The 144,179-nt window shown below is 40.8% G+C and overlaps 6 protein-coding genes across 19 annotated transcripts in view; 3 read left to right on the top strand and 3 right to left on the bottom strand.

Moving 5' to 3' along the window:
• Positions 1 to 1,929, top strand: part of lama1 (laminin, alpha 1) — a 36,709-nt gene extending 34,780 nt beyond the window's left edge. For both annotated transcript variants that reach the window (XM_040047056.1, XM_040047055.1), the window contains exons 62-64: positions 113 to 246; positions 504 to 717; positions 804 to 1,929. In XM_040047056.1, the coding sequence (XP_039902990.1) occupies positions 113 to 246; positions 504 to 717; positions 804 to 958 (503 nt within the window). In that variant the 3' untranslated portion in view covers positions 959 to 1,929. The remainder of the gene's footprint in view (positions 1 to 112; positions 247 to 503; positions 718 to 803) is intronic.
• A 1,704-nt stretch (positions 1,930 to 3,633) lies between these two features.
• On the bottom strand, positions 3,634 to 47,960 carry LOC120743428 (protein 4.1-like). 10 transcript variants are annotated; one of them, XM_040047058.1, is made up of 26 exons: positions 47,950 to 47,960; positions 31,757 to 31,779; positions 28,011 to 28,101; positions 27,759 to 27,932; positions 27,491 to 27,595; positions 27,377 to 27,419; positions 27,227 to 27,302; positions 27,014 to 27,135; positions 26,826 to 26,922; positions 26,655 to 26,742; positions 23,282 to 23,326; positions 22,426 to 22,578; positions 19,784 to 19,881; positions 19,407 to 19,582; positions 17,936 to 18,019; positions 17,190 to 17,294; positions 16,961 to 17,088; positions 15,530 to 15,577; positions 15,410 to 15,439; positions 15,111 to 15,287; positions 13,491 to 13,913; positions 9,807 to 9,902; positions 7,842 to 7,919; positions 6,576 to 6,674; positions 6,165 to 6,245; positions 3,634 to 5,166 (listed from the first exon to the last, which is right to left on the bottom strand). In XM_040047058.1, the coding sequence occupies exons 3-26, from the start codon at positions 28,089 to 28,091 to the stop codon at positions 5,161 to 5,163; spliced, it is 2,613 nt and encodes an 870-aa protein (XP_039902992.1). In that variant the 5' UTR covers positions 28,092 to 28,101; positions 31,757 to 31,779; positions 47,950 to 47,960; the 3' UTR covers positions 3,634 to 5,160. The 10 variants fall into 10 exon arrangements, with proteins under 10 accessions (XP_039902992.1, XP_039902993.1, XP_039902996.1 ...); XM_040047059.1 differs by lacking the exons at positions 31,757 to 31,779; positions 47,950 to 47,960 and adding exons at positions 31,108 to 31,191; positions 31,526 to 31,750; XM_040047062.1 differs by lacking the exons at positions 31,757 to 31,779; positions 47,950 to 47,960 and adding an exon at positions 31,603 to 31,750.
• On the bottom strand, positions 40,813 to 46,146 carry LOC120743430 (transmembrane protein 200C-like). Of its 3 annotated transcripts, XM_040047073.1 has the most exons (5): positions 45,872 to 46,146; positions 44,741 to 44,922; positions 44,368 to 44,611; positions 44,102 to 44,241; positions 40,813 to 43,071 (listed from the first exon to the last, which is right to left on the bottom strand). In XM_040047073.1, the coding sequence occupies exons 2-5, from the start codon at positions 44,839 to 44,841 to the stop codon at positions 41,910 to 41,912; spliced, it is 1,647 nt and encodes a 548-aa protein (XP_039903007.1). In that variant the 5' UTR covers positions 44,842 to 44,922; positions 45,872 to 46,146; the 3' UTR covers positions 40,813 to 41,909. The 3 variants fall into 3 exon arrangements, with proteins under 3 accessions (XP_039903007.1, XP_039903006.1, XP_039903008.1); XM_040047072.1 differs by having other exon boundaries at positions 44,741 to 46,146; XM_040047074.1 differs by having other exon boundaries at positions 44,392 to 44,611; positions 44,741 to 46,138.
• LOC120743429 (lethal(3)malignant brain tumor-like protein 4) lies at positions 47,947 to 70,107 on the bottom strand. Of its 2 annotated transcripts, XM_040047070.1 has the most exons (19): positions 69,998 to 70,064; positions 67,997 to 68,084; positions 67,822 to 67,875; positions 65,676 to 65,761; positions 62,869 to 62,973; positions 62,660 to 62,795; positions 62,492 to 62,583; positions 62,239 to 62,381; positions 62,026 to 62,102; positions 61,138 to 61,223; positions 60,937 to 61,047; positions 60,175 to 60,289; positions 59,954 to 60,053; positions 58,903 to 59,031; positions 58,586 to 58,663; positions 51,597 to 51,679; positions 50,316 to 50,476; positions 50,100 to 50,162; positions 47,947 to 50,011 (listed from the first exon to the last, which is right to left on the bottom strand). In XM_040047070.1, exons 3-19 carry the CDS (start codon positions 67,847 to 67,849, stop codon positions 49,829 to 49,831), a joined length of 1,776 nt encoding a protein of 591 aa, XP_039903004.1. In that variant the 5' UTR covers positions 67,850 to 67,875; positions 67,997 to 68,084; positions 69,998 to 70,064; the 3' UTR covers positions 47,947 to 49,828. The 2 variants fall into 2 exon arrangements, with proteins under 2 accessions (XP_039903004.1, XP_039903003.1); XM_040047069.1 differs by lacking the exon at positions 67,997 to 68,084 and having other exon boundaries at positions 69,998 to 70,107.
• Positions 70,108 to 79,774: 9,667 nt separating this feature from the next.
• Positions 79,775 to 98,703, top strand: arhgap28 (Rho GTPase activating protein 28). The gene is made up of 14 exons (XM_040047113.1): positions 79,775 to 79,803; positions 79,900 to 80,164; positions 80,395 to 80,503; positions 86,238 to 86,587; positions 86,732 to 86,894; positions 92,752 to 92,843; positions 93,301 to 93,378; positions 94,447 to 94,600; positions 94,684 to 94,766; positions 96,794 to 97,003; positions 97,073 to 97,195; positions 97,446 to 97,573; positions 97,726 to 97,763; positions 97,846 to 98,703. Exons 1-14 carry the CDS (start codon positions 79,775 to 79,777, stop codon positions 97,926 to 97,928), a joined length of 1,905 nt encoding a protein of 634 aa, XP_039903047.1. The 3' UTR covers positions 97,929 to 98,703.
• Positions 98,704 to 110,015: 11,312 nt separating this feature from the next.
• lancl2 (LanC lantibiotic synthetase component C-like 2 (bacterial)) lies at positions 110,016 to 142,749 on the top strand. The gene is made up of 10 exons (XM_040047083.1): positions 110,016 to 110,431; positions 111,202 to 111,404; positions 114,512 to 114,629; positions 116,316 to 116,523; positions 128,189 to 128,336; positions 133,594 to 133,740; positions 136,051 to 136,233; positions 138,459 to 138,635; positions 139,621 to 139,693; positions 140,808 to 142,749. The coding sequence occupies exons 2-10, from the start codon at positions 111,240 to 111,242 to the stop codon at positions 140,882 to 140,884; spliced, it is 1,296 nt and encodes a 431-aa protein (XP_039903017.1). The 5' UTR covers positions 110,016 to 110,431; positions 111,202 to 111,239; the 3' UTR covers positions 140,885 to 142,749.
• The last annotated feature ends 1,430 nt before the right edge of the window (positions 142,750 to 144,179 follow it).

Raw genomic sequence — 144,179 nt, 5'->3', positions numbered from 1 at the left:
TTGTCCAAAAACGTGTGGAACTAGGTGCACGTGACATACTAGACAGGTGTTGGATAGCTGTCTCTAACCGTGATTAAGCTATGATCTGATTACATGCTGTTTCCATCTGCAGTCCATGATGGCTATAAGGTTGGCTCTGACATGACAGTCTCTCTGGAGTTTCAAACAAGTCAATCAGAAGGAGTGCTCCTGGGAATCAGCAGTGCAAAAGTCGATGCTGTGGGACTGGAGATGATCAATGGACAGGTGAGCAGAGATATTCCATTCTATGCATTATGTAAACAGTAATAGGCCTACACCCCAGGGATTTAATGATCTAACTGAGCAAGTTGCCACGTTTTCACGGTATCTTTCTAATAGCTGCAGTAACATCAGAGCTTCTGTTATTCTTGGTTTTTGACTAAAGTAATAGATGTATAGAAAAGGATTGTGCAAACTAAGTTTTAAATATGCAAATGAAGTTTTATTTGTGTAAATAAAGGTGTATCTGTTTTTCTCCTCAGGTGGTTTTCAACGTGAATAATGGGGCAGGTCGAGTGTCAGTGCGTTCTGGTGGCCAGATGCTATGTGATGGGCAGTGGCACCGCCTGCTGGCCCAAAAAACCAAACATGCCCTCAGCCTAACTGTAGATGAGCGAACTTACACCACTGCAAACCCTTACCCACAATCCACCTCTGCTGAAACTAATAACCCTGTCTTCCTGGGAGGATATCCAGGTAAGACCCTTTGAACATAAACAGAATTTTTAAAAAAGATGAACACACCTAATAATAATTCTAACCTGTCCATCTCTCTGCTGTAGCTGGTGTCAAACAGAACTGCCTGTCAGTGAGCTCCAGCTTCAGAGGTTGTCTAAGGAACCTGCAGCTCTTGAAGTCTCACCTGACCAAGACCCTTGATCTGAGTTCTGCTCACTTCCTGTTGGGAGTAACCCCTAACTCATGCCCCGCTTCCTAGCAGTGGCCAGAAAGCATGCCGGATTATGTCACAGAGCAATATCATTGATTGATGGGCTGTGTAGTGTGAATGTCTCTGCTGATTATTCCTGTGGATTTTGAGTCTCTGTAGTCCAAACTTGAATGATTAAAGTTCATCTTAAAACTAACATATTCATACTTTTTATTTTCTAAGCAGAGAAACTTCAGTAACTTCTGCCTGTAAACATGAACAGTAATTAAACCACAGAAGAAACACATTCCTGGTGATCAGTTTGAGTTTTTGAGTAAAGGCACATTTTATATTTAAGCTCATCATTAAAAAGGACAAGTCATCTGTCTGTAATCTAAGTAGCATTTTATGTTTAGACATCTGCTGAGGCCATCCTTTTCCATCTACCCATTTTTGTAAATACTTATCTAATTCACTTAGGTGGAGGGTCCAATCTATCCCAGAGGTAACAGAGTGATCGGTGGGGGTACGACCCAGGGCAGGTTGATGGGAGAGTAATTTGAGAGTAATTCTAGTTTATTCTATTAAAGTGGTGTCAAACGAATTTCATATCTCAGCTATTAATGTCCCATCAGTATGTTGGAGCTGATTCTTCTTCAAAAAAAAATAGAATATAATTTTATTTTTATATTTCAAAATCACAATAATCTTCCAATTTAGAACTACAAGTTAAAAAAAGAACTAAACACAAATAAAATACACTTCAGCTAAATACTTCTAATTTATTTTCCCAAACCACCCGGAGCCGCAAAATAAAGACCAAAGAGGCGCATGCGGCTCCGGAGCCGCGGGTTGCCGACCCCTGCCCCAGGTGCTGTCAGAGCAGGAGGAGATGTTCACACCTACGCGTCCAAACTGGCAAATGAATCGCGCATGAGCGAAGCCGCTGCTCCCGCCCTGACTGTAACGTAGTCAGTTCTTTTACTGTTACTTTTTGTGGCTCACATAGTTTAAAACTACTTAAAACACACACACACACACGTACGTATCTATTTCGGGTCACTTTTGCCGGTCCCAAGCCCGGACAAAGGAAGACGGTTGGAAGTGTGACATTGAAAAAAAAACAATAATTGCTAAAATAAATTTAATGTGTAGTTCTAAATATATTCTAAATGCATTTAGAGTGTTTTTTTTTTAACTCACTTCATGTCTCCTTCACGATGTTATTTCTGTATCCAACAGTAGGTTACAATTACATAAGCATAACCAATTAGGCAACTTAGGGATGACGTCGTCTTGCGATTTCTAGCAACTTTTAGGACAGCCAATAGGGATTTTTCTTACTGAGGAGTTGGCAACACTGCAGTTGTTTGTGACACAACCCCCCTGCTGACAGCAAACAGCTACAACATGTAAACAATATTCTACAAAGTGTAGGCTCTGCACAGAAGTAATGCAAGACTGCATATCAGGGGGAGTGATCTGTATATAACACGAAACAAAGAGAGCAATGATCAGTGGGGATCTCTCAGTATGGTATTTCTGTAATGCCAGATTCACATGTCCTGGTTCTGCCCTGACCCAGTTAGCAATGAATTTGTCAAACTTCTCCATTGCTGCACCAATCAGTCTATCAGTCTTCCTCCATTCTCTCCTTACTCATGAACAGGACCCAAAGATACTTTAATTCCTCCACTTGGCAACAAGTCATCCCTGACCTGTTGTGGGTACTTCAACCGTCTGTGGGTCAACTTTGGAGATGTTAATGCTGCCGTCCATTTACCTCTGAAGTTGGATGTCAGAGCCAAGAGTGACACGACTCCTGAGTCGACAGCGCTTGGAAGCTGCTCCAGTAGTAAAATTGGAAAAGTGAGGAAAGATAGAATTTGTTTTGCTCTTGGTAAGCAATCTTGCATAACACCTGTTGTTGGTTTATTTTTATTTGTAGAGTCAGTTCTCTGTGCAAGACAACAGTACAGAGTAAAAGTTTAAGTTTTACTCCTGTTTATGTGCACTGCTACCATCCTGAAGCAAGATTCCAGTTGGAAAATCTGACTAAGAAAATGAAAAATACTGCAGGTTTTTTTCATCACTGCAGCCAGGCAGACAAAGTTGTTGAGCCAAGCATTCCTTTAACATTAATAATCATGAATTTCTTCATAAATAAAAGTTTACCCATTAGAGTAAACTGTATAACATCCCAAAGACATGTCATTATACAGCTACTTTAAATCCTATTGATATTTATGTAAACTGTTCTCTCCAGTTGATCTTTCGGAGTAATTTCAGTTACTGCTTCATTCAAGCCATTCAAGCTGTTCAAGTTCTATTAGACCAGAATGTCCAACAATTAATTAATGCTTTAATATTAAATATGATCAAAAACCTATGTATTCCAGGCCTTTAGGGTGGCTTTAATTGAAAACATTCCTGAAAAAGCCATCAGCTGTCTAAGGCCAATCTCCAACCTTCCTTTTATCTCAGACATTTGTAAAACACTGATCGGATGGAAAGGAACGTTTTTTTTTTTTTGAAGAGTTTCAATCTGAATTCCAAATTCATCACAGTACAAAAACAGCACTTGTGAAGGTTACAAAAGATGCTCTGTTAGCCTCTGTTTCTTCACTTCTTTACATTTCTCACTCTCTGTGTCATCCTTATACACCTCTCTGCATTTAATCATTAGTTATTTGTAATCTCTGGTTCTCTTCCACAGCGTGTCTTTGGCCTGTGTTCCTCCCCTCATCCCCACCCAGTCGCAGCAGATGGCCACCCCTCCTTGACCCTGGTTCTGCCAGATGTTTCATGTTGTTAAATGGGGGGTTTTCCTTCCCACTGTTGCCAATGCAATTGCTCATAGGGGGTCAGCTGGTTGTTAGGATTTCTCTGTTTTCTATTATTGTAGGGTCTTTACCTCCCTGTGGAAGACAAGGTCATTGAGGCAACTGATTTAGTGCTATATAAAAAAAAAGGAAAAAAGTGAATGGCTTGTTTTGGCAACATAGTGTATGTCATAAAAGAGAAACCCATGTCTCCATTGTGGTCCCTCATTTGCGTCTTTATTTCTGGTTGACAGGGTCCAGATGCCAGACCTCAATACACAGCTGAAGATCGGTGAAATTTCCCTGCTTTGCAATAGTGTTGTCTAATTTAAAGAAAATGACTACACGGATCCATGTTATGGTTTTGCTGTTATACCTGATGTTTTTAGATTCACATTATATTTCAATAATGTATTTCACAGTATTTCAATATTTAATATTGAGCTCATTTTCAACGTTTTACAGTATAAGCTATAACAAGCTATAACGAGTTTCACAGCATGAGCAGTGCCATTGTCCGACCTTAGCTTTCACAACTTTTAAACGATGCAATAGGAAACCTTTCTTTGGTTCACCATTTCTGATCTATGGAGACTGCATCCTTTTTATACAGTATCATTTGAAGGATTTAGCCGCTGAATTGGGACACGTCTGTCTCTTATACGTTGGTAAACTTTCACAAAGAGGTGATGGTCAGTTTGATACCAGGGAAGCAGAAGTCTCTAATGCAACAGAGAAAGTAGTCGGTAATCAGGGGCTGTGATCAGTTTGTCATTTAATAAATAAATGGATACAGAAATCAAAAACACACACACATGAATGATTCATCGTCATTTTCGTGGAAGGTTTAGCGAATGGCACATTACTATTGCATTATGGGTAAATTCAAAGCAGAGTTTTAGCTGTTTTTTCTTGTTAGACAGGAAACTGTTTTGATCAGCTGGTGATAGTACGCATCAAGTTTCTCACCAGGTAAAGCTCGAAGCACTATCTTTCAGATGTGAGGCTAAATGTTTTGAAAAGCTGCTGTCTCCCAACAATAGAGGAGCAAGCACACCTGAGTCAGCTAGCCAATCAGATGCCCACCTTATAGTGTTGGGGAATGAGGTGTGGGGGAAGGCTTATATAAGTAAATGCTTCAGAAGGCTGATTCATAGTGAAGGTCCAGTGTAGGTTGTCTGTTGCTATGGAAACACGTCTTTCTCTCCCATCTCTGCGCTGCATGTGAAACTTTCAGTTAAATCTACTCATCTAGTCACACTATCGAACTAATGCTAACTCAGCCATTGGTTCCACCCCCTGTGAGATAGGCAGGCGATGCTGTATATATGTGTGTCCATGCATGAATGTGTGTCCAAATCCTCAGTTCATCCATGCTGGGTGGATGCTGCAGCCAACAGTTTTGTTTCTGGCAATGCACTCTACACTAAACCCCTTGGGCGTCCAGATTCAGTCCTGAAAATGAGACAGAAGGAGCAGTGAGACACACTGCAGTTCAAAGATTCCATGGCATTATTCTCAGAACAGACCCTGAGACTGATATTTACAGTGTGGAGACATTTTTATTCTTAGATTATCACTCTGATCATGTCTATGCTAAGCTAGTTAAGAAAAGAGCAGACTGATGTTAAGTGCATGCTAGCATAGCTTAGTATGTTAGGAAAGTGTAGCTCTGTAGCATTGTGCTGTGTGATCAAACTGCATATTTCAGAGTGGCCTTTTATTGTGGGCAGTCTAAGGAAGCGGTCTCCAACCTTTTTTGCGCCACGGACCGGTTTATGCCCGACAATATTTTCATGGACCGGCCTTTAAGGTGTCGCGGATAAATACAACAAAATAAAACTAGTACTGGTACCGAAAAAAAGAAAATTTATTCATAACACACGTGAAAAGACCCAGGAAAACCGAGTTAATGATAAAAACGATAACAAAATCACGCTGAAAACCGATAAAAACCCTGAAAACTATACATTTCACACCTGAGCCTCAACTCTCGCAGCCCGGTACCAAACGACTCGAGGCCCGGGGGTTGGGGACCACTGGTCTAAGGCACACGATATTCATGCTGTCTAATCAGCACCTTGACATGCCACACCTGTGAGGTGGGATGGATTATATCGGCAAACGAGAAGTTCTCACTAACACAGATTTAGACAGATTTGTGAACAATATTTGATAGTAATGGGTCCTTTGTGTATGTAGAAAATGTTTCAGATCTTTAAGTTCAGCTCGTGAAAAATCGGAGCAAAAACAAAAGTTTTGTTCAGTGTAAGACATGCATGTTAGGTGATTCCAAATTGGTTGCAAATGTTGTGGTTAATTGCTTAAAGTGCATAAAATAAAACGCTCTGTGTATGAGTGAATGAAGCTTGCCGTTTTTTTTAACTTTTTAACAACCCTTCTGTCCTCATCCCTTGAACACACCATTACAGAAACAACAACATTCAAGTTACCTGGTTGTGGTCAACTTCTGTATCTCCAGAAATCACAATCCTCTTTTCTATTCTGGTTTCAGAAACCCCCCCTTTTGCCATCTGAAGAAGAAAAGGGAGAAACATCCGAATTCAGTCAAGCGTCTTTATCTTTCATATATGTCTTCTATGCCCTACCTTTTCTCAGGTTTTTAATGCTGTTTGTAAACCCTTAATAGTTTCAACAAACCTTTTCAGCCATGACAATATTACCATGGTTTGCAGTGGGATTTCTTAGGTTATGGTTTTACCTTGGTGACACGTGTGGGGCTCATGTAGTAGCAGTAGTGCTCCCATAGTTATCATGTCATTTTGTTGATGGGTGTGTGGTGGTATTGCCATGAGAGTAATGTAAATCTTGCGTATTATGGTGGTACCTTGGTCCTGTGTTACCTTGGTGATGTGAGTGGTGGTAGTGGTGTTGGAGGTCTCGGTAGTGTAGCTGTGTGAGCTCAGCAGCAGACCAGCAGGAGTATCAGATTCTACTTGGCTCTGAAACAAGTATGAACATCAGCCCATGAGGAAGAGTAATAACCAAATACCAGCACATTTTTGTACTGATGAAAAATAAATGTTGAGGATAAAACACAAGATGTCAGTCTGGGGAAAAATATTTATGTATCCATCTATTTCTGGTACTACTCATATTAACTACACATCTTTTGATTGATTAAACTACGCAGTAAACTTTTACATCACTTCAAAGTAATCCTACCACCAAAGTAAACCACTCGTAAACCTTTTTGCAGTCGAATGAGATGTTGCTTGGTCTCCATATTGACTTCCCTTTCAAGACTCAGAAGCTATGCCCATAGATAGCTCAAACATAGATTGATATACAATCTATGTTTTAAGCAAAATTAGGAAAAACGGGAAAGTCGGCCTAGAGTTTGAAAATATATCAAACTCTCGTCTGACTGACATAATATTTCGATGTATTCATGTGAACAGAGGGTAGATTAGATTTTAAGGAAGAAATGGGCCAAAGGTCACTGGGTCAGGTGGGGTAGGTGCAGTTTCAGGGTGGTGAAATGGGGCAAGGGTAACTAGTATAGGAGTCGCAGATGCCATTTAGACAAGTGTCTCAGGTGTTACCTCCTGTAGTGGTTTGAACTCATCGTCATCCCTGTGGGCAGATGGTTGCATCTGATGGGCCAAGTGCCTGGATGTGGGATGGAGTAAAGAGGGCGGAGGGGAGTTTTCTTCAAACTGCCACCCTCCTTCATCTTCCTGTGAGTCGTCTGAGTCTTCGTTGTCAGTGTAATGCAGAGTCCCAGGTGTTTGAGAGTCCAGGACAGAGCTAGCTTGCTCCTGTTCACGAAAGCTAACTGCTATCTTGTTGTTAATGTTATCCTGATTAGTGTCATTAGCGTTGGGGGCCTGAGTCTCTCTGACTGCAGCTTCGATGGCCTCCTCCACTGCTGCCTGTACCAGCACACTGACGGCATCCTCACTAATCTCACTAGCATTGTCATTGCTAGCCTGGCTGCTGGGCTTGTAGCTAATATCATCATCATCATCATCATCATCACTTGTTGGACTATTAGCCCGACTATCATTAAAACTGTCACAGGCCCATTGCTGTGTGCTATCATCAACACCTGCTGGGTTGGCTGGTAGATTACTAAAGGGCATGCCCACATGACTTTCTTTTGCTACCTTTTGCTGGTCCACCATTGCCTCGTCCTCGTCATGTGGCTCTGTCACCAGCATTATTGTCTCCACCTTCTCTGAAGTCTGAAAAACGAAGTGAAATCACAGAACATTAGGTGATTATTTTAACAAGTGATGTCTCCTTGATGATAGTGCTGCACATGTGTGTCATTCTGCTGCAAACCGATTTGAAGGACTGATGTAAATGGCAGTTCTTTGTGAATTGAACTGAACTTCTCAAAATACAGAGGTTAAGCAATATTTGGTGATTATTCATAGAGTAGGAAATGACCCCACCAGAGTCCAAATGCTGGTGGTGCTGGAGATGGCATGACATGGACATAACAGGTTAGCTATGGCATAATATATGAAAAGAGTATCGACATAACTAACTGAAAGGAGTATGGTGTAGAAAGGGCGGAAAGCTGTTGAAGGCCAGGAAATAGAACAGAAAGCCTACGATGAAGGTTTGGTAAACAACTGCCTGCCAGTTACCCCAGGACCCCTCAAAACGTGTCCACAGCACTATATGTGTGTAGAATTTCACCAGTAATAAAACAGCAAGGACCAGAACTTTAAATCTGTGCATAAACCTTTTTCAAATGAAACTGTGACCAGCAGATTGGGTACTGAGGAGCCTCGACTGAGTAAGTGACACACATGACTTTACTTGCTTACATTTAAATTATGTGCCTCTGATATTAGTTTTGAACAACCACGCACCACTGCCAGCTAATTTTATCAGTGAGATGGACTGTACACTAAAGTGTGATGCAGTAAAAATCTGAATATGGGCAAGCTGGAAAAGATGACCTGTTAAACAGGGTTGATGTTTGCAGTGTGGAAACACAAGTTTGTGAAAGTGAGATCAGAGAATGAGGCAATGTAGGATTTTGAAATTTACAACATAGGTCAATCTTCTAAAAATCTCAGATGAATTTGAATTTTAGTGACCTCGACCTCATGGTGAAGGTTTTGTCAGGTACATGCACTAGAAATCTTAGACCAGTTCAAATCCTGGTGACCTTGTCACCTCAATTTACGTATTTCTTTCCCAGAGCTGTGAGACCAATTTATGCTCTTTAACAGCACAATTACAATTCTTACATAAAAATAAGTCATGCATGGTCTAATAACAACAAACCTTTGTCATAGTCCACGTATCAAAAGAGCTACAAACAGGTGATCTTTTAATTCATTTGCTGGAACGTGAACGCTGAGATGAAAAATGTATTCTTGAATTCTTTATAATTAGACTCTTAATCAGTGCTAGTTATGTGTTAAGCTCGAACTAGTTAAACTGTGCACTTCAGGATCTGAGGATTTTAAATTAATTTATTTTACTTGTAATATTTTTGTGAATATGTAGCCTTGAAAATGAAAGGACAGCTTAGAATAACCAGAAACCACTGAGGTGAGTATGAAGAGGGTGAAGCAGCTGCTACAGGGTCATGGAGCAGATCGGTATCAGGGTTGTTCTTTATGATCTTGCTAGAGGATGCAGGGGAGTGTGGATGTCTTGCAGGGATGTCATAACAGCCTGGAGGACATGAATCAGATCAGTACTTTTGGTGAAGGGGCAAGGAGTACCCATCCTCTGCTTATGTCCTTAGTGTTAGAACTCGGACCAATAATTGTGGCAATGGAGGGTTCTTGAGAAGCTGAGATGATTTGTTGCTCAGAATGCACAAACCTGGAGACTGAGACTAGCTTTTGAAACTGTAAAGCATTGAGATGGGATGCTGGATTTCTTTTACTGGCTGAGAGAAGCTGCAGTGAGGAGAACTGATTGTAGGTTTGACAAGATGCGGTGCTGGTTCTCATACATAAGAACACTGAGATTAAATCCACAGAGAAAAGATACTTATTAACTCACAGAAGGCAGGCAATAAAATACCTGAAAGAGGAGTTAAAGAGAGCCAGACAAAAATACAACTGGACAACAAGGAAGACAGCTAGTGAAAAAGGCACCTTGAGCAGGTCGTGTTCTCTGAAGGTTTGTTGCTCTCTGGCTGATTTCAGCAGAGCTGTCAGCTCAGGAGACATATCATCAAATGTAGGTTTAGGCTGCACATATCAAACACACAAAAAACAACAGTTACAGTGAAAACAAAGAAGAAACTCTCAAAAGTCTCAGAAGTCTCAAAATAAAACTCCAGCCATGCAGGGGACACTGTGGAGCCATGGTGGGCTTATTTAAAATAGCCTTGAATTATGTTGATATTTTCCTATCTAAAGCCTCCTTGTCTTCCTGCCTCAGTTTCCAAAATGCATCCGGAGGAGAGGACCTTGATGGAGGAGCTTTGGGTAAGAATGTACAAGTATGTCTTTGTTAATTATAATACCACTGTTAGTGGTATTATAACAAAGTGGAAGCAGCTGGCAATGACAGCAACTCTGTTTTAAAGCAAAATCAGAGATTCTCATAGTGCACAGAGGTTGCCAACTTTCTGCAGAGACAACTAGTACAGACTTCCAAACTTTATGTGGCCTTCAGATTAGCTCAAGAACAGTTCATAGAGAGCTTAATGGACTCTCTAGAGTACCAGATGGAGTGGTGTAAAGTGCATGGTCTCTGGAGTTAGAAATCACACTTCTCCATCTGACAATTTCAACTGATGAGTCTGAGTTTGGCGTTTGCCAGATGCGTTTATGGTGTGGGGTTGTTTTTCAGGTGTTGGGCTCGACCCCTCTTCTTAAGTAACTCTTCAGACATTTTGGACAATTTCATGTTCCCACCTTTATGGGAACAGTTTTTGGATGGCTTGTTCCAGCATGATTGTGTACCAGTAAACAATGCAAGGTTCACAGAGACATGGATGAGTGATTTTGGTGTGGAGGGACTTGAACGGCCTGCACAAAGTCCTGAGCTCAACACAACAGAACAACATGAATTAGAGTGGAGACTACAAGACAGTCTTTCTCATCCAGCATCAGTGTCTGACCTCACAAATGCACTTTTGGAATAATGGTGAGAAATTCCCATAAACACATTCCTAAATCTTTTGGAAATCCCTTTTAGAAGCCAGGCTGACACAATGTCAGAACTCTGCTGAGCCAAGTATTCCTTTGGCTTTAACTCATGTAAAACAGCTAACTCATCTGCAGAGGAATTTTATTTGAAGAGTTACAGTTTCAGAGCTCATCACAGCACAGAAACAGCTTTAGTGAAGGTTAAAATGATCTTTTTGTGGCATCTGACAGTGGACTCATCTCTGTGCTTGTCCTGCTAGACCTCAGTGCAGCATTTGATACTGCAGACCATAATATATTATTACAGCGATTAGAGCATACTGTAGTCAATATCTCTGAAATTAGAAACATCCTGTGTCAGAGTGATGTTAGGCAGTCTTTTAGGCTAGACTACTGTAATTGATTATTAACAGGATTTCTTAAAACATCCTTAAAAAGTCTTCAGTTGATTCAAAAAGCTTCAGCAAGAAAACTGAGAGACGGGCTTACTTGTGGTTGCTATATTAAGGCTTATTAAGGCTTATAGAAAATATTAAATTTCTTTTAAAAGAACATGAAACAGAGTTTGTCCTGAAGATCTATATTTCTTAATGATGCTCATTTGGTAAATGGACTGGTTCTTATATAGTGCTTTTCTACTCTTCTGAGCACTCAAAGCGCTTTACACAACTTGTGCATTCACACAAGCACATTTTTTCTAGGTGCTTTCTAAGTAACATTCACACACACACTCATACTCTGATGGATGCATCGGAGAGCAATTTGGGGTTAGTATTTTCCCCAAGGATTTCGGCATGCACACTAGGGGAAGCCAGGAATCGAACCACCAACCTTCCGATCAGTAGATTACCTGCTCTACCACCTGAGCTACAGCCACCCCTTTGGGAAAGTTCACAATATAGTAAACTGTAATGTCAACTAGACACTGGGGTGGTGTAGCTCAGATGTAGAGCAAGCCATCTATTAATTGAAAAGCTGGTGGCAAATATCCTTGGGTAAGTTATTAACACCAAGTTGCTCTTATTCATCCATTAAAGTGTGAATTGGTAAATGTAAATGTTAGAACTTATACATAAAAACAAATGCTGTTGTGAATGGGTGAATGAGGGATGTTGTACAAAGTGCTTTGAGTGCTCAGGTAGAGTAGAAAAGAGCTGCATAACAACCAGTCCAATCATTATTTACATTAATAAACAATGAAACAAAAACAAGACAATCCCCACCTAACTAGTTCTTTCTCTTCCAGTCTTCATAATCTCCCCTCAGTTCTAAGCACTCCTCATGAGGCTTCTTAAACAACAACGTTACAGGATTAACAATTAGTTTTGACTTTTAAATAAAAGGATTACGGGTAACTTCAGAATCCCTAAGTTTGCTTTAAGAATAAGTCCAATTTGCTCTAAGAGAAAAGTGTCTTTGGCTCAGGGTTGGACACTTTTTTTTTGTTCCAACTGAATTAATTGATCAGTAGTGGTTCTCTTATCAAAGTGTGCCATGGCAACATCAGTGGAACTGAGCCACTTTGGTGACAAGGTTAAACTTGCATTTACCTTGCTAAACTTCCTATCCTGCTTTGTTGTACAGGCCTCATGAAGTACTGAGACAACTTATTATGAAATCTCTCATTGTGGTGGATTTGTGACTTGCTGTCTCTTTGCTTACACCTCGCATGGACAGGAATGTTAATAAAAAGGCAGCAGCTTCCAACAAAGTAAAAAAGCATTACAAAGTCAAAGTAACCAACCAAAACAGAAGTGAAAAATAGCAGTAAAATGGAGTTAAGCCACACCCCCAAGCTCACTAAGGATAAATAAACAACAACAAACAGAAGAAAACAACTAGAAAAATCAGCTTCCTGTTTTCCATTTTGATCAAAGGAGAAGACACAAAATGGTTTCTGGGAGGAGGTGAAGCAAGAAGCTGGGCAGAGTTTAAACTGAACACTGCAGCTCACAGGTGCCGCTTCCTGGAGAAGAAGGAAACCCAATCAAAAACAGAGAAGGACCAGCACCACTAGATTGGATAAGCTCTGTTGTGATTGATTGCTACATACTCACTGACCATCTATGGCAGACAATGAAATAGGATGAAAGCACTATAAAAACAGTAATATCAACAAGTCACACTTTTCCATTTAAGTTTTATAATTTAGAAGATTTGTCAGCATCAGGACACCGTCGCACATTTCTTTTAGATGGGTAGAGGAACCTGCTGGAATCATGTAATCTTTAAATAAGAAAAACTTTTGGTTTTTTAAAACTACCTGTCAGCAACAAGACAGTCTAAGACACACATTACGTGGAAATCAGCTAATGCCACAAAAGATGCAAAACAACCAATCACAACAGAGCAGAACATCCATTATGATCTAATCCAGCATCAATTGTGATTAAAATCCTGTAATCAATTTTTTCTGATGGAAAATCAACTTTTCTGCAGCATCTCCTTTTCAGACCACCAGGAGACCTAGTTCACCAGGTGGAGATCCTGGTCTCCTGATACTCTGGTCCCTCAGATATCTACAGTCTTTTGGAGCTCAAGACATTCAGTTTGAACTAGCTCAGGCGAGCCAGTGTTAAGCCACGCTTCCTGTGTCAGTGCTGCAGAGGTTAACATTTTGCTGCCAGGTTGTTGTTTTCATGCTTGTTTTCATGCTGACCACCAACCAACCAATCAGCATACCACTGCTGCCATGAAAGGTGATTTCCTGCCAGAGATGGGGCTTAGCTTGTCCAGTGAGGATGTAGGGGTGGCAGGGAAGGACTTCACAGAGACTCTGGCCCCACAGAAGTCGAGACCTTCAGCCACACCAATCATTTGTCTGTTGTCAACAGGTGGCAGGTCCGAAGGTGAAGTCGGAGTCTTTACCTCAGGGATGGCAATCAGCGGTCCCTCTGTGATGTCATCGTCAGCAGTGAGCTGTGAAATGTGTTGAACTTGTTGGCAGGGTTTGACACTTGCTGTTGTCATGGTAGCATCAGAGCTGTCATCCATGATCGTCATGGTAAAAACCCTGCCAGAGACTGTGCAGTAAGTCTGCCCCACTGTGTAGCTCTTCTTTTTGAATGGCCGAGGAGGAGCTTGGTTTGTCATGAACCCGCCCTCCTGGAGCGCACAGGTAAGCAATATTAAATAAGCACAGACTCAGCAAGAAATCATGTGACATACGAGACCAGTTTCCTGAGCGCAAAAGAAAGATATAGCCATTATGACAGCAATAATCCAGTCATTTTGGACTTTAAAGCATAACACCTGATTTGGTTGCTGCCATATTTCTTTGTTTTTCCTTTGTTTGATTGTTGCTAGAAGTTACTATGTTTTGTTGAGAGGATGTAGTGGTTAGATGTAGTGTTATAAACAAATAATATAAACAACACAAGCTTCATACATACTGTAAATGGTATGAGTGCTACTGGCTAACTAGTGCTAAATTACAGACTAATAAAACAGTAGAATTTCATTCTCTGAAACTATAGTGAAACTGGTTGGGCCGTAACACAATACACAAATACAGTGGGAAGGCCCAGTTTAATGACTCAAAGTAGCGGCGGTGAAGCCAGACAGATGCAGATCAGCTCTGTCTGCCTGTGTGAATGTTGAACGGGCAAGATACTGAACGCCATCTTTCTCACCAAGGCTTATCCAAAGTTTATTTGATATTACATTGAGGTTTTATTCAAGTTCCACCAGTTTCAGCTTAAATTCTACTGTTGTTGAGCTGAAGAGCAACTAAACTTCTAGGAAGTTTCTACTGATCGTAAGGGTCATAAATCAATCAGCTTTGAGATACAGATCAATATTTCCCGTTTATAACTGTCAACAGGAGGTAACAACAAGCACATAGACATGTGACCTGTAGATCTATTTTCACCTCCTGCTATTGGGGGTTTTCCTCGGGGCTGGTTAACTTGGGCCCATGAAGAATTTTCAAAACTATTGAGACAGTCTAAATGTCTGCAACCCCGACATCTGAAAGATAAGATTGGGATTAGTTTTCTTATCAACATGCTAACAGCAAATTGGGATAATGGCACCGGCTCCTGTAGTGCAACACTTTTATGCAAGTGAGCACAGCTTTACACACACATTACCAAAAAAAAGGTACCTGAAAAAAACCCGGTTTAACTTCAAAGATATGTATTGTAAATATTCAACCCACAAACTGTGGCAATGTACTACATCACAATTAATGGAAAAGTTACAAGCTCCAAAATTCCAAGTCACAGCACTGAAACAACATTTACCAACTGCAGGTGTCTGTGAACCCAATGCCACAAGATAACCCATCCATGACTGTCTCACCTCATCAGGCTCCAGAGGTTCAATCATTGGGGAGTCATCGACCCTTCGGAGAGGTGACGAGGCCAGACGCTTCTCCCACTCTGTCATTCCTCCTCCTTCTCCTTCTCCTCCCTCTAAAAAGGAGCGTCTGAGGGCGCTGATGGTGCTCTGAGGTTTCTGCATCTCCTCAGGACTACCCTAAAGACAGGGCAGAGAGAGAGAGGGGGGGGGGGGGATGTAAGATGAGACAGAAGACATAAGTGAGGACAGAAGAGGGATCAACACATGGTAATATGAAGAAAAAATAGTTCAGGTGTTACCTGAGTTTTCAAATCTTCATCTTGGTCAGACTGTCAGATAGATAGGTAGGCAGAGAGACAGGTTATGTTAACAAGTCTTTCCACAATGGAATTATTAACCATACGATCACAGATGTGTACCTCAGTAGCTGTCAGGTCTTCGTCCACAGCAGTATCAGTTAGCTCAGTCTGAACAAGAAAAAGTAAGTAAGCAAAAAAAACCCAAAAACGTTTAAGTTGAATTATCAGTGCAAATATAACCTCCAGATCAAAACCAGTTAGTTCGCCTTCTGCTGTGAAATGAAGTGTGGTAGGATCTGAAATAGTTTCAAAGAGCAACTTGCAGGTTTGGGACCTCAGAGGGAAAATTAAGCAATGAGGCAAAAATGCACATATTGAAATAACCCTTTTAAAGTTGTTTTTGTAGCAGAGTTTCTGTCCACCTCTGCTTGACTGCAACAGGAGAGAGAGTAGCTGATGAGGTCGATATCAGCAATAGGAAATGGGTTTTTGTTAAACTGTGTCTCTCACCCACCCATGACACTAGTGAAAGAACTACACCAGCTATTAGTATCATACAGTTCTGGCTTCTAAATTCTAATCAAGGCTTCATACATCCAGGAACTTAAATTAACCGCGCATGTATTTCTTTCATGACTGAAACAGCAGCAAAGTCCTTTCTTCCCCTGCACAAACCACCAAATAACTCTCTTGCAAACCATGTAAAATGCATGTGTTCACTTCCAAACTGATTCCTAACAAATATTATATGCAAATAAAGAGAATCTTTAACCTGCAAGCTGCTCTTTAACCGAGGATTCAAATGGTAAAAACATCTACTTTTGTAAAAACTAAATATAAAGTTGAGCACATAGAGAACTTCAGTAGGAATGTCAGATTATTATTACGTTTGTATTATATGCATTTTTCTCATTTTACCAGCTGCTGGGAGTAACACAAACTTGATTTAATGAGAAGGATGGCACATGTATGGGGTTAACACACCATTTTAAATGTTTGTGGGCCTTCATGGTTTCATGGTTCTGGGTGATTTTGACCCAGCATTTTTAGTTTCTTGTATTTTGTTACTATTCTGTATCCTATGTTTCGGTTTAATTCTGGTTAAGAGTTTAGTGTAGGTTTTGTTCAGTGTCTGTGCCTGTTGTGTTTCCTGTTTTACTTTGAAAGTCCGTGTCTCATGTCAGTGTGTCTAGTTTTGCTTCCCTTGCCTCGTTAAGTTTGATTTCTCCCAGCTGTATTTAAGCCCTGTGTTTTCCTTGCCCTGTGTTGCGTTGTACTCACATTATTGTTTTGTGTTTCTGTTTGTTTCCCAGTTTTTAAGTTCCTGTCCCCAGTTTAGTGTTTGAAGGTTTTGGTTTATTTTGTAAAGATTATTTCCCATGAAGAGTTTGTTTTCCCAGGATTAAAGCTGTGTTTAAGGTGGATCGGGGTGTAGGTGGGTCCTACACCCTACCTGCCACACAGCACAACATCAAACATGGGGCCCAAAATCTAGTTTTTCATACAGCAATAGAAAACTGGTCAGATTGGGTTGACAGGTGAGACAATTACTTTGGTGTCTATTTTCTGAGGAGTGAGAGTACTCTGCTGTGAAATCTCTGTTTCTTTGGTTTCCTCTTCCTCTTCCTCCTCCTCTTGCTCCTTTTCATTCACATTCTCCACTTCCTGCACCTCCTCAACTAGAGTGACATAGGAAAAAAAGAGAAGTTTGTGCAAGGTCTTAGATAATTTGACAGATTAAGTATCTGGTTCAAGATCAACCACAGACATTGTTTCTTACCTTGAACTTCACTGCTCTCTTCCATTCTCTTCTCAGGTGTTACTGTTGTGATGAGGTCACTGATGGCGATGGCTTTAGATGCTCCATACAGCCCAGAACCCATATCTATATACACACACAGAAGTGCACCAGCCCTAATGTCATCACAATAACATCAACAGGTACAACAGTAAAGACAGCAACCACTATGATGCTCATTCAAGCTGTGTTTGTTCTCATCAGCAGCAAAGCATCACGACTTCTCTGTCAGAGTAATGGCACACTCAGCCAATTAACAGCTCAGGGTGCATGCACAGTAGCCTGGGCCAATCAGCATTCAGAACCACCACCAAGCCATGACCGCATATTATTTTGAATATCATGGCTCATTGAGCTCTGTTAGCTGTGTGGTTAATGGGGCTAATAACTAGTGTCAACATAACCGTGCACTGAGACTGATAAATTCTGTCAGATAATTTATCTGGACATCAAAATATTGGCAACAGGTTTATTTGAGCGATATGGTTGTTTAACCTTACATGTGACAAACATGTAATACTTTTGCATTCTGCTGAAAACAGGATGCAAGTCTGAGGGCATGTGAGCAGAATGAACAGAAATGTACAGCTGTTATCAGGTGTATCGGAGTGAAGCAGAGTAACCAAGTACACGGCATTCCTGAACAAGCTGAATAAAGCGATCGGAGCCCAGTCACAGAGCAGTACCACAGCAGCCAGTAGCAGTGCAACTGCAGTATTGAGCACTACCTGTGTGAATGCCACCATTGACTTTTGGGGAAGCTGTGATGGCTTGAGAGACAATCGGAGAGGAGGTAGGTCCAGTCTGTGAAGCTGAGAACCAATCACAAACTGGTCAAATACTGAGGAAGAATGAACTAATCAGTCAGTGCTGAACCTAAACATAAGGCTAATGGGTTAGTGAGGTATGCTAAACCTAGAGTCAGAGTTCTTAGCATCAGGATGGTTGCTTGTTTTCAACCTGGCTAGAACTCTAGAGTAACTTATGCTGAACAAGTTTATCTTTATGCAGGTTTATAATGGCTCTTTTTTTGTGTTGTTGGGAGTATATAGGAAACAAAAACAGGAAATACAATAATATACCCCCATTTAAACCAAAAAAAAGCAAAAAAGATTTTCTCCTGGACTGTACATACAAATTACACTCTTAAAATTATGCAGTAGGCATAGAGCCAGTACCTAACAGTCTTCTTCATATAATTCATTTCAGTCTGATTGAAAGAGCGACAATTCACAACAGCTGTTGACTCAATGTCCCACAATACTGGAGAGAAAACTCCAAAGAACAGACAATCCTATGTGAGCAAGTACTTGGTGACAGTGTGGAGGACGAACTCCCTTTTAACTGTCCGAACCAGGAAGGGCAGCCATTTGTCACAAACAGTTGTGAGGTAAGGGGAAAGTTAAGAGGGGGGAAAAGTATAGGTAGTAAGCATAAAACAGAGTTTATGGTAGAGAGAAGACAAACTCACAATACAATGCAACAATGAAACCCATTATTCCAAATGACTTGTGCTGGTCATGAGCAGTTTGGTACTGGATTGAGCAAAGGATGTGTTTACATGGTGAAATTTGACTGTGGCTCACTGCATTTGTGCGACAATTGGAAAGAAAGAATGACACGGAGCATACACACATAGAAAACATAGACACAAACCTTGGTTCAGTTACTTAACCAGCTGTCAGCACAGTGCATACTACTCCACACAGAACTTTGATAATACTGCTCAAGTCATTTTGACTTTGCTGAGCTAGCTAACACAAAAACATATCCATATGTTTTTGTTATGTGGCTTCACAAAAATCCAGTAACCAAGATTACAATTAATACTTATAAAACAGCGAGTACCATATTCATATAAATGGACAATGTTGGTACAACATTAAAAAAAATATGGACTGACCTAGTTGGCCTTGGAAAGAAAAACAAACTCATAGTTCAAATTCCCCATTCCTCCTTTGTAGTACAGGTCTAGTACTCGGAATATTCCAGTAAATACAAGGAAAAATTTGACTTCCAAACTTGGTACAATTGGATGCACTATTGCCACTAGTATTACTACTTGGACCAGTATGATACAACTAGAGCTATAGTGACCAGTTCTCTCATTGCAAACTGTTTACAATGCGCAATACTAATAACCCATATTAACCCTGTTAGCACTCTGGGAAACATAACTGATGCAGAATTCACGAGTACCTCCATCTAAACTGCGGCTCAACATGCTCCTCTTGCTGATACATCGTGGGAAATGCGGTGCTGGTCTGGATATCTGAGCACTGGCTCTGCGACTCTGAATCTGAGTCCGACCGCTGTAACGAAACTTTGAACCCAGAGTCAGGAACTTCTTAGGAGTTTCTTCTGGTGATAATAGCCTGAGAGAGGAGAGACACACAGGGAAGAGAATAAGATGGAGATGAGCAAGGGGAGATGAGATGAGGAGAATTTGAAAAACAAGCACACAGACAGGGTGGAGGGCAGGCCAGAGAGAAGTAAGGAGACAAAAGATGGCTGTCACAAAACTGATCACATGATTTCTGAAACAAACCACACGTTGTGACATGATCTTGACTGACCTGAAAAAGGAGTGATGTTCCACACACACCTTCCAGAGTCTCTTAGCAGCTCTATGGTTGAACAGCTTAAAACCAATGGTGGACTCAAACTGCTCGAACTGAAGACGGGGAGAGACAGATTATTTATCAACATCTTAGCTTTAAAATAAACCCATCAGTAGGTGTCACTCTCGCACATCCTATACCAATATCACTAAACTACATTCAGACACATTTTGAATGTGATGTCTGAATAAGGTGGGGTGTTTCTGGTTTACAAGCCTCTGCAACATTCTTGCAGGTCTGGAGCAGTAACTCTGGACGGGGAGACTGGAGGCGGGGTTCCTCTTTTCAGGAAAGAGGCCCAGAGAATGTGTTCCAAATTTCAGGGGATCATACTTCTTAGTCTCCCTGGAATAATCTGTGCCAGGGTCTCAGGGAGGAGTGTCCGTCCATCAGTTGTAGTGATTAAGAGCAATGGGTGTGGACCAGCTCTTGACCTTACTCAAGTGTGCACGGGAGTTCAGCGGTGGCTGATGGACTCTGCCAGAGCTGCTCTTTGTCAAAGATTCTCTTTGTAATTTTTATGGAAAGAATTTCTGTGTCCAGCCAAGCAGCAGAGGATGGTCTTAACTAGGGCTGCCACAAACGATTATTTTGATAGTCGACTAGTCACCGATTATTTATGCGATTAGTCGACTAATCAGATCATCATCCACTGGACGTAAAACTACAGCTTATTGCACCAGCAGCATCTGCTCTTATATAACTATCATTAGCTTACAGCTTTAAGCTTTTAAGGTGCTAACTAAAAATAAAGACAAGATGATAGTTTATTCAATTTTAATGAAATTTGCAGATTGTTTCGGTAAAGTTTAATAAACTCCTTGCTATCTAAAATATAACAGGACACCGGAGTATATTCTCCAGCATCTCACACTTCGGATAATCAGCTGTCTGCTTTACGTTTATTCAGCTGTGTAAAAACTATAACTTTAATCTCAGCCAAACCGATTTACTCAGGAACAAATAAAATACTAAAAAAAAAAAAAAAAAAAAAAAAAAGCCAAACAACAACATTTTTAATTTATCTAAGTGACTCATATATATTTAACCTGAGTCGCGAAAGACGGCGGTGGGTTTGAAAACAATTTGCTGGGAGTCCGGTGTTCTCACGGCGCTAGTGACCTAGCCCCCGGCTAGCTATCGAGCTAGTGGGTAACAGACATCTCCGAAAACGTCGGAGCGCTTTTGAAAATATGTGGTGTCCTGATAAACTGAACCGATATTTGAGGTTTACACAGCTACATTCTCGCCTGAAAATATGTTAAACGTTTATTTTGTGACCCAGAAAGAATAATAAGAGTAATATTAAAACTAACTAGCTACCGCCATTGTTGGAAACTAAACTGGGCCGCGCTATGAATTCTGGGACACAGCTGCTTCTTCTTCTTCGGGGTTTAACGGCAGCTGGCATCCTTGTACATGCAGTGCTGCCATCTTCTGTTTCAGTCCGTTATTACACTCTTAAATCCTGCTACTTCTGCGTCTTTTGCGATCTTACAAAGCTTCAAACGACACGTCGACTATTAAATCAGTCGTCGACGATTTTGATAGTCGACGTAATCGTGACTAGTCGACAAATCGTGGCAGCCCTAGTCTTAACCATGGTCTGTGGTCTAGTCATCATATGATGAACTTCAATTAGCAGTGAAGTGGTGTGTATCTGAATATAAACCACACTGGTGAGAAACATCCAAGATTAAGGCCCTGGTCCTCAGATAGAAAACGGTTCCACGCCCACTCTGGGTTTGGAGTGAGTGGAAGAGTTTTATCATTTTCAGCTCTTTTTTTGTGAGGTGGGAAGAGTGGAGGGCGGTATTGACAGACAGAAGGATCTGCAGTAATGTGAACACTCTAATCTGCTGTTGTGGTGATGAGAGTGCGGTGTTAAGGCAAGGTTTTTGATTTACTGGTTGATCTACGTTCCAGTGTTCACCTATGGTGACAAGCCAATAAGCTGATACAAGCAATGTAAACAAGTTTTCTTTGAAGTGTGTCTGTGCTTAGCAATAGGATGAGCAGCTCAGCCACACTTGTTTATTTGTAACCAGGTTAAAAGTGACTCCCACATTGCGCACTGTGCAAACAGTTTCAGTCGGGATTTAGAGTCCACTGTAATACAGACACAGCACTAGAGAAGTTTACGAATGACCTAATTCTTTTTAAGCAGGCATGTTTATTTTGCCACTCCCTGAATTTTTTTCAATCTTTGAAAATTATGTTTTTTGCTAATTAATAATAATAATACGTTTTATTTGAAAGCGCCTTTCAAAACACTCAAATTATTATGTTTATGTTTTTTGCTAATTATGAGATGTAACCAAATGCTATCAACTCAAGACCATTTATTTCAGAAAACTGTTGTAAAATAATGAGGAAACAGTCTACACCTGGATATGAAATGGCTTATCATTCAGTTGTCAAACTATGCTTGAGCATTTTGCAGGGACTAAGTAACATTACAGAAACATTACGCTGCTGAAGTACAGCATAAGGGTCAGTGTAACATAGATATATCAACATAGATGTATCATAATACTCTGTTTAACAGTGAGTGAAATAAAGCCACCTTGTGGCCAGTCATCAATGTGTGTTCTTACCTCTCCTGGTCGGATCTTGATGTAGAAGTTGTTTCTTTTGTACGAAATCTTCAGGATCTTTGGCCACGAGAACCTGTTGATCCTCAGTCTATCTCTGTAGACCAGCAGACCACTATTGCACACACCCAGCATAATGGCCACACCCTCTGAGTCCTGCACAAATACACAAAAACACCCAAACTAACACAGAACTCTCCAGTCATGTTTATCATTGTAGATGGATCCTAAAACCAAGAAAGTGTTTTAAAATATTTTCGGGCACTTAAATTGGGATTGAAATAACACTTTTGGGAGAAATGAATCGTGTTTATTTTAAGTCAATTCCAGCAGTCTGTATTACATGAAGATGCAGCATCACCAGTTTGATTTAAAAAAAAAAAAACAAAGCTTAGAAAATTTGCTTATTTGTTTTTTTCAATGTTTTTAGAGGTTCTTATAAAGCCGCTGTTATTTTCCTTTTCGGTGCAGGTCTGAATCTGAGTTGAGCTGTTGAAATCTGCGGTTCTCAGTTTCTATTGAAACTATATCGCTCAAAACTTCTTTAGACTGCAGTTCTATCTGGACACATGAGAGATTTAAACTGTGATCACAGCTCAGAGAATCAGAATATCAAGTGTTACATTAGACAAGCAGCCTCAGTTTTCTCAGTTGTGTCTTTCAATCAGCACTACTTGATGCTTAAAATGGGAGCATGGGGGTGGATTTAAGGCTTACTGTGAAGTCAGGAGCTGTTTATGAATAACTAACTCTACACAAAAACAGTAACATCCAGATGGAAATGTTTGGATTAACACACACATACACATTTAAAATACAACCACATATAAACACGCCTACACACAGGAAAGAGTCTTACCTCTGACTTAGCTGAAGACAGGCAAACAAAGCCGCTTCCTATCATCTACTCCATTCAGACAGACAGACAGATGACAAACAAATAAAAAAACAAAACAAACAACAAAAAACCGAGCAACAACAGAACAGCTGGTCTAAAGTTATACCAGTTTTATACCATTACAACACCATTGTACATAAAAACATTAAAGGGTAATGCTATCGTCCCTGCAAGCGCTAACCATCAGTGTTTAGCTTACTGTCATTCAGTGCAAGCAAGTTTCTTCATCTTTGTGGTGCTCTTTGTTTAAATGAAGCTGCTCACTGATCACATGTACATGCGCCACTTATAGCATGTTTCCATCAAACAGGATATCTTAGACAGGTGCACCTATCTCCTACGGAGCATAATAACACCATGGCAGCAAAAATTTAAGTAATGACTTCAATGATATTTAACAACTGGAAAAATACAACAGCGCGGGAGTGACGACTTTGTCTTTTACAGCCCGCAAAATTCTGATTTTGTGAAGCAGGTCATTTCATTTTATACGTTATAAATTTATAAAAGAGAATTCACAGACGTTCCAGCCTTGCTGGAGAAAAAAGTGGTTCTCTCTGTTTGTCAAATGGTTAATAACTGAATACAGCAAAAAGGTAAAATGAATTATCAGCATGTGCATGGACATCTGTGCAAATTCACATCCAGTCTGCAACACGTTTTATTAACAGCCAGTCACACAATTTCTTACTTAACTTGCCAAACAACGTACTAAGCCTAAAGGCCCTTCCACAGTAGAGTTACTGGGAGAGTAACTTTTTTTTAGAAATGTATAGACTAAAACTCTCTGAGAAGATTCTTTGAATGTTTGTGTACACAGGTACATTTGAGCCATAGACCTTGGCCAGTATGTCCAGTCATTTTGCAGTTTTTTGCCTCATCTTCATATTTGAATCCACTAATTCTCCACCCTCAGCTTCAGAAGTGTGCTCTTGTTCAGATGCTCTGCCTTTACTTCTATGCAATATTAGGCAGTGTCAGTGTTCAGCAGTCATTGGCTACTACATTTTTATTTATTTTCCTATAAGTGTTTGCAACATATGAGATCCTTGCTATCGTTCTTCATTATATCAAAGAAACATGTAAAAATATAAAATAATGTAAATGGTAAAGTGGTAAAGTCAAGGGGGAAAAAGGCCTGTTGTTCTTGCATCAAGATTGGCTGGACACCCATTGAGTGGAATAGGTCCCAGCCCCTCTGCAATCCTGAAATAGATAAGCAACTATGAAAATGGATTGATGTATGAATGACTCGGGAGAACTAAGTAAGTCGAGATGGATTCAATCATCCAAGATAAGTGCACATGCTCGTGTCTTATAATAAATCCTGGAAACCATGATCAACAATTCTGTGATTGCAGGATTTGAGCTTTGCCTCAGCAGAGCACAAGCTCCATGGGAAATAGCTAAAGGTGGCATAAAAAAACAAAGGCAAAAACGAGAAAATTGGGGTGACAAAAAGTAACAATAAGATGAAAACAGTCATTATATAACTGAAATTAATTACATTTAATGGCATTTTCCTCTATAGCACAACAAGTATAAACCGCTGAAAGAAAGGGAATGTCATAAGTTTTTTTTTTTTTCTGGTAACATGGTGAGGATATTACAGCTCAAGCACCTGATTTTTTTTTTTTTGTTTTCATATGAAGTTGGCTTGTGTTTTTCCTTTACACATACAAAGTGATGAAAAATCTGCACAGGCCGACAGTTGTTCTGCCTGGAGCAAGGCCTGTTGTCCCAAAGGAGCTATGGAGGAGACAAAAGCTGGAGCTAAATGGAGAGCTAAGAGGCGCATATATCATCATGGGGTTTGTACACTCACATTTCCTGCACTGTGGTGTGACCTTTTTTTTTTTTTTTTTTTAACAGAGAGTTAATCTGAAGAAATGTGGAGGGATGGCACTAGCAGATAAACGTGGTATAATTCCAGACAAGTGCAGCAAAGTGATTACTCTGTGGCCTGAATATTGAACTGCTAGCTGTAGGATGCAGCCATATTACTTGCTGCGGGAATTTTCTCCTGTCATTGCTCTGGCTGTTTGAATTCAGTTTGAATCAATATACTGGTTAGATTCCTCCATCAACTGGACATAGAGGTCATCTCCAAAATCCTCCAAAACTGTAGCTGCACTAAATGGTAACACATACGCACACACACGGCAAAATGACACAAAATGCAGAGAATGACATCCATTCTTCAAAAATGTCATTCTGTGATGTGTGTTTCATACACAGTGAATCAGTGGAAAACAGCCTTGATGGAAAAACCATTACTGTCAACAAATATGCACACACATGCATACAAACACACTCACATGTAATTGACTCTTGACAGGAACTGGGCCATCCATATTGATCAGATTGTTGGGTCCAGAAACCAAAACACACTGTGTGCTTTCATATGTTCATTCAAGGACGAACACAGTCTGAGCACATTTAATAATCGTGGGGTCAGGATAAAGAAGACGAACAGTGCTTCAATCTAGTCGAATCTGACAACTGACATCAGTTAAAATTAACGGTCGAAGCCTCTGGATCCTAGCTTGGCTACCAGTAGTTAAATCTGTCATTTTCTTTCACATATACATGTTTTGTTAAGTGAAATCAATAAGTGCTTTGCACCTGACCTGGGAATCAGCTGATTCTACACTGCTTAAAACATTAAATAACCACTTTGAAAACACATCAAATCTCAATATAAAAAATAAAGCATGCTGGTTGTCAGTTACTGATAAGGCCTGGGTAATGTGTTGGGAATGAAATGATCAGCCTGCAGAGGCCTGAATTCAAAGACACCAGGAAAATCAAATTCTGTCACATAAGCTCAGGATGAACCAGCTCTCATCTGTGAAAAGCTAATACCAGCGGTGGCCCTGACAGTTCTGGTATTCTGTGGGAAATGCCAGTCTCCATGGTACCGGGCAGTGAGGACTAGAGGACGTCGGGCCGCCCTCGTGACAGCCTCACCCTTTAAGAAAATGCTTTCTAAAGACCTGAACTAATCATGAATTGCTGTATCACTACAACATCTATTAAGAATATAATGTTGACACTTGTGTATTTATGAACTGCTGGACTCGTTCCATTTCATTTGTAAATGCTTCATGATGTATAGCTAGTCCTTGTCACACTAAATAACTGGTAGCTGCCTGAATTATCTATGACTTGCAATATTACTAAGTATTTAAAATGCCTCAATTTTATCTGTGTGCAGGTGGAAACATGCAGGTTTGGTATAGATAACCGATCACTATTGTGATGATTTAGGGTAGAAACTAAGTTGTTGCTATTTTTTAAATAACAGGGCTTACTGTCAACAGAGTGTCTTTACCTTTGCATGATGGAGGTCGACTCCATACATGGAAAGTTTCTTTACATTTTCCAGGAAATGCATCTCTGCTTCAGCTGGAGTCATTCCTCTAAAAACACAGTCATACACTTAAAAAATTTTGCTGCTCTGAATATTGACACCGTTTAGAAAAAAATATGTGCGGTGAACAACCTGTAGGTTTTGTGCAGCTCTGTGATCTTCTCTTCCATTTCTTTAGTTTGATTCGGAGCAAAGCACAATTCACTGATGTAGTCTGCACCACAGTCATCTGAAATATGTAAACAGACGAACGAGCAGTCAGAGTGAGAGAGAAATGTGGACAGAGAGGTCACAGTAGTATAATAGGGCAGAGTGAGTACCGGGATCATAGTCTCCAAGCTCTGATTGGACTGTGTAGGAGCCGAGGATGGTGTGAGTTGCAAACGAACAAGGAAGACGACCAGAAACTATATCCTGTCTGAGCTGGAGACACAGGAAGTACCTGAAGGCAGAAAAAATTATCAGCGTCATCATACATGGAAACAAGTGAGACATGCACTATAAAGCTTTGATTGACAGGTGTGTGAGCCTACCTGGTGATGTCCTCAGACAGCTGTGCAGGATCAGGAGGGTAAAACTTCACATTAAAAGAGAAGTTCCAGGGAACACCTGTGAGACACACAGCGATGAGTTGTATAACACACAGGGTTAACCTGCCGAACTTGCTGTGGGACCATACTGACCTCTGACCTGCTTCTTCATCTCCTTTCCTGGATCCAACCAGTTCTACAATGAAAAGGTCAGAGGTTAGAAAGACAGGTGGAAGACAGTAAACAGATGGACGGGTGGACAGGTACCTTGTTATTGTCAGCATCTCTGAAGGACAAAGCGAAGTAGTCTCTCTCTAGCAGGTTTATGTGTTCACAAACCTTCTCAAACAGCTGCAGACCTCGAGCTCGTTTCTAAGCACAGACAGAAATCGGTCAGTGATTTTACCGTTTGTCATTTTGGGCTATCTCCCTCCTGATTGTTATTTCTGTTGTGATTTATATCTTTTATCGGTACTCCATCTGTCTTCACTTTTTCCTCATCTCCATGCCCCTTTACATGAACAAGCCATCTCACCTCCACGATGGAGGTGAACATGGAGCCATCTAGCAGGGTCACTCTGGCCTGCATTGTTCTAAAGCTCAGTGGGTTTCTAGCAGGAGAGCGAGCAATCCAGCTGCTTGACGACAGGTTACTGGCTGAGTCCTCTGCCAAGGAGCTCTGAGCTTGGGACACCCCACCCTTCTCACCCTAAGGAAGCAGGAAGTGATGTCATAGCAGTATTGATCTCATGATGTTTACTGATCCTTCTATCCTTTGTGTTTTTACCTGTTTCGGTGTGGAGTGGTTGGCAGCTTCAGGGAAAGACTCCGCCTCTGTGGGCTGGGCTTCACCTAGCTCTGTCGTCATGGTGAGTCACCTGCCATATATTAATAACATGGTTACCATAGAGTTTTGTGGTGTTAAAGCACGAGAAAACACTGTCTGAATGTCACATAAACGCTGGGTTCAGATATAGTAGTAATAAACATTATAATGTGGTTGAAAGGAGTAGAAAAGGACCAAATAACTGCTGGCTCAATTTTTTTTTTATAAAGGTAAATGATAAGCTGTGTATGCGACACACTGCATTTAGCAGTATTTTCACACTTTAACAATAAAGCATCAAAACGTCACAAGTTCAAATATTGGTGATGTAGGATAACCAGTCAGTGTTTTCACCAAAGATATTTTATTTACAGTCACAAGAGAAACAAGTAAACCTGATTCAAACACAAAGTTTGAATTTGATTGAATAATACCCGATTATTCTGTCTCATCAAACTGAACAGCCTGACCCCCATCCAGCTGTCAGGTGATGGTTTGCCATGGCAACATGAGGGAGCGGAGGGAGGGATTAAGGCTAAAATACAAGCTGATGTAATGTGGTTTGGAGTCTGACAGACAATGGCGATGATGTTGTTGTTGTTTTATTCATTGCTTTTATCAAATCCATAGAGTCCATAAAATTACTATGTTAACTGGCTTGCACAGAGTGCATGAAACTGTATCCTAAATCAATATTCAAACTTAATAATAACTTGAACCAAACTAAACCAGAATGAGTTCAGACTGGATTGAGGTTATTACTGAACTGTTTAGGGTCAAGTTGTTCTTCAATATGATAACAGAAATTACACACATCATGTTTCCTGTAGGTACTCTGTATTCTGCACTGGGAGCGCACAAATACACTCCAGGCACCGCTCAAGCTCCTGCCCTTTTGGCCTCTTATTTCATAAGCGCCTTTTTTGTGACACAGATTTTTTTTTAGTTTCTATTTCAATGTTTTGATATTAAATTTGGCTCATGGAATCAGTTTCTAAACAAAATGTCTGTTTTTGCATCTTGTGAAGTCCTTGTGGATCCTCTTCACTATATCACACAAATGTAGAAAATAATATTTGAATGTAATTACATGAAAAACTAACTTTGTCCCATGGTCAAAACATTTGGCACCCAATGACGTGCAAATACTTGGATGTTAGAAATGTTGTGATCAGTGGCAGGTGCAAGAATACATCAAAGTGTGTGCAAGTCCATCAGAAATGAGCAGCAGCATGTATTAAAACGTGAGTATTAATTAAATACAATGATAAACATTTCTGAAGCTAGACAGAAATGCATCAGTTTGTGCAATGATGCACCAACTACTTTGGATCATTTGTGAATATTACCACACATGCATAAGGACAGTCTGAACATTGAGTGAGTATATAAAGCTAGCTCCAAGTACTCGTCATTTAATATGTTCACATATTCGCTTTCTGCTGTTTATCTGGGAAGCAGCTCCCAAATGACCAAGCTCCTCACGTTACCTCTAGTCCTGAGCCCAGGCACTCTTTCAGCCCTTCTCATTATTTTGATTTTTACTACACAGAGCTTGTTGAGAGTAAGAATGTAAATCAACGGGTAAATTGACAGTCTCACTTTAGTACCTAGCTCGCTCTTCACCACAACAAACTGATACAGAGTCTGCACCACTGCGCGTTAGTCTTCTGTCATCTGCCACTCAAATCTCCCCACACTCGTGGCCAAACTTCTCTACCCTTTTCCAACTGAGAAACATTGCCAAAGACTTCTCCCTAATAATCACCCAAGTCACTTCTAATTTAGATGCAAATGACCCAAGTGCAAGCTGGAGTTTATTGCTTGATGAAGCCAGCAAAACCACATCATTGGCAAAAAACAGAGATGAGATCCTGAGGCCACTAAACCAGACCTTTGAAAAACTCAGGACGAAATCTCATCCAACCACAGGCACTGCCACTAAGGAGTTGTTTAACTACCTCAGGGATCTTTGGGAGGCTGTGGATTAGATGATAGTGAGTCATCTACTAGTTGGAAGGTCAGTAAATTGATTTGAGTTGACTCGATTCGAGTCATTCGGTCTAATGAAAACATGTTGGAAATCTGTCTGCATTTACAAATTACATAGCAGTTGTTTCCAAACCTTCAACAGTCTCTCTGAGAGTGAGTGCAGTCTGTCAGTCAGGCTGCAGCTGAGAGGTTGCCTCCTATCGCCTTACAATCAGAGGTGCTTGTTAGTTTTGCATTAGTTATGCAAAACATTGCCCACAATGACATAAAGCCCAAACATGTCTGAGACCAAGAGCAGCAGGTCTCAAGGTAAAAAGGTCATGTTAGTAATGTTTTTCATACAAAGCTTTTCTGCACTTTTCTCTATACTTCGTCTACATAAGAGAGCACTTTAAGGTTCAGTATCGTGCCCAAGGGTACTTTGGCATGGAGACTGAAGCAACCAGCGATCAGGGTCAGTACATGACAGCCACCCACCAAAAAAAAAGGGGCTGGTCTAAAAATACTATGCAAGAACAAGGTAACATGGTGGGAAAGGTGGTTTTTAAGTAACCGTTTAAAAAGAAAATAAACCTAGATGCAACATCTCAGGTAGAAAATATTCTTCAGTTTCTGAAGAGTTAAGTTACTTTATGTATTGTTAATGTGTTAAAATAGTTATGGTACATTTTTACTTAAATTTTCCAGCACCTGGGATATTTTAGTGCTTACATTTGACCTGCATTTTATTGCACCTGCATCCTGACAAATTTACTCATCGAGTTAGGTAGTCTGTCATCAGTGAACTTATTGTAAAAGACAGAAAATGCCCTTCTTTTTGTTTGCACTTATCCTGCTGCCTGCACTCACTGATAAGACATGTTTCAGTTTTTCTTTTTCTATATTATCAAAAATATCATTACATCAAATTTACCTGAATATCATGATAAAACTTTACAGCCATAACTAAGTAACATTAGTTAATAAATAAAATAGTTTCTGAAGCTAATGAGCAAGGCTCATTCCCCATGACACATTAGAAAAACTAAACAGTCTCGAGTATAATGATTTACTTTATAATGCATACCTGCACACCTTATCTAAATTGCAGAGTTGGGGGGTGTAGCAGCTATTGTATGGTGACAGCTGTCTTTAATATTGACGTTGGCCCCTGACACAAAGAGAAGAGAATTTTTTTTTAAAAGCACTTCAGTCCAACACAGTCATTAACCATGACCTCACAAATAAATACATCATTTAGTTTACTGGGTTCATTAGAGGTCACATTTATAGCAGAGCTGTTGCACTAAATTCGAATAGTTTACACAGACCGGTGTACCTAATAAAGTGACAGATTTTCACAATATCAGCTGATTCATCGAATCTGCTGCCAGCATCCACAGACCCACAGACACAGAGCCTAAACCGGGTTTGTTTAATATATCACATTCATTCTGGATCAATTACTGGTGTAATTTCATATAAAAAAGATTTTTATATCCTACGGCGGTTTTTCCGGTGGACGAGACTGTCCCGGCGTGTTTGAGTCTTTGTGGTCCTGCAGCAGGAAACAAACACACACCCTGAGCTGCAGTGTGATGAAGTACTAATGATGCTCCTTCGCGCTGTCTCTCTTATCATCGATAACAAACTGCTCATGGCTTCAGTCACTGATCACTGAACAGTAATCGCTATTCTTTCTCCCGCTCTTAAGTAAATCATCCCGTCATCTTTACCTGTCCTGAGCAGGACGTTTGCCCTCTTCCTCCCGGTAACGGACAGCTTTTTTTTCCTGATCACGTCATCTCTCACTACGACACACCGTGTCGCCGTGGCGAACCGCTGACGTCAGGACGCAAGGTGCTTTCAGATGTAATTTGTTTTTTAAATAAAGATGAAAACAGTGTTACGCTGAAGAGTACGGACCCCCAAGAGTGCCAAAATAAAATAACTAAATACATCATTAGCCCTTTATTTTCCAAGATTCATACAATCCTAATATCATCCATTTTAACCATTTTAATTTTCTATATAGCCCGAAATGGTAAATAAAAGGTTAAGAAATTGGTTAAACGTGTTGTTAATTAATTAAAATTGAAAATGAATAACTAATTGATTAAAAGCATCATTTTTATTTTAAAAAGATGTAAAATTATTTCGCTTTTAATTCTTATATATGGTCCCAGTGCTGCAGCGCTTCTTGGATTTATTTTTATCTGACAACCTCACCCATCGCTCTGCAGTTGCTCTTCCTTGGGTGTTTCTCAATACCAGCTAAGAGTTTGTACTCCTTCCTGCTTGGAAAGTGCACTCAGGAGTGCAGACATCTGATTATAGGAGGACTGTGAGACAGTAGTATACTAGAGGATATCAGCTCAGCTTTACTATGTGCTTTACTAGTTATTTAAAGTTTTCCAAAGCCCCACAAAGCCAAGCTGGCAGCACCCACCAGCCCCCAGTCATTCCCCGGTTGCACCGCTGCCAACACCCAGCACCACATCCGCCCCACCTAGAACCAAGAGACGACACAGCAGATGCAAATATGGAGCCCCTGCATAGCTGCCACAGTACCTACCCAACCACAGCAAGCTAACCCTCATGGAGACACCAGGAGGCACACCAGGCTAGCCCCCACCCCCAACACCCACAGAGGTCCAACCCCCATAAGGACTGGGAAGCGAACAGCAAGAGTTAGAGACACAGGGGGCCGACGGCACAGTTCCACCTGATTGTGTGGAGGGATTGGTGAGTTGCATTATCATGGCAGTTGGGCTAGAGGAGAGCAGGCAGTCAATACACATTATTGCCAGTCAGACAGTCAGATGGTAGGGTCTGTGCTGCAGTGACAGTTCAAATAATTTCATGATGGACTGAAGCACAGGAAGCATGAAACAATTCAAATAGCGTAACAATCAAATATGCCTTAAAATAAGTTGATCGTTGAATAAGTTAATGCTAAACTTAAAAATTATGTTTTTAATAAAATGTTATTTATTTATTTCTACTGTAATTGTAATTAACACAACAACACATGTAATTAATTATTTAATTATGCTTTTGTATGTTGCATTTAAACAGGAGGAGTTATATAAAATTTATAATTAATAACCTATGTGATGAATGATTTAACAACACCATGTGTTCTGTGCATAGACTGTAAATAAAAGACTCTGGAAAATTCAGTCCCTGAAACCTGCATTCTTTCCCGTCTCATCGCAAAATGTATGGTTGTATAGAACTTGATGAGAAAACAATGCAAATGCTGGTCTATTTATTACTATTGATTTTTAAAATAAACATTTTATTTATACAAAGCTTGGCTTTGCAAGAATTCAAATGTGCATGTACTACTCCATATCTGTCCAAATCTTAATTCAATAAAATCTGAATATGTAAAATAATCTATAAATTAAAACGAGATAATAGGTTAGAATAGTTTTTAAAAAATAAATAATCCTCATGCGTGTAACGCGCAGGTCTGTCTGCACAGCTGCCATGGGTGAAAGCTATACTGCATCTTTATTATATCTGTGTGTGTGTGTGTGTGTGTGTGTGTGTGTGTTTACTTACCAATACAGTTGAAACAGAAGGTGATCCATCCAGAAAAAAGAAAAGGAAAAAAATTATATTGAGTATTTATCAGTGAAACATCATATCATAGTTACGTGCAAACTTTAAAATAAATTCAGAAAAAAACAAATATAATGTGTCGCAAAACCATTCCTCTGAAACCACACTGCTGAATTCAAAGACAGAATAAAAACACATTAATAATACGCTGCTTCAGTTCAGCGCCATCCTGAAATGTGTTCCCATAACAATATGTAAATGAGATAATTTGAAATATGGTAAACATTTAAAAAAAAATCACTAGTTACTAGTAAACCTTGTCATGACACAATTTAACATAATTGTCCAAAACACAGTGAGAAAGTTATGAATATAATCAGCTATGGTAGACTAATATATTCATGTATTTACATAGTCACCTACCCATTATAATGGCAATCAGTCATTCGTCCCACCAGAACACACAAATCTCATTTCATATTATGAGTACAGCTACAAAGATGAACTGTACAGATTTAAATGTCATGAACTTCTGTTGAGTCAGTGCACTGATTCAACAGCAGAATGTTTCCTGGTTGAGCTGCTGTTTGACTTTTGGGGACAGGAGAATTACTATCAATATGAAATTCTCCTACATATTTCAATGCAAACATTTTTCAGTCTCATTACATTTTTCATTCTTAGTACAAGAGAATGGTTTACTCAACCTTCCCTTGTACTGCTCTATCTTACCTGTGCTTACAGTCTCTCTTCTGAATCATGCTCAACTCATTTCAATGTTTCTGCCATTCCTTGAAAGTCTCCTAAACGATTCTGCTCATACTAATCCAGTTTGTTTAGCTCCTCAATGCCACTGGATACTTTGTTTAGCCAAACTGGATTCCGTCTTCCTAGGTGACCATCTGCTTTTTGGTTTGATTCCTGGCTGCTCTAGTCTACATGGCAAATATCCTTGGGCAAGATACTAACCCCAAGTTGCTCACTGACACATCCATCAGAGCGTGAATGTTAGATAGAGAGCACTTAAGCATAAAAAAGGTGCTGGTGTGAACGTGTGAATGGGGCATGTTGCATAAAGCACTTTGAGTGCTCAGGAAGAGTAGAAAAGCACTATATAAGAGCCAATCCGTTTACCATTTACACCTTGGACTAACACAGCAGATGGTTAGAAAGAACACAAGTGGTGCCTTTCAACAACCACTGTCTGCCATCTACAATGCAATCTTGAGATCTCTTACCAGACACCTCAACTCCCCTTTGGACTTTGTCAGGTGAAATTCAGTAGGTGACAGGTGACGGGTTGGGTAAGGTCTCATAGCAGTTTCACCCAAAACCTCAGGTTGTAATGGCCCACAACCTTTTTTAAATACCTGGAACTTTCTGCCTTTTGGATGAGAAAAACAAGTTATAAAAAACCTTAAAGAAGTCCAGCTGTCTTTGTCCAGCTCTTAAGACTATCACCCTCCCTTAGTTATGCTGCAATAGGTGTGGGTTCCTGGGGGATTCCCATGATGCATTGAGTGTTTCTTCTTCAATCACCTGTCTCACTCACTATGTGTTAATAGACCTCTCTGCATTGAATCATGCCTGTTATGATTGTGATTTGGCGCTGTATAAATAAAATTGAATTGAACTGAATTGAATCATGATCTGGATGACTGAGAACTTCAACAGAAATATGTGAATTCATAAACTGTTTTGGAAAAAAGATTGGAAGTACAGCAGGTGAAAATTTCAAATAGTTGAGTCTGTAATTGACGTATTCATTTACTCCTAGCAAATTTTTGTCCTAGAAACACCAAACAGGACTTTTGTTATCAGACGTTTTGAGGGTTCTGCTCATTGTGTTTGCTGTTCCTAGACAGAGACCATGGATGTTGAGCCACTCTCCTAGTTTTGTATCAACGAGGAGATTTCCATGGAGTTACTAACCCAAAACCTGGCATATCTCTGCATGGTGTGTCCTTAAAGCTTTGAGGAAACTAAAAACTGAAAATGATTCCCTTGGGAAAAGGCTGAAGTTTGCCAAACTTCACTAGAACTGGATTGAAAATCATAAATGTGCTCATTGCTGTTGTAAGAGTACGTGACCTGTTGAAATTGTGTCTACTGTAACCCAAAGTTGAGGCTCTGTCATGGTTTGAAGATGAACTTAACTCTCTGAGGTCTAAGCCATCATTGGTAGTAACCGTTACGCTACACTAACCCTGTATCTTGGAGAAAAGCACCTGCTCACCTGACTACCACAGGACTCAGAGCCTCTAGTTGTTCTGCCCTGAGACTTTGGAAAGCACCACATCTCCGAACTACAAACTCTCTCTACCTTTAAATCATGTCTTAAAACCCATCTATTCAGAATTGCCTTCCCTTCATCATGACTTTGGTCTATTTTTTTTACCATGATTAGCTTTTGTAGTTGGTTTTTATTTTGTTGTACTAATGTGAGGTGACCTTGAGCCTCTTTAAAAGTGCCTATAAATAAAATTTCTTATTATTATTATTATTAATAATAATAATAAAAGCAAAACAGACATTTTTTTCTGTGATTGTCAAGACTTAGGAGAACAATGAAAAAAACATCTACAATTCTGACTGTCTGTGGTTAACGTAAGGTAAGTAAGTCAGTGCTTAAAGAAATAAATATGGCTAAACATTATCACCAAAATGTCAGCTTAAGGCTGACACACACACACACACACACACACACACACACACACACACACACATACACACACACACACACACCTTTAAAATGTCCTATTTTTGTCTTTTTTGTTACACTGCATTTAAAAAACAGGAGGCATTATAGAGCAAGCTGTGGAATATTTAATCATTTCACTGAACGCATACTCTTGATATCACAGATGATAGTGGCAAAGAAAAACAGATCACTCATGAAACAGATGCTATGCTTTTGTGGGTTGTATCATACAGTAAATAAGAACAACATGTGTTTTACCTGTGCAGGTAAGTCCTGTTAATGAAGCTGGTGAAGATAAAATTCCTTTAAATGGTTTTTGTAGATTGTTTTCTTCTTTCTCTTGCTCTTTAGAACTGTCTGTTGTTTGGATGGATTATTGGTTTTTACTCTGATACATCAGGCCACGCCCACACAGATTAACCCCCCCTCCCCCTCCTTACAGCTGTCAACCTCAGAATGGGGGGAAAGGCTTACAGCTGTTTTGGATTTACCCATCGTGATGGGCTCCTGTGAGATTGGGGATTTGTTGTGTGTGTGGAATGCATCCTGGGAATAGTAGTTTCCCAGGATGACTGACTTTTTTCAAATCACAGAAAAGGTTATTTTCGAACACTGCACAAGAGCTTTTGTCTGTCAAGGGTTATGAAAAGTGTAACAGCATGTACTGTGCAAGCAAACAGAAAGCAAACCAAAGCCAGCAGAAATGCCCCTGAGAGTAGTTTCTTTTATTATGAAGGTGTACTACAAAGCAGGATATTCAGGTAACTTCAGGTTAACTCTGGGTTTTCTGTACTACAAATGTTGATTCATTTCTTGCCTTATCACCATGGTAACTTGTACTACAAACCTAACCTGCTCTGGGAGAGGTCAGGTAAAAGCACACTTATACAGTACTTTTAAATTAATGCTTATCTTCAGGCACACACACACACGGTTCACTGTTTTTTCTGGAGGTAACTACTAATGGCTACCTAGAACTCAGTCTGTATGGTACACTTTTAACTTCCTTTCTAAAATAAGCCTTTATGCTGACAGTACAGTTACCAATCAGGTGCTGCCGATACCAGCCTTTTCCTTGCCTGGCAGGAGGAAAACAGGAAGACCACGGTTAAACTTTACTGATGTAGTGAAGCAGCACATGCAGAAGGTTAATGTGATGGAAGAAGGTGCAAGTGATAAGGTGAAATAGAGGCAGTTAGACAGAGGCAACTGAAAGTGAACATTTCAAAGCTCTTTTCTGCACTTATTAACAACAGAGGGCAGAAGCGAGGGGGGAGACAGGACAAAAGACCTCCTGTTGAAGAGAGCCAGAGATTAATAACTGGTAATGATTTAATGCAGACAGTAGATTATTAGTAGTAAATTCATACGTATTCATAAATTTAGCTGAAGTATATTATTAAAGCTGCAAGCAGCAGTGACAGTGAGAGTCCTTGCACACTCGCACATGTTCAAGCAAGCTGTGGCATGCTGTAAGTGAGGAATGTCATGTGCTCAAGCGGATGTTTTCAGCCCAGGATGCTAATTGGGTGTTCTGTAAATCAGCTGCATAACAACTCCTATCCCCATTAGGTGGCAATGAAGAATACTGGGTACCTATATGTCACGGTGTTAAATATTATTAATGGGCCCACCAATGAAAATATGATTTTCATAGAATAATAATTGTCACCTACTGCATATTACCTGTTACCAATAGGTGGCGCCGTAAGTGTTGGGTTTATATGGCTCCAAGAGACTTGTTTGCATGTCTCATAACATTACATGACACCGCACAATATGAGACACACAGATGAAGCATAGTGTCAGAGCTGCTTCTGTAGAACATTTATAGATGGTGCTACAGAGCCAGTTTGCAACACTAATAAATAAGTCCCGTAAAAATTTAAAGCCTATTCACCTTGAAGGTGTGTGCCAAGTCTCATGGTTTTTAAAGCTTTCCAAGCCCCTGAAAAGTAAGTTTCTGTTTCACAGTGTGCTGTTGGGTGAAAACTCATAATTTTCACAACATCAGCAAGGTCTGAGGTGTATTCAGACTGCTTTTGAGGTGGATGCAGTTAACATGGGTGAAGAACTCTAAAACATTTTGGAAAACATAATTTAATCGTACAAACTGTTTCCCAAATTGTCTTTTCCATTGCTGCTGTTCAGCAATCCAGTCATCCAACTTCAAGGACGAACCTGTTCGACGCGTAGGGGTGGCTGTAGCGCAGGAGGTAGAGCAGGTCACCTACTGATCAGAAGGTTGGTGGTTTGATCCCTGGTTTCTCCAGTCTGAATATCAACTATCTTTGACATGCAGACATCCAAGTTGGATGTCTGTTAGACAGAGGCAACTGAAAGTGAACATTTACGCATCCATTGGAGCGTAAATGTAGTTAGTAAAAGCTCTAAGTATAGAGCAACTGCTTGTCAGAATGAGTGTGATTGGGTGAATGTGGCATGTTGTATAGAGCGCTTTGAGTACTCTGGGAGAGTAGATCAGTCCATTTACACTTGAAATGTTAATTTGGACCCAGATTTTAAATCAGATCAACTGTGTAATCTTGTTGTTTTTCATCTGTTTATCAGAGTCTGAGTTGTTGCTGTTGTCAGTTTGAATATTGAAATCACCTGAAATAATACCATCAAATTTTATTGCAATTTTGGAAAGAAATTCAACCATTTCCTCCAGGGAAGAAATGTCTCAGCTCCTGGGAATGATATATACAGCAGGAGAATTCATTGCCAACCTTGGTGATGAATTGTTTTTTTTTTAAGGCTTTAAGACATAAGGGCCTGAATGACGTTGAATTTTAAATCCTTCTTCTCACATACAAAGGTCTCAATGATTATTCCAATGAAGATATAATAGAACCATTTTATCCCAATAGAGCATTCTCAAAATGCAGTAATTGTGATACCTAGAGTTTCTAAAAGTAGACTGGAGGAAGATCTTCACTTATCTTGTGATACCCATTTGGGCACTCGTGGCTCAAGAGTTGGGAGTTCGCCTTGTAATCGGAAGGTTGCCGGTTCGAGCCCCGGCTTGGACAGTCTTGGTCGTTGTGTCCTTGGGCAAGACACTTCACCTGTTGCCTACTGGTGGTGGTCAGAGGGCCCGGTGGCGCCAGTGTCCGGCAGCCTTGCCTCTGTCAGTGCGCCCCAGGGTGACTGTGGCTACAATGTAGCTGCCATCACCAGTGTGTGAATGTGTGCATGAATGGGTGGATGACTGGCTATGTAAAGCGCTTTGGGGTCCTTAGGGACTAGTAAAGCGCTATATAAATACAGGCCATTTATCAGGCCCCTCTCTTGTGGAACCAGTTCCCAGTTCTAGACTGACACTCTTGACTTTCATGCTTAAGTTTCCTTGTGATAAAGCTTATTGTTAGGGCTGATCCGTGAATGATCCATTTTTTAAGCTTGTTAAGCTATTATATGCTCAGGTTTCTCAGCCTTATTTCATGCAATGAGCAAACATTTTAACTTCACTTCTTTTTTTTCTCTACAGTTGAATTTGTGTACCATTCATTTTCTTCATCAGTGTTCCATAGTTTGCATTTTGTTCTTGTTTTCTCTATGCTCTTCTTTTTTTCACTCCTGTGTATGCCCAGGAGAGAAAAAATATTCAGCTTATTTTACATTATTTTACCCAGTATCATGGCAAAACATTGATATGCCGCTCCATTGGGTCCGTTTATATACATGCAGAAGTTGCAGTAAATTGCATTACCAGCAGAGGGGGATATTTTATTCATGAACATGAAAATAATCAGGAAAGTGTTTAAACAGACATTATTAGCAGATTTACATGTAAATACATATTGGCCACTTAGCTTAACTGTTTCTGGCGATTAAGGACACTTTCTTGCTCACTAGCAACTTCTCACTTTTAAATATATTATCTCCCCTTGCTGGTACTACAACTTCTACATGCATATCCATTTCACACTTTGCCTCTCCAAACCATGAAAGGAACAAGTTGGACTGACGTGTGTAATCTATGCTTTGCTGTGATATTGGGTTTTGTAGCCAGGGTGTACCTCAAACATACGTTACGTACATCCAACATTGAGCTATACATGTTAGCTCAATGTTAGCCTTAAGCATTAAGGCTTATCTTCTGCCAGATAGATGTTTATCTATTGCTCACCATTAGCCGTCTATTCCACTTCACATTGTGGAGAAATTGGCTGCAGTTGAGGTGGATGTGCAGAAGGGAGACCTTGCATCTAGTCCTCTGTAAATAGAAATTAACTATACTAGAGCTAAATGGCTAAAAAAAATATGCATCATATCCAGAACAATATCTTAGTTTTTACAGTTATTTGTCCTTAACAAAAAAATATCCAAACAGAGAAATGAAACAACTTTAGTTGTTTTATTTTGAACTGGCAAACACCAACATGTTGACAGACCAGAGCTGGAAAATCTGGGGCTCATTGTCTTTGGTTCTACCTGCTGAACAACACGTGACTGGTAATCCCAAGTTTAAAAAAATTAGCAATAAATACATTTAGAATAAGACAAAGATGAAAAAAGGTTTAACATAATGTGCTTTTATTTTCAGTGATATTGTGCTTAGATTAAACTTAGGTTAAGCAGGTTAGATTTTCAGTGGAAGACTCCATGAAGCTACAACTTTGTAGTTTAGGATCAGTCAAATCTAAGAAGTCATGCTTCGTCTCGGCAAGTCAACAACAACTGGAAAAAGTGAGTACATTTCTTTTTAGGTTAACATGTACACTTGATAGAAAGTAATGAACCCAGCTTACAAGTATTCCAGGGTACAAATGATAAACTAATAGAAATAATTAAAGACATTGGGCATCCTCCCAACAATTTAAATTAAGGTTTTGTAGTGAGATTGCTTAATGCTGACTTATCCTGATTCATTTTGATATGCAGTCAAAACTAACTCACAGCAAAGGTCGTAGAAACAAAATGGGAAATCCTCATTACAGTGAGTAACTTATATGAACGACAGGTATGTGTTACCTGTACATTTTATTTTTTACTTCAAGCAATTTTCCATAATACTGACAAAAACTGAAGCTATTTTACAGAAGTGCACTGCATTCACAAAAATAAAAATAATACAGGTCTTCTGGAAATAACATCGAACCTCATACACAAAACACTTACATTCAGCTTGACTTCAGATTCCTCAGGATATCATTACCTGGGCATCCATAATAATAACCAGCATGAAAAGGCTGAGGCACAAAACACTTTGGTGGATACAGTGCTCTTCTGTAGTTACGTGGTCATGTACTAATGCAGAAGACTAAAGTGATGGATGAGTCTGCACTTTTTCATTTGGAACCCAGAATACCGTACATTGAAAGTCATTCCACACATTTTCCAGATGATGGCTAATATCCCCTTTGAGAGCTACCACATTAACACAGAAACATTTTGTTGCACATTCTCTGCCGGCAAAAGGTTCCATACAAACTTTTCCAGTGAGAGTTTAGAGAGCTGATCAACACAGCTAAACAGCAGGTTCTTGAATATTGTGCTGTTGCTTCTCTGGAAGACTCCTTATTGCTAATTCAGAAACCAGCAGAGCCACATTCGCACACCATTTCGACGTCTTCACACAGTCAGTGTTTACACAGTCCTTGAATGTGGCCCTAATGTTTCTCGGTCATATACTGAGTTGTGCTGTCAGTCTCTGAGTCAAGTCCTGATTGGTCTTTCTTCTGCGTCAGACCAGAATATTTCTGTGAGATCATCCTCAACTTCTCCTTGTTAGAGTACTTTCTTTGTGATTTCACTTCCTCTGACATTTGATGCCTACCCTGTGATATCACTTTGTGTGATGATGGGGAACATGAATCGTTGTCTCTGTGTTTTAATTTGCTATAACCTGTGATGTTGATGCTGGTCGACAGGCTGTGCCTCCTGCAGGGCGGCAGTGGTGTGGATGAAAATGAGGAGAGGGACAGGTGGGAGGGGGTGAGGGAGGAAGAGGAGAGGAGGAGCAGGGCCTGGGAGCCTCCTGGTGCTTCCTTGTAGAGGCCGGAGGAGCTGCAAGAAGCTGTTAATGAATCCTGAAGGGGTCTATTTAGGGGGGGACTAGAGTAGCGCTGAGGAGGTGGGGGGCATCCATAACCCTCCTCCCCTGGTTTGTCGTCTCCTCTGTCCCTCCTCTGCTGTTCCTCTTCTCCTTTGTCCCCTCTCCAGCCCTGGTTGGTCCTGGCTCGAGCCGAGTGCCTTCTCTGCAGCGCAGGGGGTTTTGGGCGGCGCAGAGGTAAGGTGAAAGAGCTTAGCATATTCTTTGTGGTCCAGCAGGTGGAGGGGTGGGTGGGGCTAAAACTTTGGGGGAGGGAAAGTCTCTGCGAGGAAGAGGGAGGAGGAGCATCTGTTTGTTCCTGGTATATACTGAAGACTGCGTGTCCTCCTCCATCATTGCCCCAACCTTCCCCTGCTCCTTTACTGCTGCCAGGTTGCATGGTTAACAGCCCACCTCCCACCCCACTGTCTGCCACACCTTCTCCTCCCCCCTTTCTGTTTATCAGGGAGTCAGGATATGCCCTGGGTTTGGCCTCCAGGCTCTTTGATTGGATATAGTTAACAATGCTGTTGGGGGGATTGGCTGAGCAGCAGGAGGAAGTGTTGGGTTTCCGGAGGCTGTGGAGGTCAATAACAGTGGAATAAATGTCCCTCAGGTTTATGACTTTTGTCTTCTTGTCACGGTTTTCATGCAGAACAGCATTGGCACAGATGAAGAGGAAAATGCCAATCCCCATGATGAGTGGGCCAAAGACCTTCAGTCTATCAGAGTACAAATACCTGAAGAGACAATCAGAAAACAGACCAATCCTTAGGAGAGCTACTTAAACACCCTGAAGTACTTTTAGGACCATGCTGAGTTTTAGAAATTCCAAATAGACTGCTAAAGCTCACTAGTATCAACTTTAATCTCCACCAGCACAGTCAAGAAGCATTCATACAACAAGAAATTAGCTATTGATCTAACACAATGAAATGTTTATGATGAATGAAATAGCCATTGGTGGCATGTGTGCAGTACTGATTACAGTATTGAGCAGGGATGAAAAACCTATCGAGGATGTTAAAGAAATGCATGAGCATAACAGCAGACTATACACTATGTGGACATCTGCAGAAAACCCATTCCTTGAAGCTTATAGCACAGTTTTTGTGCTGAGGAAGTTTGGAATTTTGCAGTTATTTGAGTCAACAGAATATTGGCAACCTTTTTGAACTATGCCCCACAGCACTTGGCACTTGCATTACGTAACTTCATGGTGACTGCCACTCGGTGGCTGGGTGCTTGTGGTTCCTGAGCACTTCCACTTTGCAATAATGCCATTGATTGTGGAATATGTTGGAGGAAGGTATTGAAGGAATTTCCCCAACTGACCTGTTGGAAATGTTTCATCTTCTTACAATACTATGCTTGAATCCAGTGAATTTCGGAAACAATGTCCCCTTTTTTCACAAAGAAGATTGCTGGGTGCTTGATTTTCAATACTTGTGGCATTGGGACTGACAACACCTGAATTTAAAGGTTTGGGGCCACATCTTCTCTATATGCAACCACAATCTGCAAAGCAGTCGTGAGGCAGTGAATTGTTCCATATTTACACAGGGCTTTAGAGTAGGAACTAAACTTCTTTCAAAGCAATTTCAATTTCCTACTAATTTCTAACTGATTGCAGTGACACGGTATGAATGTTACCCTGCTATCTCATCCACAATATGAAGAGATATTTCCCCTGCAAGTCCAGAACTTCCCAAAGGGCCTTTACAGCTGTTCTGGCAGCCTCGGCTAAAGCAGATAGGCTAGTTTGTTTACCTGTCCAGAAAGTCCTGTAGAAAACCTTGTGAAAGATGTCTGGTCGTCCCATTTATGGTTTCTGTCTGGTTAAAACCATCATCGCTTCCTCCATTATCCTGCACGTCATCTGATTGCAGTACACCTTCTCTCACTTCTCGCTGGAAACAGTCAGACAGATGTTCAACTTGACTTAAGATAAGAAACACTTCATGACAAAATGTGAAAAATGACTGCATTACAACAGTCAAAATATGAAAACCACCTTTGCCCATTAAAATACACACAGTGTCAGTGGTGTAGTGTCTCACTTGGGCATCAGCAGGTGCAGTTGTTGGGGTGTCTGAGGAGACAGAAGCCATGGCGGTGCCCTCCTGTGGCTGAGAGCTGAAGAACAATCCATCACGAGGCCAATAGCCCAGAGCTGCCATGACCACACCCACAACCAGAACCAGAATGCCAAGTGCAGCCACGAGACCCGAGACTGAACACAACTTCAACTTCCCCTTTACCACCACTACCTCACTCCTCCTAGGGTTTGGGAGGCGGGGACATTGGTTAATTGCGTCATCGTATCACTAACCCCCAGGTGTGTCGAAAAACACACGCAGCCAGGTTACATCACCTCTGAATGCGTGTCTGTTTGTGAGTGTGCATTACCTCTTCTTCTTCTTCTTCTTCTGTGCGTGTGGTTTATGTGGTCTGGATAGCGAGTCCTGTCGGCGTGCGTTGATTCTCAGCAATCCACCTGTTGCGATCATCACCACCCACCAATCAGATGGTGGCCCAGCAGGTTAAGCCCCGCTGACCTCTATCTCAGCTGGACTGTGTCACACCAAGTTCTTGTCAGAGAGACACAGAGTGTCAGATAAAGAGATGTGTTATGATATCACACGCTGCCTGTGTTGTTTGGAGGGACAGACATAAACTAGTTTAATATCAGTTCTGTTCATCTGTGCACAATCGATACTGAAACTCAGCAAACAGTACACAGTTTGGTATTCTTAAATGAGTTTTCACCACTAATATTCTCATAGTGACAGACACGTGATGGATATTAAACCCATTTGCCTGTTCAATTTTTTATTTAAGAGTGCAGGAACTACACCTCCCAGCATGCACTACTGCTCCATAGCAGAACCTTTACACCGTGTGATTGACTCTCCTAATTCTGACTCCTACACCCAGCCATACTAATACTGAAGGCAAATACTGGCTGGTACATGTTACTGTCTAATAATGACTGATACAGATCAGTATGAATGATACCGACTGATGAGTGCTATCAAATCAGTACTGTTCAACACCAATCAGTAACAAATCAAAACAATTTGTTCTTAATAAATGAATCTATTGTTGAAGGTAAAAATCATGAACACTGTTCTTTGTAATCACTACTACTGTGACATATGATCACTACTGCAGCAAATCAGTCACCACTTCAAAAATACAAATCAATAATCAATCAGCAAATATAACACTGATACATATGATTTAATATTCTGACTGATCTGATCACACTGCTCAAGCCTTAATGAATCACTGCTTGTTACTAATCAATAACAAAACACACATATACACAAAAGGAGAACTCACACACAGCATAACCCTACAGTATTGATCACTGGTGTTGAATATCAATTGAGCACTACCTGTCAGTACTGATCAGGGTTGGTTAGTTCACATAAATCAGTCATGAGAGCAAAACCGACACAGATAAGTACTGATCAGAAACACTGTGCAAACACTTAGATACACGTAAAATAAAGCGTAAGGTGTGTTTGTTCTCACAGACACCGCTGCTGTCGGTTCTGTTCTCCTGCGCTTCGTGCTGCTGCAGTCTCTAAATCTCTCCTTGTCTCATCGCCTCCTGCTATCGTCTCTCCGGCTCTTTTCTCTCTCTCCCTCTGCTCCGCCCTCTCTCTGTTTCTGCAGTGATGCTAAGAGTCGTTGAATCTCCTCCCCCAAAGAACGAAAGGCACCGGGTAAGACAGGCACAGTGAGAGTGAGCGAGAGAGCACCAGAGGAACGAGTTCCAGTGTGTCTCTCGCTCACTCTCTCTCCTGCTGCTGTAATTCAGTCCATAAGTCTTTCATGGCATGAAACCTGATTAAATATCATTACAGCCAATTATAATTGTATAATTTTATACAGTTATTACAATAACAACATATGTTGCTGTGTCTGGATGAATGCATGTGTATGTTTATGTACTTTAAACAAAGATTTTAGCAAATTCTATCAAATCAGTACTTAAATTATTTGTTACAATAAATGATCCTTATGTGCTGATAATATTACACTACTAGAGTCTCATTGCTTCAGCACAAACCATGGTTTGTTTTCTGTTGGGTATTTTTTCAGTTTATGGTCATTGGTTCTTGATTAGAATCCGTCTCTGTCTCAGATGTTCTCTGTCAAGAGGAAATAACTTTCTTAAATTACACTACTTTTTAAAAAAAGTAAAGGAACACTTTTTTCATCAGTTTTAGCACCTTTGGTGTTTGGCATCAACAGGTGCACTAGAGGGGCAACAAGTTTTCACTAGTTTTGCATTTGGCTAAGGCCAGTGTCACTACTGGTAACATGAGGCGATATGTGGACCCTACAAAGAACAACGAGGTGGAAGTTCATCCAACTCCTCCAGGGTGGCACATCAATACGTGCCATTGCCAGAAGACTTGCTGTGTCTCACTAGCACGCCTGACGCCTTAACGCCCACTCACATCCTGGGCCATTTGACCTCAGTAAATCACATGATAGGGTGGGGCTAGGTTTCACCCGAAGCCTTGGCTGATTGTGACCTACACCCGTTTTCACACTCTCTCTCGTGTGATTAGGTAGAGGATCACTAAGGGGTCCATGACCCTCTTGGGGACACTACCATATTGCTCTTAAAACTGAAGAAGCTTCTCGGATTAGAGGTGAAACGTCTTCAAAGAAACTCAAAGAAGTCCAGATGCTTTTCTTTCCCAGCTCCTTAGACTATGATGACCTGGATGACTGAGAACCTTCACAGACGCTTGTATGAGTATTTACTGATCTACTGAGAGTTTCCTAAACAACCATCTACAAGGTTGGCAGAGAATGGTCCAAAAAATAGAAAATTTCGATGTAGCATGCTTTAATGGGACTGTCGATGTGATTTGGCACTATGTAAATAAAATGGGTTATAATGCCCGTGAGATTTGCCACACTGCTTTTCCCAACTTTTGATGAGAAGGTCAGAAATTGGTTAAAAGTAAATCAGAGCTGCAGTCATATAATTAATGATACAATAAACCCACAGTTATTCATATTTTATCATTTTTTGATGGATCTTGATCTTATTAACCTCTTCTTTCTTACACTATACATTGTATTTTTCTTTAGTTATGCGTATTTATGATAGTGTGTGCAGAGAGGCACACATCACACACACTGTCTATAACACATAAAAACATTGGCTGGTCTGAAGAGTCTTGATTCCTGCTGCGATATTGGTCGGGTCAGAATTTGAAAGCATGAACTTCGGGCACACTGGGCACAGTTTAAACATCACAGCTTACTTGGGTACCGTTGCTGACCATGCCCATCCCTCCAGCTGTCAGAAGATAATGCATCATATCACAAACCTCAAATCAATTCATGATCTCCATAGTAACCAGATCTCAATCCAATAAAGCACCTTTGATATTTGGTATAATGGGAAAATTGTATCACACATGATCCTGAAGAAAGCCTAGTGTTTTCCTGTTCTTGCTGGATACAGGATTTAAGGAGCTCTACTCCTACAAAGTCAATCAGTGAAAGATGACGAAAACGCAACTTGCTGAAATATATATATATGGGTTCTTCCTTGTGCAAATGAGAGATCACAGCACACAGACCAGATCAGAAGCTTTATTGGTCTCAACAAATACTGACAAACAGCAAAGAGAAGTTAGACAAAGGCCCTAATATCAGCCCACTGTTGGAAACATGAAAATACCCGCCTGGACCTGTTACAGTGAAAACCTGAGGAAAGCTGTTGTGTAAACTAGAATTTGCAAACTCAAAGTGTGCAACAGACCACTGCAGGCCAGGATATGCTGATCTGAGTTAAGGTCTACAGCTCAGCTCCTGCCCCTGCTGCGCCATCACAGAGGAGAAGAGGTCAGAGAGAAGCGAGACGAACTGAAGTACAAATCTATAGATCTATGGTTACTCTAAAATAAAACTCTATACAAACACGGTAGATAACAAAACAGACTGTAACACGAGAGAATAAAATTATAAATATAGACTTTGCAATTATTCCAAAGTTAAAAAATTTCTTCTGAAAATTCAGGGTTATTGAACAGTTATTTTATTGATTGTTTAAGAGACGCAGCCAATTACACATTTCCACAACCTGACAGATCCCAGCAGAGGTGGCAGGATGATGTTAAAAGTTAACAAGATTAGTAATGTAATGAGGAGAGAGCACATAGTACTGTGATCATGGTAGAAATCTGCTGACTGATGAGGCCTGAATGAAGACAATGGTTTTGTTCATCTCAGCATGGCGTTGCATCTCATCAAGACACTGCGAAGTCAAGAAGAAGTCTAATAAAGTTCACCCCAAAATCAAATGGACATGGACCTTTGGTCTCTAGGGCTATGTGTGCACGCAGATGCAACTTACCCAGTTTTGGAGACCTATGCAAACATCTCCATGAATAATATCTGTTTATGTAATTTTGGGACTTTTGATGATGTATTTGATGTATTTTGTGTAATACTATTTTAGAATGTTCATTTTTCTCTTTTTTGAAATTCTAATGCCATTCTGTAATTAGGAGAGTTTTCTCATAACACTGTAATGATGTTTAAGATTTTCTAGGAATTACAGGTTTTGATTTTTACACACTCAACACAATGATGAGACTCATGTTAATTATGGAAACCTTTTCAGTAAACCGGACTTTTGTCACTGTGAGACCGAAATGCAGTTGTGAATGTTTCAAATAAATGTCTGAATTTTTCTTTTCTTCATGTGAGGAATAATTTCTGTCATGTTTTTAACTCTCTTTCGTGGAACCACTGCTTTACTAAAATCAATGCAACACTTTTTGTTCACAGAACCCTTTTCTTACAATAAAAATCTGTTGATAACTTACGTTTGCATTAGAGGACAAATAAAAGGACTTGACTCTGAGTAGCGAAGTCTGTTTAATGTTCTGAAGGGGCCTTTTTTAATTTGACATGTGTGTTTTGATTTTTTTCCCTGATATCTTAACATTACAAGTAAATATGATCAAATAAAGCAACTTGGATCAGATCACGGTGAAACTACTTCCCAGGACTGATTTACAGATAAAATAACAAAACTGAGAAATCTATCTCAAGATGTTTTGATGCAGATTTTTTTTTTGAACATCTCAGACAATCAACTGAGCACAGCCATGTTTCCTGGCAGAACTGCCACTGCTGATCATACAAGTTGTAAGTCCCACTTAAAGCTTTGCCTCCAGTTTTTAGTTCACCTGAATAAAGCTGTGCCCCATCCAAAGGGCAGTTTCCCTAAGTGACGGTTGGTTGTTTTCACATGAAGTGATAATGATGACAGTAACTGAATGTCGAAATGACGTCACAGGACCTGCCAACAGAAAGGTCACTGTAACGTCAAACAAATTCAGGTGACAACAGGATGGAAAACATGGCTCGTCCGGATCAGAGAATAAGGGGTAGATGCCATGGTAATGGGGTCTATCAGGTTTGGATTTGGTCAGTTACGAGCTGCAAATGTCAAGTATTGGTATGCTCAACATGTGATTGGCTCCTATCCTTAGCATGTGATCGGCTTCTGTCCTCAGCGTGTTTGAACATCAGGATGGAATTGTAGATCTTGAGGGCAGGGCCGAGTTTGATTGACATAATCCGGATGATGTCCCGCTGGGTGAGCAGGAGGAAGGCCCGTCCATCAATTTGCTAGAACAGAAGCAGGAACAGATCAGATCATTGCCACTGTCACGTCATTAGCTCTACACCACCAGATCATCTCGTCCGGTCATCTCACCTCGTCTCTGAACTGTTTGGCCTGTTCCTCACAGCCGGGGAGAGACTCTATGAAATCTGACACCTTAGAGGGAAAGAGAGAAAAAAATCCATTTGTCATACATACAGTCAGTAAAATGTGTGCAACGCACTGTACGTTAATACAAATAAATTGAATGAGCACTCTTATTTACTATTAGTGAACTACATAGCTGCAGCATCTCTTTTGCTCTCTGACCTGTTGGACGCTCCAGTGTTGGACAGTCTCAGCGTGGACTCCTGCGACACCTGGCAACAATTTGCGGTGTTGCTCCCAGCATAGTGACAGGTCGCGGCTGGGCTGTGCTGACATGGCTGAGAGGAAGACAGACTGGTGGAGGGCGGCCTGCAGACTGGATTCTAGAGGTCAGAAACACCAGTCAATGACAACCACATGGCAAAACCTCAACAACAAAAATGACAACACCTTAGTACCAAACAGCAGTGGCTTCATAAACAAACACAACCATTAACAGTGAGAACAATTTTAAACAAACTAATGTGGTGAGACGTCATCCACAAACACTGTTTTTCACAGTAAAACACTGCGAGACCTGCCACATACCAAATATGAACTTATTTAATATGTGGAGAGTCAGCAGGTCTCACCACTAAACACTAAGATGGGCATCACGTGATCCTGATCAATCAGCCGATTGGTAATTGGAAAGACTCGGATGTCCTTTACAGGATTAAGCACACAGAGAACAACTAAAACAGCAGCTACCATGGTGAAATGTTTCCATAGAAACAGCCACCTTATCTGCCTGCTGTTTCCATGGAAACAGTGAAGAGAGCAATGTTGTTTCCAGAGTGTGGATGAGTTTATATGTCAGTGACCGCTTCCACCATCACAAACAGCAGCGTTGTAGTTTCACCTTTTTTATGCCACAAAACAGCTGGAACACATCCTGTGATGCTGCAGCTGCAGATATGTCACACCTCACTTTTATTTCTGAAACATATGTATCTGCTTTCTGTCTTATATGTAAACTCCCATTCAAAAAGAGGGGCTGATGCATCTGGAGCTGTGTGCTAACTGACCCTGACCTGAAGAAGTTCAACACATAAAAATCAGGTATTATCAATGACAGATTGCATTTTATACAGGCTTAGGCTGATTTTAATCTAATTTCAGGCTCATTTTAAGCTTGATTATAATAATAATAATAATATGAGGCTAATTTTAGGGGTAGACCAACTGTGGGTGTAGGGAGAAATTGATAGGTTACACTGCAGAACATGTTAGAGTACTGCTACACTTTAAACTGCTTATGTCTGTAGTATGTTTCTGCATACAGCAGTTCAAACATGAATATCTGTGTTTGTATTCAGTAGTTTAGCTGCTGTTGTCTCTCTGAAACCTGACGTCAGCGGTTTGGTGAATTCTGCAGTATAATGCAGAACAGTGAACAGTGAAGGAGCAACTCTCCACTTTAAACAGCCCACCACCACCCTCCCCTCTCTCCCAACTTAGTACCTGGGCTGAGGACTCTGAGATGAGGCTCCTCCTCTTCCTGTTTCACACGAAGGAATGTGGTTGGCTGGGGCATTCGAGTGGTTCTAGCCATAAAGTAGAATACAAAACAACCATTATGAGTGGAAAAAAACAAAGGAAATAAAACAGCATTCTACTGTGAGTCCACTGTATTTTCACTCTACTGTGAGTCTATATTAAACTTAAATATTCAGAATCACTTGTGTATTTGAAGAGGTTTTACTCACTGTGGGATCTCACCCTGTTCTCAAGACAGAACTTATTAAGCCAATTATTCTAAGTCATCTAAAGTGATGGAAACCTTCAATTCAATTCAGTCTTATTTATATAGCGCCAAATCACAACAAGAGTCACCTCAAGGTGTTTTATACTCTAAGGTAGACCCTACAATAATACATACAGAGAAAAACCCAACAATCATATGAGCCAATATGAGTAAGCACTTTGGCGACAGTGGGAAAGAAAAACTCCCTTTTGACAGGAAGAAACCTCCAGCAGAACCAGGCTCTGGGAGGGGCGGCCATAAGCCGCGACCTGTTGGGGTGAGGGGAGGATGACAGGACAAAAGCCATGCTGTGGAAGCTTGAAACTTGAATTACAAGTATGATTCAATGCAGAGAGGTCTATTAACACATAGTAAGTGAGAAAGGTCACTGAAGAAGAAACACCCAGTGCATCATGGGAATCCACCATCACCCTACACCTATTGCAGCATAACTAAGGGAGGATTCAGGGTCACCTGATCCAGCCCTAACTATATGCTTTAGCAAAAAGGAAAGTTTTAAGTCTAATCTTGAAAGTAGAGATAGTGTCTGTCTTCTGAATCCAAACTGGAAGCTGGTTCCACAAAAGAGGGGCCTGAAAACTGAAGGCTCTGCCTCCCATTCTACTTTTAAATACTCTAGGAACAGCAAATAAGCCTGCAGTCTGTAAGCTAAGTGCTCTAATGGGGTGATATGGTACTATAAGGTCATTAAGATAAGATGGGGCCTGATTATTTAAGACCTTGTATGTGAGGAGCAGGATTTTGAAGTCAGTTCTGAATTTAACAGGGAGCCAATAAAGGGAAGCCAATACAGGAGAAATCTGCTCTCTCTTTCTAGTCCCTGTCAGGACTCTTGCTGCAGCATTTTGGATTAGCTGAAGGCTTTTCAGGGAGTTTTTATGACATCCTGATAATAACGAATAACAGTAGTCCAGCCTTACTGTTTGAATGTGGTCAAGTGTGTTTTTAGGTTATATAATCTATCTTATATAACATCTACTCAACTATCACCCACACACACTGCAAAATATGAACTTTATTCTGAAAATGAGAAAGTTCCTGAAGAAATTTTATTATGCCAGCGCATCATCAGTAGCCAACAGGAGCTAAGGATTCCTTTCTGGAGGTTGGAAGAAGTATTGGCAGCATAATGTGGGTACTTTGAAACAACCCAAATAAAGCCAGCTAAAAAGAGGTGACTCAGGCTTGAAATCTCAAAATTATTTTAAAAGGCCAAAGTATTTACAGCCATCCTGTTTACACAGCAATAACCATAAATCAAGTCAATGAGGCAGCCATAGGGCAATAATTTGTAGAGAAAAAAATATCATGAACTTTCATGAACACTGATAATTAACTGTAATATTGTTGAGCTTTTATTTTGAAAGTCATGTATTACTTGTTGAAATAATTATATGCATGCTGTAATTATATGTATGCTAAAATAATTAGAAAGCTGAATTTGTGTTTCAGTGTGAAAGAGGCAACTATAAAAGTTATTTTATTATATATTGAATTTTATTTTGAAAGGTCAACACATTTAAACACTTCCTGTTTGTAAAGTAGTACTCATAAAAGAAGCAGTATGGCATCTTTAGAATGGTGGCAGTTATTAATGTGCAGAGGTAGCACCGCAGAGAGAACACCATGTGACAATTTATTTGCAATGCCAGATGTAGATGTGATAAAAACACAGTGTACGAAGCCACCTAATCCTAAATTTGCTCAGTGAATTCAGAGATGACCTGGAATTTTCAGCTAAAAGGAGACATGGAATTCCAGCATAAACAAAGCTTCTTCAAACGTTTCCATTTTTGGTGTTTTTTACTGTAGCCTTTGTGGCCAAAATGTTACTGTTAAAGGGGTTGATGTGAAGTACTTAAAGAAGGGACAAACCAGGGGGGAGACAGGAACCTATCCTGCAAGTAATCAGGCCTTGGTGGACATCAGGCATGGGATGTGTGAACAGCAGCACATTTTTCCTTTTGATGTTTGGAATTGATTCGACAGATTGAAGGTGCCGTTTGGTTTTGTTAATAAATTCTATAACGTATAGCAAAAATTGTCATAATTTCAGGACCATGGGCAGTGCACACCATTTTCAAAGTCAAAGTCAATTTTATTTATATAGCACATTTAAAATAACTGTTGACCAAAGTGCTGTACATTTCAAATAATCAAAAGAGATAAAAGCATAGGAAGACATGACAACATTTTAAAAAGAAGCATAAAATAGGAAGATTTGAGTAAGAAATAAGACAAATAAAAGTAGTAAAAAGTCATTCTGATTTAAACGCGAAGGAATAAAAGTGGGTTTTCAGACAGGATTTGAAAGTGTCTAATGTTGGGGAGGTCCTGATGTGAAGGGGCAGTCACAGCAAAGGCTCGATCTCCTCTGGGCTTTAATCTGGAGCATTTGGAGCATTTGATCTGCAGACCTCAATGATCTTGCAGGACTGTACCAGTTCAAAAGATCAGAAAGGTATGAGGGTGCTAACCTGTGCAATACCTTAAAAACAAATAATAAATCTTAAAATCAATTCGAAAACTAACTGGCAGCCAGTGTAAGGATCCTAGTATGAGGGATGTGTGGTCTCACTTGCGTGTGCCAGTTAGTAACCCTGAAGCCTGAAGCCTTTTGGACCAGCTGAAGTTAGCTAACTGATGACAGACTAACACCTGAGTAAAGACTATTACAAAAGTCGAATAGCTCTCTCAAAGTCTCTGGAACAGAGGAATGGCTTCACTTTTGTTAGTAGCCAGAGATGAAAGAAACTGGTTTTGATTACAGCATTGATCTGTTTATCAACCATTGATAAACAGAGTTCTTAATGATATTCTTGTAATTACTGATACTGGACGCTCTATGGTCCCTGTTTTATTGGACCTCTCTTCGGCTTTTGATATGGTGGACCATAACATCTTATTATTAAGACTTGAGCACACTGTGATACCCACAGAGGCACTGCCCTTGACTGGTTTAAATCATACCTCGCTGACAGGTCCTTTTTGGTTAACTTGGGCACCTTCTCTTCCTCTGCACTGGCCTGTTGCAGTGTGCCTCAAGGAACAGTTTTAGGCCCTATTCTTTTTCATTGTATTTGCTCCCTTTAGGCGCAATCTTTGAAAATACAATATTAGAGCAGGGCGATATGGCCAAAAATATTTGAAAATTTGCGATAACAATATAACTGACGATATAATTGATGCGAGACAAAATACAACTCCACAACTTTACTAACCCCATCCATTTATTTTAACTTAAACAAGCAGCTGTTTTTTATATGCATTAAAGCCATATAAAAATTTAACAGTGCAAATGCAAATTCCTTGCTGAAAGTTTAACCAAAAGGCATTTCCAGTAGAAATGGGCTGACATATCCTCAGCATAACCATGTATAATATCCACTGAAGATAAAAAGAGGTGCTTTGCAACATTAAACTGCTTTGTGCCAAATAAAAAAGTCAAATATGTATTTTTCGGGCCATAAGGTGCACGGGATTATAAGACACATTAAGCAAAACAGTCAGATAAATCAAACTTTATTCAACTCATTCTTCCCATGTTGTTGCAGTATATTAATGACTAACCTCGTATTGTGGATGGATTATCTCAATTGTTCTCCTGACTGAAGTTTGGTCCGTTTACAGCATCCTGCCATGCGATTGCATTTGTCCCTAACCATCAGGAACCCTCACGTTAACTTTTATCGAGGGGAAAAGTGTTAGCTTAAATCCTCCAGCTTCACTGTTTATGTTATGCTAACATAGCTGTGTCGCTAGCGATCACGTAGCACATCATTATATACCAGCTAGCCCAACATCAGTAATCCTACAAACGTCACTGCTGTTTAGTTTTCTGTCTTCATTTATGTTGGAAGTGATAGCAGAGCTGTACGTTTGAATGTTTTCAGAAATCTCTCAGTCAGAACATGCTACATCATGCTTAGGTAACTAGCGAAACTAGCGAGCTAACATCCGCTAGCTTCCTGCTAACTTCTAACTCCGTTAAATGTAATAAATTCTGTTTTCATGGATGCCTGGATGTTATACTTCATAGTTACACCTGGTAAAGCAGCAATGCTGATCGTTTTATTAAAGATGAAAGAATTTAGACAGTTTTTAACTCTCAGTGATGCTGTGTGTTCGCTTGACTTTGGGACCTGAGAGGGACGGAGTTTAGGACCCAGATTACTCCCAGATTTACGAGCACCTTAGTCCGACAAATACGGCAATAACGACGGCCCGCTAGCATGTTCTACAAAAAAATGTGCTTTGTTGAACTTGCACCATTTTTACAAACCAATTCTGGTTCATCCGTTTCACTCAACAATCGGCCATGTGCGTATGAAAACAAAGGCACTGCGCATGCGCGTTTTACCCATATTCTATCGCAATATTTCATTTTCTTATTGTTGTCTAACATTGTACCGGTATTATCGTGAACGGTATAATATGGCCCAGCCCTATACAATATCACCTTTCACTTTTACGCCGATTACATACAGATCTATTTTGAACTTACTGATGACCTTGTTGTGTCTCTGCATTACTTTCGAGAATGCATGCGTGAGGTCAAAGAATGGTTCCTGAGTAATTCTTAAACAATAAGAAGACTGAGATCATCGTGTTCGACAGTAATATCCCTCGTGTCCAACTTCGTGCAGCTTTGGGTCCCTTTGCTAGCTCTTCTTTTGACTATGTCAGTTAGGTGTATTGCTGGATAGCTCGCTCAAACTCGATACCCTGTCTGCTGTACCGAGATCTAGCTTCCACCAACTGCGCCATATCTCTAAGGCTAGGCATTATGTTCCACATGAGGACCTGGAGAAGCTTATTCACGCTTTTATGACCTCCAGGTTGGATTATTGCAATTTTCCTTCTAGTTAACATTTGACTTAGGATTTTACATTATGTACTTTTATGCTTATTTTAATTCTTTGTTTGATATGTATCTGCCGCTTCTCCTATGTATCAGTGACAGTGATCTGCTTGCATACCTAGTACTTGCTTGCTATTTCTATTTACCTTTCTTTTATTCTCTATGTTACTTGTTAAGCACCTTGGTATACCCTTGGTTTTTAAGTGTGCTTTATAAATAAAGTTCATTATTATTATTATAATTCGTGTCAAAAATCACTCCTAGGTTCCTTGCAAAAGGTTTTCTTTTTTTTATAAATTTCTAAAGGGCCAAAGTCGTAGTGGTCACAGGGACCAAACGTAATGACCTCTGTTTTTTGTTCATTTAAATTAAGAGAGTTTAAAGCCATCCATGCCTTAACTTCTTTCAAACAATCTAAAAAAACCTTCAGAGGACACACAGATTTAGATTTCAGTGGCAGGTAAATCTGTGAGTCGTCTGCATAACAATGACATGAGATTTTTTTTTTTTAATTGAGCCCATTGGGAGCATATAAATCAAAAAAAGGACTGGGCCAAGAATGGACCCCTGCGGAACCCCACAAGAAAGTGAGGTTTCTAAACTCATGAGCTGCAGTACATTTTTTATTTGCAGGCCTACACAAATTCAGCTGCATGCATTATGACAATATATAATATATAGATCACAAATGTACACACGCACAACTCCCTCATGAAATCTCTCAAATTCACTTTTTTCACTAAACAAATCCAACAAAACTGTCACCGTAGGCCTACATTTAATGTCCACATGTATAACCTTTATACATGTACATGTTCTTCTGACTACAATGTAACAAACTGCACCTGTCCCTTTAATAAATTACCTGCAATTAAACAGCATTTATTGGTTTGTGAAATAGCACTAGATTACAAGGATCTTGTGAGATTGGGCATGTCCAACTCAAACTTTTGTAAATCACCCATAAAACTACTCACACCAGTGCTATTTGGGGAATGTACTCACATGCTATTTCGCCTCATTTAGGTAATCTGGCTCTTTGTATCAATCATAAGACTGGGATTATACTTTCTATGTCTGCAACCCTGCTAGGGTCCACTCAGGTTAGAGTGACATAAATTTCATTATCACATAGTGAGCATCAGAGTCCGTGCGGATGTCTGTGTGCCTCCCTGATTTTGTGAGTGCACAGACTCATCTGCGGAAAATTTTAAAAGCCAGATAAAGAGACAGCTGGAAATAGGGGCTGAATAGTCTAATAAACCTGATTTATAATTGTGTGGCTCGATGCGATTCCATTAGCACAGTTAATGATGAGAATAAGAAATCTGACAAATAATATATAGTGTGTCTCAGTGCTATTCATAGTTTTCAGTCACGTGACCAACTTGCTACTCTGGTGGGCAAAACATTATTCCATCTCGATAGCCAATCGTGGACCATACTGCAGGACAGATGTGCGAGGAAAAACAAAGATGTGAAGAGAAACTGTGTCAAAACTATAATAACTATAATAAATCTGACGAATAATAAACAGTGTGTCTCAATGCTACTGCACTGGCAAATTCAATAGTTATAAACCTGACAAATAGTTGTGTGCATCAGTTATATCACACACACAATTACTGGCACACTCAATAATAATAATAATAATAACAAATCTGATGAGCCTTGCCACACTCAGTTAGGTGACAGAGTGCGACAGGCAGTAGGAGATAGAGATATGTCTGAGTAATGTCCCTGATTATGGGCTAATTTTAGGGCCACTTCTCTTACAAACACTTAACAGGCAAACATAATCTTGCCTCATCTTCTCACTCTCACCTGTCTGTCAGCCTTCTTCTCTTGCCAAGAGGAACCAGCAGCTCCTCGTCTCTGGGTTCTGCCTTCTGAAAGCTCGTGCTGTTTAACACAGAGAGAAACAGATACCATGTAAACACCACTTGTTTTTCAGAATTATTTGCAGGACAAAATAATGACCGGCTGTTATTCTTCTGGAATAATAGAAATAACAGAGATCCTCTTACTGTAGACGTCATTTCCCATTCTATGTTTGTTTACATGCTCGGAGAAGCTCTATTCTCAGATTTAACAGTACAAGATCCACAACAAAAGCATTTTCTCCACCAGTCTACAGTTACCTGTCTGACTGGTTGTCATGCTGGCGCACGGTGACAGGTATGAGGGTTATGACTCGTTCTCCGCCCAGCCTATCAGGAAGCACCATCTCCTTACGCATGTTAATGTCAGAATATGGACAGCCAAAGGCACTAGGTGACAGAGTTAGACAAACATTTAACAAAAGAGAAACACAAACACCGAGAAATTACAACCAAGCAAACACGAATCACCAACAACAGAAACAACTCAGCAAAACAAGTCAGCAAGCACAAGCATTACAGAAATATGACTCCTCTGTATTTAGTCATAGGCAGGTACGCAGTATTTTGAACAAGCTGGAGGCGTGACAGAACTGGCTAAGTCCAACACAAAAGTGTGTGACAGTAATCCAACTGACACGTGTATTACTGTCACAGTAGCTGCTGGGTCTAAAACCCAACATTTCAGTCTTCTTCTCATTCAAATGCAAACAGTTCAAGGCTATCTGAGCTTTAATTTTCAGCAAGACATTCAATAAGTGGTGTAATTGAGATCCTTCTCCTTAAAGGTATGCTTTCTAAAAATGGATCCCAAAGGAAGGAAATAAAGTGAGAAAAGCAATGGGTCTAAAATTTATCAATGAAAAAAGTACAGAAATGTATTGCACATATCAGACGAGGCTTCCAAACAGAAAGACTGTGAGGCATCAGGAACAGAGTCAATGGTCTTACGTGGGTTATGACAGTCAGATGCAATAATTCTCGATAAAGTCTTTAAGCAGTGCAGTGTTAAAGATGGTCTTTTAAGATTTGAACTGACACCTGGAACTTGTCCTTCTTTGACCTGTGTTCAGCTCTGCGACACTCCCGTCTGATTGTACGAGTTCTATCGTTATCTATCAAATTTTGGGTCAGGGATCTGTGGGGCGGGTGAGAAAGGTACTTGCGATTTCTTTGTGTAACAGGTATCTGTGGTTTGTGAGACCGGTTTCTGTCACACTTAAAAGGGTAAATGTTCCTGCGATGGTTGCATGAGGTATTGTATATGTATATGTAAGGGAATTAACTGTAGTGTTTTGTATGAGACAGGTACCTGTGGTGTCCAGTGTATTTGGCTCCTTTGATGTGTCCGACTCCTCTGCAGCCTGCAGTAGGACATACTCCCTGAGAGGGGGAGGGCAGGTGGGACAAACCTGTCTCACACACATGATAACAATGAGTGAATCTGTCCTGCTATAACTTTCCTTCTGAACTGTAACACTGTCTGACCTGTCTGTCTGACTAGTCTGTCTCTCTCTGACCTGTATGTCTGACCTGGGGGGGGTTCCAGTGGATGTCCAGTGCGCTGACACCAGCCAACAGGATGCAGGTCGCAGAGGTCGCTGTCACACCACACATCGAACTGTGTCGACCACCCATCGTAATGAATCTGTAGATACACACCTCGTTAAATACTCATCAAACGTGCAGACTTGACTATTGAGGTATCTCATGTCACGTCATGGGCGTGAGAGGTGCTTGCTGTATTGGATGTGTGCTAGGGAAAAATGTGTACTCCCTGACTGGCTGCCAGTGGTTCTGGGAGGTTGCTGGCTACTTCTGGGTGAAATTGGGTACAAAGAAAGTACTGCAGCAAAAACCTAATAGCGATTGCTCTTGGTGTTAGCAAATTGCCAGTTTGCCTGCATCTTGATGCATAAACTTTTCTGGACGGTCATCTGTAGTTTTTCATGCAAATATTAACTGCTAGCCAAGCAATAGTACCACTTGAAAAAATGCAACACAAACTGAAAATGGAGAAGATAAAATCTGTGTTTTAACAGGGGGGTTATATGACTGGTTTATAAGCCTGGTTCACTTGAATTTAGCAACTGTTTTCACAGTAATTCAACCTCCAGCAACCACTTACAACAAGTCAAGGAATACTTATTTTTCTCATGACTGGTTGTTGTCAGACATTCTGGTCTGGTCTCTGTGACTGGAGCCTTATTCACTAAGTCCTATATTCTGTCACATGTCCAAAATGGTAGACAAGTTAACGATTATCACTACATCACACACACAGATACACATTACCTTCACCCTGTAGTCCTCTGTGTCTGTTACTGTGGCAACGCGTATTAGCATAGGGTTTCTCCTGTCAACTGCCTCAAGCTTATGGTTCACCTGGAAACCATGTGGCGCTCTCTGTTGGACAAAAGTACAGGGAAAGCTCTAAGTTACCAGAAACAGCTTCCTGATTGGCTTCATGTTTGCATGAGCCTCCTCAATCCTCACCAGGGTAAAGGCTGAAATAGGAGCAGCAGTAGAACCGGTCTCCTGAAGGTATTCCTCCCAAACAAAGTTTTCAGGGTTGGGGTGACCTGCAAAATAAAGTACTACAGAGTTTTACAGAGGAATACTATATGGAAAATTATTATGTGTTTAAATTACTGTATAGGGTGTGTCATCAATTAGCAGCTGGTTCATTTGTGCTTTGTCCTTCTCCCATATGCTCTTCCAGTATTGCTCAGTCTCCAACCTTGGTGATGCTGTTCTCATGTTGTTCCCCTGCCACTGAGAGTACACCTTGGATGGTTCTGCTTCCGATAGTTGGTCAACCTCGCTCCGTGCTACCTTGATCTTGGCCCCTAGTCTCCTTCTCCATCGAGGGTACTGCTTTTTTTGGCTATTCAAATGGTAACTTAGCATCTCACTGATCACTGTTACCAGAGTGCAGATCAGCTGGTTGGTCTCAGTATTGGTCGCGGTAGGTGCTGCATTCACATCACCTAGTAGATCTTCAGAGGGTTCCGAGAGTACTTCACATAATCTTGGTAACAGGCTACGGAGTGTCCAGGTTTCAAGCTTCACCGTGATCCTATCTTTCAGGTCAGTTCCTCCTGAACTCACCGCTTCCTTCCTCCATTACACTTGGGGCTTAGTACCCAATCTCAGGTACCCGACCTGGCGTCCAGGCTCCCCTTTGCCGTAGCATTTGTGTTGCACCTTGTCAATCCCTAGCTGTCAGAGCTGTTCCTTCTTTCGAATTTTGGAACACTGAGCTACTAGTTGTTTCGCCATCAGTCTGGATGCTGGGTATCGATGTGTGAGTGTGTTTGTTATTTGCCTGTCATTCTATGGTAATGTAAGTTTGTAAGCATAGAGTTCAGAAGGACTGCATACCCTGTGGCGCAGTAAGAGGTCGTCCCTGTTCTTCACACCAGCCCACCGGATGGATGTATGGACTGCTACTGTCACACCTGGTGGATCAGTACAACCATCAATCCATATACCCGGTTTAAAACACGTTAAATAATATATATCAAGTGAAACAGCTCCAACACTACAACCTAAAAATACTGAAAACAGAAAAAGTCTGTCGTCCTTCTGTCTCACCAGTAATCATATGTGTCATCCCAGTTGTCAAAGTGAACAAGGAAGCAGTCATCAATGACATCAGCAACAGAGGCGACACAGACAAGTCCAGGATTCTTTCTGTCGACTGCCTCCAATTTCATCCCCACCCTGAACCCACATCCCTAAAAGACAGGCAGGGGATAGACAGATACGTGGGTCAGACAGACAAGAGTATCTTGACTGCAGTGCAATAGGTGAACAGAAAGGTTCAACAGACAGACTGTATACTGACTCCAGTGCAACATGTGAACAGGGCTGCTGGTGCAGACTGAGAGTCTGTGGACTGAAGGTACTGCTGCCAGTCAAACTCTGTCTCACTGTGACCTGCAGACAAACAGACAGGTGTTATAACCCATGCCATGTAGTTACCTCTGAAGGGACTGGTCCACTTGTTTTTTACCTTTAGGTGGATGAAGCTTGTGGTTGTGCTCTTTACACCAGCCTGACGGTCTAATATTGGGTGAATCTGCATTTACCCAGAAGTCATAACACTCTGAGTACCCATCAATATGAAGGCGTAGCCGACAGCCAATCGCCTGATAGAGACAGGAGGCCAATGAGACTAGATCCAAACAGGAATGCGTATGTGGATGTGAGTGACAATTTTACCTCTGCAATGGTCACCACACAAAACATGGAGGGGTGCATTGGGTCAATGCCTTCCAACTTCATCCCAACTTTAAAACCAGTTTTTCTACTAGGAAAGGTCTGGGACTGAGAGTCAGGTAAAAGAGACAGAAACAGGTCAGAGAGAGTCAGGCAGAGATCAGACAGATGTTTTCTTTTTTTACTTTTAAATACTTTAAAGATAGTTAAAGTATTTGCACAACAATTCAGACAGCATAACAAACTTGCTAACCATTATTTAAAGATAAAAATTGTTCTTTAACATTTTGTGTTTGAGTTCCAGCAGTTACAGTGATGCAGACTGCAGTGCAAAATCACGCTGGGTTTTCAGCAGGAAATACATCTTTTTTATTTTCCCTATTTTTGGAACCCTATCTATACCTGAAAGACTAATACCCAAATCTATTATTTATAATTCTAATTTTAGATTTATATGTTAAAGGGGAAAATGTTTATGTGAGTGCAGTGAGACTGTGGATTTGAACAAATCAAACACCTTGGAACTGTTAAGTCTATAAAAAGGCTAAAAGGTTGAGTGTGTTTTTGTAGCTAGAGGGTGGTGGGGCATTCGGTGGATCTTTGAGCCAAAGACAAAAAAGGTTGTCACTTAAAGTATTGGCTGGGGATTGGCAGCACAATGGTGCAGTGGTTAACAGTGTTGCCTCACAGCAAGAAGGTCTTCAGTTCACCTCCATCACCTGGGCTGGGCCACGTGCAACCAATTTGGTCGCACATGCGACCTAATCTGTCAATCGTGCAACAAAAGAAAATCCTAGGTCACACTAGTGCGACCAGCCATTCGAAAAAAAAAATGTGTGTCTCTGTGTGGTCAACAACAGACACACATTATGCTGATATCGTGGTCTAAACCAATCAGAGATAGTCAAGGGCAGGACTCTGATTGGCCGTGGTCCAGATATTCCTGTAGGCCTACACGTGTGTGCGTTTGAAAGTGTAGGCAGATAGAGAGAGTTGAGCAGCCTAGGCCCAATAGAAGTGGATGTAGCTGTGGGTAATAAGAAAAGATGAAAAGAACAATTGATAACGTTTTCGTTAAGTTAAACCCTGATCCGTTCGAAATTCATAGCCAGTGCTCTGACACGGAGCCATCAGCCTCTCAGGTTATGTCGAGCACTGGTCCGGAGACAGCATCAGATAACGAGCCACATACCATCGACTCCGAAGAGAGCCAGTTTCCCTGGCTGAGATACAGTAAAGCTGACAACATGATGCACTGTATTTACTGTGGTGATTGTGGAAAGACCATGGCCGGCAATACTGCATTTGTGACTGGTGCTAATACGTTTCAAATTGAAATGCTGAAAAAGCACAGTGTATCCAGACAACACATTATACGCCGCGATAAATGCACTGCAGGCAGCAGCAAACAGGTCGTCAGAGGAGACCGAGATAATGATTACGTTTAACATTGCCTACGATACTCCCAAAGAAGAAGTTCCGTTCACTAAGTTCAAGTCTGAAATACGTTCAAACCGTTTTTCTTCACAAGAAAAAGGGCTTGAACATAAACCCCACGTACAGAAATGATGTGGTGTATGCCCAGTTTATAGATAAGATATCGAGCTGTTCAGATATTCAGAGGTTAGGTTTGAAGACTGAGACACTTTGAGGCACTTCTAATTTAGATTGTCTTTTTATTTAACATATTTTGAGATGTTATAAGTTTAAATTTCAGCTCAGTGAAGCACTTTAAGCACAAGCACTTTTTCAGTAACTTGTTTCTCTTGTAGATCTGTACTCCAAATAAAGAACTTTGTGCTGACAAGATTGTTAGTAAATCCTTTACACATCAATATTGTCTGTTTGGACAGCAATTTTCAAAAACAAGTGAACATGTAAAACTGCAGTGTTAAGCAATGCAGTTGAAAAATTTGGGTGCTCCTAATAAAAAACGTTAGGCGCACCAGTGCAACAGTGTGTTGCACACTGTGTTTTCCCTGGCTTCCTCCCACAGCCTCTCTCTCTGTGTTAGCCCTGCGACAGACCTGCGATCTGTCCAGGGTGTACCCTGCTTCTTGCCCTATGTTAGCTGGGATAGGTTCCAGGCTCTCCCTGATGAGGAAAAGAAGAAGAAAAAGGATGGATGGATTTTCTGGTGATTGTTTTTTTTATTTTGAATTTTCAGTTGCGTTCAGGTATTCTAGCAATTATCAGCTGGTCTCTCATGCTGTGTATTAGGAATTACAACACGGTTAACTTAATTTGCAAGTTTTCTTATTGACAGTTTCAGTTTGTTCAGTTAAAGGTTCAACAGTTGACTACAGTAATACTTGGATTTTCTACGATTTGAATTTGGATCCGTGGAAATTCTAGATTATTGCAGAATTCTTTGCATTTTTCATGTATTAGTATTAATAGATCCAGTTTTCTGTCAATGCTTTTTGAGAGACTGACTTCTGTTTCAGCAGTCTGTAGGTTCTTGGTGTATGTTTACAGCTCCAGCTTCAATTGTTTTAGATGTTTTGGCTCTGTAATGTTATTTTATCTGTTTTAGTAGCAGCCAATAACATCCTCTCGGTCTGTTAAATTCCCCACTGTGCTATTTAATTTGTCAGTGTTCTCTAATTGTTTTTACGTGTAGTATTGCCTGAGTTAATGGAATGAAGTTGACGCTGTTGTTGCTGCTGTCCCAAAAACAGCACATTCTCCCTCTTTCTCCCTCCTCTTTGCTCTGGCTTCCTCTCACAGTCTAAAGACATGTACATTAGCTTTATTAGTGATTCTAAATTGGCAATGGACAGGAGGCAGAGAGTGAGGTAGATAGTTACCTCGGTAAAGACTGTGAGCGGAGCAGCTTCAGCCTTCTGCTCAGTTAGGTACTGCTGCCAGGACCAGGACCGCCTCTTCACATTCACTGAGGATCACAGATAATCACATCACTGCTCCAATTACTCTGTTTCATTTCTGCTTCAGTAACAGCTGTGACATACCTGCTGAAGTCACTGAAGGCCAAAAGCAGGCAACCTCGCAAAAATAAATGTGTGTATATATATATATATATATATATATACACACACAGCATCTCAATTGGATTTAGGTCAGGATAGGCCACTCGTTTTGTTTTTCTTAAGCTATTCAGAGGTGGACTTGCTGGTACGTTTTGGTTAATTTGTGCTGCAGTACCCAACAGCGTCTAAGCTTCAGGTCATGAACAGATGTCCCAACATTCTCCTTTATGTTGTTTTGATAGACAGCAGAAATCACTGTTTCATTTACCACAGCAAGTCTTTCAGGTCCTGAGGCCGGAAACATTTTTTCACACAGGGCCATGTAAGTTTGGAATTTTTTCCCCTTGAAAATGAACACTTTCATTAAAGAAACTGCATTTTGTGTTTACTTTTGTTATTTTTGTCTAAAAGTACATCTGTTTGATGATCTGAAACATTTAAGTGTGACAAACATACAAAAATCCCGAAGGGGGCAAACACTTTTTCATACCACCATGTATATTTATATATATGTATATAGAGAAATAACACCTACATTTAGATACTGCATTTTATGTTTCCTTGTGTTATTTTTGTCTAATATTTAAATCTATTTGATGAGCATTTAAGTGTGACAAACACTTTTTCACACCACTGCATACACGTGTGTCTGCATGTGTATATATATACATATATATACACACACAGACACACACACGACCAATACAAGGTTGTGTGGCTCTGTAAACATGACAATGTTTAACATCCTATATATGGCAATGAGGTATTTTCTTTAAGGGCAACACACACTGACAGTGACTCTTCTAATGTTTAATGTTAAGTTGAATGCTTTCTCAATAGCTCAATAACATATTAATGAAAATGCCAAGATTTTAATTAATAAGTTATTAGTGCAAAAGTCAAACGTTATTATAAAGATAAACTGTAATCCATTTTTATAAGAACTGTTAATTACTTATTAATTAAAAGCTAATCTTTTAACAGTCTAAGAAGCTATGGCACCCTGCATATGCTCATCAATACAGTTTTTGTTTACTACTAGCATCTTTTGAGCAGTTTTTGTCAGGCCTACATCGATACAAATACATGGATACAAACTCTAGTGAATATTAATTTAAATATGGGCGACATACATTAAATGTACATATAGACATATATAAATACATAAGCTACACATATATTCATCATCTTACTATAATACGATATACCACAATCGTGTACCAAGCTGTTATATATCACAAATGCCTGCACAAATATGTAAAACAGTTTGCAGACATTCACAAATTGTTACACCTTGCAGACTGAAAGGGATCTGGGTCCTAGCAGGTGAACTGTCAGTTTAAACAATAGGAAAAGATTATGTACATCAAAACAAATGAAAGTGGACACAAACAACAGTGAATATCTGGAACAGAATTGTAAAAAACCCTGAAAGAAATGTTCTCATTGGTTAGGAATAAGTAGGTCTGATGATCATTAAGTTTCAGGATAAGAAGTGATCTTGCTACACAGCAAAGAGTGTGAAAGCTTTTCTTTAGATAAGACTCACATCTGTGACATCAACTGGAAAGTGAAAAAAGATCCATGAAAACAAAGCTGATCTGCTAACAACTCGTTAATAAAGTTGGAACCATCTTGATGAACAATAATAATAATAATAATAATAATAATAATAATAATATTTTACACAATCTGAAAATGTGACATTCAAGAAAGTAATCTAACTTGTTTGAGTTATGTTTCATGAACCCAGAACGTTCAACTATTAACATCTGTGCTTTTTTATCTACTGCACAGTAAAAAAAAAAAGGCTGAATTGGGATCCTTCAAGTGTAGTAAGTCCACAGGTTTTGCAGGAGTTGTAAAATAAACCTTTAGCATCTGACTAAAATGCAATCTTAACTCTAACAACGGTGGATTTTACAGAAAGAGTTTACCCAGGTGAGTCAGGAGCTGAGTGTGTTACCTTGAGCGCTGCTGATTTTGCTCTTCATCTCTTGTCTTCTTCTTTGGTTCCTATCTGCTCAAACAGAAAAACAAACACAGAAGTAAAGTTTGAACTGATGTTGTTCAGTTAAAGTTCTAGCAGTTTATTATCTGAACCAGTCAGGTAATCAATGAATAAATCATTCAGTACATACTTAATAATCCAAGTGGGTGCAGCAAAAATCACACCAAGAACACAACACATAATCCTCAACGAGATGAAAAGGAGTGACAGCAACACATCTGCAAAAATTACTATTCGTTAATGATCTATTAAGGTAAGGACAACTGCTCTCCAAAATAAACAATAAAATATGATGTCTCCAGTTTGTGAAGATCACCTAAATGTTTCACAGTACCACTTTACTCTGTTACCCAGTGTTTCTGCTTCAGGCTCAGTCACATAAAAAGAGCTATGTCATAAGTCATAGGTCACCTATTCTAATCAGAGACGTTATCAAATGATGATAAAATTGTTATTAAATATCTATAAAGAACAAAAAAATCTAACTAAAAATGTGATGCAAGTGCAAAAAGGACGAGATTAAAGCTGCAGAAAATCTAAATAACAACTTTGGAATGTTCTTCAAGAAGCCTAAAATACTATTCCTGAAGACTTACTAAAGAAAGCTGCCTAAGACAGTTCAAGCTGTGTTGAAAAATAAAGGTGAAAAGCTCATAGAAAAGTATAAACTCTGTGTTTGCCTTATACACTGTATTTCCATTTATGTTTGCACATCTGAATAAATTGCTGCACCTTTTCCCCCATTTTCCCAGCAAAATATAAAGTAAATAGGTGTGGTTCACGACTTTTGCACAGTACTGTATGAAGTAAAACAAAATATATCTTGCATCCAAAAAACTAAAATCATTAATATTTATAAATGTTAATCCACTTGCACTGTCAAGTGCAAGTGGATTAAATGTATGAACTTTTTCATAGTCACGTTAGATTTTCAGTTTCAGCAAATAAAAAGTGAAAGATTTAAGATTAGAATAGTCTTTTAAAGGAGCACAGAGACAAACATATGATCTAAACTCCAAACTCACACAACAGCTATAACATCAACTACAAAAACCTCAACATCAACACCAGCATTTTGACTCTGAATCAACTAAATCACCAATGAGCTAATTGTCAATGATTTTTGACAAAAACATTGTGACTACACTTGTCATCATCTTTATCATGGCAGGAAGCAACGCCATTAAAACACACAGGAAGTCAACACACATTCACCTTCAAAATAAAATCCTACATGTATTTGGGGGCAACTGCATCACCTCTGACAAAATGAAACCCGTCAGATTCTCAAAAACATGTGTGGCTGTCAGAAATATAAATGTAACAGATAATATATTGAAGATATTAATTAATCTTATATAATAACTATAAGATATTAATTATTTTTCATCTAAGGGAGTATTTTCATGTATACATCAGTTTGAAATGGTCAAAGTACTGAAATACTGAGTGAGTAAATATAACTGAGTGAGCATACTCAGTTATATTTATTCTTAATATACAGAGTAAAACAATCTCTCTGTAGCCGCTGTACCTTTGATTAAATTGTTATATGTGACTCAGTTAGCTTATAACACATTCTGTTTAAAATGTACAAAGTAAAGTTAAAGTTATGAAAGCACTCGAGGTGTACTTGTCCTGTTCTATAAATCTACACAGATCTCGTTAGGTTTACTGATAATTATTGTTTGGATCTCAAAATGTAGCTCAAAAAAACTTTAGGAGTTTATTTTGATAGAATATTTTTGTTTTCAATTCTGCCTTTTATTTTTAAGAAAAGCATGATTTAAAAATAAAGTCTAATTACGTCCCCCTGTCGGGTTTTTCCAACTCTCTATTGCGGTTTCTGGACTTTTATTGCAAAAAAAGACGACTGTAAAGATTTTGTTCTGCAGCAAAAGCTCTTATTATGAAGGTGCGATCGGAAGCGCGCCAAATGAGTGTGTCCCGACAGCTTCTTTCAGGAAACAAACAGCGGAATGAGGCGGCGGTCCGCGTCTCTCCCCGTCGCCCTGAGCGCCCCTGTGAACGGCAGCAACAGCGACAAATAGGCAGCTAAAGTAGCTACAGGGCCAGACAGAGAGGGACGAGGCGAACCGACCCAAGTACCGGAGCGCAGTATGAGACTTACCAACCGCGATGAGCCGTCTCAATCTGCTGACACACGAAACAACACGGAAACGCCGAGAAACGGAGCCTCTGCGCATGCTCGTGTAGGAGTGAGAGAGCGAGCGAAAGAGAGAGAGAGGTCAATATTCAGTAACTGATCCCGTTTGTGGCACAAACACTCCCACCCATTGTACTGCTCAGTAGTCAGAACACCTATTACAAATATTTAAAGAAATAAAAACTTTGATGCAATTTGCAGCACTTTATTATTTGGAGTCTTTCCTTTCCTTACTTAGTTCTTTACGTTTAGTAAAAATAACAAATACATTTTTAAAAAGCGTGCTTCCCCAGTGGGAAATTACTCCAGTACAGGCAAAAGCCCTGCATTCCGAACTTCAGCAAATGTACATTTCATTCAAAACTGATTTTTGTTTTTCCTTTTGTTTGATGGCTTACCACACACCAATGGACCAAAAGAATGACACTATTTTGACATAGGTTTGATCTTAAGGATCTACTAGTTTGTGTTTGTGCATGACATTGCAGCACAAACATGTATTTGCAAGATAGACTGGAATAAATGATGACGCATCAAACATTACATAGGCTGCAGTGAATTTCTGTTGATGCAGGCTATTGAGCTTTGAGGTTCCCAGTCAAACTTAGTTTTGAAGCACATGTTAAAAGCACTTTTACTCTTGTATTTTTCAAAAAAAAAAAAGATACCATACCCAAAATATTAACTCTCAAAAAAATAAAAGAAACAATCATAGGACATTTTGCAGAATTCAAATAAACAACAACAAACACTGTTTGTAATACCGGTAATACCGGTATAATGCTGGGCAACGATAAGAAAATGAAATATTGCAATAGAATATGGGAAAAACGCGCATGTGCACTGTCTTTGTTTTCATATGCACATGGCGGAAAAAGCATGGCGGCGACGGAGAATGAGAAGGGCGAAAGCAGATTGTTGAATGAAACAGATGAACCAGAATTGGTTTGTAAAAATGCTGCAACTTCAGTGGTGTGGAACTGGTTTAGCTTTCGACCGTCAGATACACAACAAAGCACTATTTTTGGTAGAGCATGCTAGCATGCATGTAAGAGGTGTAGTGCTATTAATTTATGCTTAAACACTGATCACATTGATCATACAAGTGATGTAGTGCATCCAAAGTGACAGTTTGAGTACATTAGAGAGCTATTATTAGAAGATCAAATATTAGAAAGATTTCATAAATGGATCAGAAAGCCAACTGTGAATAGTTTCATTTCCATCTGTCTCAGCATCATTGTTATGGATGAGTCTTGGGGGTCCAAGCCCATTACTGTGGTTACTCTGCCCCATCAGCTGAATTCTACCGATACACTTCTACAGCTTAAATTAAGTCCAGACTTATAGTTTAAAGTTCCAAACCTCCTCTGACATTAACATCAGCACAGGTTTAGTTTTCCATGGTGGACAAACTGGCCCAATACTTTTGTCTGCTTAGAGAACTACCAAGGGGTCTTTTTGACCCCTGTGGCATTTTAACTACATGTATTGTCTGGGCTGGCATCACCGGAAGAACTCTCAAATGGTTTGCATCACACTTATCTGATGGATATTTCGCAATTCATATCTCCTTATGTGTGCCACAAGTACATGGAGTCCTCCAGGGCTCAATCCTTGGACTAATTCTGTTTTCATTTTACATGTTACCACTGGGTCATCTACTTCACAGCTTCAAAGTTACCTTCTTCCATTGCTATGCTGATGATACACAGCTGTAACTTGTCTTTCTATTACAGCCTGTCTTACCACTCCTTACACAATCCTTCTGTTCAGCCCTTACAGCTTCTGTAAAGAGGTCAGTCATTACATCAGCTGGCATTGTCATATGCTCTGCTAAGAACCATGGTATTAGTTTATTAAAAACATATAAAGCTCAACCTGGTCTGGCTCTGTGCAGGCTGTAGAACAGAGCTATTGAAACCTTTAACTAACTGTTGGCTTTTCTGATTATTTGATCAGGGTCTCTTAACTGTTCCAAGCTTTTATTTTAAATACAGAGGCGACCTGGCTTTTTGAGATTAAAGTGTTAAACTTTGGAACAGCCTTCCTGACGACCCTATTAGGTTGACTGAATGAGTTTATTTTAACCCACAGCTGAAAAAAATTTTATAGGTTAACTTTTCCTTAATCTTTTTCCCATTATAAGACCACATGTCTCTGAATGTTAAAATACAGTACATTTATCTTTAATGTGCAGTTTTATTAAAAATGTGAAGCATTTTGTACTTTTTGTTTTAAAAGAGGTGAGTACTTACATTTTGGTATTGAGGCTGCTATAACACGAGCCAAAGCAAGCTAGATTGATAAGGGATTGATAGATAAATATTTTGTTAGATAGAAGATAAATAGTTTTTGCAGGGCTGAATGGGTCACGGGTGGATCGTTGAGCCGGGGCAGAGCACGGGAGTGTTTGACCAAATGGACGGAGAACCAGCTGGGTTGCTGACGTTGTAGAGCGCTGTGGGAATTGTAGCTGAACTGAGCAGAGAGCTCAATCTGTGGAGTACTAATAGACAGAAAACCCCCAACAATCAGATGATCACTCCCAAGAGCGGGCGCTTGGTGGTGGTGGGAAAAAAAAGTACGCTTTGTTTAGTTTTTACTTGTAATTAGAAAACACACCTGGGGCCTCCCTCCCTGTGTGCCCACCCCAGCAGAACAGCTGGGGTGGGCACACAGTTGTCATTGAGATGTGTAGTCTCGGGTCGTCAGTACTTTTGGGGGCTGCAGATGACGGGGATCTCCTTGATTCTCTGTCTGCCTCTGGCTCATGGGGGGCTGCTTTGTGACCAAGACACATACAAGGCACGCTTTTACATTCCTTACCTTTACATTTGTTGTGCCAGTCTGGTTCATATGTTCTAGTGCCAACCTCATTAGACCCTTCGTTAAACTCCTCATATTTTTCTACTTTGCTTCTTTGATGTGTCATCTCACTCTCTTTCCTGCTCTCTCCCTGTGGGGTTGCCTTCTCTCTCTCCCACCTAGAATAATGTGTGAATTAATAAACGGTTGTCAGATGGTGAATGCCGGAGCCACATTGTTGTTTTGTGTTTTTTGAGTTTGTGTTCTCCACAACAAGTTCCTACATGGTACTTTTAGCTCCTTCTTTATTTTCCCAAGGGGCTGCCACAGTGGCTAGTTCTACACATTTGATTTGACCAAGACAACCACTAAAAATACACAAGCTTGTGACCCTCTGAGATTGGGTTTGTGTCTTCTCCCGATCTCAAACCAGGGATGTTTTGCATATAAGGTGAATGTGTTAACCTCTACACTACGGAGGAAAAAATGTTTCAGTATAAGCATATGATTATGGAACAAAGGGAGCTTTTAATTTGAAATAAACACATTAAACATTGAGTTTGTGTAACCAGGCACACTTTGCATAAATTACCCCCCCTTTAAAGTCAACGACGTAATTCAACAACAACAACAATTCAGCAGAGGTCCAGATAGCTGATTCCTGCAGTGTCATATTAGTAATGAGAGATCACCTGAGTGCAGTTGATGTTTGTCAAATGATTTTAGTATGAATGGTAAATGGCCTGTATTTATATAGCGCTTTACTAGTCCCTAAGGACCCCAAAGCGCTTTACATATCCAGTCATCCACCCATTCACACACACATTCACACACTGGTGATGGCAGCTACAGGGTGGTCCACAGCCACCCTGGGGCGCACTGACAGAGGCGAGGCTGCCGGACACTGGCGCCACAGGGCCCTCTGACCACCACCAGCAGGGAACAGGTGAAGTGTCTTGCCCAAGGACACAACGACCGAGACTGCCCAAGCCGGGGCTCGAACCGGCAACCTTCCGATTACAAGGCGAACGCCCAACTCTTGAGCCACGATCGCCCGATGAAACGATGAAAACACGTGTATGTGAGGTCCAGTCTCTGGTTCATCAGTATTCCTGCCACAATTGCAACATGGTGACAAAAGAACATCCCAAGCATCACAGAGAACGAATCAATGAAAACAGATGGCTACAAAAGATTTCCAACTCACTGGACATCCCACAGAGTTCAGGTAAATCCATCATTAAAAAATGGAAGCACTGCGGTACTTGTCTGAATCTGCCTAGAGCCGGCCATCCTCATATACTGAGTGAGAAGAGTAAGAAAAAGATCGGTGAGGTAGGGCCACCAACACAGCTATGACCACTCGGAAGGAGTTAAAAGCTTCAGGGGTTCCAGTGGGACTGGCTATACATATATAAGTATTATTTATTTCATTATTATTGTATTATTGTATCATTGTTATAAGGAGAAATGTTTTGTTATTTTAAGAAATTACCTCTGTTTCTGTATTGTTTACAGCTCAGACCATAACTCATCAGATTCCTTGTTGCCTCAGTGTAAAGGCCTCAAACCCAATAACATTTAAATGTGGACTCGGGTCAAGTTCTTTGCAAAATCCCATGGAAGTGAGGTTTATATTTGCTGCACACAACTGCAGTGGCTCACTTCTCTTGTACTGGCAACAGCAATAAACACAGGGTAACAGCTTAATGATGGAGTTTAAAAGCCTCAGCAAGGTGCAGCTTCTGAGGATCTTCTCTAACAGACTGATTCAGCCCCACTGTCACAAGGACAGACACAGAAAATCTCTCATATCTCATCCACTGACTCTCTACAATGCAGTACATCTGTCTAGCAGAGTGTAATGTTCTTTTCTTTTGCACCCTTGGAAAAATGGACATGTCATATGATATTTCTTACTACATTTAGTAAGCTATTACTTCTTGTTTACCAAATAAGATGTCTCTTTTTATATATGTAAGGATTGCTGCAATAACAGGAATGACTGAAAACCAGTTTCAACCAGTCATAAGAAAGTAATCAATTATAATGGTAATTCTAGTAACCCTGTAGGCACAGATGGCTTGTTATTATTATTTAGCTGGCATTAGAAAACCGTGTAGACCCTCTGGTGAAAGATTATAGCATAAAATTACCCTGCAGGTTGCCCTGTACTAATTCACTAGATGACCGTGTTTTCTTTTAATAAAGACTTTTCTATTCTGTGATAAGTTAGTCAGCCCAGGACAGCTGACTCTGTCTCTTATAACAAAGAAAAATCAACATATTTACTCTGATACCGGTACTATAAAGTTGTGATACCATCATAATAGTCCGAGTTGGCGTCCAGCAGCTGGTCTAAACTGGGAAGCTCCAGCCCGCCCATATTCCTATGCTCTTACCAAGCACACGTACAGGCCCCTCCTATCGCCTCTTCTCATGTCTCCACGCAGAGAGGATCGGGAAGCATACTGATCCGAGGTGAGTCTCTTTTTTCCTGTTTTTGCTCTCGATGCCTGACAGTGATAGAGAACGGTGTGATTATTGATAGAAAATGTACTGGTTGTTAAAGATAGTCGGCCTGATATAAAACAGATCCAGTCTGAGGAACAGTTCCACTTCAGTTCCAGAGCCACTTGAAATTTAGAAATATTGAAATAGATAGAAAGTAGAACTCTGGTGAGTGTTTTGGACTCTGGGCCTATTTATATTATTATTATCATCAAAGCTATGACAGAAGTCATAATCGAAACTGAGTCAAAACTGAGAACAAATGACAGCAAACTGCACTAGCTTGTACTCAGCCCATCGAAGTCCATATTTTTCATCACTCTGCACGCGGAGTAATCAGGTCAAATTGTCTTATGACCTGAGTGAAAACACTTAGTTCTTGATGCTGTGATTGGCCAGCAGCATCCATTTCCTCTGTCCTAATGGACACACAACAGTTTTAGCTTTAGCACCCCACCCTGTTGTCCCTCGAGAACCAAACCATTAGCCCAAGGTTCCCCTGACACACAATGAAGGCCCCTCAACCCCATCACACACACACACACACACACACACACACACACACACACACACACACACACACACACACACACACACACACACACAGATCAATATATGGAAAGAGGCTGACTTCCTTCTTCCTTTCTTCATACACTTCATAAATATATAATGTGAGCTCAGCTTCATTCCACCAGCAGCCACAAACTCTGATATCATATAAATACAGATATAACATATATAACTGTCTTATGTTATATATGTCTTATAATTAACTAAAATAAACTTATTAAACTATAAAATGTGTGTTGTTACAAATTCTGTTACATACAGAGAAAATACAGTCACAGGTCTTTTTGTCAAGTATACTTGTTCAGCTGTTCTTCAGTGCAAATAACTAAACAGTTCAATGCATTTAGTCACAAAGTCGTGAAAAACCTGCAGAAATGAAAAACTAAGGATCAAAATGAGGAAGAAAGGGTTGGTTGTCGGTGCAGGATATACTGATTTGAGAATTTCAGATACATCTGATCTGCTATAGGATTTTTTTCACACAATCTCTAGGGTTAATGGGGACAACATGCCAAACCTTAAAGCAGACTGGTTACAGCAGCAGAAGGCCACATCTGTCAGCCATAACACGAGCTCACCAAAATCAAATATCAGAAGATTGGAGAAATGTTGCCCGGATGAGTCTTGATTTCCGCTGGGACATTCAGATGATATGATAAGAATCTGGTGAAAACACATGAAAGCACTGATCCGTCCTGCCTTGTATCAACAGCTGAGGCTGGTGATTGTGGCGTCATGTTATGGGCGATATTTTCAGAGCACACTTGATGTTGAACCGAGTATGATTTAAATGTCCCACCATGTTATTACTTTTTTCAAGTAATGAGTAAAGTAAGGGATTACTATTGCAAAAAAGTAATTTGATTACTGTTACTTTCCCATAGGCGTTACTGCGTTACTAAACTGTGATTTTGTTTGTGAGAGTGTCTCATGACCAATGTTCCCTCTAAGCTGTGCGCGTGCGCAATTGCGCACTGCTGGCACGTCTCTGCACACAGAAAATCTGCGTTGCGCACAAAAAAAAAAATCTAACCTGAATTGAAATTAAAATAAATACTTTAACAAGTAAGTGACTGGATGCTCCCGTATGGGATTAGAACGATGCCACCGTATCCCATAGTCCAGCCAATGATGCGATTCACATTCGTATATACGTCCTTATTCGTCCTTTTGTGCCGACACCGGTGTTTTAGCTAGCAAAGCGGCGTGGCTGATGTGGAGTGAAGCCACGTTAATGACAACGTGTACAACCATTGGAGATGTCAGCAGGACAGACGGAACAATTGACGGGAAAGCTGTGGACTTTATACCAGTTTTTAAATTGTGTTGATCGGCCACGTAAAACCGGAGTTATGATAAAAATATCTGCAATGTTTGGTTTTCTTCCTGAATACTGTCGTTGTTTATATTTACTGCGGGAAGAAACGGTAAAAACGGCGTTTTATAAGGAAAAAGCTCAAAAACACTCTCAGCAAAAACAACGCCAAAAAAACCCCCACCCTTTCCTATTGGTTGAAAAATGAAACCTGGTTGACCAATCAAAAAATGATATGGCAACATGGCATTTAGTTGTTTAGGAAGGGGGAGGTTTTAGGAGTGACGGTGGTGTTTTGAGACGTGAGAGATTTGCGATGTTTAGCGCAAATCTTGTGTAGTTAGTGTGTAGTGTAGTCAATAGTTTTGTTGTGTGTGTCAGAACAATGAGGCGACTGCTGAATGTTACAGGAGTTACAGCAGTGATACATCTGCTGTTGTCAGGCCTGCAGGTATCAGGCTGTAGTTCTCCTTTATCTCATAGTGGACAGAAATTATTTTTTGGAGTGCCACAAATAATTTTTGTGCCACTCCAAAAAAATTTTGTGGCATCAAATTTGATGCAGAACAGCCGATTGTTCTGTAAATAGTTTGAAATGTTTATTTTTTAAAAAACGCCTTGGCTGCATTTTTAGGTAAACAGCTGCAAAAAACTTTGTTGTTTTCATAACTCAGTTTCTTTTTTGAAGAAGTAACTATATAATTAATTGCCCAACATTGGTCATTATTTACTGTATTTTGCAGACATAGAGTTACAGACTCTCTCCCAGACCACAGACTCATAATACAAGTCAGAGCTTTATACAAAAAAAAAAAAAAAGAAGAAGAAGAAGAAGAAGAAGAAGAAGAAAGTTTTCTTTTCAAAATTGGAGTTCAAGTTATTTTTACTTCCAGTAGTGTTAACATGCTACACAGGTCATGAACAAGATTTTTTTTAATTTTCATTGTAAGTGGGCTAAAGCAGTTAATTAAAAGTAGTCTAACATAAATGCTGTAATTTGATTATTTTAATAAACCATGTAACTTGGATGGATTTGATGCTGGCGTGACCACAGTGCACACGTCTGCTGTTGCTCACAGTGGTCCAAGGGACCGCTCAGGGAGTTTGTGTGTTCGCTCAGACACATGAAAAATTAGAGGGAACATTGCTCATGACAATGACTTACGAGCTTGCGACGTCCGTGGCAGCTACAGACGTGTGCAGATCAACAATAGATAATATGGAGCGGGGGAGAGAGTACGACTATGCAGCATTTAAAGCTTGGAAGTACTGACATTACTTTGAGTTTTATTCCGTAAAACATGACAAACATTAGTGTCCACTGGAGAAGAAAACTTCTTTTTACAACATAAAAATTAAACTTCAAGTCTGAGGAAGCACCTAGCACATCTGATTTCCACTATTTCCATGTGTTTTTTTTATGTGTAATGTCTTTACTCATATTGGTAAATAGACTTTAAAAAGGATTTACAAAGGGTAATATATAAAATTACCAAGTATCTTTATAACTCTGTGTTATTTTACCTACATTATAACCAGTTGGGTTTTTGGCCACATAAAATATGTTAACAAACTATTGTTATATTTGTTGCATTTTTTCTGCTGGCCCATGGCCAGACTACTCTAGAATTTGGCCAAGATGTCTTGTTTGATGTCTTGGTTGCGGTTTCTACCTTGTGACAGAAATGTTGTTTGCAGCCCAAAATGACTTAATATCACTCATGAAGGATGCATTTGACATATATTTTGCATATTATAGACTAACAACTTATTTATAGTAGCTTAAATACAAGCAATCAGGTTTTGGCAGATGATCACTTTTTGGCACAACATGGGGATGTGAAATTCACAGAGAAACCCATGGATCACCCCGAGTGACATGACCTCTGCGGTACCGGGCAAAACTCCGACAACCCCACTTCTGCTAAACAGGTGAAAATAGATTCAGAGTACATAAAGTTGAAAGATTAAAACTAATAGAACAATTTTTAAGAAGCAACCTTTTCATTTGATTCAATTCAAAAAATAGAATTGGGCTGAAAGGTCTGTTGCTTTATTACGTATTCAGGTTGTGTATCATGTTTTTATAAAGTAACTAAGTAATAAAGCAACTAATTACTTTTGAAGATAAGTAATCCATAAAGTAACAAGATTACTTTCTTGGAGAAGTAATCTGTAATTAGTAACTAATTACTATGTTCAAATGGTCACAGCCTATCTGAGTATTGTTTCCATCCATTTATGTGGCGTTCTTCTGATCACTGCTTTTCAGCAGGACAACATACCAGAATCACAAAGCTTAAAATATCTCAAACTGGGTTTTGGGACATGTCAATAAATTCTCTGTTGGCAGCGTGGGAAAGTTGGAGTGATAAAGCTTTGATAAGTTTTTAACAAGATAATACTTTACTTATGTCATATTTTGAAATTCTAATAGTTGTAAAATAAAAAAATATCTCTGTCTGGCTGGCACTTTTTTTTTTACAAGATGTTGTCTTCATCTACCACCTCTAACTCAACCACCTCTGACCCCAAACATGTTGCCCTGGAGACCTACTGGAGGGAAGTACACAGCATTGAGGAAGAGAAGGATGGGGAAGAAGAAGAGGAGGAAGATGAGAGAAAGAGTATGGATGGTATGTCAAACTGACAGCTGAGTCAGATGTCATCTTACTGTTCGGATCCTACGTGATTTGTTCCTTTTAGAGGTGGAGCTTGAGGAGGCGTGGCTGACAGATGCGGGGTTGGCTTCCCTGGTGACGGGCTTGCCATTGGCAGATGAGGTGCCACCGCCAGCTGAGGTGCTGCTGTCCACTTTGACACATCAACAAGCAACCACTGTGAGGAAGAGGCTGGATAACTATAACGAGACACTGAAGAAGAGAAACAGACAGCCAATCAGAGATGTCCGGGATATCTTCACTGAGGTGGGACACAAACATACAAATGCATTTTATATTAAATGCAAAACAAATGTGCAACACAGATGTAGAGATATTTTATGAAATTGTATAGTCAACCATACGTTTTAGAATATCAAAGCAATTTAGATTATAGTCATTGTAAGAAGCTGTGTGTCTTAAAATAATTCCTGGGAAATGTTGGGGCAATAGAAAAAGGCTGTGATCTGCATTTTTTCCCCAACTTTTTGTTCCAGCCTGATGACCCAGCAGACAGATGTGTGTACCCCCACTCCCATCATGCTGAACCACCACCAAGTCGATACCACACCACCACCAAGACCATTCGCCGAAATACTTCCAGAGGTGCGTGTCTGCTCACCTATAAGTGATTCCTGTGGTCCTTTGCAGAGGTTGGCTCTTTATATATCTTTATTTATGCTAGATGCCACCCAGGGCATAGCAGATGATTTATGGTTTTATGGTCCTTAGTACCTCTGATAGACACTGCACTGTTGTGTGTGGGTTTGGTCTATTTTTTTTTTTGGTCTATTTAGTCACATTTCTAAACAGTATGAATACAGAGTAACCTGAAGAATATTAGGTTTGTCTCAGACTGCAGGCTTACATGTGGAGTATTTAAAAGTAGAATGGGAGACAGAGCTTTCAGTTTTCAGGCCCCCTTCTGTGAAACCAGCTTCCAGTTGGGATTCAGGAGACAGACACTATATAGATATATATATACATATACACACACACACACACACACACACACACACATATGTGTATATATATATATATATATATATATATATGTTGCCAGGCTATATGCAACACAAGGCCTATGACTCAATGCCCCACAGCTGGATACTGGAATGCCTAGAATTGTACAAGATCAATGGGACCCTAAGAGCCTTCATCAGGAACTCAATGGGGATGTGGCGTACAACACTAGAGGCCAACTCCAAGCCCATAGCACAAGTCACCATCAAGTGCGGGATCTACCAAGGAGATGCTCTGTCCCCGCTGCTGTTCTGCATAGGCCTGAACCCCCTCAGTGAGATCATTAACAAGACTGGCTACGGATACCGACTACGGAACGGAGCAGTTGTCAGCCACCTCCTGTACATGGATGACATCAAGCTGTATGCCAAGAGTGAACGAGACATCGATTCACTAATCCACACTACCAGGCTATACAGCAATGACATTGGAATGTCGTTCGGACTGGAGAAGTGTAGTCGGATGGTAACAAAGAGAGGGAAGGTAGTCAGAACTGAGGGGATTGAACTACCAGAAGGCAACATTGCAGACATAGAGGACAGTTACAAGTACCTGGGGATCCCGCAGGCGAATGGGAACCATGAAGAGGCCGCTAGAAAAGTTGCAACCACCAAGTACCTGCAGAGGGTCAGGCAAGTCCTGAGGAGTCAGCTGAATGGTAAAAACAAGATCCGGGCCATCAACACGTACGCCCTGCCGGTGATCAGGTACCCTGCTGGGGTAATAGGCTGGCCAAAGGAGGAGATAGAAGCCACTGACATAAAGACAAGAAAGCTCCTTACCATGCATGGAGGGTTTCACCCCAAGTCCAGCACCCTGAGGCTGTACGCTAAGCGGAAGGAAGGGGGCCGGGGACTGGTGAGTGTCAGCACCACAGTCCAGGATGAGACAACGAACATCCAAGAATACATTGGGAAGATGGCCCCAACTGACCGAGTGCTCAGTGAATACCTCAGGCAGCAGAAACCCAAGAAAAAGGAGGGAGACGAGGAACCATCATGGAAGGACAGGCCCCTGCACGGTATGTACCACCGGCAGATAGAGGAGGTGGCTGATATCCAGAAATCCTACCAGTGGCTGGACAAAGCTGGACTGAAAGACAGCACAGAGGCACTAATCATGGCAGCACAAGAACAAGCTCTGAGTACAAGATCCATAGAGGCTGGGGTCTATCACACCAGGCAAGACCCCAGGTGCAGGCTGTGTAAAGATGCCCCAGAGACAATCCAGCACATAACAGCAGGGTGCAAGATGCTAGCAGGCAGGGCATACATGGAACGCCATAACCAAGTGGCCGGCATAGTGTACAGGAACATCTGTGCCGAGTATAACCTGGAAGTCCCGAGGTCCAAATGGGAGATGCCCCCAAGGGTGGTGGAGAATGACCGAGCTAAGATCCTGTGGGACTTCCAGATACAGACGGACAAAATGGTGGTGGCTAACCAACCGGACATAGTGGTGGTAGACAAACAGAAGAAGACGGCCGTAGTGATCGATGTAGCGGTTCTGAATGACAGCAATATCAGGAAGAAGGAACACGAGAAGCTGGAGAAATACCAAGGGCTCAGAGAAGAGCTCGAGAGGATAAGGTGGTAATCGGAGCACTAGGTGCGGTGACTCCCAAGCTAGGCGAGTGGCTCCAGCAGATCCCGGGAACAACATCGGAGATCTCTGTCCAGAAGAGCGCAGTCCTGGGAACAGCTAAGATACTGCGCAGGACCCTCAAGCTCCCAGGCCTCTGGTAGAGGACCCGAGCTTGAAGGATAAACCACCCGCAGGGGCGTGCTGGGTGTTATATATATATATCTATATATATATATATATATATATATAGATATATATATATAGATATATATATATATATATATATATAGCTATATAGATATATGTATATAACTGAACATTTAGGAAGATCTCCTGAAAATCATCGTTTGTCTCACAGTTTCTTAATTACATGCAAATTTACAATAATGGATGACACTGCGTCACAGTGTCTCTGAGACATAACTGTAACTAATGTAACTAATTATAATTTCACTACTATTTCATTCAGTGCCTAGTCCCAACATTCAGAGTAGCTGCTTACACTTACTCCCACAGAGGTCACTTATATTAATAGTGCTGTGAAACAAATCAGAGATATTTGACTCCTTGTGTAATTCACACATGAATTATAGCATGTAAGCTGGACAGGAAGAGTCATTTTATATATTGTATGATGTCGTCTAGCATGGAAACATGTCAGTTACTGTATAAAAAGCTCTCAGGAAAAATAGGACTACTCATTTTTTTGTATGTATATATTCTCTGTTTTCCTCCACAAATTTTTATATTATTTACAGGGAGTGCAGAATTATTAGGCAAATGAGTATTTTGTCCACATCATCCTCTTCATGCATGTTGTATAGGCTCGAAAGCCTACTACCAATTAAGCATATTAGGTGATGTGCATCTCTGTAATGAGAAGGGGTGTGGTCTAATGACATCAACACCCTATATCAGGTGTGCATAATTATTAGGCAACTTCCTTTCCTTTGGCAAAATGGGTCAAAAGAAGGACTTGACAGGCTCAGAAAAGTCAAAAATAGTGAGATATCTTGCAGAGGGATGCAGCAGTCTCAAAATTGCAAAGCTTCTGAAGCGTGATCATCGAACAATCAAGCGTTTCATTCAAAATAGTCAACAGGGTCGCAAGAAGCGTGTGGAAAAACCAAGGCGCAAAATAACTGCCCATGAACTGAGAAAAGTCAAGCGTGCAGCTGCCAAGATGCCACTTGCCACCAGTTTGGCCATATTTCAGAGCTGCAACATCACTGGAGTGCCCAAAAGCACAAGGTGTGCAATACTCAGAGACATGGCCAAGGTAAGAAAGGCTGAAAGACGACCACCACTGAACAAGACACACAAGCTGAAACATCAAGACTGGGCCAAGAAATATCTCAAGACTGGTTTTTCGAAGGTTTTATGGACTGATGAAATGAGAGTGAGTCTTGATGGGCCAGATGGATGGGCCCGTGGCTGGATTGGTAAAGGGCAGAGAGCTCCAGTCCGACTCAGACGCCAGCAAGGTGGAGGTGGAGTACTGGTTTGGGCTGGTATCATCAAAGATGAGCTTGTGGGGCCTTTTCGGGTTGAGGATGGAGTCAAGCTCAACTCCCAGTCCTACTGCCAGTTTCTGGAAGACACCTTCTTCAAGCAGTGGTACAGGAAGAAGTCTGCATCCTTCAAGAAAAACATGATTTTCATGCAGGACAATGCTCCATCACACGCGTCCAAGTCCACAGCGTGGCTGGCAAGAAAGGGTATAAAAGAAGAAAAACTAATGACATGGCCACCTTGTTCACCTGATCTGAACCCCATTGAGAACCTGTGGTCCATCATCAAATGTGAGATTTACAAGGAGGGAAAACAGTACACCTCTCTGAACAGTGTCTGGGAGGCTGTGGTTGCTGCTGCACGCAATGTTGATGGTGAACAGATCAAAACACTGACAGAATCCATGGATGGCAGGCTTTTGAGTGTCCTTGCAAAGAAAGGTGGCTATATTGAGATGAGAGATGAGATAGCCTTTATTTGTCAGTTGCAGGTCTTTTGCCCACAACCGAGATGACAGACCTTGTTCCTTCCCATTCCCTACAAACAACCATTTAATTAATAAGAGCAAGAGAGACAGACTGGATGCAGGACACTATAAAGTTAAAAAGAGACTCATTTACATACAATACAAACATCACATTGGGGAGACAGGTCAGGCCAGGTAGCGAGGAAAAAAAACATTGAAATGTGCAACACAAAAGGATAATACAGGAATGCACAGGTATCAACACACCATAACACAATAAACACAGACAAGCAACATGGGAAAGAGTTCCAGTGTGTACATCTGATCTGGGACCGCTGCAATCTTTCGACTGCACCTCCAGCTGACCCGATGTCCACATCATGGGGGAGGTAAGCGTTGGAGGTGGCGTTGGATCCGGGGTAGGGAGGGTGATGTGTCAGTGAGTGCTTATCAGTATCAGTATATGTATGTGTGTGCGTGTCCATAGTTCAGCTGAGACAGTGTCCTTCGCCCTGCCAGGCTAAGTAAACAGTCTTCCAGCCAACCCAGGTGGCCTTGTAGGGAATGGGAAGGAACAGACTCAACACAGTCGTTATCAGGGAGTTGTTGTTCGACTCCAGCCTTGAGCTGGCGCCGAAGGGGTAGCCGGATTATGATGGTAATTGAGAATTTCAAGCTGTTTTTTAACACTCCGACACTGGTCTCTCAGTCTCCCGTTAATAGCTGCGAGCTTCTCCGTGATGTTATTAGCCGTCGATCCTGTGGTCTTGTCACTCTTTTTGCTCACATAGCAGATTCTGAGACCTCACGACCGCAGCCAATATTGGTCGCTGATTTGTTTTTGTTTTGTTTTTGAATGTCAGAAATGTATATTTGTGAATGTGGAGATGTTATATTGGTTTCACTGGTAAAAATAAATAATTGAAATGGGTATATATTTGTTTTTTGTTAAGTTGCCTAATAATTATGCACAGTAATAGTCACCTGCACACACAGATATCCCCCTAAAATAGCTAAAACTAAAAACAAACTAAAAACTACTTCCAAAAACATTCAGCTTTGATATTAATGAGTTTTTTGGGTTCATTGAGAACATGGTTGTTGTTCAATAATAAAATTATTCTTCAAAAATACAACTTGCCTAATAATTCTGCACTCCCTGTATAAAAGAAGTTCCATAGTAAGTGGGACTCTACATCCATACTTGCCACCAGGCAGTTGAAACTTTCATTCAACTTTCATTGGATCAGGTGACTGAAGCATCCCTTAGTTATGCTGCTATTGCCACGGGCTTCTGGGGGACCTTCTATGATGCAGTGAACATTTTGTTTTTGTGTTCTGTTGTGTTTACATTTCACTTTTGCATGTCATTAACTTTTGTCTTCTCTCCCATAGCATGTGTTCTGTCCTCGTCTTTCAATGCTCTCCTCTTCCTCACACGCCCCAGGTCGGTCGGTCACAGCAGATGTCTGTCGCTAAGCCTGGTTGTTCTTGTTAAAAAGGAATCTTCCTTCTCACCATCTCTTCATCATCCTCCAGATGGCTGTTGTGTCAATGCACCATATAAATAACTCTAGCTGTGTGATTTGAACAGATCTGAAAAAGGTTTTAAATGATTTGCAATTTGCTAGTTTTATTTGCTTTTGACATCCGAGCATCCCAGTGTTTTTGGAAACAGGATTCTATTTCTGCAAGAGATTTTGTTTGTTTTTTCTCTGTACCTGCTGAGAGCTTTATGCTTTGTGTCTTTTACAGTACGACCAACTCTACCCGTGTTGGCTGTTGAAGATCAACTACCAGAGCACCCCTCACCCCCCTCAAACACAGACTCTCTGCATCACGCAAACTCTCCAGGAAACAAATGCTCTCCGACACATGTCATCGACACAAATGTTCTGACACACGCACATTCTCCAACACACACTGACTCTCACAAATATACCTCTTCCCCTCCTCACACACACTCGTCCCCCGTCAGTCAATTGATGCAACCTGACTGGATGCTGCGGGACTCTCCATACTCAGAAGGTGTGGCTGAGCACAAAAGGGGCAAGGCTTGTTGGGACTGTTTACGTTTCCATAGAGACAACAACAGTGAGCTGCAGGTGAGTTTGACCTGCTGCATGCTGGGAGAGGTCTTCCAGTCAAATCTGATTGCTTATAATACAGGAGCCTGCTAACGGATGCAAAAAAGAGTGTGTGTGTGTGTGTGTGTGTGTGTGCGTGCGTGCGTGCGTGCGTGTGTGCAGTTTGCATCTATCCCTCCCTCTCAGGGTCTTAGCTGTGCAGGCGACCTGTCGTCACGTGACCTCACACAGCTGTGTTTCATCTCGCACATTGAGCTCACAACCTTCCTGATGACTCTGGGCATCCACACCAAACTCACACGTCCTCCACGCTGCAGGAACCGGGGTGCGTTTCTTTTTTACATAATGATCTGCATTCAGCTTCACAGCAAAGACTTTATAGCATTAGGATATTAGAAAGCTATAGCGAGTGATGTTAACACTCTTACTGATTAACTTAAGTTTCGCCAATGTAATTATGCATTTTTAACATGAACACAAAAAGTAATGTGGAACTAAAAACGGTATATAACCAAAAAAACAAGATCCAGATCCACATAACAAAGAACATCTCTTCAAACCATTTTTCCTGGATTTCCAAATAGTTGTTATTTTTACAGTAGATGGTGTGTCATCATTTGTCTTACACCATGGCTCCTTATTGTTTGCAGACAATTTTCAGAGTGGATACAGCAACATTACATTTCCAGTGTAATCAGTGAGAGAGGCAGACATGAAACCGATGTGGAAGTGGAGTGCATCTACTCCACAAGCATAAAAATAGATAAGTTTACTACTATTTTTTTTTTTTTCATGTAAGGTGTATGTATGTATTTTGCCCACAGAAAAGGGTCATAAAGTCCCCTTACCCCCAACCAGTCACAGCAGATGACCGCCCTCCGTGAGCCTGGTTCTGCTGGAGGTTTCTTCCTGTTAAAATGGGGTTTTTCCTTCCCACTGCCACCAAAGTAGTTGCTCAGTGGGGTCCACTGACTGGGTTTTCCGTGTGTTCTCTGTATTATTGTAGGATCTTTATCTAACAATATAAAGTTCCTTGAGGCAACAGATGTTGTTATTTGGCCCTATATAAATCAAATTAAAATATTTGTGTTTTATTTTTTATTTAAATGACAGCAACAGTCATAATTCTTTGTGATGTATACACTATCAGTCAAAGGTTTGAACAGACTTCCTCATTTAATGGTTTTTCTTTAGTTTCATGACTATTTACATTTTAAATTCTCACTGAAGGCATCAAAACTATGAATGAACACATACGGAATTATGTAGTAAACAAAAAAGTGTGAAATGACTCAAAACGTGTTTTATAGTCTCGATTCTTCATAATAGCCATCGTTTGCTTTGATTACTGCTTTGCACATTCTTGGCATTGTCTCGATGAGATTCATGAGGTCATCACCTGAAATGGTTTCCAACAGTGTTGAAGGAGTTCCCAGAGATGCTGACTGTGGAGGCCCGGCCATCTGGCACAGCACTCTGTTGCTCTCTGTCTTGGTCAAATAGCCCTTACACAGCCTGGAGGTGTGTTTGTGGTCATCGTCCTGTTAAAAAATAAATGATGGTCCAACTAACCGGATCGGTTTGCCCAAACAAATCTCTTCTGCTTGTTGCTTTTCCTTAGTAGTGGTTTCTTCTACTTTGAGGAATCTATAATATAAAATATATTTAGAGTTATTTATCTTTTTTTTTTCTTTGCTGTATAACCCCATATATCTTTCTTCATATATATCTACAATGTAGAAAGTAGTAAAAATAGATAAAACATTGAATGAGAAGGTATGTCCAAACTTTTGACTGGTAGTGTATTGTCATAGGTTTTTCTTGAAGAAGTGAATTTACCAAACTTAAACTTTTCTCTCCCTTTTTTTAAGATTTAGAGCTTACATCTTAATGCTTGCTGCTTGAAGCAGTATTGCTGTTCCTGTAGTATAAATGTAAAAGAAATGTCGTGTTAATTTTCATGTAATCTATAAATTACTGATCGTCCAACTTTATGTACTGAAATTGCCATCTGGGAGTTTCTAGAACTTGCCACCCTCATAAACTAACCAATATAAATCTGAAATTACACTATCATAACTACAAATACTCCAGAATTTAGAGTTAGAGAAAGTACTCTAGGTGAAAGTATCTTATGAATGTACTAGAATAACATGAATGACTCTTACCATCTTATCTTCTGTCCACACGTAAAAAACAAATCTGGGTCATCTACGTTTCTCTAAATTGACTACAACAAAACAGAATCATCCATCCTACTCCACTTATCCAAACATAATTTACATTTTTAAGCAACTTTTTCATATTAAATTGTACAATAAATGTACCCTGAAATGTTTAACAACAAAAATCATCTTCCCACTTACATGAAGCAGTACAGAATTATACCGCTCTGCAAGATTTAATGTAACTCCCACGCAAAGATGTGTGTAGAAAATCAGCGGTTCTTAACCTGTTTTACCTCTGGGTAGGGATGCACCGATACCGATACTGGTATCGGGTATTGGGGCCGATACTGTAAAATGTGTGTGTACTCATACTCGTAAAAGTTAACCGATACCATGAACCGATACTAACTTATTTCATTAATCAGAGGGTGGCTTGTCATTTTTGTTGTAGTTTTTTAGATTGGCCACTAGGGGGATATCCCGCGCTAAACAGGCACAGGGTTAGACGAGTCAGACTGGCAGCTCCAGATAAAAAAAGAGAAACTGGAGGCTGCTGTAGCTAGGCTAAACAAAATGTCAGCAGTGTGGACCGGAACAGCCAACTTTAACTCAGGTTTTGGAAAAGCGATGAAAAATGTCACGTTAAAATAACAGAGGCTCTGACTCATTTTATCGCTCTGGATGACCAGCCAATGCCAGTCGTGGAAAACATAGGATTCTTCTCAGCATACTCGAGCTGCGATATGAAATTCCCAGCCGCCCACACATCAGGGAGATAATGGTGCCAAAACTTTCTGAAGAGGTAAAGACAAGCAGTGGACTGATGATCCACGGGCAGATGGGGAGTTTGTTCGTCAATGCCAAATACTTTCGTTATTTTCTTTGTTTGTTTACAATATGGACACTCTGCAACAATTTAAAAGTTTATTTTATTCTCAAACCTAATTTGTATTTATTTTATTCCAAACAGAAGTGTTTATTTATTATTCTGAAAGCTCGAGACCAGTGCCAATAGTTCAGTGATATTTTGCTAAATTACAATGTGGAGACTCTGCAATAATTTAACAGAAGTGCTTATTTTTCACTTGAAATTTTTTTGTGGTCATTTTTATTAAGATATTATTTATTATCGGCAGAGAATAAAATAAAATCTGTCTTCCAATTCATTGCATGTGTGTGTGTGTGTGTGTGTGTGTGTGTGTGGTAGAAGTATCGGTTTTTGTACTCTGTATCGGCAAGTACTCAGATCCAAGTATCGGTATCGTATCGGTTTGAAAAAATTGGTATCGTTGCATCCCTACCTCTGGGTCTAATGTTTTCACTACAAAGTTGCCCGGGGCCCGACACTGTATTGAATAAATTGATGTTGCTTTTGGTTTTATATATATTTAATAACTAAATCAAATCTACATCATTTTAATGGCTAAAACCTCGTCAAATAAACTTGATGATGACATGATGCAATCTAATAATCCCAAAGAACCTGTACATAAAACAAAATGCCAGCAATTCATGGAACAAATCAAACTGCAAAGTTAAAAGGCTCAAGTCAGGATTAAAAACACAAAATAATTAATAATTCAATTTTACTAAAAGAGACAAGAAAAAAGAAAAAATAGAATAATGTGCTCATAAAACAAATACATTCAAAATAATTTTCTAATTAAATGAATAAATAAATAAACTGTTATAAAATTTAAATAAAGGGCAACCTCTGTTTGAGTAGCCTTCAGGTACCTGCTCTGCTCTCTTTTGGTACAGGCTATTGAAGATGATAAAAGTGGGTGAACTGTATTCTTAAACCTAATTACAGCACTTTCAAAAAGACATCTACTTTGATGAAATCTATTTCCCACTAAACAAGAGAGGCTTTTCAGGAAACACTGTTTCAGTTTCAATTCAATTCAGTTTTATTTATACAGTGCCAAATTACAAGAACAGCTGCCTCAAGGCACTTTATTTTGTAAGGTAGACCTTACAATAATACATACAGAGAAAAGCCCAACAATCACATGACCTGGTATGAGCAAGCATTTTAGTGACAGCGGGAAGGAAAAACTCTGTTTTAACAGAAAGAAACCTCCAGCAGAACGGTTTAATGGAGAACGATTAAAAACACTGTCCTCACTGCTGGATCATAAAAAATATTTATAACAATGTTCTGTAATTATTATGTTTATTTAAACATTAATTAATAATTGGAACACAAAACCTTAAAAACTGCTTATTCCAGTATTGAATCAGGTTGGATGGACACATCTGGAAAACAAGAAACAGCTGAAATGAATAAACTGCACTGATACAAAAGGAGGTAAACCTAAACAGAAGACATGAGTTAAATGACTTTCAAAATAAAACAGGAAGCAAGGTAGCAGGAAATGACTAAAGAGAAACAAAGAAGCAGATATTACAGAGATTAAGATAATCTCTACTATAGTAATTAAAAATGTAAAATTAACAATGAAGACAAACTTTTAAAAAAAAATCTCAAAAACAGGAAAACTCAGAATAAACCAACAAAACCAAAGACCAATTTCTGATAAACACAAAGACTTCTTAATGTGAGATGTCCTTAATACCTTTATAAAGATCATTACTTTGCTTTCCACCCGGCACTACCACTAAACCAATAAGGTATGCATTTTAATACCCCAGAGCACCACAAGATGGGAGATCATGTCGTGCTTCAACATTAGGAAGTAAATTCAAGATTGTCCAGCTATATCGTTTTCATTCAACCATTGCCCCGTTTCAACTACTAGTATCACCTCCTTCCTCATTTAGTTTTTTTTCCTGTTTGTCACACATTTGTTTCAGATCATCAAACAGTTTTCAATATTAGACAAAGATAACTCAAGTATATATAAGATTGACTGGTTGTGCAATTCTTGGCAGCAAGAACTGCAATCAAAAATTTGTCATAACTGCTCATGATTTTTTTCGTCTCTGTGGATGAAATGTTTTTTATTCTGTTTCTTGGTATGATGTTCTCTTTGTGAAATGCTATGTTACACAAACATTCCAAAGACTTTAACTTTTCTCAGATATTTTCTCAAATTTTTTAGAGATCATCAAGATGTGGCAAATTTGAGACAAGCCTTTGTATTATTTTTGGTCAGCAGTTATTTTCATCTTAGAACTTTTCCATAGATGCGTTCTACCTGATCTTTCTTATTGGTGAATCATGAACGCGCATCTTAACTGAGACAAGTGAGGCCTGTGTTTCTGTAGATCTTGTTCTGTTTTGTTTTTTGTGACCTTCTGGATGAGCAATTGATTGCACTTGGACTAATTCTGGTAGGCCACTCACTCCCAGGAAGGTTCACTATGTTGTTATTATGTTTTTAAACAGGACCAGGTAGGTTTGGATTAAAATTAGTTTGAGCTGAAACCTGCAAATGTGACTATATGCAAAAACACAGAAGAAATCCAGAAGACTCAAACACTTTCATAGCACTGTGTCTCATTACAACGGTTTAACTGTTTATGCATAATAATTTTGATAATCATCCAGAACCCACAACAGTTTTGCCCTTTGCAGCTACCTTATGAGTAAGTGTTCACAGTAAACCCATGTAAATAAAATTTGAATTTGAATTTGTTGGCCTAGCCCATAGCAGTTTAGCCTTTTTGGGCCCCAAAAAACGTGGGCAGCCCAGTGTGGGTTTACCATAGGAAAACCCATACTGGTCCTCTTTTGGGTTAGCCCATTAAGGCCCCACAGTAGTTTGATCCCAAGAGGTCCCCTGATTGTCATGGTTTTCAATGGGCAACCCACAGTGGGATTGCTCACCGTGGGTGTGGTTTGCCCACCATGGGACCGAAAGAGCCAAACTGCCGTTGGCTCTATGTAGGCACAGTTAACTTGGGACTGGATGGGATAAGCGATAAGGGCAGACCTGAAACTATTTTGCTGCTGAAAAAGCCCCATTAGTAAAACCCTGTACTAAAGGATGTATAAATTGTCTCTCAGAACACTCACTGTATGATTGTTTGTGTCTTCCTGTCCATTAGACAGTGGTGTGTTTGGCGTTCCTCTGAACACGCTGTTGGAGAAAGACAGGAAGAAGTTTCCTGGGGTCAAAGTTCCTGTCGTGTTCCAGAAGGTGAAGAACGTGTCCTTCTCTATGTCTAATGAAGTTTCAGACAGGGGATAGATTGCTGGCTTCATTACTCTAAAACTTATGATACTATAGTTTAAGGCACAATCATAATCTTATGTGTCTTTGGGAAGTTCAGGAGCAAAAGTGGGTTACTGTTTGGTCAGTAGTTCGATTCTTCAAGTGTCCCTGAGCAAAATATTGAACCCCAAGCTGAAGCATCTATTTACGTGCATGATGTAAAATGTTTAATGCTTATAGTAAACAGTGCTCAGAGTAGATAAGTGCTGTATAAGTATGAGCCCATTAGCATATGATCTTGGTGACCTAAAGTAGTTGTTTAACTAACAGCTAGCAAAGTTAGTTTACCTTTGTTTACATCTTGTTTAGAAATTTAGTGAAAATAAACAAACAACAGTAACCAGTCACACCCTCCTTTATGTGTGTGTGTGTATGCATGCAGTTGTTGTGTATCTTAGAGCAAACAGGCCTGTTGACTGAGGGGATTCTTAGAGTACCAGCATCAGCTGCTAGAGTCAAGGTAGCACACACACACACACACACACACACACACACACACACACACACAGAGCTGTTTGTTTCCATACAGAATAGCTGTTGCCACTCAGACAATAGTGCCACATCAGCAGTGGAGTAGGAGGAGAAGTGGAAATCGGAAGTACTGTACTATTATATTATTAAAAACTGTGGTAAAAGCTGGCGAGCCAGCTGTGGTGCAGCGACACAACACACCATGTAACAAAAATGGGGAGGTGCGTGACCTGCAGAAACATTCAACTTTGGCACACTATACCATTCATGAGGCACGTCATGCACTGAAAGTCTACCTGCAAAAAGCGTCTGTTGTTGGTTGAAGGGAGTGTCAAAAACATGTGGTACAACCAGTCTGTGGGCTACTATCCATTATCCATTTGAAGAGCAAAGTTATTACACACAACAAGCTGAAGTGAAACCGAGTGTGAAAGATTACCACTGCAGCCAGTCTGTAATTTTTATCTTTGGTTATCTTTCCACATCTCTTTCATTCGCAGTGAACTGCCTGTCACTCCCTTCCCTGTTCCGTCACATTTGTCAACCAATCAACATTTGAACAGTGCATAGGTTCCCTGCCTTCAGCAATGCATAGTTAGGATGTTGGATGACTGGAGGTGCATCATCATGGGCAAAGCAAGATCAACATTCCCAGATCCTCAACCATGAACCTTAACCTAGCTCTAACCCGAAAGCCGTTCTGAACCCAACACTAGTCCTAGTTTTTAGGTAACAAACGAATGGTTATTTTCTACATCAAGTTGTTTTTCTCTTTAGATGATGCTTTAAACATAGCATAGTACTAAGGTCAAGACAGCAGCTAAGTGGTGTTTGTTTCTAGATTTTGAGATTGTCTAAACTCAACATTGGTCCTCACAAAAGATGGACGCACACCCTGACACACTTTAAAATGACTTTTTACATTCTGGAAAACTGAGTATGTCTGCCTGTGTGTATCTATGTCTGTGTGTGTGTAATACCTACCTGTTTTTGTCTGATTCTCTGTCTGTATCTTTCTCCCTGCTGTCTCTCTGTCCACCTCTCTGTTTGCTTGCAGTGCCTTCGTAGAGAATTAGACAAGTGCTATGAGGGATTTGACTGGTCTGCGCTGAGACAGGTGGACGCTTCCAGTCTGTTGAAGCTTTTCATCAGAGAGCTGCCAACCCCTCTGCTGACACACACACACCTGTCCACCTACCGCTCTGTACTGAGTATGTGTGCACACATACAAACACACATTTTCATCATTTAAATGTGTTTGCATTACATGAAGTGTTTCTGTGTGTCCCTGCAGGTATCCCCTCTGAGCTCCATCAGGTTCAGGCCCTGCAGCTGCTGACGTTGCTTCTTCCAGAAGCCAACAGAGAAATTCTGAGAGTAAAGCTTCACCCAGACATTGTCTACACACACAAATGAGACACACACAGAGTTCCACACAAACACAAGTGAGAGAGAATTGGGCAAACAGTGAGAAGCAGAAAGAGGGCAGTAAACACACAGTATACATATGTCACAGCCTAAAAGAGCATGGGACAGCACGTTATAGGGAATCTTTTAGTTTTACAGAAAATTTAATATCATTAAAATATACTCTTGTAAACTCATTTAAGTCTTCACTTAACCTTCATTTATCGACAGACAGACAGACAGACAGACAGACGATCAGCTAGGTGAGTGACTCCAGCAGATCCCAGGAACAACATTGGAGATCTCTGTCCAGATGAGTGCAGTCCTACGAACAGCTAAGAAAATGCGCAGGGCCCTCAAGCTCCCAGGCCTCATGTAGAAGACCTGAGCTTGACAGATAGACCGCCCACAGATGCGAGAGGTCCCCCACACTATCCAAACCTACACACACAAACACAGACACACACTATATTGCCAAAAGTATTCACTCACTCATCGAATCATTGAGTTCAGGTGTTCCAATCACCTCCTTGGTCATAGGTGAATAAAGTCAAGCACCTATGCATGCAGACTGCTTCTACAAACACTTGTTGAAGAAAAAGGCTCTCAAGCGGTCAGTGAATTCTAGCATGGTACCATGATCAGATGCCACCTGTGCCAACAAGCCCAGTCATAAAATTTACATAAAAAACAGCAGATTTAGATTAGGTATATCCCTAGTCTTTTCACTAAAATATAATTTAGTTTTAGTCCAGATTTAGCCACCTAATTTTTGTTTTTGTCTTGCTTTAGTTGAGTATATATCTTTAGATTATGGTAGACTAAATCTGAAGTTGATTTAGGTCATCAGATTTTAAGGTGTCATTGTGTTGGTACAAGTGAGAGTTGCTCTACATGTCTCCATATGTCCACAATTCTCTTCCTCCAAAACATTGACATTTTGTCACATTTTCTAACCTTACTGCACAAGATTATTACTTCTGGCTCACTTCCTGCCTTGTCTCAGAAGAAACATTTTCATCTCGTTTTTATTCGTGGACGAACGTTTCGATGCCTTTCATTCATTTTTATTCAGTTATTGTCTTGTTTTTGCTAGAAAAAAAGTTTGTTGATGAAAAATATAATAAAAACGAGTCAACAAAATTAATACTGCTACTAAATATTCCATAGTCAACTGTGCAGCGTCAATGGATGCTGAGGGACGTTGCCAATTTTCTAGTGAATCACTGCAGAGCTAAAGCGATTGTTATGGTTTTCTATTATGAATACATTATGGATTTATGAGATTTGTAAATCATTGCATTCTGGACCAAAGTGCAGTACTCACAGAAAAACAACTCATCAAAGAAGAGAACTTCACAAAAAAGAAAACAAAACCCCTAACGTAAACCTAAACTAAACTGACACTGAAAACTAGATACTAGGAAACACGGCTCGAAACATGACGGGAGAAAACACAGTACAAAGAGAGAGTAGGTTAGGTTAACCATCCAACAACAAGCAAGGGTAGACTGAGGACTAAAATACACAGGTAGGATCACAAGAGGATTAGGAAACAGGAAGAAACACAGCTGGGACAAATCAGACATGATGCGACGAAGGAAGGCAAAACTAGATACAGTGGGGTAGGAGACAGACTATCAAAATAAAACAGGAAATGCACCACACACACACAGACACGGACTCAGAGACACAAGCTTAACATCACAATAATACTGACACAGTAGAGAGGGAACATAAGGACAGGGCCTAGACAGGAGACATGACTGACTGGGGAACAAGAGAATAAACATGAAGACCTAGAAATCACAAACCCAGAACTAGAGATCTAGAAATAAAAAACAGAAACCAAACCCTAATAGTCATGAACCCTGATGAAATCAAAAAGAAAAGTACAAAACCTAAAACACTGGGTCACCAACCCAGGACCATGACAGACTTTTTTTTTTTTAGAAATCACACATGGTTGCAAGAAAACCTGTTTTTTGTGGTTCCAGGCTCTGCTGGTCTTCCTCCGTATGGTGGTCTCTCATCAGGATCAGAACCGTATGTCTCTGTGGAATGTGTCCATGGTGATGGCACCCAACCTGTTCCGTCGTCACCATGGAAACAAGCGCTCAATTGCTAAACGAGATGAGATGGAGGAGGCAGTGGGTGGAGCTCAGCTGATCCGGCTGATGATCATTCACCAGGACTTGATTTGGACCGTAGGTTTCAGGACACATGCACAGTCTCGGTGCCCCTAACCCCCGATGACTTCTCGTTCTCTTTGATAGGTCCCCAAGTTTCTACTGTCTCAGGTGAGACAGATGAACCAGGTGTCCATTCAGAAACAGCTTGGCCTGAGCTGGACCAGTAGACTTTTGAGGAAGAAGAATGACAAGAATGAAAGAGATCAGGTGAGACAGAGACCAGGGCCAAGGAAGACAGAGACTAGGACCTGGAAAGACCAAGAACTGCATGAGATGGGCACCAAAACAAGGTGAGACAGAGAACAGATAAGAAGAGAGAGAAATCAGGTTTGATACAGGTCAGGACCAAAGGAGATGGAGTCCAGAATCAACTAAGGCAAAAACAAGGTTAGTCAAAGACCACAGGCATGCGGGACAGAGTCCGGGTTCAGCGTGCTTTCTGTTTGTGTCTCTGCAGATCACAGAGCTGTGTGAAGGTGTGATCCGAGTTCATGCTCCTCTACACACCAAGATTTCCATGGTGATACAACTTGAGGAACAGACAACAGCCAAGGACATAACGTCCCGCTTCGAGTGTGAGAACAGGTGACAAAATCTCTCTCTCACATATAGATGCACATTAATCTTCTGTGAAGATCCATACCTATGGTCCCCACCTGTTCCCACACTGAAGGAAAATCTGACTTTTATTTACCATCCCTGTCTTTCTCCTTCTGTCTTTGTTTTTCTCTGATCAGTCCAGTTCAACATCTGTATGAAGTTGGAGGAAACATCTGTGAGTCACATTATAACATCATGATAAACACCTGACGGACTGGATGTTAAATATTAAAGCTGTCTCTCTGCCTGTCTCTCAGGTGAGCGTCGTCTTCATCCTGACTGTGTTCTGTTGGATGTTTACAGAGTCAATCCCCACTGTGATTGGCTAATTAAACCCTGACAACCTGTCTCAGAACCTGTTTCAAGTGTCTCACCACCTCTCTCATTAATGCCTCCCCACCGGTCGACACATGCACTACCACCTGTCTCATTGTCCTCACTCCACGTCTCAGCTCGTGTTTTTTGCTGTCACAAAAACACTGGCACCAGCCTCATCACATTTGTGACCATCTCTCCCACAAGTGGATCCAAACTTCTCTTTATCATGAACCACTTCCTTTGTTCATACAGCAGCTGTTGGCATGACATCACAGTAACATTGTCCTTTATCGAACAATTGTTCAGTCTGTTTTTTTTTAATCTTTCTGAATTTGGTTTGTCCTGGCAGATTAGTTACTTCTTCTCCTGCTCCGGTCTTTATTTACTGCTGTTGTTTCTGTACATCAGAACAAATGTGTTTATTAATGATGCTCATATTAAAACTTGAATATGTACTGATGGCAAGCTGTCTCCACCTGCTGGTCAATGTGTGTAATTAAAGATGAAGTCTTCTCTCTCTTTATCTGGAAAGCAACAGAGATGAATGTAGAGAACAATGTATGAAAATAGAGGATACACCAATAACATCAAATAATTTAATGTAAATGATAAGCAGACCATACAGTATATAATGATACATAATGTATCACTGAAATCAGAGCAAACACTAGGTTCAAATTACCACCGTGGTTTGTGGGCTCAACCTAGTCATCGAGGTTACTAACCCAGTTGCTGTGAGCTTAAAGATTCTCAGAACTACATGCATTCATCTCTTTTAATTTCTTACTGCATGACTTAAACTGACTTATTTATGCGATTAGTCGACTAATCAGATCATCATCCACTGGACGTAAAACTACAGCTTATTGCACCAGCAGCATCTGCTCTTATATAACTATCATTAGCTTACAGCTTTAAGCTTTTAAGGTGCTAACTAAAAATAAAGACAAGATGATAGTTTATTCAATTTTAATGAAATTTGCAGATTGTTTCGGTAAAGTTTAATAAACTCCTTGCTATCTAAAATATAACAGGACACCGGAGTATATTCTCCAGCATCTCACACTTCTGATAATCAGCTGTCTGCTTTACGTTTATTCAGCTGTGTAAAAACTATAACTTTAATCTCAGCCAAACCGATTTACTCAGGAACAAATAAAATACTAAAAAAAAAAAAAAAAAAAAAAAAAAAAGCCAAACAAAAACATTTTTAATTTATCTAAGTGACTCATATATATTTAACCTGAGTCGCGAAAGACGGCGGTGGGTTTGAAAACAATTTGCTGGGAGTCCGGTGTTCTCACGGCGCTAGTGACCTAGCCCCCGGCTAGCTATCGAGCTAGTGGGTAACAGACATCTCCGAAAACGTCGGAGCGCTTTTGAAAATATGTGGTGTCCTGATAAACTGAACCGATATTTGAGGTTTACACAGCTACATTCTCGCCTGAAAATATGTTAAACGTTTATTTTGTGACCCAGAAAGAATAATAAGAGTAATATTAAAACTAACTAGCTACCGCCATTGTTGGAAACTAAACTGGGCCGCGCTATGAATTCTGGGACACAGCTGCTTCTTCTTCTTCGGGGTTTAACGGCAGCTGGCATCCTTGTACATGCAGTGCTGCCATCTTCTGTTTCAGTCCGTTATTACACTTTAACATAATGCACTCCACACTATATATAAATGCCACTTGTTTTGCACATATTCAACTCTGTATATTTTATATATTTTATTATTATTATTATTATTGTTTTTTTTTTTTTTTACTATTTAATTTGTAAAAATGTGTATACACACACACACACACACACACACACACACACACACACACGTAGGAAAATATTTAGTATACACATCCAGAAATGCATACACTATTATATATTGTACATATATTTATTAGTTTCAGGTTGGCCATTCTTGTATTTTGCTCGTTTGTGTTGTTGTGTTTGCACATCTCTGTTGCTTGTGGGGCTCGCACACAAGAATTTCACTCGCATGTGCTGTGCCAGTGTGCCTGCACATGTGATGTGACAATAAAAGTGATTTGATTTGATTTGATTTGATTTGACACTCTTAAATCCTGCTACTTCTGCGTCTTTTGCGATCTTACAAAGCTTCAAACGACACGTCGACTATTAAATCAGTCGTCGACGATTTTGATAGTCGACATAATCGTGACTAGTCGACAAATCGTGGCAGCCCTAACTGACTTAAAACAGCGTTTTATTCCTCATTTGTTTTTTATCGCTTTAGACCTTTCAAGTAGAAACCTCTATCACAAAATAATTTGAAATAGGCCCAACATTGTAATATTAGTATATACATACACTGGCATCCTCTTGCCCTGCCACCATCAAGTGGTTATCAGTCAACAGCTCTGTTCTTCTCTTCAATCAAGTGTACAAGATATGCTGTAGAGCTGGTCAAATGTGATTACTAAATTTAGTCACTGAATTGCAGCCTATGACTTTCTGCTGCAAGATAGACTTATGGTACAGGTATGGGCCTTTTTAGGCTGGCCATAGGCCTTCTTATCATCATCGGCTGAAAATCTCAAATCAGAGCGACAGCAAAAACTGTGGAGAATCCATAATCTGGTGCCTTGAAGACCATGAAAGGAGGCTAACGTGGATGACTGCAAAAATCTTTTCTTGGTTAAGATTTCCTTCACAACATCTAACCAAGTCCAGAACAATCTCAAGGAGGTCTACAATCAAGGCACAGCTACATGAAATGGAGATGGAGAAAACTGAGTGTTTACAACAAGGTGAAAACCTCAAAACCAAAGAACGCATTGGGTTTATTTTTGTGACCTGGAAGCAAAGTCTGTGTTTTATACTGACTGTGAGAAAAAAACAAGTAAAGGTGATGATCACGTTCAATGCAGCTCACTTCATGCCGGTTTATTTTTATAGCAACAATTCACAACAACAGTTGCTTCAAGGTGCACTGAAGAGAGGTCCTCATACTCCACAATGCTGAGGAGAATGTCAGTGTTACGAAATGTCCAAGCTGGAGCTATGATCACAAGCCAGAGGTCATTAGCTTAGAGGCCAGAGGACTTTTTTCTCTGATTAATCTCTCTCTCTCTCTCTGTTAGAGTGTGTGTGTGTGTGTGTGTGTGTGTGTGTGTGTGTGTGTGTGTGTGTGTGTGTGTGTGTGTGTGTGTGTGTGTGTGTGTGTGTGTGTGCAACAGCAGCAGGGGTAGGATATAGCTGAGTTATCTAAGCCGGGTAAGTCAGCAGCATAAAAAAAAAAATCACATGCCATGTAACCATGGTGACAGAGATGTTACCATAGTGATAATCTCACACATCTCATCTGGAAGCATTTTGTAGTATCACAGCACTTGTAGAAAATCGAGAGGCAGCATCGATCACCAAACCAGAACTAGATATGATGGGCTTGCTAAAAGTCTAGTTCCTTCAAATTCTTCACCATTTAAAAACATTTGAGTGTAACAGCAACATTCATTAGGCCTTTAGAGGACCTGCTGTCCAAGCCAATATTAAGGTGGCTAGAGTTCAACCAGTATAAACGATACAGTATTACAGTCTAACACAGATTCACCAAAGCATCATTGTCAGTGGCCAGAGGTCTTTACTACTTAGACGCCGGGCGGCGCATCGGGCAGCTAGTGATCTCCATCGATGTCGGTCAGCAGCGACTGCTTCAGCTTCGTCCCAGGCAATGTCGACAGTTCTCAGATCGTCCATGAATGTTCGACGCCATGTGGTCTTTGGTCGGCCTTGCTTTCACTTGCCAGTGCGTGGACGCCATGTCATGGCAATCTTAGCTGGGCGATGAGGAGGTAGGCGTAAAATATGGCCCGCAAAGCGGAAGCGCCTTTCTGCAACAACATCGGCTAATGGGCGGGTGCCTGCTCTTCGTAGGACCTCCTCATTTGTTATTCGGTCCCGGTAGGAAATTCTCAGGATTCGCCGCAGGCCACGTTGTTGAAGCACGTTCAGGTGTTGAATAATTGCACTTGTTGAGCGCCAGGTTTCACTAGCGTAAAGTGCAGTAGGGAAGACGATAGAGTTCAGTAGTCTGATCTTGACCCTTACATTCAGGGAGGTCGAGTTCCAAATAGGTTGGAGTCTTCGCAGGACACCAACTGCCTTCCCTACTCTGCTGTCGACATCCCGATCAGAGACCCCGTCATTCGAGATGATGCTGCCAAGATATGTAAAATTCTCCACCTCTTCAGCACGTTGTTGGTTGATCATGACAGGAATGTGGGCACGTGCATAGCCAACTCGGAGTACCTTGGTTTTTTTGGCGCTGATTCTTAATCCAACTTTCGTCGCCTCCCTCTGCAGGGCCGCGGTCAACTTTTGGAGGTCTTCCTGAGTCGAGCCCAGCAGGGAGATGTCATCTGCGAGGTCCAAGTCAGTGAGATTACGCGCTTCGTGCCAGGGCACACCGATGCCAGCTTGGTCAACTGATCGTCGCATGATGAAGTCAATTACCAACAGGAAGAGGAAAGGGGATAGCACGCATCCTTGTCGGACGCATGTATTGATCTTGAAGAAATCTGTGCAGCCGTCATCCGTCCGGACGCAGCAACGGGAGTTGGAGTAGAGACAACGAAAGGCATCTACAAACTGCTGAGGGACTTCATAGTGGCGTAGGATAGCCCATAGAGTCGGTCGGTGGACGCTGTCAAAAGCCTTCTTGAAGTCAATGAAATTAATAGAAATCTTCCTTTGGTATTCCAATGTTTGTTCAATGATCATGCGGAGGGTGAAGATTTGCTCGACGCATGACCGGCCACTCCGAAACCCAGCCTGCTCTTCTCGCAATCGTTCGTTCACTGCGTGTCGTAGCCGATTCAAAAGAGCGAGGCAAAACACTTTCCCGGGTACCGACAGCAACGTGATGCCCCGCCAGTTGTTACAGTCACCCAAATCCCCTTTAGCCGATAATGAGATTCACCTGCTGTTTCCGTAGCAGTTGGAGTTTTTACAGGGTGGGGTTGCTAGCCCCACGCCCAACCCTCCTCCTTTCTCATCCGGGCTTGGGACCGGCAATGGCAGAGTTAGTCTTTATTGAGTCTTTATTGTTCCAATATTCTCATGAGATGCATTGTGCTCTGAATGCTCTGCATATGAGAAAGATGGGAAAACTCTCACATTGACAGGGGATCAAAAACATTGCAGAAATATATAAATTTAAGGCATATCCTAGTAGCAGACAGACAGGCAAAGCCATGTCCCATGGTTCCAAAACAGGGCACCAAGTTTGAAAAACAGCTTGCACTTAAAGATGGACAACTACTGACCCAAAGTGAGCACCATAAAAGACTGGAATGTCAGTTTGGGAAAGCACAGCGCAACTAATTCAGAGGGTGCAGAACCTAAGTTAAATATCAAAAGACCTAGAAGAGAGAAAGCCAGATCTCTCATCACCACCATTACATGTTCCAGTCCAATTAAACCACCTTTTGAAATTTTAATGTGAGATAAAAGTTTTAAAGGTCACCTCAAAATATTTACAAAAACTTGATCAATGTCCCAGAAATTTAAATAATATGTATTTTGTTGTTGTTTTTTAACCAACACTATAGTGTAGTATTGGTCAAATAGATAAAGCTGTAAATGTTAGTATTTGTGGTCCCTGTGCTGTGAAAGCCATCTCTATAGCAGCTTTTATTACATAGGCCAATACGGGTTACTTTAGAAATGTTGTCACTTGGTGTGATTGGATCTGATCAGAAGTGTCACTTGTTATGATAGTTTTAATCTATCAGCTAAACATCAGAAGTTTAAAAGAAGAAAAGCAAGAGTCTCCCAAAGTATTTTATTTCCCTTTTTTATGGTAGTAATTGTATTCACTGAAGTGAAAAATTAAGTACAGCATAATTTGGACACTGCAACTTAGTGTGACTGGGGACTAACGCTTTAGTGGGAAATTTACACCATAGCTACACTGTAACCGCAACCCCCTCTAAAACCCTGAGGCGAAACTTGACGTGGACCTCCCTGGAAATCTCCAAGTCTACAAATATAGTGACTGGCCTGTGTAGTACCGTCTATTCCTCCTGTGTAGGTCTGACTACCTTCTCCCATGCAGTTTATTGACATTTTAATAACATGCAAATATTTCATAAAGCTTAAATTTGAAATATGTTGGTGTTGGGAAAAATTATTTATTAGACATTGTACATTTATTGCGAAGTGAAGCTCAATAAAAGCTTATTGTTGTTAGTTTTAGCAATATTCATTCACACCTTCATTTTTTTTTTATTTTGGTATGGTCATAGCAAAACAAGGCATATTAAAATAGAAAAAACTGTATTTCAGGCAAAAAGGGTGTAGGCAGAAATTATGCTTACATGAGTTATGAGTCAGCATCACCTATTTTAACATAATGTCCACAACAACAGCACCCTCCAGCGGTCATAGTAAACACAGCAGAGAAAAATATCTTGAGTGTGTGACGCTGTAACGGTGCCATGAGGTAAGTCTGTAATTTACCTGATAAACCAGGATAAACTTCCTGTTTTTTGTTTGTTTTTTAAGATCACATAGTGACATTCTAGCCACTAATGGAACTTGTTTCTAATTAATTATTATAGTGACAGATGGTAGCTCTGCCGTTTTTCTAGAGTAATTCAAATGAATGCTGTAAATAGAAGTGTAATTACTGTTTGGTGTCCATCCGTGCATTCTCTTCCAATTCAGGGTTGGAGTCTGTCCAGCTACCACACACACCCTGGACAGGACAGGGCTAATACATAGAGACTGACAACCATTCATACTCAAACCTATGGGCAATTTAGAATCACCATTTAATCTAACCCGTTAACTAATTGATATTTTCTCCAAATGGTCTTTTCTGTCTGCCAGTGTGTCATGCAGTTTTCAAGATTAAAGACCTTTGCAAAGAAAAAAAAGTTGCCTGCTCCAGCTCCTGGAAATGCATATAACCTTCTTATCAATAATATTTTCAGACAGCAATTAATTATTTTAATTTTTAATAAAAAGCCTTCTGCCTGGTTTTATACCTTTGTCTTTCTGTAACATAGGCCGCAAACCGACATTTTCCCCACAACTCCACCCATCAGCTCGTCTCAATCTGGAGTCGACCTGCATACATCCTGTTCAGTCTGTCAGTTCTTTCGCACTTACTGCTGTTGAGGAAACACTCCCAGGTTACCTGGTGATAGTCACAGTTTAGCGTGGGCAGCCGGATGCTCAATATAAGACAACATCATTACCTTATAATTACATTAATGTACTTTGTTTCCTTAGCTCAGAACTGCTGGAGATTGTGTTCACCCTCAGAGGGACATATCTGAATTAAAACTGATAAACGGGTTTTAAAAGGAGGGAGCGATGGACACTGAGCATCATATCAGTCAGTGTAGAAACAGGCCGTAAGTTTCAGGACCAGGGGTAATTATTTGCTTGTCATCATTTTTGATCTGACTCAGGGGTGCTGGCTTAACTTCTCTTCTGGATACATCTCTCCTTTACATGTAGGTCACAGGTGTAGAATCAAATCGAATCGAATTGAATCGAACTGAATTGAATTGAGTACTGTGGCTTTTTTGTCTGATTGTCTGGGTGTCATAGCGGAGACAAAAACTGATGCCCAGATAAAGACACCCAAGGACCCAAAGGAAGGATGCAGCAGCAGGTCTCTCTCTTAAAGATCTAACACATGATGAGCTCATACAGTGGCAATTTAACGTTATTAAAACAGCAAATAGCTTTTATAGGTGTGGTTAATTTTAAGGTTGACTTTCAAAAATGGCACTCTTTTCTAAACACAGAAGAAGCTCATTTCAATATCAAGCAGAAAAAAAACGAAGACATACCTTTTGTTTTGTTTTTTTATTTTATTTTAAAAATCAGTGCAGTTAGAACTAACCGTGTGTCGCAAACATTTATAGATCAGTTCACCTGCTTGTTTTAACTATTCTCCTTCCTGCCTTATAGGTAAGCCATAGGGACAGACGGAAAATCTCAGAGTTCCCACCTCGTACACCTGCGTGACACGTTCATATTGACCCACAGTTGTGTGAAGCTGTAAAGTCTGAGTTTTTAATGAGGGTCTGTCCAGCTTTGGATTCTGTTAGTATGTGTTTGAACTGACCTGAACCTCCTCTCTGTGGGCAGAAGGTAAAAGGGGTGATAAAGTCCTGCGTGCATCAGTCTTGCAGAGGGTCTGTGTAGCAAATAGTCAGCAAGAAGAGGTGAAAGAGGCTGATGGCAGTGAAGAGAACGTGGAAAATAAAGGTTTTCTACCACTTTTGTGTGAAAATGGTTTTAGGGTAAATGTAGAAGAGGGATGAATCATAAAACATTTAAATCAATAGCCCACATAGCAAGGAGGTCTGGCCCGGATCTGGTGTCAAACCGGCACAGCTGGCTGACTTCTGGCATGATAAGACGTATGTCATCAGGATATGGGCCAGGTGGCACTGATGGCACTGTTTATGTGATGGCATGCCATATCTGGCTCGATTGTGGTTTGGTGTATGTGGCCCAGGCTCATAGAAAACAGGTCTGGCCCGGATCCGGCATCAAGCTGGCACTTCTGACTGACTGGTGTCATGGCAGGGTGTATGTCAGCCAGATGTGGGCCAGGTCTGGCAATAATGGCACTATTTATGTTCCTATTTTCCTATTTTATTTAGAAGACCCAAATGCCATGTTGCAATACTATACTGCTATGGTAGCCAACGTTTCAAATGCAGGTTTGACAGGTTTGTGAGTGTACACTTTATCCAAAACCTAGTTTACTCATTGTTACCAGCGGGTGGCTGTAGCTCAGGAGGTGGAGCAGGTCACCTACTGATCGGAAGGTTAGTGGTTCCGATCCCTGGTCTGCATGTCAAGAGTGTGAATGTGTTTGAATGTAGTTAGGAAGCACTCAATTTAGAGAAAGTATGTGATTGGATGAATGTGGCATGTTGTATAGAGCACTTTGAGTAATCTGTTAGACTAGAACAGGGTTATATAAGAGTCAGTCCATTCACTGTCTGAACAGAGTTTTCTTATGTTACTTTTGCACTGTTTTGCATGTTCTGGCACATGTTGTTATTACATGGCTTGATTAAGGTACACATTAGGCTGACATCTGGGGCCAGAGCTGAAACTGTTCTGGGCCAGCACAGGGCCAGCAATGTGGGCCAACAACTGGCCCGTGGCTGCACACAACTTACACATGGCCCACATAACGCAAAGAATGATGGCCCTTTGGTGGCCCAGATCAGATTTGCCAGATGTGGCCCACACATGGGCCAGCACAGGACCACCAGTGTGTCTGCAACTGGCCTTGTGCTGGCCCATGTGTGGGCCACATCTGGCAAATCTGATCTGGGCCACCAAAGGGCCATCATTCTTTGCGTTATGTGGAGAAGGACAGTCTGTCTGCAGAGCTCGCTCAGCTTCAGAGAAAACTCAATTTGTGTGCACTCTGCCAAAAAGTACACTGGACGACCTTATTCATGTTAGGACAGCCTGCCTAAACACTGTGTGAAAATCAACTTTTGAAACAGGATGCAAAGACAGCCAGACAGCAAATCAAACAGCTGATGGCCCAAATTTCACTGATGCGCACCAAGCTGGACTAATGTGAGATCCAAGCTGGAGAACTCACTGACGAAACAGTGTCACACAAAGTGCAAACGAGCAGCGCCACCAAAGAATAAGGGCTTGTTCAGATCAGGAAAAGACCAGCAACTTTGAGATGAGCCGCCTGAAAGAGCAGCTTCAGCAGAGGGACAGCGAAATCCTGATCCTGAAATGGGAGAAGGACAGTCTGTCTGCCGAGCTCGCACAGCTTCAGAAACATGAGGCCTCTCTGAAACAAACTATGTGGAATGAGAAAACACAGAGAGGGAATCTGGAGCAGGAGAATTAAGTCCTGGAAGAGCAGAAAGTGGTGAAGGGCACAAAAGAAATGCAGAAAAAACTGGATGAGCAGAGGAAACAATTAGCGGAGGCTAAGACAGAGACAGAAGAGGCGGCAACCCCAGATTCCTCCTCATCAGAAATCCTCAAGTTGTGTTAGAGCGCAGAGAAGAGCAGTCTCAAAACACCACCAACAACAGATAACAACACGTGAAAAAGGCACTCAAAGAAGAGACAAAATATATTGAACTCGCAAAGAAAGTACGAAAAGACAAGACAACAACTGAATGAAGTGCAGACAGCACTGTCGAAGGAGAAAAAATATGTTAAAGACACAAAGAAGCAAATTCAACAGTCAAAACAAGTGTGAGAAGAAGTGCCGATAGTATTTAAAGGTGAGGTCGATCAAATACTGGAGACAAAGGCTGAAATATTAGGACTGGAGAAAACACTGAAAGTGGGGGGAAAGTTGTGTGTCAACAGAGTTATTCAGTTGGTAGAAAATGTCCTTAGAGAACATTGAACAACTCAGCCTGACAGTATACAATGAACTCCATGACAGGTGGCCTCCTCCAATACTCTTAATGAAGTCAAGTGACCCAATGGTTGATTAAGTATCATCAAAACCTATAAAAAACATGCCAAACTGAAGAGACAAAATATGATCACGCTAAAAATTTAACTGACACGCGCACGCGATTATGTGACAAAACTCTTAAACTGGCTTAAAATATTAATTTAAATTGTGCATCTAAATTGAATTTTAAAACTAGAGTGGTTGAAAATAACATCTCTTCTTCTCCCATCTTCCTTTCCTCATCGCCAAGTGGCCATGGCAGATGCCACCCCGTCCTAGAGCCTGATTCTGCCGGAGGTTTCTCTCTTTTAAAAGGGAGTTTTTCCTTCCCACTGTCACCAAAGTGTTTGCTCTTAGGGGGTTGGAGTTTTTGTGTATTTTTGTAGGGTCTTGACCTTACAATATAAAGCACAATATAAAGGAAGTGTTGTTGTTGTTTGGCGCTGTTTCTTAACTTAAAATGTCCAATTACAACAGAACATTTTAAGTTAAGAAATAGCGCCAAACCACAAAATTTAATTAAATTAAATTAAATGAAAAAAGCTTTGAATTTGTGCTTCGTTTCATTTGCTATAAATTTGCTAAAAATGTAATATCAGATTAGAATAGTGTGTCTCAATATAATGTATCATTGGTCTACAGGATGATGCTGTGATACATGATATATTTGAAGTAGATGTCATAGTAATGTCTTTCTGTATGTGTGTACAAACCAGTGGTGAAAAGACACCAGAAATACGCAAAGAATAACTGATGTTTGAGGTTAGCTGGTTAGATTCGTCTAGATATTCTACTTTCTGTGTTCTATTGGAAAGGACCGATTGTATGCTTTGCTAACAACTGCAAATGTGACAAATGTGTTACAATAACTATGTGTGTTGTTTTAGCAGCAATAATATTAAATGAAAAAACGCTGAGAATGACTAGTAGCAGGTGACACTGAATGCTTGCCGTGTGATGAACTGTTACTACCATCTGATTGTGTGTTTTCTACCATAAACTGAGAAGCTACACTTGTATATTCACCAGAATAGAGGAAATAAAGTACCCAGCGTTCAAAATTCTCCTAAACTCAATTTAACCTGTCCACGGTGCTCAAAAAGACGTTTACTCCCATGGATGACTCTTATTCAGAAAAATCTTTTAGTGATCATCAGTTTCTTTGGCTGAAGAGACTGAAAGTTTCCCTGGAAAGCAGTTTCAAACTGCTTTAGAGGTCCTGCAGGATATTGGGATGAAGCGGTGCTCTGGAGATACAAGGGAAAAGACAGATGTGGAAACAGCTGAATCAAAGAGCCATTAGTGCTCTGATTGCACTAATAGTTATAGCTTGTGGTCAGCTAATTCAAAAATGGAATCCAAAAAGCATTTGTATCTCTTAAAGTGCAACCAAGATGCAGATAAAATGTGAATCCTTAGAAGAGCGACAAAGTTTTGTCTTCTGTTGGAGGTAGAGCCTTTTCTCTAATGTGTTTCCTTTCAAATCTTAAAAAAAAGAAAAAGAAAAAAGGAAATAGGAAACAGGATGAATAGACGAAAGAGGGTTGTGTGTGGAATTTGTTAGGAGGGAGAAAGGGAGGGGTGGTGGTTTGTTATATTGCTTAATCCGGGCAGCACGGTATCACACACTAACACCATCTGTCACCATTTACATAGGAGTCAGCTACCGAACTAGGCTGCTGGGTACTGAGGGGCACCGGGCGGCTGCTGGAGGGGAAGTCTGTGTCAGTGAGGTGGTTACGCCCGTGGTCTGTGTACAAACCGTCGGGGTGTGCGTGTGTGTGTGTAGGGGTGGGGGGTGAGTGTTACTGATTTGGCATCGGCAGCAATCCGATGTGCGCTCAGTGAGGAGGATGCTGAGGAAGGAGAGGCAGGGCGAGACACGGTGATGCGGTGACACATGGCTGCCTGCCGGTGCACTTAGACTGCGGCTCACACTTCTTTCCATTCACCGAAAAATAGGAGAGGCTGGACTCCGGGTTGCCTAGAGACGCTGCTCGGAGGCTGGAGGCTGCCGCAACCGACAAACGAGCTGTGGAAGCCCCGCACACTGCTGATCGGACAGCCTGCTGATCCCTTTGGTAAGCCCAATTCTGGCTCCACCTGGCATTACCTGCAGCATTTTAGCATCGCAGCTGCTGTTGCTAATATAACCACAGTACCACAGTAATGCCAGTGTAGCAACAATTGTTCTCCTTTTCCATTCAGACGTCTCATTGCGCAAACTTAAGCGTCACACTTGGTTCCAAAGAAGGTGTATTACTCATGACATTATTTATTAATCTCTCAATTTAACAACAGTCAGCCTATCCAAGGTGACATTCATTAAAGTTTTGTTTTTTTTACCCTCGGATGTTAAATGCAATACTTCATGTTTGTAAAACTTGATTTTGAACGTGTTCAGTTTGTTTGTGCTCTATTTCTAACTTTCAGCTGAAGTTACATTCAGTATTCTTTTGGTCTGTGCGATGCAAAGCAAAATATATTTCTGGGGAATAACAGAAACAGCAGTGAAGAATATGCCTTTAAAAGTACTCAAGGAAACCGAGACTGAATGAAAAACGAGGACTTTTAATGTAAAATGAGTAACCCCAAGCTTTAAACGTCATTTTGTGTGAATCAAAATAACTTTTAAAGGGTAGCTTTGCATGCTTTTTTAATTTCGATTAATAAACGCATGTTGTCCTGTGGCTTCTTTTGTATGTCAATGGCATTAGACAAAACATAAATACACTACTCGATCCTTTTAATGATTACATTCCATTTACATATTATTTCATGTCACTTTAGTGTGGTTTAAAACAATATTTCTGTAAGGCGATTTTTTATTTCCACTATATTGGCTCTACAGCGTACTGAGATATTTGGCCTTGCCGAGCCGCCGTAGAGATGGGAGATAACATGTCCAAGCGACTGAAGCTGATCTCGGCTACAGACGCAGAGATGGAGGAGCGCTCTTTTTCAAACCCATATCCCGACTGGGACCAAGGAGTCCTCACCTCCAACTCTGGAGCGGATGTAGTTTGCAATGACTCCCTTGATTCGGAAGGAAAGGTGAGATGTTTTCCCTCAGTTTGATTTTCACATCTGCTAACAGAAAGTAAAGCTAGCTTGGCCCAGGCTTGTTGTTGATACTACGGGACTGTTACGGTGTGGGAGTACCTGACATTGAAAGGGGTTCGTTTATGTTAGCGCATATAATGTCTTAGCTGTGGTTTGCGTCTGTCATCAGTCTAAATGCAATAATATTACAAAGCTAGTCACTTTTTATCAAAGTAAGTAAAAAATACAATTGTTTTTTGTTTGTTTTTTTAGTTTCCGCGTCTGGGTCCTCTGGGTACACATATTACAGTACAGTAATAATCGGTGAAGCTGGTGTTATGGTCTGAAATGACAGTCAGATCTTGGAGGTTTCTTTCACATAAACAAAAAATAAATAAATCTGCAATTAAATTCCACATGTTTTTTCCCACTGACAGGTATGCTTCACCAAATATAATCGTATCGTAAGTTTGGTAGTCAAAGTCTAATTTTAGGTTGTTTTTTAATCCTGCAAGTGAAAGTAACTATTTTTTTCATTGGCTCATATGAAGATGGTTTCACCCAACAAAATAACTCATCTCCAGTGTTTTTAGGAAGGTCATAGAACAGAATATACGGCACATTCAACGTTACGTTGTCTGTTTTTAAGTTCAAGTTATTCAAGTTATTATCTTTACATCTTTATACATTTCATTAAATTTATACCTTTAATATAATTTACCTCTGCACTCTTATTCCTGTCTTTTAAAAACAAGAAAAATATTAAGAGTTTGGAGTTGGTTACAAAAAGAGAGAGAGAGGAGCTTCGGAAAATACCTGGATTTCAATTTTCTGGTCGTCAATGAATTTTCAAGAAGGCTCGTTTGCTGTTATGTTGAGCTTTTTGTATTTTCACACAAAGCTTGGCTGCTGTAAATGTGTATTGGCATTTTGAAGACTGTATCCACCATTACAGACATATAGTTTACCTGTTATAACACATTTCTCTCTCTGAATTTTGCATCTGTAATGTTCTTGTATTATTTCGCAACCACGTCATGAATTCAGTAAGACTTATTAGATACCCAAAGACTGCCCAGAGACTTTATGATTCTGTGAAACAGAATTTAACAGCTCCAGAAGATCAAGAACGTAGCAACTTATCAATTTGTTGTGGTAATTGTGAAACTATGTTCAGAATATGTGCATGAACATACTCACACAGGATTGGCTGAGACGCTGTACACAGCCGTTTGCTGACCGGCAGTGCCTTAAATTAGATAGAAAGCTCAGAAGCTAACACTATAGCACTGTATAATTGTTGGCTGTTGAGGTATATCAGCAGCCCCCCTTCTTTTCTTTTATTGTATTGAAAGTTTATTCGCCAAATCAATACAAATCACAACAACTGTCTCCAAGGCGACTGTTGTTGTGATTTGGCGTTATATAAATAAAAGTGAATTGAATTGAATATTCACTGCTAACACCAGGTGCACTCGCTCCTTGTGTTTCCTACCTTTACTCATGTTGTGGTCCATGATATCATTCAGCTGTCTCCTCAGTAAGTATTTTGACCCACAATAAGACAAAAATTCAAGTCCACCATCGTGGACTGCAGCAGTTGGAATGCGCTTCGTGTTCATTGAAATTCAACAACAGGAAGAAGCTCATCAGGCAGGCTTAAATATGCTCGAAGTATTTTTTTTTTAAATTTAATGGCATTTGCCAAAAAATCTCCAGATATAGAAATATACAAATATTTGCTAAAATGGATCCATTACAGATGTTTGCTAATGAATTGTAAACACTGTTATATTGTGTTGAAGTCAGAGCTGTAGATTTTTAGCATTGTGTCACCGTCATTAAAGGCCTCATTCTCCTCTTTGGCTGTTCTGAAGATTCCATTGTTATGCAGAACAGCACCATCTATTCATGTGTCTGTCACTGTGTTCTTTTCCTTCACCATCGAGCTCCTCGTCGAACTGTTGCAGAGCAGAGAGAACAGACAGCCTTGGTCACAGTTCTCTCTGGTCAGGCTCTGACGCTCAAAGCCGCACCAAATATTGACTTTCAATCTTGTTTGTTGCTCTTAAATGATTCAGTTCATCAAACAAATTTAAATGTTAGACAAAGATAACATGAATAAACATAAAATATAGTTTCTAAATGAAGGTGTTTGTTATTAAGGGGGGAAAATCCAAACCTACATGGCCTTGTGTGAAAAAGCAGTTTGATTCAGAATTTTGCCCTGCCCTACTTTTCAGCGCATTCACGCTGTAGGTGATTCTGTGTGAATGGATTCTGTAGAGAATTAGTTCATTTCACATCCACAAGCAAATCAGCCTTTAAAGCGTGGCCTGACCCATGATGTTAAATTAGTAAAAAATTGGGCCTTGTGGAAAACAACCTAATTAACATTTGCTTAAATGATTCCTAATGATAAGAAGATTGGACCGTGAACTTATATCTGAGCATTTATTAGATTTGCCACTGCTGCTATTAGCAGATCACATATAGACATTGAGCTTGCTCAACCTACGTGGATGAAAAGATTAGATATTGTTCTAATCCTGACTTGGGAAACTGAATTGGGTGTTTGTGATCGATTCGACTTGGTGTCAACAGCAGAGAAAGGAGAAAATGGCACGACTGTGAGCATATTCAAAATAAAAAGTTACTCATCTGAAATGAAACTAAGCTGAACAACATACTGTTTTTTTTTTTCATTTCTCATTTTATTTATTTTACCAAGACATTCAAATTCAGTAAATGTATGATCTTGGTACATTTATTTGTTCCATTTTCTTTTACAGCATCAGGAAAGCAATGTTTATGTCCAGCCTAATGTTTCTTTACTGTCCCAGTCTCTGCGATTCGTATCAAATCAGTACTCAGCAAAAGCCGATACCCATACATTTATGTCCTTGACTCAAGACAGCCTAACTCATTCATTGCTGTGTATAAACAAGCTTAAATATGATTCTGTCTCCCAGTGCATGTTACTTAACTTCCTGCTGCTCCCTCCCTCCTCTGTTGTTCCATCTGTGCTACCACAGAATCAGCATTTAGCTTTATAGCTGATGGATAGTGCAGCTCTTGAGTCTGACAACTTGGAGTTTATAAATGTATTCTCTCTTCAGGTTAGCACATCCTTTCAGAAGAAGGTCCAGAGTAAGATCAAAGATCTCCTCCAGCAGATGGAGGAAGGCCTAAAGACAGCCGACCCCCATGACTTCTCCACCTACACCGGCTGGACAGGTCTGTCCCTGACTACTCTAAAAATGTGAAGAGAGCACAGTTCTGTTATCCATCCACCCAAAAATATTCTCTATTTTATACGCTTAGGTCCATAAGTATTTGGACAACGACAAACACTAATGTTCTCTCTGTACACAATTAATAGATATTAAATTAACAGTTAACACTGAACTGAAATGCAGACCTTGAACTTTGATTTAGGGATTTAACAAAAGTATTGCAATAAAGGATGTGCAGATATTTTTTGTACATAGTCCCCCATTTACAGAGAAAAGTTTAGAGGTTTAGTCTAAAGTTCAAATTAATAATGACCCAAAATATGTTTCAAAAGCAACCCAAGAGTTTATTAACCCTTTAAGACCTACCATAGAACCAAGTCCGCCAGAGCTTATATTATATTTTTACATGCTGTGGAGCCATTTTTGGTAGCATTTCAAGTTGCTATACCTCAATACAACCATTATAGCCCAGATTTTAATAATATGTATTCATTAAGTGCATAGTAATTACATAAATTGCAAAAAAGTGCAATAAACTACAAAAATATTGAAAATCGTTTTTGCTTTTGTAACATATATTTGTAGTTAGAGAAATTTAAGAGGCTTATCCCTCAAAACTGTAAATACAAAAAAGTTGCACAAAATAGTTTCCCACCACAGGAAATTTATTTTGAGTGTCTTCATAGTTTTATTTTTGAAATACACCAATTTTTATACACTGCAGGAAAAACGAAAATAAATATTATACTGCAAATTTGCAAAAAAGCAGCATATGCATCAAAATAAACTATTTCCAGCAGTGCAATATGAGTCCTAAGCATCCCAGAAACGACACAGAAAGTCATAAAGTCAAAGATAACTTTTAAAAACACCAGTATAGGCCCTGAGGCCCTGATGGCAAAAAAGACTACATTTCCGCGAAAATGACGTCACTTCCAGTTTCGGGCAGGTAATGGCGGAAATGCAAAAGTTCGCGCTGACGTCTATTCCAACGTAGGAAGTGTTATGAACAGCTGATTGGATTGGCAAAGCGTGTTTCTGGAATATTATGTTTTTGTTCCTGCAAGCGCTTTTTATGCAGTTTTTGCAAAGCTTTATGTGGAAGGAAACCGTGACCTAGGACAAGCTGATGGAATAAGATGTAAGTACAACTCCTCCGGTTTCATATGCAAAAAAAAAATTTGCGCTAGCTTACGTGGTTGCAGTGCTACTGGGATTTAAAAATAGTTACGCAAAACAGCGTGTCCGCTCCGATCGGCTCTAAAGGGTTAAGGCAAATTTAAAAAAAATCAGTAATTACCAGATGTAAATCATTGACCTTATCTATGGTTTACATGATTTACAGTAGAGAGAGCGTTTTAGTTAATGAAGATAAAACTGGAGCCAGAGAGAGGATGTGCTGCAGTGTTTGGTGGCACGTTTGGTGATTTCTAGACTTCGGGCAGTCACTGGCTGCAAAAAAAAATAAAATCATCCAAGCGTTAAGAACAGGGCTTACATTTGTCCTGTAACTGAAAATTAGGGACTACGTACAAAAATGTCTGTGGTTAGTGGAATACATCTGAATTAAAACTCAAAGTTGGTTCTCAGTCACATCTATACTGTTTGATTTAAAATCCACAGTGGTGGTGTGCAGTCATTGTCCAAATACTTATGGACCTAACTGTGTCTTTTCTTTTCACTGCAGGCATTGCATTGCTGTACCTTCAACTGCACCGGGTCTCAAATGAGGCCTCCTACCTGCATAGAGCCCTAGACTACGTAAAGAGGACCATGAGGATCCTGAATGGGCGCAAAGTGACATTTCTATGTGGTGACGCGGGGCCTCTGGCAGTGGGTGCGGTGGTCCACCACAAACTGAATAACACGACTGACAGCAAAGAGTGTCTGTCCAGGTTAGAGGGATTTGTAACACTGGTGGTGCAATACTAGACCTGTTAGTGCTACTTCTTGCCTTCTTTGCCTGTAGTACGGCAGTATAGTTACCTTTAACCACAGTATGGGGACAGAAGGAAAATATGGACCAGATCAGACAGGTTCTAGATTCGTAGGAGCCAAGGGTGTATGACAACAGAGGACTTGTACACAGTAGGTGTAGAAAACACAATTGCATTTATTAACAATTATTAAAGTTGTGCACATTTAACAAAAGTAGAGCGCTCTTCTTGAAAACAAAATAAAATAAAATAAACCCCACAAATGGTCGACCTAAGGATATATTGTCTTTTATGTCTTTTTTAAAGTCAATTTCAGTCTTTCAATGTTCAATAGTCACTCAGTGTGTTTGTAACCAGTCGGGTTACAATCTACCAGTTCATCCGGCTCTTTGGGCTGGGCTCGCCATCCAGTACTGGAAAAGGGATCCTCGATTCTTCTCAGGTCCTCAAAACCAATCCAATCCAAATAAGCAAAGGGAAAAAACCTGACCTGGGGACCAGGCCAGAACACAGTAGTTCAACATTTAAGATATCATGCCTGCAACTTATTATTACTACTGGTTGCTTGTAGTGTTTCTAAATTTCTTTCAAAATATTCTATGTTGTACAACAAATTATTCTCATTTCAAAGGAAAAAAGTGCATAGGAAACACACATTTAAAATAATACAAAATAGCTCAGCAGTGCATTAAAAATACACATTGGCTTGAGACTTATCAAGTTTCAGCTAAGTAAAGTGCAGGTGAAGGCACTTAATTTCACATTGCTAATACTTAGTGTGCAGAACTATAATTAGCACCATGAGAGAAGGGAACATGTGCTAACATAACAACATCGCACAAAACCATACATTATACATCAATACCACAGTAATGTGACATAAACCTTTAAAGAACATCTCGTATGAAGTGCAGCAGACTCAGTGCTAATTGCTTTAGCCTCGGAAAAGGCACTTTCATTGCAAAATGGCTAACGGAAGTTAGCATCGGAGCTAGCGGCAAGTAGCATGCTATGCTAGCGCACGTGTGCTGCCTGGGACTTACCATGCGAAGCAACAAATGTTACACGGGCTTCACAGTGCTCACGTTGGCTCACGGCCTCTGGAATACAGTATCACTCTTATTATTCTTGCCGAAAAAAGGATTTTCTCTATCCAGCTAGCTTCTTCGCCGCACGGGTAAACTGATCTTTCACCGTCTGTGTCTCTGGCGTATCTGACTGGCACACGAAGGCACACACAGGTGTCTGAGCAGCGCACAGACTGGGGGAGGGTCAGACCGGCCAATGATTGGTCGCTCAGTGGATCTGACAAACACACTCTACAGGACTAAGTCCTGCCCCCACACCATTTATACATTACATATACATATGTACATATTAAACTTATGTTTACATGCTTTTTATCAGTATTTATTATAATTAACTTTGTTTTTATCAATATTTATTCCCATTGTGAGAGTATGAATATTTATACTTTTAATCCCGTTTTTAACACTGGGTTACACTATCCCCCCTTAGAATCATGCAAGTCCCTTTGCATGGGATAGCTAAACGGTAATGATAGGGGAACCAGCCTTCATGGGGATGACCACAGAATCTTGTTCTGTCAAGGCACTGGTAAAAGCCAGGCTTAGACCTTGAAACAGGGACTGGGCAATGGAAATGAGAGGATTTCCCAACTGACTATATTGCAGTCGTTCTGGTTGGGTTCTTGTTCTCTCTGAGCGCCTTATGGTCGCTGTGGCTTCACTCTCAGTATTTGACTGACTTGAGTTTGCTTGATTATCGTTTGAGTTGTCTTCTTCCACTGGCCCATCACAGGTAGGTCCATCAGGTAAGTTAGTGTCGCTCTCGCTTTCATTGTCAGTGTTTGAGTGTTCCACCATGGTTTCATTCTCCTCTAGTGTTCCACATCCAAGTGGATTTCCACATTCAGGTAAGTTGTCACATCCGGTTAAATTGTCAGCTCCAAGCAAGTTGTCACATCCGGTTAAATTGTCAGCTCCAAGCAAGTTGTCACATCCAGTTAAATTGTCAGCTCCAAGCAAGTTGTCACATCCGGTTAAATTGTCAGCTCCAAGCAAGTTGTCATGTTCATGCAAGTTGTCTCCTCCAGGCAAATGAGTTTCAGCATGATCGTGATCATTAGGGTGTGTCTTTGGCTGGGGAATCTCATAGACTCGAGTGACCTTTATGGGCTCTTGAAGAGGTTCCTCTCTGAACCAACAGACATCCTCATCTTCCAGTTCTGAATGATCACATTCCTCATGTTGTTTAGGTGATTGCCTTGTTTTTGGTTTGCGTACCTGAGTTGGTTGGACAGGTTTCTCCTCAACAGGGGCAAGAAAACCACAAGGGAGCAAGAGATCGCGGTGGACTGTGCGGACTGGGCCCTCTTTTGTTAGGGGTTTTATACTGTAGACGGGCAAGTCACCTGCTTGGTTCACCACAACGTGAATATCAGTCTCCCACTTGTCGGCTAGCTTGTGCTTGCCTCTGAGACGGACTGCACGCACCAAAACTCTGTCACCTGGCTCTAGTCTTGAGGGTTTCACTCGCATATCAAATCTTGTTTTGTTTCTTTCTGCCATTTTGTTAGCATGGTCTGTTGCTAGTTTGTAGGTCTCTTGTAGAGTTGCCTTTAGTTTTGTTATGTACTGAGAATGAGACTTGAAACTTTTGTTGTTAAAGGGCAGCCCAAATGCTAGATCGACTGGCAATCTTGGCTGACGGCCAAACATTAACTCATATGGGGCAAAACCAGTTGTATCGTTTTTCGTACAATTGTACGCATGAACGAGCGGTTTGACATAGTTGTGCCACTGAGTTTTGTCCTTTTCCTCAAGAGTACCTAGCATACTTAGTAACGTTCTATTGAAACGTTCTACCGGGTTTCCTCTGGGGTGATAGGGTGTTGTCCGGATTTTACGAATGCCCATGATCTTGCAAAGTTCTTGGATAATGTGGGACTCAAAGTCGGGACCTTGATCGCTATGCAATCGTTCGGGTATCCCGTAGTGGACTATGAAGTTGTCCCAAAGGGCTTTTGCAACGGTCTGAGCTTTCTGATTGCTGGTAGGGATGGCTAATGAATATTTCGTGAAATGATCGGTTAATACAAGCACATCCTTTACATTACTTCGATCAGGCTCAATGGACAGGAAGTCCATGCAGACTAGTTCAAGGGGTCTGGTGGATTTGATATTCACTAGTGGAGCTGCTTTTTCTGGAGGAGTTTTACGTCTTACACAGCGGTTGCATGTTTTGATCTTATGTTCTATATATGCTGCCATGCGAGGCCAATAGAACCTTGTTCGGGCAAGATCTAAGGTACGTTCAGTGCCTAAGTGGCCCATGTCACAGTGGAGGCTTTGGAAGACTGAGTCACGGAACTGTTCAGGTAAGACAAGCTGGTAAGTAACATCTCCTCCATCTTGGCGAGTTCGGTACAGGATGTTATTGTGCATCTCCAATCGATTGAGCTCTCGGAGTAGAAGGTTGATGTCAGGAAGTTCAGCTCGCACAGTTGGTGGGACCTTTTCTCCAGTTTCAATTTGTGCAATAACTTCCCTCAGACAAGGGTCTGTTCTTTGTTCGTTTGTGATCTGTTCAGGGGACATATGGGGCATAACAGGAAGACCACCACAGTCATTTTCATTGACAAAGTCACCTGGAATGGCAGCTGCGGAAATGGCTAGCGAGTGAACCAAAGGGATTTTGAGAGCTGCATACAATGTGTTTCTCACAAATAGCAGACACTACTTCAGGACTTAAACTGCTGTCAGGTAGGGACAGGTGAGTCTGTGTGAACTGCTGTATGCGGTCGAGCTCTTTTTGGGACACTGCGTCGTTAAGCAACTCGCCATGTGGCCGTCTAGAAAGGCCATCTGCATCTGAGTTAAGCTTGCCTGCTCTGTACTGGAGCTTAAAGCTAAACGTTGACAGGGCAGCTAGCCATCTGTAACTCATGGCATCCATCTTAGCAGTAGTTAATATGTACGTCAGAGGATTATTGTCTGTTACGACAGTAAACTGATTTCCATATAAGTAATCTGCAAACTTTTCCGTTACTGCCCACTTCAAGGCTAAGAACTCTAACTTATGGGCGGGATAACGAGATTCACTCCTAGACAACCCACGGCTTGCATAAGCTATCACCCTGGTCTGGCCATTCTGCTCTTGATAGAGCGCGGCGCCAAGCCCTGTAGTGCTGGCGTCGGTATGGAGCGTATATGGCAGTTTAGGGTCAGCAAAACCCAATACAGGCGCAGTACTGAGCTTTTCAATGATGGTTTTGAAAGCAAGATCACAAGAGGGAGTCCATCGCTCGCCGAAAGGTGTCTTGGGGTCATGGTACTGGACAGACTTAGCTTTAGGCTTTATGCTTTTGCGCAAAGGAGGGTAGCCTGATGTTAAGTCAGTGAGGGGCTTAACGATACTCGAATAGTTCTTAATGAACCGCCTGTAGTACCCTGAAAAGCCTAAGAATGAGCGGAGCTGTTTAAGATCACGGGGCACAGGCCAGGTACTTAAGGCTTCCACCTTTTCAGGGTCAGTCTCCACTCCCTTGCTGGACACAATATGCCCAAGATATCTGACAGAAGTTTGGAAAAATTTGCATTTTTCGGGTGAGAGTTTGAGCCCATATTCTTTCAGGCGATCAAGAACTTTCATCAAGCGAGCCTCATGTTCTTCAAGTGTCTTGGAGAATACAATGATGTCATCGAGAAACACGATCACTTCGCGCAGGTTCATGTCGCCCATACATTTCTCCATGAGCCGCTGAAATGTGCTGGGGGCGTTTGTAATGCCTTGGGGCATTCTATTAAATTCCCAAAAGCCGATGGGACATACGAACGCCGTCTTTGGTTTGTCCAGCTCCTCCATCTCAATTTGGTAGTACCCAGATTTTAAATCCAGGACAGAGAACCATTGTGACCCGATCAAGGTGGAAAACGTTTCCTCCAAATTGGGGAGAGCGTAAGCATCTTTTATAGTCTGCGCGTTAAGCTTTCTGTAGTCAATACAGAGGCGGACTTCACCATTTTTCTTCCGCACGACTACAATGGGTGAAGAGAAAGGGGAGGTAGATTCCCTGATCACGCCAGCTTCTTGCAGTTCTTTGAGGTGCTTACGGACTGCCTCCAGGTCGTTCGGATGTATGGGACGCGCTCTATGCTTGAACGGTGTTTCATCTGACAATCTGATTGTGTGTTTCACTTGATCCGTCTTTCCAAAGTCAAGATCATTCTGTGCAAACACTTCGGGCATTTGGCTTAGCTTTTCGGTTATGCGCTCCTTCCATTCAGCGCTAATAGGGGAAGAGTCAAAGTTATATGTTACATTTGACTTCTGCTCAGTTCGGGATCTTGGAGTTCTCACTGAGTGTTCATGAGATAGAACTCTTTGATATGCACTGACTTCTCCGATGACACAATTTAGAGGGATTGTCACATCATGTTCAGATTCATTGGTGAGTATAACTGGAACAAGGTAAGGTGCTCGTTCAGGAAGGTCTATGAGACAAGGTTTCACAAGGATGTCACCAGGTAAGGCTGACATTCGTGGATACTCTAACAAGACAGACTTTTCACCGTTACCGGCTGACACAGCTACAGCACCATCTAGAACAACAGTTTGGCCTGCTGGAATCAACTGTGGCTCTTTGTTGTGCATCGTCACTAAACCAAGACTACTGTCTTTGGACTGTTTGTGTCGTGACTCAAGAACTTTTAGAACTGCCCTATAGCCATATGGCAGGTTCAGCTGCAGTTCATGACATGTGTTAGAGTACAGCTCATAAAGTACATCTAATGTGTTTGTCCCAATTAGCACTAAGGACTGAGAAGCTGTGCGCACATCGGGGACAACTAAGGCAAGTGTCGGCACTTCAGCTTCAATGCCAAGGAAGTCCTTTGGGAAAGTGACATGCAGTTCAATGTAGCCTAAGTAAGGCACAGACTGACCGTTGGCACCCTCAACTTCTAAAAGTTCAAACAATGGCTTAATCTCATGAGAGGACAAATGCTGACGATAGTAGGACTCGGGGACTGTAGTCACCTGGGAACCAGTATCTAGCAAACAACTCACTGTGTGACCATTAACTTTCACTTGTGCAGTACTCTGTGTACCAATTAGACCTTTAGGAAAGTCAAAGGAATCTGTTCTTGTGTGTGACTTTAGGCTGGCACGCTTTTTAGGTGAAGCTTTTTGTTTAACCTGGGTGGGACGGGTTAATAAAGCATCAGCCTCCATTTGTCCCGCAACGGAGGCAGAATTTAGTTTAAAGAAAGCTGGTCATTCTGCCTGTCCCATATCTGCCTTCTCACTCTTAATTCCCTTCGTTTTGCAACTACAAGGGCAGGATTGGGCTCTGACTCACAAGTGGCTACTATATGTCCATCTTCCCCACAGCGGAAGCAATACCAGGGCTTGGGCCTAGTACTGGGGCGGCTGGGTGGAGGTGAGTTTTCAGGTTTGGCATGGTCAGGTTTTTTATTTTCAGGTTTCCTTGTTCGAACTGTCTTCAGTGTTGCTTGTTTCTTTGGCTTCACAACGGCAGCTAATTGGCTTTTTAGATCGGCAACTTGTTTTTTCAGCTCTTCTAGACTATCTGACTGTGCTTGACAAACATCTGCATTTGTTTCAGTGACCGTCTGTTCATGAGACACTGCTTTTGGTTTCGTGGCGCTAAAGTGTTTCTTCATTCGCGTGTTTTTAACTTCTTGTCGGTTTTCTGCAGTACGCAGGAAAAGCAATAGCTCTGCATAAGTGGGTGGCTCCTTATGCTTTAGCTCCAATTGCAACTCCGTTAGCAAGTTATCATCCCAGCAGCCTCTGTAAAACTGTTTAAGAAGCTGCTTATTTACTTCATGTGGTTCAAGCCCACCTCTGCGCACGGTGTGATTGACTGCCACCTGCAAACGAAGCAGATATGCAGAGGGCTTTTCACCATGATCTTGGAGGGTGTTCATGAAGCGTACAAACAGTTCCTCACCATCTTCGACGGTGCCAAAAGCTGAATCCAGAAGTTTAAGATAGTCTGCAGGAGTGGCTTCTGGCCCAAGAGGGCGGATGACGTCAGAAGCAGGAGCAAGGAGACTTTCAAGAATCTTACGAGTTTTTTCCAACTCGGACAAAGAAGCATCTTCCATCAACAAGTCAACATGAGAACGCCATGTTTCATAGTCCGCTTCACTGTAAGGTCTGGGCATCTTGCCAGAGAAAGCTCTGAGTCTTAATGTAGAGTGAGCATGTGATGTCTTTTCAACACTCTTGACAACATGCTCGACTACTACTTTCTGAACCTCTGGTGGGTTGAGGTCAGTTGGACTCAACATTTGAGGTGTCAAGTTTGGTCTCATGGGGCGTTGGAATGCGCCCTGAATGGGTTCAGGAGGGTGAGGCAGTTCAGTTAAGACTGAAGGTGAGGCTCCAAGTTGTGTGGATCCTACCACAGGGCAAGTCTGATCAGCAGCATCATTTTCAGGGTTTATCTCAGCTGTCTCAGCAGCTTCAATGGTGTTCCCTATTGTGGATAGGGCCTCCCGCAACACTTCTTCGAAATCCTTCCCACTTAACTTGGCTAAACCCTTCAGGTTGCTAATGTAAGCCTCAGTAACACTGCCCCCTACGGTCTTAGTGTAGACATCAGTTAAGGCCCGAATGCGGTAACTGACATCTGGATTGTCAGTGGACTGTAAGAGGTAAGGCAGCTTAGGTGCTAATATTTCAACGGCTGCACCGGACTCGAACTCTACAATCTGACTTTTGTAGAATGCAGAAGAGTCATCATCGACAGAGAGCACTCTACGAATAGTACCATGTTGCTCCAGAAACTCAAATACCTCTTTGTCTTTCTCTCTATCTGTAACACCGCTAACAATAATGGCATTTGGTACTTTAACGGCATACTTCTCGACAAAATCCATTTTCACAGTATGTGAGCGTCTGATCAAGGGTCAAAGAGGATTCCAATGTTGTCGCACAACACTCTAGGCTCCTGGCTGGCTCGCCACTTTTTTACTTATGTAACACTGGTGGTGCAATACTAGACCTGTTAGTGCTACTTCTTGCCTTCTTTGCCTGTAGTACGGCAGTATAGTTACCTTTAACCTCGGTATGGGGACAGAAGGGAAATATGGACCAGATCAGACAGGTTCTAGATTCGTAGGAGCCAAGGGTGTATGACAACAGAGGACTTGTACACAGTAGGTGTAGAAAACACAATTGCATTTATTAACAATTATTAAAGTTGTGCACATTTAACAAAAGTAGAGCGCTCTTCTTGAAAACAAAATAAAATAAACCCCACAAATGGTCGACCTAAGGATATATTGTCTTTTATGTCTTTTTTAAAGTCAATTTCAGTCTTTCAATGTTCAATAGTCACTCAGTGTGTTTGTAACCAGTCGGGTTACAATCTACCAGTTCATCCGGCTCTTTGGGCTGGGCTCGCCATCCAGTACTGGAAAAGGGATCCTCGATTCTTCTCAGGTCCTCAAAACCAATCCAATCCAAATAAGCAAAGGGAAAAAACCTGACCTGGGGACCAGGCCAGAACACAGTAGTTCAACATTTAAGCTATCGTGCCTGTAACTTATTATTACTACTGGTTGCTTGTAGTGTTTCTAAATTTCTTTCAAAATATTCTATGTTGTACAACAAATTATTCTCATTTCAAAGGAAAAAAGTGCATAGGAAACACACATTTAAAATAATACAAAATAGCTCAGCAGTGCATTAAAAATACACATTGGCTTGAGACTTATCAAGTTTCAGCTAAGTAAAGTGCAGGTGAAGGCACTTAATTTCACATTGCTAATACTTAGTGTGCAGAACTATAATTAGCACCATGAGAGAAGGGAACATGTGCTAACATAACAACATCGCACAAAACCATACATTATACATCAATACCACAGTAATGTGACATAAACCTTTAAAGAACATCTCGTATAAAGTGCAGCAGACTCAGTGCTAATTGCTTTAGCCTCAGAAAAGGCACTTTCATTGCAAAATGGCTAACGGAAGTTAGCATCAGAGCTAGCGGCAGGTAGCATGCTATGCTAGCGCACGTGTACTGCCTGGGACTTACCATGCGAAGCAACAAATGTTACACGGGCTTCACAGTGCTCACGTTGGCTCACGGCCTCTGGAATACAGTATCACTCTTATTATTCTTGCCGAAAAAAGGATTTTCTCTATCCAGCTAGCTTCTTCGCCGCACGGGTAAACTGATCTTTCACCGTCTGTGTCTCTGGCGTATCTGACTGGCACACGAAGGCACACACAGGTGTCTGAGCAGCGCACAGACTGGGGGAGGGTCAGACCGGCCAATGATTGGTCGCTCAGTGGATCTGACAAACACACTCTACAGGACTAAGTCCTGCCCCCACACCATTTATACATTACATATACATATGTACATATTAAACTTATGTTTACATGCTTTTTATCAGTATTTATTATAATTAACTTTGTTTTTATCAATATTTATTCCCATTGTGAGAGTATGAATATTTATACTTTTAATCCCGTTTTTAACACTGGGTTACAGATTGCTTGAGATGCTCGATCTTTATCTGAAAGAGTAGCAGAGTCTCTGGTGAAATCGTACTGCTACTGTGCACTATATAAACCCCATATATACAATGAAGATTTAGTCAGTGACATAAGTGTAATTTGGCATCCATACAGACAGGATAGCTTTCCCAGCCCCATGTAGGCTTTGATGGTAGGCTATTTCCGGTTTTGCTTTGGAGTGTGTTTGTTTTTGGGTCACCCCACTGGGCGGGCAGTGTGAACAAGCAAGTTTGTGAAGGCAATGACTTCAGAACGAAGCAATAAAGAAGCAATGGAAGCTGCCAGTATTTTTTTTAAATTGACAGCACATTCCCTGAAAGGCCCGTGTGGTAGAAAGGACCTGAAGCACACAGTGTTATGGACACCTGACTGACTTTATTTACGATTTGTTTCTTGCTCATGCAGCTGCTCTTCCAGCTGCCTCATTCCATGCGGCACAGCTCTCCCATCAGGTCCCAGTATCCTACTGAAGTAGGGCAGGCATGGTCAGGTGATGGAGAACAGCTTTGTGGGCCAGCCTCCCCTGACACAACAACCTGAACCTACTTCTTTACTCCTGCCACCTCATACCCCCATTGCCCGACTCAGGGCGCCATCCAGCTTAGCCTTTGAAGAGGGAGTCGACCCTCCTCAGGCACTCCTCCACCGTGCTGTACTTGGCCTCCTGTTCCGTTTCCTGGTGATGTATACAACTGGGCGGTCGGGCCCTTCTTTACCTACTGGGACAAAACTACCCCCAGCCCTCTGTTTGAAGCTGAATAAAAGGGAGAGACAAGTTAGGAGTGTGAAGCAGGGGTTTGTTTATCTGTACAACCACCCCCTTGCACTGCTATAGCCACTGGACCAGTTCTGGGGCTTCCTTTCGGGTGAGATCAATCAAGGAAATGATCGGGTCCACAAAGCCAGGCACAAACCGATGGTAGTAACCAGCCAGCCCCAAGAACTGTCTCACCAGGATACGATGGCTATTTTTTGAGGCGGAAATGTTGGAATTTGGCACCTCCAGCCCCAACTCATCTCTTTTGTTCACCAGGCTCACCATTGTAGTAGTTTCAGCCTCTCTCCGTGCTTGGAGGAGTTTGAGGTGATATATCTGTGGGGCTCCTCCCCTGTCTGATTGTACCACCTCATAGTCAGCGTCCCCCGCTCACCACGAAGGAGGGAGTGATACAAGCCCTTTATCTGCTGGTGGAAATTGAGTCTAGCCCTTCTGTTGCACAAGTGGTGCGACTGTTGTTGTGATTTGGCACTGTAATAAAATTGAATTGACTTGAATTAAGGGATGCGTCAGGCATGGGATTTTTGGGTATGTCTGCATGCACACACGACAGTTGATACTCTGCTAGTGTCACTGCTGCCTCCAATCTTGTGGGCCGGTGGCGACGCATCCACTCTGCCATTCTGGCTGGGAGCCCCTTCACAAACTGCTTAAGCACCAACCAGGTGCTCCTTCCCCTCAGGGCTGGGCCACAGCCACCTGGACACCGTGTCACTGCCTGGCATAGGCGAACGGCTAGTCATCCGATCACCTATGAAGCTTTGATGGTGGTCCTCCAAGGCGAGCTTCATCCGATCTACAATTATATGCCGGACATCCACAAAATGGCCCCGTGCCGTCGCAGGCAAGCTGAGAGCCGCCAGCTGAGAGCCGCCAGCTGAGCCTCCCCCCACGGTCTTGGTCATGGCATGAAAAACCTCCAAGAAGGCTAAATCTTAACTGCACTTAGGATGTTTCATCTTTGATCGTATGCTCACATTGGAGAGCTATGTGGAAATTGTAATCCTGAGGTAAAATCCGATATCATGGATACTAGAAGACCACCAAGATAAAATAATGAGTGTGTCAGTAAGAATAATACGGGGTTTTTAAAATTCCTCAACCAGTGTATTAATCCACATTTGCTGATGCTGTGAGGAGCTGCAGTATTTGCGGTCAGGATAGTGAATGAATATTATCCCCCATGGCTCAGGTGGAAAACAAATCTGTGCTTGATCCGTACCCCAGCCTCATGCAGTGATTGTTGTGTTTCTCCATCAGGCTTCTTCAGCTTCAGCGGTCTGTGCTGAGCCCAGACTCTGATATACCAGATGAGCTGCTGTATGGTCGTGCTGGATACCTTTATGCTTTGCTGTACGTTAACAAAGAGATCGGCACTGACGCTGTGGATGAGGACACCATTACAAAGGTGAGACTTGCACATGTCATATGTGCTTTTTCAGATTAATAATGATAAAGACATGTCTAACAATGTTATGTCACGTTGTTTGTTAACATTCTCCATGTTTTGCGAGGGTATTCTGCTCATGTATGGTGTTGTAAGCAACACTGTACTGAAGTGTTCAGCCCTGAATTGGCTCATTGTCACCAATATCTGATCCAGCTTTTTGAGGGAGGATAGGATTCATATTAATGCTCCAGATACCTGATCTATGCAAATCAGGATAAATTCCTTATTTGTCCTTAAACTTCATTTTGAGACAGAAATCTTCATAATGCTGCATTTTGTTTACGGCACATAAACGTAGTCACCATGCTGTCACTTAGGTCGCACACAACCCTTTAGTTACTGGCCTGTTGAATTTTTGGAGCCACAAGTAACCATAGTTAGACTAAAAGGTGAAGTACTGAGTTATCAGTTTGACCAGTGATGTACCAACACCTGTAGAATTAAATGATTCCCAACAGAGGGTTTAATACCAGAACAAAAATGGTCAACTCAATTACTTCAACTCCTTTAATAAAAGTTGCTTTAAAACACTGACACCATAGCAGAACATTCAAATCGTAGTGTGACAAGACTGATACTGAAGTGTTAGGATAGTTGCAGAGTAGCCTAGTATTGTTGCAGTTACATTAAGTTAGTATAAGTATTTAATGACAGCCATGCCACCTTTTACTCTATGCAACAAAGGTGATGTCTCAAACAAAGTGGTGAGGTGCAGTTCAGGATAAGGTAAAAATAATAATACTTTGGAAGTTGTTCCTGACTCTGACCTTCTTATTAGCAAAGACTTCTTGGAGAGGGTTGGCAGTGGACGGTACCAGAGCACAGAGGACCCAAAAACACAACATGCAAACTCAAACACACTGTGACTAATAATCTCTCATATTTTTTGGTTATTTATTTAGGAACACACAGTCACTGCAGGACCAGCTGTCACCATTTGGTATAGCGCCAGACTGAAATACATATACTGTGCCCGATTTCTCACTCGCTTTCTCACAAATACACACACAAAGTGAGGAAAGGGGTGAGAGAGTGGGCAGTAGCGGACACACACAAGCTATCGTTGTTTTCAGAATCGGTAGATAAAAGTACTTTCATGGCCAAATAAGGAATAGAAATCGGATGCCCCAAAGCACCCAGTTTCCTGCAGTGCTGCACTGCTGTTCATCTCATTGTCAGCTGTGCTCGTATACCTGTCACCACACAACAACACTCAGCACTCTGGAGGCTTTACCAAACAGTGGCTCTCCTCCAGGACCCGCTTTATAGATGCTTTTATTTCTTTTTCTCGTGCTCAGATCTTTGCTCTCTGTTTTCAATCTTGTTCTGCTGCATTGTTGTCTCTCTGTGTGTATCAGTTATTAGAGAGATCTCTGTGGTTTGCTAGTTATGCGTTTTTTTCCCTTACTGATTCCCTGAGTAAATGTGTGTGTGTGTGTGTGTGTGTGTGTGTGAGCGAGCATGTATTCATATCTTTGTGGGGACCAAAGTTCAAAGTTTACTATACTTGTGTGAACCAGCAGCCCTTATGGGGACCAGAATCCTGGTCCCCACAAGTTTGAAGGCATTTTTAAGACTCAAAATGTGTTTTTAGTGACAGGGTTACAGTTGGGTTATGGTAAGGGTTAGGCATTCATTTTTCTGGGTTAGGGTAAGCAGCTAGGGAAAGCATTATGTCCCCACAAGATATGAATACCCAACAGTGTGCATGTGTTTGTGTTTCAAATGCCAGCCTGTCAGGGTTTTCTGTTCTTTATAGTGTGATGTTAAAATAATTTAAATTACAAGATGGGTTGAGAACCCTGTTAGAGTAGCAGTTGTAAATTATTAAGCTAAACCAGTCAGTCGTAAGGTCAGCTCCATAATAGGAAGGATTCTGCCACAGGGAAATGGACAGCTGCAGGCATGACACACATGAGTGGTATAGATCTTCATGGAGCTTCATAGATCTGTGTAATGTATAACACATTCTCTGTGTAATGAACAGGGGATGTAAATCTGTCCTGCCATGATGGAGGCAGTGCTGCTGCTGCAGAACTGTTTTTCTTCACTCTGTCTTGCTTGGGGACATGATATACTGCTGACTCAGAACCCCGAGTCCCCTCAGTTCCATATATAGGCTACTGTGTATTACTGCATATATCTAAGCAGAATGTCCAGAAAACATGACTATAGAAAAACACAGTAGCTTGTCAAATATCCTCAGCACAATTTTGGGATGTGATTATTACCATGAGGAGAAATCGTCATCTCTAAGCAGTTTAGACCATTTGTGTTAGTGCAGCTTGGTGCAGGCATTTGAATATTACGATGGTTATGATAAAGCTGCAATTTTGAACTGTGAAATTTGAGTACAAGCTCCAGGATCCTTCCCCTTGCTTTTTTGCTGTTTTCGTCCTATCAAGCAGAAGTGTAGCTAACTTGGGAACCATCTTCAATTCTAAATATGGAAGAGCTTCCCTGAAAAACACATCATCTGGATGGGATCCACTACAGAGGATGTTGTGTCCATGTTTTCAAAAAGAGCTTCAGATTTGGGTTTGTCGTCTACTTTGTCTCAGTCCATTTTAAATGAGCTTTGGCCCCGAGGAGGTGGCTGTGTTTCTGTGTTTCATACACAATGGAGTGATCTCCATGACAGGATCATGCTTGTTTTTAGGCAGACGACCTGAAGTTCCAGAGATCGCAAGCAACCAGTACTGATTTCAGCCTCCTCTGCAGAAATGTTGCTGTTTTGATGATATTATGCACCGTAGCTACTGACATATTCAGTCTTCACAGTTTTATGTTGAGGAACATAAACAATAAGTCCCAGTTGTCTCAGTTTAAACATTTGATATGGTTTCTATGTTTGGTAGTGAATTAAACAAGGCTTTATGAGCTTTGCAAATCATAGCATGCTGTTTTAAATTGTAACTCTTCCTCTGCCAGGGTGTCCAGACGTAAAAAAAAAAGAGCCAGTACACCTAAAGGTGGAAGATTAACACATAGGTGCTCATGTTAGTGTAAATGTGTCTTCTCTCCTTTGAAGAAAGTAAACAGAAACATATCTGAGGCTGATCGAGCAGCCACGTGTCATCCTAATCACCTGCTCGATCAATCAGTGGAAGACAAACTTCTGCTCCTTCCACATGGCAACGCCTCAGTTTAATCCAGGTTGTTTGGCTTTGGAGAAACTGTTCCAGCTTATGGCTGTTCCTAAATGGAAGAGCATAAAGAAATCCCTCGTATAACACCCTGCTGCACATAAACCTTAGTAGCTGGTGTGCAGCAGTCTCATTGAATTTAAATCCCTCAACCTCTTAATCTAACCCAGATTTAATGTTATGGATAATTCTTTAGCTCTCAGAGGTTTGTGTCATATTAGTGAGCTGATAAATGATGTTGTCTTTCTGTTCAGAAGGAAGTATTTGCAGACAAGACACAAGATGCAACACCCACAGTCATAATGTCAGGCATGCAATGTTGTTGTCATAGACACACTGAGAGCTGTGGCCAGAATTAGTTATACAAGCATAGTTAGATGAAATATTCCAGGGTTTCTGATTGTGTAGTGTAACTGACACCACTAACGGGAGGCACAAACGCACGTTTCCAAAAAAGTGATCCTAATATTCTAAAATAAGAAGCTAACAAAGGCTTGTTGTGTTCTACGATTTTCTATTTTCAGACTGTGATTTTTATTCTTTTATTCTCTCTTTTCTCTTGGGAAAGTTGTGATTCTGCACAGTTGCACTCTGACAAGAAATAGCAGTAAAAAGCTTCCTGTTATCGGAATCATTTAGCCATCCATTGCCCATCCTCATCTGTGCCCTGTTGGCTGATGTGTGTGTCGTTTTGTATGTCTGTCTGCTTTTTGCTTGTCCTATTTAAAGTATTATTTTGTGTTATGTTTTATTGTGATGAAAGATGGTCCTATATGCATCAAATGATTTTAAATGGATCCGTACTTTATTGTGAAGGAGGCTAATCGTCTAATAAAAGGGAATTTTGTTAAGTGACGTGAGATGGTTGTTGTAAATTGGCACAGTGTAAATTAGACCACATTTGTCTAGATTTTTATCATATGGGAGGCTCTGTGATCAAAGCATTTAAAATCGAGAGAATTTAGTCATGTTTGTTTCCTACGTTTGATTAGAAATGAAGATGAGAGGTTTGACTGAAGTTTAACCTGCCTACCATCTCACATGGGAGACATGTAAAAATTTTCCAACTGACGACAGGTGATATATCCACGCAGGTGACCTTTTGATGGGCGGAGCAATGTGATCATCCATGGACTGATTTGCGGGTTTAGAATTTATACAGTTTTTTTTGGAGGGAATATTTGAGCTTCTTGTCTTGTTTGTTTCATTATTAATATAGCTACTTTTTGTGGATTAATCATTTATTTATTTGAGATGTGCCAAATCGCACAAAAAAACAACATTACGTCAGAGTTTTTCTTTTGTTTTGTTTTGGGTTTTTTTAATGTTCGCTGGAAGAGAAAGTTTGATTTTTAACTTACTTTTTGTTCAATTATGTATTTGTTGTTTTGTTGAGTGTTTAAGACAGATAAACACTGGAACAGCCTGTAAACACGGTGGGAAAAAGAAGCCAGTGTCTCTGTTTCCCTCCCCACCATTATTTTTATTTTATTTATTTTATTTAAATAAAATGCTTTAGTTTTTTCCTGAATGTAGGCTGCTGCCTTTCTTTCTTTCTGTTATGAGTTTGAGAAAACAAATCGCTGCACTTGGGCGCACTGTGAGGAGGGTGTCATTAAAACAGCGCTATTATTTTTCCGTTGACCACTTCTCTTGGCTTCAACCAACATTATTAGCAAACTTACCCAGGGGCAAAAAAATGAATCACTCTTGTAAAAACGATCGGTAAAAGGCTCAGCCTATCGTTCATAGTCGATACATTCATCCAATCGCCTACTGTGCCCTCTCTCTGCCGTCGTTCTATCCATGAGGCTGTCAGACAAATAATAAAGCAAAAGTATAGTTTTGCAACAGTAGAAATGGTGTCTCCCAGGTCATGTTGTTCTTATAGTTTTATAATGAAACTGTAGGTTTCTCACTTTGTCATTTTGAACTGAATGCTAACACTCCACTCTCTCAGCTCTGTAGTAAAAATGTTATATCAGTTTCTGCCAAACTGTGTGTTTGGATTCAAATGTGAGCTCAAAGGTTCCTTTATTTTTCCCACTCTTTCTCTCTCCAAACGTCAGGTGGTCACAGCCATTGTGGAATCTGGTAAGAACATGTCAGCAGAGCAGAAGAAGACTGATCGCTGTCCACTCCTCTATGAGTGGCACAAGAAGCAGTACATCGGCGCTGCCCACGGCCTGGCCGGCATCTACTACATGCTGATGCAGGTAGGAGAAAACAGAACGCGGTCTGTTTAAAGTCAGTGGGTTTTTAAAAACGAAAGATTATTTTATTCCTCTATATAAATAAGTTCGAAAGTATTGCTAAAGCTAATGTTATCTGTCATGTAGTTATTTATGGAGAAACACTCAAAGGTTCTGATCTTCTGGTTGATGATACACAATAAATTGTGTCATTTTGCTACATCAGAGAAACAAAAGTATTTCTTATTGATGTTTTTTTCCAAATAGACTGACTTTCATTCTAGAGTAACATTTAATATCACTTGTATATAAGATCACGCATTTATATACTATAGCCACAAACACACACGCATAAATGCACAAAGTGACATCCATATAAGTGAATCCAGGTAATGTGCTTGCAGTGTCAGCGTTGTTGAATCTGTATTTTTGCTGACAGCTCTCGCCTGCAGCCCGTGCTGCAAGCCACCTGCCACCTTCTTTGTGAGCACTGCAATCTAATTGTTGAGGAAAAAACAATGAAGAGAGGCCAGAGACTGGATCCAGATTTCTCTGTACTCATTTTTTATGTATATGTTTACTGAAAAAAATATATAATTAAAGCACCAAGTATGAATTTTACTTTACCTGAAAGAATGAAGGATTATTAGCTGGAGGATTATGTTTTCCTTAGTGCTGTTATATCAGAATGGGCTGAAATCTGTTATTGATTATAGATTTGGGCAGATAGACTCTTTATCAGTATTCGGTATTTGGAAGAAGAACTGTTTGATTAGTGGTGTTGGCAATCAGTAAGTCATTGATTTAAGGTTTGCTTAATGTCTGTTGTTTCTTACTGTTCTGGGCTTAAAGCCAGTAGAGGAGCTGAGACTTTCTGCAGGCAGACATCCTGTAAGTGTTGTTGGCGGCTAAGATGAAGCAGTTTTGTGTGAAATCCTGCCGAAGCATAGCCTACAAAGAACGACCAAAGTGTTCCCACTGTGCATTCAAATGCTACTGGGTATTGTTAGCAGCTAGAAATGTGTTTTAGATATATTCATATATGCACGCATGTCAAATTCATGGTCGCAGAAGGACTCGAGCTTATCCCAGCTGTCACATGCATACAGTATGTTACTGTGTGCATGTGACCTTCTCTGTACTCTGATAAAGGTCATCATTTATCAGTTTTCAAGCAATGTAATTCTGAAAATAGTCACAACAAATACATTACTTAACAGGGCAGCCACACTGCTCAGTTCAGATGTGTCTTGAGATTGTATTGTGTGTGTGTGTGTATGGGCTATAAATGCTTACTTAAACCTTGACTTATTAGGCTTATTAGACTTATTAGACGTTGGCAGTCAGAAGTTTAAAGTAACCTAATGAAACATGTTTGACCAGAAGACAAGAATTCATACTCTAATTATGATAAAAGTTGACACTAATGTCAGTACAATAAAAGGTCAAAGATACAGATAAGGTCTGGACCGTAGAGAGACATGAGCGAACAGCCAGGGACTGGAATCACATGATTTTCAGCATTTCTGGTGCTGGCCAGGGATTGGCACACACAGACAAAAAGTCGTACGCACCCTGACGGCCGCACACTAACATGTCCTTGTAGTGAAGGTATAAACTGTTCCAGCTAGTTATATAAATCTATTGGACGTGCTGTTGTTTGAAAATTAATTGCTGTACACTCACCTTTACCTCAAATTGTTTACCTTACAATGTAATTGTTTGTACCTGTGGGGTGCCAGTTTAGCTCAGGGGTGAGCAGGCGACCATGTGCCGTTTGGCAGGGGAGCAGCGCTTTGCCCCCCTCTCCCTCTTCCAGTTTTTCTGTCACTCTTTGCTTTCACTGTCAGATAAAGGCAAAACATTTCATATGGCCAAAATAAATCAGAAAAAACTGTAAGTAGCAAAATCTGACTGAGTAAGAATACAAAAAGATGGGTGGCAACACAGCAGATCGCCATGGCAACAAAGATGATTCCATTATTCATCTTGTGATTTATAACAATAGCAAAAGCCTAATTTAAAGTAGCTCACTGAAATCTGTCCACAGACTTTTGTGTTTTCTCTGCTGTTCACTGATGTTCTCATTAACACATGAGAATCCATCTTTCTCTGTATGAATAATTCATGACTGTAGCAATCAAAGTATGTGTTGAGTCCATTTAGATCTTATAAACATCTGCTCTGAAACATCTGCTCTGAAAAGCTGTGTTTCACCAGCTTTTCTGCTGCCATTAGGAAAGGTGATAGTCACCTCCTTTTGGGGCATTTAAAGAGAATTCTGTAAATGTAGAGCTGAACAGTACAATTGAAATTAAACACTGTCCCTTTTAGTCTGGAGCAAAAGTCCATCCAGACATCCTGTCAGAGTTGGTTCGCCCCAGCATCGACTACGTCCGCCACAAGAGGTTTCGTTCAGGAAACTTCCCTTCATCCCTGAGCAACGAGAGCGACCGGCTGGTCCACTGGTGCCACGGAGCGCCCGGTGTTATCCATATGCTTATCATGGCCCATAAGGTGAGAGTTCTGCGGTCAGCAGCCACCCTCTCTAACACGCACAAACAACACTGTCACCTTGTGGCACAGTTCTACACTGCATGAACAGTTTGTGTTAAACATATTTGTGGAGCATGTATTATTTGACACGTCAAAGAAAAATCATGTTGTTGATGGGATGTTATTTCGCCTGGCGTCTAACACTTTGGCTAATTTCGTTTTTTTTCTTGGTCCATTAGGAAGCTACATCACAGCCAACATGCTGCCATTCTGGCATTTTGCTCTTACTAATGAGACTCTGCTTTTTATTTTTTGCTGTTGTTTTGGCACAGTGAACAAAGCACTGCACTTAACAATGTTCCGCTATTAACAGAACACAACAACTGTGCCGTTTTTGTCACGCGTTTAAACATTTAAACTGCCACATGTTTTGTTAGTGGCAGATTTCAGGTCGGCTGTTGAAACTATGCTGCATGCACACGTTGTGCTCCCACTGATGGAGTTGTGTTTTTACAATAATGGACGGCAAGTTGAATGATTTCAGAAAATACGATCCTGTTCATGAGGCAGAATAATGGTGATGTATTATCACAGAGGGATGCTCCATTATTAGGGCTTGAAGTTCTCTTTCACTGTGCTGGATCTCCATAAATGTGATGTTTGGACTAATTTCGCAATTATTTGACAACAGTAGGCATACTGTGTCATATTCATAGTCTCAACCAAGACCTATTACATTATTTTATGGCTCTGACAGTGTTGCTTGAATGCAAAGAAGCAGCCATACATCAAAATGATCCAGAAAACACTGCTTTGTTCTGCAGTCTGATGACTGAAAAAAATGGATGTCACATCCTTTAGACTAAAGAAGAGAGGTACATCCGACATGCATCACTGCCTCTGATGGAGGGCTGCGTTAGCGCCTATGGAACCGGCACGTTGGCAAGCCACCGTCAGCGGCTTTTAAAGGAACAGATGCTCCCATACAGAAAACATCGTGTTCATGGAAAGCCTTCCATATTCGATGATATCAACTGATATCACCAAACCCATACAGACATTAAGTTGTTTTCAGACAGTCAGGGGTCACTGCTTCCTAAAATAGCCGGTATTTTCCAGCTTGTTATCACCCCTAGTGGAGTGTTGGTGAGCACCCCTGCAGGTTACAATGGAAGAATACATCATGAGTTAATTTTAGCAGCATCAGAGTTCACCACAGAGACATGAGCTCGTATAAAATCAACATGGCTGAAGTTACTTTAACCATGTAGCTAAGGATTCGTCTGCATGTCTTATATAGTCGGGTTGTAGGAGTGGATCTAGTTGGTAGCTGTAATAGGTAACTTGTGTCTTGCTGTGTGAGAGGAATTCTCGGGATAAGTAGGAAAGGCGAGGGTACATGGTTCTGCTTTCAAAGGAAAAGGAGAATTCTGAAACAGAACGTGAGCTGCTGGTGTGTTCGAAATGAGAGCGCAGCAGCAGTTTATAAGATTGGCTGGTTCCGTGTATTCAGGTGGAAACAGAAGGAACTGTCACTGGGATGAGTTTTAAAAAAGCGCAGGTTGTTAATAGTGGATTGTTTCTTTTCCTGCTCCTTTCCTGTAGCTGATGTTTCTGTGTTACAGCTAAAAGCTAATAATAATAATAGAGAGAGGTGGGGCCGGATACAATTTCTTCTACATTACATGGCAGCTCTGTAGAATGCAGCTTTTCAAAGCGCTCCCTGCTTGACGCCATCACGGACCTCACACAGCTGTGGGAGACTGGCTTATATAATCACATCCAATCAGGCACACTGTCAGGTCTGCACTGTACTCCTACTGTGTCCTGTCAGCTTCATACCTGTCTGATAGGTCGTCTGTCACCTCAGTTATGAGTTCAAGTCGCTTCGCTTTAGATTAGATTTATTTCTTTGAAATGAGATCTGGATGTGTGGTTACATTTAGTTTTCATGTAGGCAGAGTCTTTATCTCTTCTGCGAGGACCATACAGCGTCAGGTTTGTAGATATTATATGGGCTGTCTGATACAGGGGTTACATTTACTGCTGGTTGCCTTGAGTTGACGGTGCTTTCAGATTATGAAGTGTTTTCACATACAGAATGCAGTTTGGTTTTTTTTTTAAATTGCTACGATATTTAACAAAAAATGTCAAAATGCTGACTGCATCTGTTACGAGTTGGCAGTAGCTGTTGAAAGGCTGACAAGGTTTGACTATCCTGTCGGCTTCATCCTGTGTCTTGCCAGATTTTTAAAGAAGAAAAGTACCTGAAGGAGGCTGTAGACTGCGGCGAGGTGATATGGCAGCGGGGCCTGCTCAGAAAAGGCTACGGTATTTGCCATGGAACCGCTGGCAATGGATACGCCTTCCTGTCTCTCTACAAACTCACCAAGGAGAAGAAATACCTGCACCGCGCCTGCAAGGTAACAAGATTCTTAGTAGTAGACTAAATATGCACAAGCAAGAAGTGGCTCTAAAGATGCCGTGGTTAAAACTGTTGTGGATTCGTGCGTGATATGATTTTTTTCTGAATAATTTAAGCTGCCCTGTTTAACAGACATAACGTTGGTCATAGCATTAAATGTATGTTCGTATTGGACACCAGAGCACCGTGAAGCCTGTTGAGAGGAGACCTGTAATGTACAGTCTTCTTACTCGTGTTTCTAATCATATGACACAGCAGCTTTTCAATGTGTGTAGTTGTGGTAAACGTATACGCTTTGAAACACCAGTAACTGCAAATGTAAAAAAGTACACAGCAGACAGCATGGTGGTATAATAGACTGTTAACAGCTGATCTGTGGCTAAGAGACGAGCTGCGTCTCCTTTCTGGAGGTTTTGGTTTCTTAAAAATAAGAGGGAACTGGGTGGCCTCAAGCTGACATGTTTTGCCTTAAAAGGAAATTTTGTGCCACTATCTTTGAAAAAACAAGTCCAAATTGAGTTTTTTTATTCCTGGTTTCTTATATTACGGCTCACTATATATCATGATGTACTGGGGAACTACACGAGTCTTTAACAATGCCATGGAAATGTTACCATACAGATTTTTGGTCATACTGCACTGTCTTTGTCTCACGTGAGCTTTTTCTAACAGAGATCCAGCATGGGATTTATCATGTAGTCTTTCCACTCCTTACCTAGCTTGGTTAGCTCAGTGCATCTGTCATTACTATAGCAACCAGACTGTAAACATGTTTGTTTGCACTGTAAAAGTTGGGCTTTTTGACATGTTTTTAAAGTGACTTGTTGACAACCAACTTAATGAGCCAATTTTATTACATGATTCATGTGTGCCCCTCACATTTGGCAGAAGGTTGAACACTGAAGACTTATAAAAGCAAGTCTATTTTGTTGTTTTTAAGAAAGAATGATGTTCACGTGTGCTCTGTTTTTATATTCTAACAGTTTGCTGAGTGGTGTTTGGACTACGGGACACATGGGTGTCGTATCCCAGACAGACCATACTCCCTTTTTGAAGGTACCTAATTCATATTGATTTAATATTTCACATATCGTCTGTGTCATATTCGTCTGCATCTTCTTCTGTCTGTGTAGCAGCTACTCAGCTGTAATGGGTGAAATTTTCCTTACATTTCCACACATGTGTAATGTTACATCAGGAATTATGGAATATGACTTTATTTGAACCATTCACCCCTGTAGCACAGTATGGAAGTGGTTAGCACCATGGCCTCATATCAAAAAGGTTCCTGTGTGGAGATGTGGTGCTTCTTCCTGTGCCTGCACAGGTGCTATAGATTCATCCCACAGTCCAAAGACAGTAGTTTTATTTGTGAATCTAAACTGCCCATGGATGAGAGGTAGATGAAGTGCTTAAAGTAGATAAAATAAATATAAAATACATATAAAATAAATAATATAAAGTATATAAATAAAAATATAAATAAATTCAATATTATGAATTATGCTTAAATGTGACTTGTAATCTGAAGTGCTTTGCGTAGTCAGTAAGAATAGAAAAGAATAAATGCAGTATATGAATAAAAGTTCCTCAGTAGATAAGCCTTTGTGTTTATCTAATAAACATTTTCTGTTGCTTGGAGGTCTGTAATTTAGTAGATGTCTGACACGTAGCCACATGCAATTGGTTGGTTATTTGGTTGTGAAACGGTTATGATCAGATCACAACATCCACTCTAGATACCAGATGATGTACAGTATATGATGTTGTCATTAAACTCTGTCTCATCGTGTGTTGCATGGTAAGCTTATTTCTACGAGCCTCTGGTCGATCCGAAGTTACTGTGATCTATTGCAGCGTGTTAGCACAGCTGCATTATAACAAAAGGTTTTAATCTGTTGGCTGTCTGTGGAGCTTTCAGAGGTCTGAAGGCAGAAGAGCGCTCTTTTGCTCTCCAACCAAAAATAGGTGTAGAGGACACGGCTTTTTCAGTAACTTCAGCAGATTGCTTTTCACCTTTCACTTAAGCTCAGCATTGTTCAGACATTTAGAAAAGTAGTCTTTTCACTGACTTTTTGCTTTGTGTAGGTCACACACATAGCAAAAAAAACAGCAAAAATGGCATACGGTGAAATGTGTATCCAGCAGTAATGACTGTTTCTCCACTTAGGTATGGCAGGAGCCATCCACTACATATCAGAGATGGAAAACCCCGAAGCTTCGTGTTTCCCTGCCTTTGAACTTTGACCTGACAGCCCCTGACTTTGGATTACGAAGGGGAGGCTTAATATTTTCAAGTTAACTTTCCTTTAAAGGTACGCTGCTCAAAAAAAAATGAGGGGAATGTTTAAATCACACATTGGATCTTGATAAATGAAATACTCACTCTGAAAATCTTTAGTGTCATAAATTTTGTAATTATCTTGAGAACAAAATGACCTACTAACAGTGAGAACCAATATCATCCACCCTTTAAGGGTTTGAATTTAGAAACCACACCAAAAATCCAAGTTAAAAATAGAAATCACTGGCTCGTCTGACCTGCATCATAGTGTGGCTCAGCAGTATGTGTGGTCCCCATGAGCCTACATGCGCTCTTAGCTGATGTCTTTAAATCTTGTTCTGGACTTGGATCAAGGCACCAGTAAACTTCTGGACAGTGTGTGGCACTATTTGGTGGGTTTCGATGGACCAGTGCATAATTTTCCTGAGAATCTTCATATCTGAGAAGCACGGGGGCCTATAACTGGCGTCAGTGCCTTCATCATCCAGGAACTGCCTTCATTCTAGCCAGCGGAGGACAGACATTGTTGTGCACCAAGAGGATCCCAGGGCTTGCTCCAGCATGAAGTCTGACATTAGATATGTGGATTTCATCCTGATACCAAACATGCAGGTCTGTTTCACTATTTCCCATGTGAACATGCTGTCATCATAGGGCACTAGTGTGAGACCTCCCAGTTTCGGTGGTATCTGAGAAAAATCAGTCATGAGGATTAAGAGGAGAGCATTGGTCTGTGGCTACAACCTGCAAAACCATTCCCATTTGGGAGTTGTCTTCTTGTTGCTTTTCCATTGTTGCCACATTCATGGCACCAAAACAGGTGAAATTAGTTGACCATAGTTTATGCTTCCAAGAATCCTTGAAGCTTAATTGACTGTTTTATTCTGAGATCATAAAGTGTTCCCCTAATTTTTTGAGCAGTGTATTTTGATAAAACTTTCAGCCTTGGTCATGTGTAAGTAGTGACCAATATTAGACATTCAAACTGGAAATAAGTGCAACTGATTAATTATTTGTTGGATTAAAGACATGGTTAGCTTTTCTGTGATTAAAAATGTACAGGGAATGTTTTTGGACAAAACTACACATTCATTTATGGAGGTGTAGTAAAAATAAAAGAAGCAGTAGATCGATGGAGCGCGACCATCGTATTGCCTCTTTTTCTTTTGCTGAAGATAGACACTGGATCTGATGTTGGAACGCTGTCAGAACTCGCCTATAATGTGCTGAGAAAAAGACATGGACCTCATGGCTCCCCATCAACACATTATTGCCAGCTGGGCTTGGTCACAGGAGCACATTCTAAGCACTCAGCCTTTAATATTGTAGCACTTAGGCCAAGAGAGCAAGTGTGGGTGTGTGTGTATGTGTGAAGATGTGCATCTCTGTCAAATGAACTAAAGCTGTTGTGGCATGCTCACTGTTATTGGCTTTTGGTGCCTCATTGTGTGTCAGTGTAGTAGTTATTCTTCCTGTATTTAGGTGTGCTGTTTCAGTTCTTCATGTGTTGATCGCATAGTAGGCAACATGTTTCTTTGCCCTCTTTTATTTTATTAACAAGTATTAAGTAGCTCAGTGCTCTCAAGCTGACCGTCAGCTCTAAAGTCCGTCTGCAGCTTTTCTGTTATAAAAATACATGTTCCAATTATTGCAGTGATTCACAGTTTTAGTGTCAACTTTGCAATAGATGTCATAACATGTATATTTCGGCAATACTGGGCTTTGACTAATTTTGATCTTTTTAAAGGCTGAATAATTGCCTAGCATACATCTCAAAGAGGGGAAAAAACACGAGCCAAGTGCAAAACTGAATCAATTTGGTTTTTGTGAAATAAAAACAGGGTCAAACTTGTATGTACTGACTTGAAAATGTTCAAACATCTGCTTGGATTATTCAGCCCAGTGCTAATGAAAGTGTCAAAACCTCTTCAATTCCTCTTAGTGACTGGCTGTATGTGGTTTCTTCTTTCTGTCTGGTTTTGTTTGACACCACTGAACAACTTAGTAGTCTGTGTTCAGGAAAAAGTGTATTTCGGATCTGATTTATACAAGTCAGGTATATTTATTAAAGAACTATAGATTCAAAAATCAGCTCAAACAATTGGACAAGTTTGGAGCACTACATCACATCCACTTTGCTATGGTCTTAAAAACTTTTCTTTCTTTTTTTTTTTGCATTTTGAACCAATTGCGGATGAAAATTACTTCTTCATTTATACAAGAAAAAATGATTTGCAGTTCCTGGTCACAATTCTTTCAGCACTGGTTTCATTTTGGTAATGGATCTGTTGGAAGAAGCATGACTATAAGGTTCAAATGGTTGAAAGTTGAACAACATATAATTCAGTCCATCTTCTTCTGCTGATCCGGGGTTGTGCTAAAGCAGAGAAGCCCAGACCTCCCTCTCCCCGGCCACCTCCTCCAGCTTGTTGGGAGAACACCAAGACGCTCTCAGGCCAGCTGAGAGATATAATCTCTCCAGCGTGTCCTGGGTCTGTCCTGGGGCCTCCTCCTGGTGGGACATGTCCGGAACAACTTGACCAGGAGGCATCCTTGTCAGGTGCCCGAATCACCTCAACTGGCTCCTTTTGATGTGGAGGTGCAGCGGCTCTACTCTGAATCCCTCCCAAATGGCCGTACTTCTCAACCTATCTCTAAGGGAGAGGTCAGCTACCCTTCAGAGAAACCTCGTTTCCGCCACTTGTAACGCGTTCTTGTTCTTTTGGTCACTACCTACAGCTCCTGACCGTAGGTGAAGGTAGAGACGTAGATCAACCGGTAAATCGAGGGCTTTTCTTTTACACTCAACTCTCTCTTCACCACAACAGACCGGTGCGCCGTCTGCATCACTGCAACCGCAGCTCCAATCCGTCTGTCGATCTCCCGCTCCCTTCCCGTCACTCGTGAACAAGACCCACGAGATAGTTAAACTCCTCCACTTGGGATAAGAACTCATCCCTGACCTGGAGTGGGCACTCCACCCTTTTCCGGCTGAGGACACATGGCCTCAGATTTGGAGGTGCTGATTCTCATTCCCACTGCTTCACAGCTGCAAACCGTTCAAGTGCTAGCTGGAGGCCATCACCCGATGAAGCCAACAGAACCACATAATCTGCGAAAAGCAGAAATGAGATTCTGAGACCACCCAAGTGAAAGCCTTTCGCCACTTGGCTACTCCTAGAAATTCTGTCCATAAAAATTATGAACAGAATCGTTGACAAAAGGCAGCCCTGGCGGAGTCCATCACCCACCAGAACC

Source organism: Simochromis diagramma, unplaced genomic scaffold, assembly GCF_900408965.1.
Source record: "Simochromis diagramma unplaced genomic scaffold, fSimDia1.1 OVJJ01000715.1, whole genome shotgun sequence".
NCBI classification, from domain to species: domain Eukaryota; kingdom Metazoa; phylum Chordata; class Actinopteri; order Cichliformes; family Cichlidae; genus Simochromis; species Simochromis diagramma.
This window is presented reverse-complemented; position numbering and strand designations above follow the sequence as displayed.

Coding starts and splice junctions, on each gene's coding strand:
- LOC120743428 (XM_040047058.1), bottom strand. CDS start 28,091: ATGACGACAGAGCTAGGTGAAGCCCAGCCCACAGAGGCGGAGTCTTTC. Junction 27,596..27,758: donor TGTTCACCTCCATCGTGGAG/GTGAGATGGCTT, acceptor GTCTGTGCTTAG/AAACGAGCTCGAGGTCTGCA. Junction 19,583..19,783: donor GAACATCACTCCTTTTTCAG/GTCAGTCAAGAT, acceptor CTCCTCTCTCAG/GCTATTATCACCAGAAGAAA.
- arhgap28 (XM_040047113.1), top strand. CDS start 79,775: ATGTTGCCCTGGAGACCTACTGGAGGGAA. Junction 79,804..79,899: donor TGGAGACCTACTGGAGGGAA/GTACACAGCATT, acceptor CAGCTGAGTCAG/ATGTCATCTTACTGTTCGGA. Junction 97,196..97,445: donor ACAAGAATGAAAGAGATCAG/GTGAGACAGAGA, acceptor GTGTCTCTGCAG/ATCACAGAGCTGTGTGAAGG.
- LOC120743429 (XM_040047069.1), bottom strand. CDS start 70,073: ATGCGCAGAGGCTCCGTTTCTCGGCGTTTCCGTGTTGTTTCGTGTGTC. Junction 62,103..62,238: donor GATGACACATATGATTACTG/GTGAGACAGAAG, acceptor CTGATCCACCAG/GTGTGACAGTAGCAGTCCAT. Junction 58,664..58,902: donor CATGACAACCAGTCAGACAG/GTAACTGTAGAC, acceptor TGTGTTAAACAG/CACGAGCTTTCAGAAGGCAG.
- lancl2 (XM_040047083.1), top strand. CDS start 111,240: ATGGGAGATAACATGTCCAAGCGACTGAAGCTGATCTCGGCTACAGAC. Junction 116,524..128,188: donor AGCAAAGAGTGTCTGTCCAG/GTTAGAGGGATT, acceptor TTTCTCCATCAG/GCTTCTTCAGCTTCAGCGGT. Junction 136,234..138,458: donor TGCTTATCATGGCCCATAAG/GTGAGAGTTCTG, acceptor GTGTCTTGCCAG/ATTTTTAAAGAAGAAAAGTA.
- LOC120743430 (XM_040047072.1), bottom strand. CDS start 44,841: ATGATCGCAACAGGTGGATTGCTGAGAATCAACGCACGCCGACAGGAC. Junction 44,612..44,740: donor AAGAAGAAGAAGAAGAAGAG/GTAATGCACACT, acceptor CCCAAACCCTAG/GAGGAGTGAGGTAGTGGTGG. Junction 43,072..44,101: donor CTACAGGACTTTCTGGACAG/GTAAACAAACTA, acceptor TTGTCTCTTCAG/GTATTTGTACTCTGATAGAC.